We start from the raw sequence: 141,811 nt of genomic DNA, 5'->3' as shown, positions 1-141,811 counted from the left end.
CTTGGTCTACAAACTTCATCTGGAAAAACAAAAGCTCAAGGATATCAAGGGAATTAATGGGGGAAAAATGCAAAGGAAGGTGGCCTAGGCTTACCAGATCTAAAAATGATGCTATAACAATTGCATATTTATAACCTATATCAGATTACTTGCTATCCTAGGATGGGAGAAGGAAGGGTGGGAAGGGAAAAAAAAAACTTTACAAAAGTGAATGTTGATAATCATCTACATATAATTGGAAAAAATAAAATAATTTTAAAAATTAAAGTAAAATGATGTTATAAAATGGCAATCATGAAACTATTTATTACTGGCTAAGAAATGGAATGGTAGATCAGTGGAATAGATTAGATACAAAAGACACAGTAGTAAATGACCTTAGCAATATACTGTTTGATAAAATCAAAGACCCTAACTTCTAGGATAAGAGCTATTTGATAAAAACTACTGGGAAAACTAGAAAACAATATGGCAGAAAGTAGGTAGAGACCAACATCTTATACCACATATCAAGATAACATCAAAATGGGCTCCTGATTTAGATGTAAAGAGTGATACCAGAAGCAAATTAGGAGATCTATGAAGAATGGAAGAATTTATGACAAAAAAGATAGAGCATTATGAAATATAAAACAGATAACTTTGATCATATTAAATTAAAATTAAGAAGTTTTTGCACAAACAAAACCAATGAAGCCAAGTAAAAAGCTGGGAAACAACTTATTTCTCAAATATATATATATATATATAATATATATATTATATATATATATATATATATATATATATCTGAATCAAACAACTAAACAAATATTTATCTATCTCAGGCACTTCAATTGATACCTATTTAAGATATGAAATTTCAATGCCTGTTAAGTTTTCTGTGACAGCTACATCAAAACTGTTTTATAACGTATACTGTTTTATTATTGGTCCATTTTTACCATTGCCTCTAGTCAAGACACCCATTTTTATCATAAAGATCTAAGATTGGACCTGTCACTATCATATTCTCTGGGTTTTCCACCAGTGGACTTTTTTTTTTTTGGCAAGGCAATGGGGTTAAGGGACTTACCCAAGGTCATGCAACTAGGTAATTATTAAATGTCTGAGATCAGATTTGAACTCAGGTCCTCCTGACTCCAGGGCCAGTGCTCTATCCACTGCAGCACCTAGCTGCCACACCTTGATTCCTTTTCTAAAATTCATTTTATTTTCAGGTCTACATTCTCTCCCTTTTACCTCCCTCTCCCCTTCATTGAGAAAACAAGAAAAGGGAAACCCAGTATAAATTAATTTTGTTCAGCAAAACAAATTCCCTACTGGCCACGTGGGGTATGTTTTTATTTGTGTTTGTGTGTGTGTGTGTGTGTGTCTGCGTGAGCATATGTGAGTATATATCTGTCCCTAGATAGATATAAATGCCATAGATATATCTGAATTTATACTATGTGTCTACCATCTCTGTTCCAGAAGGTAGATAGCCTGTTTTATCATGAATCTTATATGATTCTTGTGGGTTGCATTGTATTGAACAAGTTCCTAAGTTTGTCTTCACAATATTGCTGTTATTGCATAAATTGTTCTCCTGATTCTGTTAACTCTACTCTGCATCAGGTCGTACATATCTTCCCAGGTTCCTCTTAAATCAAAACACAATAATATTCCATCATTTTTACAAACCATAATTTTTTTTAACCATTCTCTAAATGGTGGACATTCCCTCATTTTCCAATTCTTTTCTCCATAAAATAACTGCTATAAGTATTTTTTTTAGGTTTTTGCAAGGCAAATGGGGTTAAGTGGCTTGCCCAAGGCCACACAGCTAAGTAATTATTAAGTGTCTGAGGCCACATTTGAACTCAGGTACTCCTGACTCCAGGACCGGTGCTTTATCTATTGTGCCACCTAGCCACCCCCTGCTATAAGTATTTTTGTACATATTGGGCTGTTCCCCTTTTCTTTGATCTCTTTGGGATATAGATTTAGTAATAAATGGTATTGTTGGAACAAAAGGTATGAATACTGGCATGTTTCCTTGCCCCCTTTCAGATAGCTTTTTTCCTAACAATAGAATAGAGGGCTGAGGAGTACAATTATTGGATGATGCTTTTTTTTTACTGAGACAAAAAGTGAAATTATCTTTTTTTTTTTTAAAGAAAAGTCCTTTATTTTGTAGGCTGAATGTAGGCATGAGCATATGCAATAAACTAGTGTCACTACTAAAGTCACTTAATTACTAAGAATTTCCAATATCTTAGAAGATAGCAAATAATTTAATCTAAACTCATATCTTCCTCTTCGTCTTTCTTGTCCTTTGCATCTCCTTCCTTTTGGTCTGACTTGGCATTGTTCTGCATGGCTTTGGCAAATGCTTCATCATCACCTTTATTTGCTGCATCTACAGCTTCAGTTGGTAAACCAAACTGACTCATAAGTGGGCCAAGCTGTCCTGAGGCTAAGGCAGCACTGAACATATTTAATGCCTGCTGAAACTGAGGAGAAGTCAGTGTAATCTGAATCTCTTCTGCAGTCTGTGGAAGAGATTCTCCAGAGGGAAGATAAGGCAGCAACCGCTCTTGGACTTCAGCATTGGCCAGAATAGGAGCCATGATCTCTGGAGTTAGTACACTGGCCAAGTCAACTTGCTGTCCGCCTCCTGCCCCAGATGGCACATTCATAGTAGCTAAAATGTTCTGAAGGTCACTCAGTTGAATGGGTTGGGTTGGGCTTGTTGCTGTGCTGGTTCCATTACCTGAACTCGGTGCAGGGCTTGGACTAGTTGCAGAGGCAATTGCTTGAGCACTGGGTGCTGGTGTAGCATGAGCAGAAGAAGTGGAAGATGGGGTTACAGAAGCTGACTGGCTTGGGGAGCTTGATGAAGAGCTGCTTGTTGGAGGCCCTCCGCTCCCCAGTAAGCTAGCCAGACCAGGACCTGTCAGTGCACCAAGCCCACCAAGTCCTCCCAAGCCAGTTGGTCCAATAAGTTGCATGAGCTGGTTATGACTCATGTTACCCAGAAGGCTCTGCAAACCACCTTCACCTCCAAGTGCTGAAAGTTCATGGCCTCCACTTCCGCTGGCACCCAAAGCTCCTGGCATAGGTGGATTATTCAAATATTCATTTACTTTCCTGCAATGTTCCTCATCCTTCTCAGTCTTAGGCTCCTGCCTCCAAAAGAAGAGTCGCTTTGACCCAGCCTTGAACTTCAGTACATATACTCTACCAGTAGTGCACTGAGGTACTCGCTTAAATTCACAGTCATCAGGAAAAATAATTAAATCATCTTCTATGTTACCAGAAGTCCTATCCTTCCAACAGAAATGAATGAGGGAATCATCAGTTTGCTGAATATATACAAGCCGTTTTCGTTTATCTGGGGGTAACTGTAGCACCTGAAGTCATTCTGGGGCCTGCGGGGCGGACTGGGCTGGGGCAGGGACCGGGGCTCGCTCTTCCTTCTCTGCCGAAATTATCTGTTTTTATAGATTTTTGTTTATAATCATGACAAATAGGAAATCTATCACTGGCAGCAGTGTATGCATTTGGAGACAAGAACAAATTACACACTCAAAAGACACTGGAGGGATCCCAGCAGAAAGTTAGATGAAACCAAAGGACAACTAATAGGAATTTCAAGAAGACCCCAAGAGTAGAGAAAAGAACCTCCAGGACTGATGGGTCACCCTGTTTGTGAGGGAACTGGGAATACTGGGACATCAAGTGGTTAATTGTGGGGAAATGAGTGAACCACACTAACTTCATCTTGTGACTCAATTCTGGCATGAGCTCATTTTCCTTTCTATTTGATTATGGGTCTGGCCCAACTTCTTTTTTGGAGGAAAACTTTATTCAGTTGTGATAATTGGGAGAAAACTTTACTGCATTGTTTGAACCTAGCCCTATGTGCTTAGAAACTTGAACTCCTCTCCCTGCTGTTTAGAGCCCTTAACCAAGGACCTAGATTATACTCATCAGAAATGCAGGCAGACCCAAAGACTGATTCAAGAAGTTTTCTCACAATTGTATAGCATGCTCAAACAACCTATATGTCTTATCTGAAAACTGGCCCCATACTGACCAATCAGTCACTTTCTGAATTCAGGAAATTGCACCTGTACACTCTCCCCCTCCCAACTTGGAAAACCCCTAATCTTTCATCCAGTTTCATCAGATTACTTAATGTTGTTTTGTTTCCCTTTAATTAATTGGTCTTATTTGATTAATTGTTTTTAATGTATAAAAGTCTGTTTATGCCTTAGCTGAGGGGGTCTGGTCCCACTTTTTAGACAATTGGCATGTATTGCTTAATAAATTGATATGCTTGGACAACTGAACCTGTTGTTTTCCTCAGGTTTTTTTGTTTTCATTTTTCATCTACCACCTTTGCCTCATCATGTCCTCCAGTTTTGGTCCCAATACTTGTGGGAGAGTGTGCTCCCACTTTGGGGAAATGTTTTATAGCAAAATGTTCTCATATCACCTTAGTAAATACCTCTTCCTAATAGCTAACTGAAACTAGCTGATTAATGAATATCCTCTGATAATAAGGGAGTAGACATAGGAAAGAGGGTTCATGAGTTATAGCATTAGAAAAACCACCCTCTTTGGGAATCTCATCTTTAGGTGTAAATGAAGGACAACATAGTGGTTCCAGAGCATATGCTACATGGATGGAATTTTAAAAAAATATAGTTTTTTTAATGATACAGTTTGTTTTTTACATTACCATAATTTCCCTATAATCCTTTTTCCTCCTTCTCCCAGCCATCCCATATAACAAATGCTATTTTTCCATGGTTAAAAAAGAAATGGAAGGGAAAAAAAATCATATTACTGATCAATACATTGAAAAAAATTGAAAATATATGCAGTGTACCACGTTTGTACACATCCCACCTCTGCCAGGGTAGTAGTATGAAGTTATCTTCTCATATTTCTTCAGACATGTTTGTTCTTTATGATTTTGCAACATTAACTTTTTATATCTTTTGTGCTTATTCTTTGTTTATTTTGCTGATGTGCCCCACTCCTCACCCTCATTATCAATGTCCCAAATTAGAAAGAAGTTTATTAAGTTGTCCTGCAGAGAAGAGAATCAAAAAAAGGGGAACCCCCATTCCCACCCAATATCTGAAAGTTATACATTATATAGAGTTTAAAACAAAGATACAAGGAAACAGTTGCTGATTGGCCAGCACTGAAGCAGTTTCCAGATAAGACACACATGGATTGTTTGAGATGTGAAAAATTTCTGATCAGCATAACCTAGTCATAAGCATTAAACAAATCTGGTCACTAAGCAATAAATCTGGTTTCTTAGCTATATAAGGTGAATTCAAAAAATGTGATAAAGTTTTCCCACATAGTCAATGTGTATATTGTTTTCTTGGTTTTACTTACTTCATTCTGTATCAGTTCATGTAGAACTTTCCACACTTCTTGGTATTCAGTTAATGGCTGAAGTGGTCAGATGGCCAACCCCAGCCTCAGATAATTTATAGCTATGTGACATTTGGTAAATCACTTAATAATCCTGTTTGCTCAGCTCCTCATTTGTAAAATAAACTGGAGAAGGAAATGGCAAACCATTCCAGTATTGCTGCCAAGAAAACTCCAAATTGGGCCACAAAAAAATTGAATATCAAAAATTAGACATGACTGAACAACAACAGATAATTGTAAGGGACTTTGCAGAGGCTAAAGATAAGAAAAAACAAAACTAGTCCCTGTCCTCAAGGAGCTGAAATCCTATTAGAGGCAGGTACACAAATAAATAAATAAGAAAATAAATAGAAAATCATAGAAATGGAACTAGGGTACCAGACTCCAAATTCGGGTTTCATACAAGTCAGTTCAATTTGGAATCTACCCTCCAAATCACTCTCTCTTTGGTTTTCTATGTCATCCCAAATCTTCTCAAGAAAACTTTTCAACCTAAGGGAGGGTGGGAGGAAAATTGTAAAATTCAAAACCTTACAAAAAGTGATAGGTAGAAACTACTATTGTATATAATTGGAAAACAAATAAAATATTAATTAAAAAAAGAAAACTTTTCAACTTTAACTAATATCAAGGACTCCAGAGATTTGAGTAAAAGGGGTCCCCCAGGGGCAGCTAGGTGGCATAGTGGATAGAGTACTGACCCTGGAGTCAGGAGTACCTGAGTTCAAATGTGGCCTCAGACACTCAATAATTATCTAGCTGTGTGGCCTTGGGCAAGCCACTTAACCCCATTGCCTTGCAAAAAAAAAAACCCTAAAAAAAGCAGGGGTCCTCCTGAATTCAGTCCAAGCACCTAATTAAACAATGTACACAGATGGTAAAGAAGAATCATTGTACCCACTAATCAACTTCATGGTTTTCTGTGTATTGCTAGAACAACATAGGACAACTGTTCTAGATTGTTGCTGGCTATTTCACGGAAAAAACATTCCCATCTCTTTCCACTCCCTATTATCTCTGACTGTCCATGTCTGGAACTCTTCCCCTTTGACTACTGACCTCCCTGGCTTTCTTTGTTGAGGTGTTTTTCAATAATGTCTGACTCTTCATTGCCATTTCTTTCTCCAGCTTATTTTACAGATGATAAAAGAAGCAAACAGGGTTAAGTGACTTGCCCAAGATCACACAGCTAGTAAGTGTCTGAGAATGGATTTGAACTCATTTTTCCTGACTCCAGTGTCCACCTAGATGCAAAGGGAGATACACTCAAAAGGCTCAAAGAAAGCAAACTTTTTATCACCCCGTGAACTTGGAAAATTGTTAAGAAAATTTCCCAATGCATACTACTTCTGTTGGGCCTAATTCTTGCTGGCTTCCTATATAGGCCCCATAGGCCCCATAGGTCCCACTGAACATGTAGGCTTTGCCTTTTAATCACTGACTGATACAATCGTTCCCTGCTGGTCTAATGAATCTGTATCTGCTAGTGCGTGTGGATGGTCAAGAAGGATGAGAACCTTTTCAGTTCTGCTCATTCACTTTGTGTCCGTCTGCCACCTCTCACCTGTGGTTCCAAGAAGTGGCAGCATGCGCCTCCCCTTAATATCATTTCTGCAGATGGGAGAAACCAGAATGAGAGTAAACAACAGATCTCAAACCCATCAGTGATTTAAGGGGCTATCTACTCCAAGCATGTGAAGATTTCCTCTTGGCAGAATGGGTGGATGAGAACAATTTATTCCAAGGACCCTGAAGGTGACTGAAGCAGGTATGGTGGAGCACTTAGAGCTTGGTCAGACATTGAAAACAGAAAGCCATCCACTACATTCTGGGCCATCATCCTGACTTTTGTCCTGCCACTGAACTTTGATGACTCTGGAAGAGTCTGGCTGATGACTTGGTGCAATTCTGCCTCAATTAAATCCAATTTATTAGCCAGGAACCTCCTCCGCCCATGTCATTGTTCCTCATAGAAAATGGACAAACAACAAGGTATCTGCTGCTTAGCCTTTGCTCAGTTGGTGCTAGGTGACCAGTACCACTAGAGAATAAAGTTGAGTTTTCTTGTGCTTTCAATATTTGGCTTAATCCAGAATCCCAATCCCAACCAGAGTATTCAAGTCTCTCATCAAAAGGATGGACTTTCTCTAGCTTTTTCAGAGAGCAGGAGTCCTTAGAGCACATATCCATAAACTTCTGGAGGGAAAATCCTTTCCTATCTTCTTTTGAAATGTGGTATCTGACTGGTTCTTTCAGGGCTTTTGCCAAAAGAGACCAATCCTCCAGAAGGAGATCCTTTGCCCCAAGGCCAATCTTTCTGGGACACAGAACAGTATCAACCTCAGTGAGTTGGTGAATTCAGGCTGAATTAGATTTTTTTTTTTTAGTTTTTGCAAGGCAAATGGGGTTAAGTGGCTTGTCCGAGGCCACACGGCTAGGTAATTATTAAATGTCTGAGGCCGGATTTGAACTCAGGTACTCCTGACTCTGGGGCTGGTGCTCTATCTACTGTGCCACCTAGCTGCCCTCAGATTTTTTTTTTTAGAGACAACTCTCTAGATTGGGGTTACCTCTTAAATTTCCAGAGAAGCAGGTAGCATGTTACATAACATCAATATCCAGAAAGACCTGACTTTGAATGAACTTATAATGGCTATGTAATCTAATAACATGTAGCATTTATAGAGTGCTTTAAGGTCTGCAGATGTTAGCTCAGTCGATCTTGGGAGGTAAATGTTGGTATTATTCTCATTTCACAGATGAGGACTCTGAGGTAGACCAAAATTAAATGACTAGTCCAAGGTTTCACAGATAAGAAGTGTCTGAGGCTGACCTTGAACACAGGATTTCCTAACTCTAGGCTCAATTTATATCCACTGTGCCATCTAGCTACCTATGAGTTTAGATAATGTTTCAAAGTTTGCAAAGGCACACACACACACACACACACACACACACACACAAAATCTCATTTGATCTTTACAACAATCATGTAAAGTAAGAACTGTTATTCTTTTGGAAGGCAATGGGGTTAAGTGACTTGCTCAAGGTCACATGGCTAGGTAATTATTAAGTGTCTGAGGCAGAATTTGAATTCAGGTTCTCCTAACTCCAGGACCAGTGCTCTATCCACTGTACCATCTAGCTGCTCCAGTAAGTACTGTTATTATCCTCCTTTACAGAGGAGCAAACTAAGTAAGGTTAAGATTAAATGACTTGTCCAGGGACATAGAACTAATCTCTGAGGAAGGATTTGAACTTAACCCTTTCTGACTCCATGACCAGCTAGACTCTCTTGCACTTTGTCACTGACCTAAGGTAAATTCCCAGTTTTTGCAAAAAAAAAACAAAACAAAACAAAACCTTTCATAGTAGTCCTTCACTTTAGCAACTTCCCTCTGAGATTATCCTCATTTTAGCTTGTTCCCAGCATAGCTGTTGCATTGGACTCTGAGCTCCTTGAGAGTAGGGACTGGCTTTAGTGGTAGGTACTTATATCTGGTTGACTGACTGAAGATCTCCTGGTGCTCTTGGGCCCTCTTTGAGACTCTTAAGTGGTGGAGAAGGTGCTTATATGCTTTGGTAGAGTTAACCCCAGAAGTTCCCTAAACCAATGAGATCACAGGTGTTGTTCCAGTCCTAAATTACACCCAGTCATCCTCCTTAAAGAATGGAAGCTACTCTTCTAGCCATCTCCTAGGGCTTGGGAACTCGGAGTCACAACTCTCAGATCCTTTTCTGTCAGCTGTAAAAGAGTGGGAGGGGGAAAGGCATGAGGGCACAGTTCTCTTCTTCCTAGGCCTGGCTGAAGTCACAGGTCTGCCTTTATTATGTACACGTGGTCTGCAGGATCTTTTCAGAATGAGCCAAATCTTATATTAGAAATGTTCCAGAGATCTGGCATTTTTCATACATGCTGAGATCTTTCCAGAATTAATAACCACAACATATACACAGAAATATGTGGTGGAAGATGGGAGGGAAGGAAAAGAGAAGGGGGCAGGAAAGGTAGACAGATAGACAGACAGATAAATAGATAATAGAGAGAGGCAGAAAGGGAAAGAAAGAGAGGAGGCAGGAGAGATAGACAGAGGAGGAGGGAGGGAGAGAGGAAAGGAGGGAGAGAAAGACACATAAGAGGAAGGAAAAGGAGCAAAAAGGAGAGAGAGAGAGAGAGAGAGAGAGAGAGAGAGAGAGAGAGATTGAGGGGGAGAAAGAGAGAAACAGATGAGGAAGAGAAAAGGAGCATAAAGGGAAAGAAAGAGGAGGGAGGAGGGAGAGAGAGAGAGAGAGAAAGAGAGATCTACAGACGTGGGCAGGATTGATTTCCGATGAGATCCAAAAAGGCAGGGGAGATGTGACAGTGTGGGGAACACAGGCAGCATCTGCTCCAAATGGCAGATTACAAAGCTGAAGGTTCTCACAGCTGAGGGGGTGCGACTGCGGGAAGGGAGGCAGGGGCTGCTGGCGACAGCTGAGAGAAAGGAGCTGCTGTCACAGCGCTGAAATGAATATTCCGCCTGCCCGATGTTCAGGCTTCCACGCCACAGTGATGCTCCGCTGACACTTCCAGGGAGCTCGCAGCACTTGGCCAGCCCACCCCGAGCAGCCTCCACATTTCGCTTGACTTTGCACCAAATGATCTTGAACTTCTTCCCCCCCCCCCTTTTTTTTCCAGCTGTCTCCATTTCTGTCTACAAAGGCCGGGTCTCGCTGTTCATTCTAAGAAGCCTGACAGCCCGGCAGAGGGGAGCCTGCCGGCCTCGCTGTCAGAGGTAAAAAAGCAGAGGGGCTGGCCCGGCAGATTTCTGGGGTCGCTTCCAGCTCTCCGGTTTGTCCCGGAGCTGAATCCCAGCTCTGTGAATTGCTCCCCCATTCCCACGGCCCATGCCCGAACCTCAGCTTTGACCCTGGACCTAGAAGCCAGAAAGTAGGGCAAGCTGGAAGGCCAGAGCCCTGGCCTTGGTAGTCAGGAGGATGGGAGTTCGGATCCAGCCTCAGACCTTGACACTTACTAGCTGTGTGACTTTGGGCAAGTCATTTCACCCGGATTGCCTCAAATCCAGGACCATCCACAGTTGTCCTGATTCATATCTGGTCACTCTGGACTTGGCTCTGGAGAAGAAAGTGAGGCCGGGCACTTAGCGCAACATCCCCCTCACTCAGATCCAATTCATGTGCTTGTCATGGCACCCACCTACCCTGGTACCATGGTCTTCTTTGAAAATGAAGGACAAATATAAAAAGTCAGAAAAAACCTAGGTTCGAATCCCACTTCCAAACTCCCCCTTGCCTCCCCTCACTGTGTGGCTCCAGACCAGTCACTTAAACCTCTTGGAAACTCAGTTTCCTCATCTATAAAATGGGGAGCATAACACCTGGAGGGCTTTCCTCTCGGGGCGGTTGTGAGGATCAAATGAAGTCACCCTCATAAAGCACTTTACAAGCTTGAAAGCTTGTAATTCCAATAATAATAACAAAGTGGGCACAACAACCTTGGCACAACCTGCCTGCTTTGTCACTAGTTCTTTGTAAATTGGAGGCATAGTCATGAGCTAGGGAAAGAAATCTCAGTATCTGGGCTAGGGTTCAAAATGGGCATCTTACTATCTGGGTAATCAGGAGAATCACCCCTTCCTAAGATCACCCACTTTCTATGCCCCAAGAGGTTGTCATTAGGATGGTGGAGAAAATTGGGGTGCAAAAGAGAGACCCCTGTGGCAGGCAAAGAGAATTGCAGGAACCTGCAATGGGGAGGGGTCTTCTGAAAGTCAGAAATCCAAGTTTGTGACTGGAGAGCATTCACTTTCTTTTTTTTTTATTTTTATTTTTTTATTTTTTTAAAGTTTTTGCAAGACAATGGGGTTAAGTGACTTGCCCAAGGCCACACAGCTAGGTAATTATTAAGTGTCTGAGGCTGGATTTGAACTCAGGTCCTCCTGACTCCAGGGCCGGTGCTCCATCCACTGTTGCCATCCATTGATGCCTCCAGTTGCTCCAGTTCAATCATGTGTATGTTTGCTTTTGCTCCCCCCACCCCATGTCTCTGGTGTAAAGATTTTCATTGCTGAAGAAATGGAGAAATCCCAGGTTTCCTTTTTGGTGAGGCAATGGAATCAAGTAACTTGCTCAAGGTCACATAGCTAGTAAGTATCTAGACTCTGAGGCTGGATTTGAACTCAGATCCTCTTGATTCCAGGGCTGATGCTCTATCCACTATGCCACCTAACTTCTCCCCCCCCCCCCCATATTTCTTCTTGGATTGGGGTTGGGGAAACCCATCCCATGGACTTGTTAGGAGAAACATGGTGGGCCATAGATCTTGTAGTTTTCCTTCATTTGCTACTTCTTCATGGCTTCAAAATTTCAGCAAAGTGTGTTTTTTAGCTGCAGAAAGCAAAAGTCCTGGGAGCTATGGATCCATTCCCATAGTCTATTAAATCTCCATGTCTCTGGTCTGCCAGTGTTTCCAAGAAAAGAGGTTAGGGTCTTCAGCCAGTGTTACATGTATCCTTTCTGTTCTTCCCCAAGTTTTTAACAAGTAGGTTGGAGTCTCTAAATTCTTTTCAGCTCAATGAATCCTATGATCTTTTGACTGGCCCCATATCGATGCACAGCTGTACAGAGGAATAAGTATGAAGGCAGGAGGCAGGAAACCAGATGTATGAAGGAGGAGAACCCGCCCAGCACGGCTCATCTTCCCTGTTGCCACCTTCAGACAAAGACTCAGATTTGGTTTGGAGATGTTCCAGGACATGCAGGCATTGACATGAAAATAGTCCTGTTCAATTTTTTAAAAAATGAATTCTATTTCCATGAATTTACCCAGCAACCCACTCATTGGCCCTGGGAATTGGCAAGGCTATATTCTTCTCCCTGGGCAGCCTCTTCAGCTCTCTGCCAATCCACAGGACCTCCCCCTTCCTTTTAAAGTTGGAAGTAAAATTGCACTTGTTGCTTTGAGGAACTGAAAGGTCAGAAACACAGGTGGGAAGGAGCAGCCCAGGCCAGCCTTTCAGCTCCTTCTCTAGATGGACTAAATCAACAAGCACTTTTAAGGCCATATTATGTGAAGTTAGGTGGTACCATATTGATTAGAGCACCAGCCCTGGAGTCAGGACCTGAGTTCAAATTCAACCTCAGACATTAGGCAAGTCACTTAACCCCATTTGCCTCAGTTTCCTCATCTGTAAAATGAGCTGGAGCAGGAAATGACAAAGGACTCCTGGGTCTTAGCCAAGAAAATCTCAAGTGGGGTCATGCAGTCAGACAATGTATTAACAAATATGCTAATAATATATGAAACACTGAGGATAAAAAGAAAACTTAAAAATAATTCTTGCTTTCAAGGATCTCACATTCTATGGGGGATTTATGGATAAATATAATTTATTTGTGACTGTAAATCAATAGGTAGATACAATATGTATATAGACTAGAGGATAATTAACTTTAGATGGGAAGACTAGTAGCCCAAAGGACTTGGAAAGCAGGCTGGAAAGATAACTTACCCCCACCCCCAATGCTTGACCCACACCAAAGGCTTAGGAAAAGTTTGCTGACTTAATTTTTTGTTCCCTCTCTTTCTCCTGGGAACTCTGGATAAGTGGGGCTCTCTTTTTAAAAAGGGGATGCCTCCTCCTTCCTTTCTCTTATTTCCATATTCCTTTTTCCTCCCCCCCACCAGAAAGGTATTTGAAGAGTTACTGCTATTTGAGTTCCTTCTCCTTCTTCTTTTCCACTATTCAAAGAGGTAAATTTTATTTAATACTCTAGGGGTTATAGTTTTATCATTAGAGGTTCTCTCTACCGCCTACATAGTGCTTAGCATATGGTATATACTAGGTACTTAATAAATAACACAGATCAATGATTTAGTAGATGGTTTAATAAGAATTCATTGTCTGGTGACCAACCTGGCAATATTGAGCTTCTCTGAATTTAGCTGGTTCTCAGATAATGGACAACCAATCTGTCTTTCTTTGGGTCATGTTTCAAAGTCTTTCCAGCTTGGATAAAATTAGTCAGAACTTGTGATTCATTGGAACAGCCTTTGAGAAACCAGGGTTCAAATTATGATATGGAGAAGGGAGGAGATTTTGGTGGGGGAGTAATAACAAGAGTAATTATTTAAATAGCACTGGATATAAGATATCTAGATGGCAGGAGATCTGGATTTGGGAAGATCTGACTTCAACTCTGACCTTAGACACTGACTAGCTGTGTGACCCTGGGTAACTTATTTAACCTCAGTTCCTCATTTGTAAAATGAGCTGGAAAAGGAAATGGCAAATCATTCTAGTAAACTCTGTCAAGAAAACCCCAATTGGCATTATGGAGAGTCATGACTAACAACAGAAAACAATTCTAACAACAGGAAAAAACTTCAGTAGCTATTCAATGACAAACCCTTCCCCCATCATCTCAGTTAATTCTAACTGCAACCTTTGAGTATATCATTAAAGAATACTAGATTTGAAATCAGGAGACTTAGATTCAAGACTTATCTCTACAATTTACCACCTAGGTGACCTTGGGTAAGTTATAGCTCTCTGGTTAATCCTTAGCTTCCTCATCTGTAAAATGAAGGACTTGGATCAGATGATGTATAAGATTCCTTCCAGTTTTAAATCTGGATCCTAAAATGAGGCTTCACAAGGTCCAACTTTATATAGTTAGCAAATGACACCATGAATATTGAATTAGGAGCAAGTAAAATTGATTCTATGCTAGTTAGTATCTGTTTCCTTGGGAAAGTCCATTTCCCTTTGTTTCTTTATCTTTAAAATGAGAGATTTAGATTTGGTAATTTTTTTTTAGATTTGATCATCTTTGAGGTATTTCCCAACTCAAAAATCTTAAGATCCTCTGAGAATTCTCATTAATTTGACTGCTGCCACTAATTTAGAATTTATAATCACTTAGTCTAGGGACAGAAGTTAACATCTGTAGTAGCTAGAAAAGAGGATGCCATAATTTGCTAATCATATTTCAGGGAGATCTTAAAACTCAATATAACAAATTGTTTGCAAACAGATGGGAAATATCTATTTACATGTAAATATCTGATATGTTAATCACAAACTATTCTTATCTACTGTATTCATTCAAGCACGCCCTCTGTTGGGTAATGTGGATTTTACAGAGTTGATCAAGACACCCATTTATATAGCACTTGTAGTTTTACCAAGTGTTTGCTTTCCTGGTTTGCCTCTCCCATAAACTGGTCCTAGACAATGGATCCTGCTTTGGGAGTCAGGGGCTAGATCCTTTCTTTACCCCATCGTTTCCAATTTGCTACTCCCCAATTGGTCCCTTGAGACAATCCAGTTGGTTGCTTGTTGATTGACATATTTCAGCAAACCATAAGTAGATGCCTAGAAATTTAAAAAGAAGGAGCTAATACTCTGATTGGGGATGGATGACCGGGTTCCTAAACCCCAAACCACTGATGCTGCTTTGAGGGCAACACAGATCATTAACCAATGTTCTGGATGCAATCTCTGTTCCAGAAGACCTTAAATGAGAAAGCAGATCCCCATAAGGAAATCAACCTATATGTTATCCACCAACCATGATTTGCAAGTCTTCATTCCAATAGAATTAAGCCAGGATAAGGAATAAATAGTGTTTGTGTTTCTTGGTTTTTTTATATTATCCTAGAGATGCTGACGATAAAGATACTGCATTCTTTCAACAAATTTTTTTTATTAAGTCCTGATCTGTGTAATATTAGAGTCTTAATAAAAGGCACAGTGTGAAGTAGAAAACAAAACAAAGAAAAAACACAAAGCACTTTTCCCACAGCAGCTTTCTGAGATAAGTAAGGACCAGAATTATCCCCTTCATTTCAAAGATAGGACAACAAAGTTTGAGATTAGAGATTAGACCAGATAAAATATTTATTGAACTCTTGTCTGTTTTCCAGATTCTGTGTTAAATGCTTGCAATACAAAAACAAGAAGGAACACAGTTCCTACCCACAAGGAACTTAACTTCAATATTTTCAAGTGGAACAGCACAGAAATGGTACCCAATAAAAAGGTAAGGAATAAAAATCTAAAAAGTCAAGAGCAAAAGCAGGGTAGGAGGAAGTGTGGCTGCCAAGGACATTTCCTCAAATGAAGCCTACTTCAAAAAGTCACCAATCTTAGGAAGGGACTATGGGATAGGTGAAGAAATGGAGGAGTGTCAAAGGCCAGAGAGTCATCAGGTTTAGAAGTGATAAAATGAGTCTATGCGTCCCCCTGGGTCACAGTGGTCACTTAAACAAAGAACATACATTAGGGTAATAAATATTTTACTAACTCAGACTGACCTTGGAAGAGTAGGAAGGCAGGTAGATTTGAGACATGTTGCCCATCCCAGTTCCTTTGTTGAGGTACAGCTACAACAGGAGTATACAAGTTTTGCAAAAGAGGAATATGGAAGAAATCCACCGTTTCCTGTGGTTTTGAAATCTCTGAAATGTGACAAGATGTGATAGAAAAAAGCAATAGATTTGGAATCAAAGAACCATAGTTCAAATCTAGTCTCTGCTAGTTATTTGCCAAGTGACCCTGAGCAAGTAAATTCCATCTGTGGGCCTTGATTTTGCCATTTGCAAAAGGAATGGATTGGGCTAGATAATCTCAACCAGCTGTAAAATTCTCTGATTTTTTTTTTTGTTTCCATTTCTATGGCACTTACACTATAATGCTTGGTACTATGCCAAGCACTTTACAATTATGAGCTCATTTGATTCTAGGAGTTAGGGTTGTCCCTAGGATCTTAAGAATAAGTGCCTGCCTTCTCATTGTGCCTTTGTTTTGTTGGGGTTCCAGACGTGCTCTTCTCCAGGCCAGGCCCCCACCTCTGTGAGATGGTGGACAGTTTCCCATCAGCCTGAGGTAGTGCAGCATGGAGTGAAAGCTGGCTCAGTTGTCTCCTTGTCTGGTGTTTGGTTTCCCTTCTTTCCAGGAGGGTTGAAGGGTTCTACTGGATTTCTTAGCATGTGGCCCTGGCAACCTGCCCCTTGTGGTAGTACCTCTGTCACACCCACAGGCTACACTATCTGCCTGTTCTTTGGCTCTCAGACGTTATCTCTGGCTGCCATGCTGCCCGTGTACAGCCAGCATCCGACTCTATGCCAGCCCCTGGGGGACACACTGCCAGAAGCTCAGAAAGATATTCTACATTAGTCTTCAAAATGCAGATGCCCACAATGAGAACTGAATGGTGATGGATGGATTCTTTGTGTAGATGACTCTCAAACCTACAAATCTACCCCCAACCTTTCCCCAAGGCTTTAGTCTTACATTTCCTGGCTCAGAAAGTATGATAACTGTAAGCTGTCTTCCTGAATTTACATTCAGGACCTCAGACTCAACTTTTTACAAACTAGATTCCTCTTCTTCCCTTCAAAACTTTTCCTTTCCTCTAACTTCATTTCAATTGAGGGTACCACTATTTCCTGAACTCATCAGCTGTTGTTTGTCCTTTCTCAAAGCGGATCTTGTCATCGGTGATGTGATGCCATGACAAGCAAGTGAATTGGATTTGAATGAGGGGGTGCTGTGCAAGTTTGACTGAGGCAATACCCATTCAGCGATTAGGCTAGTAAGAAAGAAATGAAGCAAATAATGGTTTCTTTTCCCTACTCAAAAAAAAAATCAATCTGGGAGGGAAGGGAAGACTCAGGGTCAAAATAGAAACAATTGCTATTTACATTCACTATGAGCCAATCAGAGTCCATAGGATGACCAAGTGAGGTTTGGGTTGGCACCTATTGTTGACCAATCAATAAGAGCCAGAGGGATAGAATGTAAGGAATATAAATTTTGATCAAACTCACCTAAACTTGAAACCTTGGCAAAATCCTTGGCTTTTCTCTCTCCCTTGTTCCCCCACATCCAAGCAGAGAGTGATTCATTGGGAAGAGAGCTATATTTAGATTTAGACAGCCTGGCTTTAAATCCTGTTTATTCCATCTTGGGCAAATCACTTAACCTTTGTAGGGCTGTTTCCTTATCTGTAATATGAAGACTATGGAGACTAAATTAATAATCTTTAACTTTCCTTTGAACTATATATCTATGGTTGCTATGTTAAGTTCTATTATTCCTTTTTTAATCTTTAATATAACTTCATGGAATCTTTTAAGCTATTTAGAATAAATAGTTTATTGATACCTATTGTCTTTACATCACAATCATTTCAACATTCCTTCCCCATTGTTGTTGCTATTTGTCCTTCATTCTGTTTATACTTTTTTTTTGCAGGGCAAAAGGGGTTAAGTGGCTTGCCCATGGCCACACAGCTAGGTAATTATTAAGTGTCTGAGACCAGATTTGAACCCAGATACTCCTGACTCCAGGGCCAGTGTTTTTATCCACTGCACCACCTAGCTGCCCCCATATTTGTCCTTCATTCTGAAAGAGGACAATTACATCAGGAGGGCAATGTTTTTGTCTTGCAAGTGAATTGGATTTAAGTGAAGAGGACTGTGCAGAGATTCATCAGCTCGCTGTCCTCCAGAATCATTGGAGTCTAGTGGCAAGACATAATCAAGACTATTGGTGATAGCCCTAGATGCAATGTAAGTTCATGGCCTTCTTAAGTCATGGTTTTCCCCAGGTCACAGTTTGTCTGAGGTAGCACTTTTAGTAGTTAAAGGCTAGATAAGAATTGAAGTAAAAGATGGCCTACTTTGACTTCATAAAAAAAAAAAAAATTCAATCAGGGAGGGGAAGCTCTCAGAGTTTCTGTAAGAAGAGAAACAATTGCTATTTACACTTACTCTGAACCATCAAAACCCTCCTTTGTAACCCTAAATTAAGCAAAACATCTGATAAATTAAAATAAATGTCTGACAATGTATGAGATCTGGATGTATATGTATACAATATAATATAATATATACAGCATCCTTACCTCTCTCAGAGGTTTTCATTGGTTTTTCCAGAAACTCATAGGGTTCAAATTTCTTTTAGTGATTTTTTTTCATTTATACTGTTGAATTCATCATATGGGTTCTTAGTTCTGCTTATTTTAGTCTGTATCAGTTCAAACAAATTTTCTGAATTCCCAAATTCCTTATATTTATCATTTCTCACTGTATAATAATATTCAATTACCTTTATATGTCATAGTTGGATTTTTAAAAACCCTTCTCCAGTTGATAAACATCCACTTTATTTTCACTTCTTTTCTACCACAAAGAATGGTGCTATAAATATATATTTGGTATATATTGGACTTGCTGGAGGTTTGGCTAAGCAGGGTGATGAATTCACCAGACAATGACTTCAGGATTATGAGGGACAGATAAGTTTATGTATGCTTCTCCAGATAAGTTTATGTATGCTTCTCCAAGTGAGGTGAGTTCCAACTTGAGAAGGGACAGGAAAAAATTCTTTTAATGAGAAAAAGAAACAAGGGAGGGTGAGCTGGGAGAGACTGGGAATGGCTTAGGGAAGGATGCCTTCTACACAAGTTTGGTTTAGGGAATCGTGTCAGCAATAGTCAAGGATAGTTTGCTCATTACTTAAGTCACAATATTTCGTTATCCCAACATTGTTTGTATACCTCAGTCTCCTTTCTAGGGACAGGATGGTTCTGGTCTCTGTCTGTGACATGTAAATGTTTACTGGGCACAGAGTTTGTGGTATGGGGAAATTTCTGACCAGAGTTTGTGAAAATAGTTGTTATTGATACAAGGATGGCACCAACAGGCACAAAATGCCAAGTTTTTCAGAGATATTAGGAAAATATAAGTGACACAAAATGAACACTGTAGGGAAAAAGCCAAAAATGGAAAAGTACAAATTAAATTAACCATTTGCTGACATAATATTTTTCACTACCTAACATTTCCATGGCATAAGGTCCCTTTTTTCTTTTCTTTTTTCAATTTCCTTATGGTATATGACCAGTAGTAGAATTGTAGGGTCACAGTGTATGGGCAGTTTGATCATTGTTCCTGTTTTATTCCAAATTGAAATCCAGAATGGTTGGACCACTTTCCAGTTCATTAATAGTGTATCAGTATGAGTTCTATTCTTCCTATCACTGCAACATTCCAAACATCTGTTTTCTCCTCTCCACTGCCACAAACATAGTTTAGGCTCTCATTAAGTTCCTATAGGTAATTGCTTTGTTGTTGTTGCTTGGTGTTTCTGACTCTTCCTGGTCCCATTTGGGCTTTCCTCCTGGAATGGTTTGACATTTCCTTCTCTGGTTTATTTTGTCAATGAGGAAAGTGAGGCAATCAGGGTTAAGTGACTTGCCCAGGGAAACAACATTAGTAAGGTCGAAGGCTCGATTTGAACTCATGAAGATGAGTCTTTTTGACTTCTATCCACTGACAGAATCCTTGCACCTATTGCTCCTATTACCCCACTCAAACCTTTGTTTTTTTTTGAGAAAAGATGAAAGTCACACACACTCTGATGTAAAAATGGATAAGATATTATTAACTGGGAATCTAGAATAGAAACTTTGAACTAACTACCTTCATTGTAACAGTCATTTAATTGCTCTCTCTCCTCCAGTTTCTCCTCTTCCAGTCCTTCCCTTAAACATTATCTAATTCATCTTCTTAATGCACTAATATGGGCATACCATTCTCTACTCAATTGTCATTTCTTATGAAATGAAGTTTTAACTTCTAAATCCTTCAAATTCTTCATAATCAAGTGCCACTTATCTTTACAGCTTTATTTCACAATATATAATCTCTATTATAGCTAAATTAAGCTATTTTTGGTTTTCTGTTCTCATCCTCTACTTTTCCCCATACCTAGAATTTATTTTCCATCTCATCCCTTCTCAACCATATTATCATCCATTGTGATAATAATAATAATAATAATAGTAGTAGTAGTAGTAGTAGTAATTACAATAAGCATTTATATAGCATGATAAGGTTTCCAAAGTCTATTTTTTCTAAACACCCAACCCTGGGAAATAGATGCTATAGTTTTATACCTGTTTTACAGGTATAAAATAAAGAGATTAGTTGACTTGCTCAAGGTTACAATAGTAAATAACTGAGACCAGATTTGAACTCAACTCTTCCTGACCTCTAAGTACAATATTCTAGTTGCTGACCTAGCTGCCCAAATCCTTCCTTTCAAAATCAAGGTTCAGCCTTCTCCATGGAGCCTTTGAAAATGATCTCTTACGTCTCAAGTTTCTTTGTCTTTTCCCTCATCTTAACCTACCTGGTGTAATATTTTATTTTCATTCATGCTAGACACTCCACAGCACCATTAAATGATTGGATTCTAGAAGGAAAAGATTATTTTCTTTCATCTCTGTATCCCCATGGCCCAATCCATAGTAGATATTTTTTAAAATGGTAAATGAATTGAATCAAATTGAAAATGGTTGCATAAAATGCATCAGAATAATTCTAAGTATATCTGAAGCAAATTCATTTTTGTGGGAAGGGGGACAGTTAGACTTGAGATGCAGTCACATGGACAGAATCCTTGTTCCTATTGCTACTATTCCCCATTTAAATCTCTGAGAAAAGCTGAGAATCACTCACACTGTGATATAAAAATGAATAAGATATCATTAACTGGGAATCTAGCAAAGAAACTTTAAAGAAAAAGAAAGTTCCGAGGATAACTTTAGAAATATAAAATACTTATGTGGTCTCTTTGAGATTTGTGATACTACAAACAGATAAAATTAATTAAGGTGTTGCTTTCCTTACACCTATAGAAAGGTAGCATGACATTGCATTAATTATCCAGGAAGAGAATGTAATATTTGACTTGCCCACCAGATGGCATGTTTTTTGAGCCATCAGCTGTTTGTCTTTTGTTTTTGGGAAGAAAGATGACATGGGTGGTGTCTGTGTTTGTGTGTGTGTGTGTGTGTGTGTGTGTGTGTGTGTGTATGTGTGATGGCTTGACTTGCTAGTGAAATGGATTTATGGATTTAAGTGCCTTGGAATTACACAGTCATCAACCTCACACTGTCTTCCAGAATCATGAAAGTGATGACTTTGGTGTTTTCCATATGTGACCATTGGAATAAATTGTTTTAATCTGCCCATTCTGCCACGGGAAGTCTTAGAGTAGACATCCCCTAACTTTGAAACCTGTCAGTTGGCCACAGCCTGTTTTAACTCATCTTCCAAGATGAATTACTGGGATGTAGTCATTGGACAGACTACAACTTCTTAGAATCACAGGTAAGAGTGAGTTACCAGCACAGTAGTCTCTGTGTAGTCTCTCTGGAGCATTATTGAGATAATCTTTCTATCATAAACTACAAATGCCTAGACTACTTTTCACCCCATCCTCATCAACACTAAGAAGGCTGCTTCACACACTGGTCCTAACTGGATTCAGAATTATACTAGAAAATGAAAGGAAATGCCATTCAAAATATCAGAATATGGAAACTATTCTGTACACAACTCTAGAGCTTGGCCTATTATTGGGTCTTTCTTGCTTCTGTTCAAATCCCACTGACATCCAGAGGACTCAAATATTTTACATACTTGGATCACATAATTTATTGACTAAAGCAAAAGGGAGGGAATGGATTATAAGAGTCTGTGTTACTCCATCTACTTCCAGCCATCATATAAATTTTCTTCTGAATCTCCTCAGAGTATCAGGAGAAAATTCCCAAATTGCCTGTCTCCACAGCTCTGGAAAATGATTAAAGGGAGGGTTATGTATATATATGCCCCATCTTTGGATCATGAATTATATAGCAAAAGAAATTATTTTAAAAAAGAGCACTGGAAATCAGTTTCCACTTCTCACTTCAACAGCCCAACTAAATTCTCAATAGATGATATTTAGAATCCTTTCTTGGTATGGTTCTTGTCTTGATCAAAATCTCTAGGCCACAGTCTTAGCTCTTCTAGTCTACCTTACAGAAACTCAGCAGCCCCAATTCAATGCCAGTGACCTCTTGCCTATAGACTCATATGACAATCAGTCGAGTCAAGTCAATAAGCATTTATTATAGAGCTTAAAAGGTGTCAGACACTTTGCTATACTAAGGGAATCAAAGAAAGACAAAAGATAGGCCATGCTCTCAAGGAGATTATAGTCTAGTGAAAGTTGACACTCTAATGGAAGGAGAAGAGAGAGGATCGATAGGTCTGGGGCATGATGATATGCTGCTAAAAGATGAGAAATGATGCTATGGCTACCCTGGGCCCCTCCTTAAATGAAGGAACTGGGGGATCTCACATTTCTTCTGTCTACTTTTTTCAATCAGAGAGAGGGAGAAGCCCCAGAGTCACGAGGCGAGTTTCAGAGCTGATATGATTTTACAGGAAGACGAATTTCTGTAGATAACCAGGTGGGAAATGATGAGAATCATCATGGGCATCGTGAGAAAAAGACTCATTGACTTCAGCGTTAGAAAGGACCATGGAGAGCACCTAGCCCAATTAAATTATTTTATGGAATTGAAAACAGAAGCCGGTCAGGTTAAGGAACTTTTAAAAATTCTCACAAGGTTGTTATGCTGGACCCCGCTTTTTCTTTTCCAGACTTTTTGGGGTCCCTGCCATTCTTCTGAGTTGAGGGAGATGGGATGACACCTGCTCTCACTGGACTTGACATCTATTTACCACCTGAGTCTGAGTGAAATCTGCCTTCCCAGGCAGGGCCATCCCAGTCCTGGAGCCTCGTCCCGGCAGGAAGTGTCTATGGGTCGCCCAGCAGGACTACGTGCCCATGCCCATGGCTGTGCCCATGCCCATGGCTACCCCCTGGAGGCGGAGTTCAATGCGTGAGGTGCCTGCTCTCCAGCAGCTTCGCCTCCAAGTGCCAGACGCTTCTCCCAACAGCTTGGCGAGGAGGGAGGCTATCATTAGCCCCATTTGACAGCCCGAGGACTCCCGCCCCGGGACGCGCCACTAACTGGGAAGGCCAGCGAGGCTGAACTTGAACTCGACTTCCAGATTCCAGCGCCCCTGGCCCCCGTGTAACGCCGTCCCCGCGGACCGTGTAGCTTCGGGTTCCCGCGGCCCCCCGCGCACAGCTGCTGGTCCAGGCCCCCGGGCCTGGTGCCCCGAGGGAGGGCACCGCGGGCCGGAGGGGCGCCCCGCTCCAGGTGGCGGCCTCGCCGCAGTCCTGGGAGCCGCCCCAGGCGCGAGGAAAGGGCGGGAGCGCGGCGGGGGGAGGGGAGGAGCCCGGTCCGGGAGGGAGCCCCGCCCTCACGGCCGCGGGGGGGCGCGCACGGCGCGGAGGGGCGGGGCAGTTCGGCGCGCACGCGGCGGCGCGGAGCGGCGCATGCGCGGTGGGCCGCGGCGGGAAGGCGGGAAGGCCCGAGGCGGCGTCCTCGAGAGGGATGCGCGCCGAGCCTCCTCTCCAGGCCTAGCTCCGCGGCCCCGGGGCCCAGGGCGAGACCCATTATTCCAAGGAGCCTCCAGGGGCAGGAACCCGGCCCTGCGGAAGGACGGACGGATCGACTGACCCCCAGACAAACGGGGGGAGGCCGGAGGTGTGGCAGGGAAGCAGCAGGGAGGGGACCCGGAAGCCTCGCCCTTCCAAGGGCTGTACACCCGGTTGGGGGGGGGGACCGGAAACCTTCATCATCAAAAGCCTGGCGGGAGGGGGGGGCTTGAGACCCGGCCCCTTCCCAAAGCTTATGAGCTAAGTTCCAGAAACATCCCTGGGGGGGAGGGGAGGAGCCCCCAAAGCTGACAGCCCCATTATAGATCTGGGGGAACCTCCTTAAGCCAGCACCCTTAGGCCAGGGAGGGACCCCCCCAAATCTTTCTTTGTTAAAAGACATCATGGAATCTAGAGGTAGGGACCAAAATCCTTTTTCCCCCAAGATAGTTCAGCCCCAGAGTCAGAAAAACATCTCAAAAAGCTGAATCTTGCTCCCGAGCTGGATATCTCCAACTTTCATATTGCAACCCCCCCAAAAGCTAACATCCCAGTACTTAGGCGTTAAACCTTTATTCCCCCCCCCCCAAATATGACATTGTACCCAAGACCCAGGGGAACAGAAATTCCTGCCTTAAAAATCTAATAGCCTCAATGTCAGAACTGCAGGACATAAAATCCTCAGTTCCCGTCCCCCAAATGACAGTCTCAGTCTTGAGTTGGGACTCAGGATCTTACCCCCACTAAAGCTCAGAAACCTTCATCCATGTTCACCCGCTTCCCTCTACCCCCCCCAACAGCCACTTAGAAACCCACAACAGCTTTAGTCCTTCAGCCACAAGGTCAGAACTTTAAAACTATTCCACCTTGGGCCCAGAGAACCCTTATTCTGGAAATCTGACCACTGCATTCTAAAACCTTAAACATAGTCCCCTTGGGGAGCTAGGTGGTGCAGTGAATTGAGCACCGGCCTTGGAGTCAGAAGTACCTGGGTTCAAATCCAACCTCAGACCCTTAATAGTGACCTAGCTGTGTGGCCTTGGGCAAGCCACTTAACCCCATTGCCTTGAAAAAAAAAACATAGTCCCCTCCCCAGAGCTAACAAGTGTCAGCCCCAAAACCAGGGATCCAAAAATGCTCATCTCCCCAAAAGGTTGACAGCCCCAACATCAGCAGAACAGAAGTCTCATCTCTCACAAAGATCATACCCTCAGCTTCATCCTAGAACCAGGACCCAGATGTAATTCCCCTCAAAAAAACTTGAGAACCTTAACAGACCTATAACACCAACTTCCAAACCTAAAAGTGCCCATCCCAGAGCCAGAGGACCTAGAAATCTCTTCTTTTTGAAAGCTAACAATCTCAGGCTCAATCTAAGTCCTCAGGAAAAATGCCCTCACCTTGAATCTTGAGAAACCAATAGCTCCAACTTTGCCCCCAAACCAGAATACATTGTAATGCCCCTACCCAAAACAATTACCACAATTTCCTATGCTGCAATCTGGGAAAATAGCAACCCCTACCCCTACAAAGCCAACCTTAATCCAGGCTTAGACCTGAACATTCTGGTAATGGGGTTTTGGACCCACAAGTTGGTCTCAAACAAATGTCTCTGGATCCCAGCTTAAATTCAGGACAATCTGTTCCTGGCTGGTTTTAAGAAAGGAGCTGATCTCCCATTCCAAACAGCTTCCTCTCTGCCATGCAAAACAAGTATCTGACAGAAACCTCCAATAAAAGCAGTAAACACCTTTCCCCTATATCTAACATAATGGTCTGATTAGGAAGGTAGGGGAAGTATCTATACCCCTTAATTCCAGGAAAGCATTAATTAAACTGACAAATATAATATACAGCCATGCTTCCTCAGGTATCCTTCTCTGAGATTCCGTTTCCCATTTTTATAGACTGTCATGTCTGAACAGGACCCCAAAAATAAGGAACAGGATCAGCATCTGGATCAAGAAGGGCCTTCTATCCACTTTGATTTGGGAAAAAGCAGCTCACCTTGTGGTGTACAGGGAAGGTAAGAATTCCTGGAAACTTCTCTAATTCTGCACTGTGTATGTCAGGACTAACTGATAATGCAGGTGCTTCTCAGGCCTTGACTTTGTAAGGAGCTGCCTTGGGCACAGCCTGCTGCTTAAATTCATGCCCAAAGAAGGGACAAGAATTATGTAGAAATTGGGCAAAATCATACTACAAAATGATGAATCATTGTTAAGACAACTGAAAAATTATGAAAATGCTCTTATTACAGAAAACTGAGTGGGGTGGCAGAATGGACTCAGACCTAGAAGGCAGAAAGCCTGGTTTCTAATTTCAGCTATGCTCCTAAGTCATTGTCTTAGGAAAAAAGGGTTTTTTTTTTTTAGGTTTTTGCAAGGCAAACAGGGTTAAGTGGCTTGCTCAAGGCCACAACTAGGTAATTATTAAGTGTCTGAGACCAGATTTGAACCCAGGTACTCCTGACTCCAGGGCTGGTGCTTTATCCACCTAGCCGCCCCCAGGAAAAAAGTTTTGAGACATTAAGTTACAATGGAAAGAGTACTGGTTCTGGAATCACAAGACCTGAATTCAAATCCTGTTGCTCTCATTTACTATTTGTGTGATGTTAGGCAACCTCTTTAAAATTCAGTTATTGAATTAGATGACTTCTCAGTTCCTTTCCAGTTTAAAAATCTATAATTCTATTATCCCCCTAACTCTCTGGGCTTTCATCTCTTCAATTCAACATTTAATAAATTCCCATCAAGTGTTAAGCACTATGCTAGGAGCTGAGTTTTCTCATCTGTAAAATCAATAAATTGGACTAATGGCCTATGGTCACCAGTTCTCATTCAGTGATTCTAAGTGATGATACAAAGAAAGAATATGACCTATTCTTAAGGAGCTTACAATTTAAAGAGAACAAAGTCACATTAAAATATCAGGGAGGATGGGGTAAGTGCAAAGGAGACCTTCAAGGAGATCTCTATGAGAAAAGGGATTACTTTCAGCTTGAGTGGGAATTGGGGGAGAAGGATTCATAAGAAGATAACAGCTGAGTTTGTGCTTGGAGGGAAGAATTTCAACAAATAGAAATGGAGTACAACCAAAGTGTGAGATGGGAAAGGGCTGTATGTGAACAAGGAATGAAAAGTAGTTGGTTTAATTGGAATGAAGAGTTATAGGAGAGAAGTGATTTGAGTTCATCTGGGAAGGTGGCTTGGAGCCAAATTGTGGAGGGCCTGGAATATCAGAATCCAGATTTTAAATTTTATTTTATAGAAAAAGGGAAGTACAATGAAAATTTGTTAATAGAGTAATATGACCATAATAGTTTATTAGGAAAATTATTTAGACTATGGTGTGAAGAAGGAATTTGGAGAAGATAGAGCCTAGAAGTGAAAGTCCAAATAATGAAGGCAAAAAGTGCTTGAGGGCTGAATTAGAATGGTTGCTGGAGGAGGGACAGAAGGGGGCACATGAAAGAAATCAGGTTGTGTACCCAGGTCCAACTCCCTGTTAAAGATTACTAAATTCAAGAACTGAACAGGAAGAAGAAAACAAATTGCATTCTCTTTGGACTTAATGATGGAAAGAATTCTGGGAAGTTCTTTCCATTTTTGACATTCTGTATAAATTTATCCAGTGCAAGGTCCAGTGCAAAAAGCATTGAATTTGGAGCTACCTTCCATTGATCTCAATTTCCTCATCTGTAAAATGTAAGAAATTGGACCAGACAGCTTCTTAGGTCCTTTTTAGCTCTAGAGCTATGATCTTATGACAAAGTGAAAAGACTTGTGGAGGGTCACAGGAATTGGTGATGTAGCAGGGACTTGATCTCAGGTTTTATAATCCCAGGCCAGCATGCTTTCTAACTTTACCACTGCTTCTCTGGATAATCTTTAATATTTCCTCTAGCTCTGAACTGTTTTGAATCTGAATTTAATCCCTGATCTCCTTTAAAAAGGCAATGATTTGGGGCGGCTAGGTGGCGCAGTGGATAAAGCACCAGCCCTGGAGTCAGGAATACTGGGTTCAAATCCGGTCTCAGACACTTAATAATTACCTAGTTGTGTGGCCTTGGGCAAGTCACTTAACCCCATTTGCCTTGCAAAAAAAAACCCTACAAAAAAAAGGCAATGATTTTTTTTCTCATTCAACTGCAACAATTTATATAAGAGTACTGGGTAGATCTAGTTATCAATGCTTAGCAGAAAGTTAAATAATCTGTATATTTTATGAGGAAAGCTATATACTCATACCTAGATCCTTCATTCCCCCTTTCCCATTCTGGAAGTGTTTCAGAGGAACATCATTGTGCCTAGAGCTGAAGATTTTGTCTTGTTCCTCCTCGAATGTTTGATTAACTGGCCACATCTCTTGAGGGTTGCTGCCTGCGGTGTTCGTAAGTGGCATGTGTATTGTTTACTTGTATTTCTGTGAAAAGCGACAAAGCTAATCACAGCAGGCTTCTCTGGCTTCCACTCCAGCCAATCACAACTTTACCTTAACAGATGGCTTGGTTTACTGAGGCCTGTTCCCGCCACTGTTTCCGCAGGCGTAATGCCAGCACAGGCAAGGCTATAGAACTGGATGTCCTAATCCTTCCAACAGCATTAGGGATTGAAGGAGATCCTGAGGACAGACTAGAATACATTAATGCAGAAGCGATTGATTGAGCCTCAGCTCACAGCCTTACGCACACAAGGATGTCAACATAAAGCCCTTTGCATGTGGGCTTTCTTCCCTGGACTCTATCCATGCCACCTCAACAGAACCCACTAAGGAAATGGTGGAGGAGAGGGTTCATTTTCTTTATTAAGCTTAATTGGTGAATGTAGGCACAGAGAGGCTTGTGATTAATTAGCATCCTGATTAATATGCAGCTGCTTTAGTATTGAGAAAAATCAAATATAAAAGAATAGATGCTCATGGGAAAGACTTGTAAAATAAACATGATTTCTGAGAACATCTGATTTGGTCTTTTGTTTTGTGAACAAATTTGAATGCACCAGATTAATTCAATCTCCTTTCATTTGCTTTGAGTCAAAGGAAAGATTCCATCATGAGATATCTTTCCTCATATAGGAGTGGCTTTTGGCTGTGAGCAGTTTGAGCAAGATTTATATTGATAACTTAAAGGGAAAACAACAAATCTCATTTTCTTTCATTTCAAGGTCTGAGACAGAAAAAAAAAGAGCAGAGAAGGGTGAGGATAGGGCAAAAGCACTAGAAACTGAAGATTTCCTTTAATTCCTTTCCCATCTCTAGATTTGTGCCCAGTGTCACTGTCACATGATAGAACAGGAAGGGTCTTTTGGAATCTAGACCAATTTCCTCAGCTATAAAATGAGGAAATTGAGGACTTGAGAGGGGAAATGAATCTCTCAAGGTCATGGTGGTAAGAGAAGACTTAAACCTAGGTCTGTTGAATTCTGGCCACATGTTCTTTGCATCACACCATGCTGACTCCCTTTTTCTTGAGATATACCCCCATGCATATCCTTAAACCAGCATTCTGCTCTTTCCCTTATGTCATCCAGGCATAGATTTCCTAGCCCTTCCCTGTCAGTCTCCAATGCAGAAAACCACACTGAAACCTCGGATGGAAAGACATCAAGTTTCTTTGTAGCTCTGGATGCCAGCATCGAAACTTTACAAAAAAGGGTTCAGCAATTGATTGACAGCATCAATGAAAGCAGGCAGAAGGACCACACACTCATGAGCAACTTCAGAGACAGCCTCAAGCTGAAGGTAGAAAGCCTTGAGTAATAACTAGCCAGAAGTGTCAGACTTTTGAGAAACTGCTTGGACTCTAGTAAAAGCACAACAGTTTGTTGGGTGGGGCCAGTTGCTATAGAGTTTTCTTTAAGGTTGAGGGTGTTATTTTCCAAAAGCCAAACCAAAATTCTCTCTCCAAAAGATGAGCTAGTGATAACTTTCAGTCTCAGATTTCTTATTCCTACCATGTGAGCTTTAGCAGCAGAAGCCCCCATTCTTCAGGCTAAACATCTCTGAGTTTGAGTAAAGAAATAAAGAGAATTCTGACAACTTAGACTTAGAGGATTATTCGTTATTGATTTTAGGGACTGATTCTTTTTGAAAATTTAGATTAAAAAAAAAGCTTGTATTTTTTTCCACTCCATTTTCCTGAGAGTAGCTTTTTAATATCACACAAGAAAGGGCCTATTTAGAATAAACATTCATTTCTATTCTTGTTTAATTCCTAAAGAACATTTAACTTTTGCCTTCAAAGGTGTCAGATTTTGTTGAGAAGTTGGAAGAAAGGATGTATCAACTTTATGATAACCATAACAAGCTCATTCAGGAGAAGCTGCAGGAGTTCACAGAGAAGATAGAGAAAATCAATAGTTTAGAAATCGAGCTCAAACAAGTCTGCCACACTGTGGAAACTGTGTACAAAGACCTGTGTGTGCAGCCTGAAATAAAATAATGTCCCAGGAAAAGAAGACCACCTGAGAAAGGAATTGTAAGTCAGTGAGCATAAGAACAAAAGTGAGATGAAATTAAACATTGCACATATTACAACAATAAACACAGTCTTCATCTGTGCTGTTTCATGTGATATAATTTGCTCTTTAAACAGCTTTGACCAGAAAGTACAAAATTGAATAGTTGTTAAAACTTACATAAACAAGTAGGTTGAACTTTTGTTTGCAAGGATTCTCTGGTGTAAAATTGTGAATTAGGAACATTTGCCAGTCACAACAGTGTCCTATTCTTCCTAGCATCTTTATCCCATTTCAGTCTTCTGAACACTGGAACAGATCAAGCTTGAGTGACTTCAATAATTCAAATCCTTATTTTTAAAAACTTCCACAAACTGTATGCTGGGAGAAACATGGGTACTGATTAATATTGTGAGCTGTCTTACAAAGTGACCTCCAATATTTCTATTTCTCTACTTCTTTCCTCTTATGTGGAACAAAAAGGCACGGACACAGTTTTGGTCAGTAGCATGTGGTCTTTATTAACGCACTTGTTCCCAGTCTATTCCCAAGTTCAGGTCACTAATTGACACCCCTGGAAATCAATGGGTGATCAATAGGATCAGGAGGCCTTATGGAGTAAGCCAGGAAGCATTATGGGCTTAGATGAGAGATCTTACTCAGTTAACAAATCAGTCAGCTTCAGAGGAGCTGTTCTCAAGTTCATTCTTCTTTTTGCACACTGATTAAAAAACCACTTATTTCCCGAGGTATATAAAATTAATAAGTTGGTGGGTTGAAAGGGACTGGTATAGCTTGTACAATCACATTCTTTCTGCATTTCAACAGAAGAACTGATTTTAGGACAAGGCACATTCAGGTATATAAATCAGTTTCTTTAATCTCAGTCCCCACCTTCCGGAAAGGAAAGTTAACAGCCACTTCCCCAGAAAAGCAGATTTAACACAGCCTGGGGAATCAATACTGATGTAATGAAATGACGACTCTTTCTGATTGTCAGCCCTTAAATAAAACAGGTTCACTTCCCAGCAGTGAATGCCTGAATTCCTGTGATAGCTCTCCCAAGGATCAGGGCATGGATGTCATGAGTACCTGAAGAGAGATTTGAGAGAAAGAGATTGATTTTAGCTAGCCTCAAAGTGGACAAAACCATACTCCCTTTGGCCAGTTTTGTTATTCTGACATTCACCAGCATTTCTATGTCTTGCTTGTCAACTCATATGACAGAAAGAGGAACTGCAGTCAACAACACAGAATAGAAGTCAGCCTGGTTTTGTATCTCGAGCACAGCAGAGAGGCTCCTAACATCTAAACACAACCCCTGCCTTTTGTAGAGCTTTGCAAACCATTTAATGGGTTAAACACACCTGCTTCTCAAAGGCCTGCAACCGTGTATGCCTTAACCTTGGTGAACTAGCCTCAGGCAGCACAAAAACCCAGACTACAGTTCTAAGTTCCCTCCTGACAGGGCCAAGGCAGAAAAGTTTGTCTGCCTTTCAAAGAAGTGCTGGGACTGAAGAAATTAAAGCTATCTATAATCATAAAAAATGCTCTGAATCACTATTGATTAGAGAAGTGCAAATTAAAACAACTCTGAGGTAGTACCTCATACGTATCAGATTGGCTAATGTGAAAAAAAGAAAGATGATAAATGTTGGAGGAGATGCATGAAAGTTGGGACACCAATGTATTTCTGGTGGAGTTGTGAACTGATCCAACCATTCTGGAGAACAATTTGGAACCATGTGCACAGGGTAATAAAGCTGTGCATACCCATTAGGATCTAGCAATATCACTACAAGGTCTACATCCCAAAAAGATCATAAAGAAGGGAAAAGGACCCACATAAACAAAAATATAAGGTTTTTTGGGGGGGTGGCAAAGAATTGAAATTGAGGGAATGCCCATTAATTGAGGAGTGACTGAACAAGCTGTGGCATACAGATGTTATAGAATATTACTGTGCTATATAAGAAACGAGGAGGCAGCTCTCATAAAAACCTGGAGAGATTAACATGAACTAAAGCTAAGTGAAGTGAGCAGAATCAGGAAAACATTGCATACAATAACTGCAACATTGTGCAATGATCAACTATGATAGACTTAGTTCCTCTCAGCAGCACAATGATCCAAAGCAATTCTAAAAAAGGCTCATTATGAAAAATGCTGACCATATCCAGAGAAAGAACTATGGAGTCTGATTGCAGATTTAAATATACTATTTTCATTTTTTTTGGGGGGGGGACTTTCCCTTTTGTTCTGTTTCTTCTTTCAAAACAGGACATGAGGAAATGTTTACATGACTGCACATGTTTAACCTTTATCAAACCACTTGCTGTCTTGGGGTAGAGGGTAAAGAAAAAATATAGAAATCATTACAAATTTCACCTAGGCTTCTCAATTAAGCTCCCAAGATTTAGCTTGGGATTCTAGTGATTTGGATCTAGTTAGTCCCAGGTATACCAATGAATCACTGTAATTTTAGGCAACTCTCTTTCCCCTTTGAACTTCATTTTCCCTTTCTGTAAAATGAGAAGGTTGGATCAGATGATCTTGAAGGCCCTTTCCAGTTCTAGAATTTTATAAAAAAGTCCAGTGGGATACCAGTCTGTGGGAAATGGTCCAGAGGGGACAATTATGAATATGAAGTTCAGTTTTAAAATGCTCAACTTATATCCCAAACATCCCATTATTCAATTCAGTAAACATTAATTAAATGTATACTATATGCAAGACCCTGTGGTAGGTCCTCAGGATATGAAAAAATATTCCCAGACCTCAGAAAGCTTGTATTCTACTGAGTAAATGCACACAGAGGTATAATGCCAAAGTATATGCAAAGAATTTCAAGGGAATTTATAGCAGGAAAACTAATAACTTGAGAGAGAAGCATCAAGAAAGACTCCTGGAGAAGGCTGCACCTGAGATGTTCTTTGAAGGAATGAATCTAGGAGAATTCTAAGAGACAGGTAAGAAGGAGTGAGTGGTAAAGATCAGGGACCATCTATGAAGTTACAGAGGCTAGAGATGGATTGACCCAATGGTAACAGTACTAAATGTAAATTCAAAGCTATCAAAGAGGGAAAAGATACAAAAGGACAAAAATATAGTAGTTCCTATCAAAGCAAAGAACTGGAAACAAAAGGGGAGGATACATCAATTGGGAATGGCTGTACAAATTATGGCACATGAATATGTTATTATTGTTTAGTTGTTTAAGTTGTGTCTGACTCTTTGTGATCCTATTTGAGGTTTTCTTGGCAAAGATGCTGGAGTGGTTTACCCCATCCTTCTCCAGTTCACTTTTGCATATGAGGAAACAAGCAAACAGGCTTACACAGCTAGTAAGTATGAGGTCAGATCTGACTCCCAGCCTAGTGCTCTATTCACTGCACTATCTAGCCACTTCACTTATGTATATAACAGGATATTATTGTGTGCCTAGAAAAAATGAAAGGGATAATTTCAGAAAAACATGAAAAGACTTGCATGAACTGATACAAGTGAAGGAATTAAGGTAAAGAATGAAACATTTTTGGACATGGCATGTGTGGATGTGTTTTTCTCAAAGCTTATTATAAGGATTGGTTTTTCTCTATTTGAGAGGGAAGGATTTGAAGGAGAGAGAACTAAACTTTTTTCCTTCAAAAAATGAAGAAAGGACTGTTGAAGAATGTTTAAAAATGCATAGAAAAGGGACAGCTAGGTGAACTCATCCAACCTTTCTGAAGAGCAATTTGGAAATACACCTAAAGGACAATAAAAATGTGCACACCCTTTGATCTGCAATACTACTACTGGGTCTATACCCTGAAGAAATCATGAAAAAGGGTAAAAATATCACTTGTACAAAAATATTCATAGCAGCCCTGTTTGTGGTGGCAAAGAATTGGAAATTGAGTGAATGGCCAACAATTGGGGAATGGCTGAACAAATTGTGGTACATGTATCTTATGGAACACTATTGTCCTATTAGAAACCAGGAGGGATGGGAATTCAGAGAAGCCTGGAAGGATTTGCATGAACTGATGCTGAGAGAGATGAGCAGAACCAGAATATTTTACACCCTAACAACAACATGGGAATTATGATCAATCTTAATGAACTTGCTCATTTCATCAGTGCATCAATCAGGGACAATTTTAGGGGATCTTCAATGGAGAATACCATCTGTATCCAGAGAAAGAACTGTGGGGTTTGAGCAAAGACCAAAGACTATTACCTTTAACTTAAAAAGGGGAGGCAGCTAGGTGGTGCAGTAGATAAAGCACTGACCCTGGAGTCAGAAGGATCAGAGTTCAAATCTGAACTCAAACATGTAATATTTACTTTGTTGTGTGATCTTGGGCAAATCACCCATTGCCTTGCAAAAACAAACAAAAATGCATAGAAAAGAACAGAAGGGTTAAGAAGGAAACACAAGCAGGATAGTTTTGAAAGCTAATAAATTTAATTTATTATATACTTAAAAAGAAGCAATACTGTGCTAGTCACTCAGCAAACCTAAGTGACTAAGATGGTAGTACTCTAAATAGAATTAGAGAAGTTTGAAGGAGGAAGGAATTTTGAAGGAAAAACGATGAATTCTATTTTGGACATGGCAAATTTGAGATGCCTTTGGTACATCCAGATGGCATCTAGTGATTCAATTCAGTAAAGAGACTAGGGCCAGATAGCTAACTTTAGATGAAGATAGTAATAATAGCTGACATTTAGATAGCACTTTACAATTGTGGTTTGTGCTTTGTGGAAAATGTCTTATTTGACCCTCACAATAATTCTGTAAATTAAATAGTGTAAGGATGATAACATTGATTTTACAGATCAAAGGATGACAGTGATTTGCTCAAGATCAGAAGTAAAGCCAAGATTGGAATCCAGGTCTCTTTCCCTTGTCACTTCACTGACATGCCCAGAGTCAGAGGCCACTGGGCCTTCTGACCAGCTTGGCACAAGCTCCTCACCTTCATAAGTGTTCACAGCTTCCAGGTTCATGACGTGCCGGATCACATGATACTCATCAGAAATTCCATTCCCTCCAAGCATGTCACGGGCCTTTCTGGCAATATCAAGGGCTTTGCCACAATTATTCCTCTTCAGCATTGAAACCATTTCTGGAGTTGCCCTAGAATACACACACACACATACACACACACACACACACACGGTATTGATTAAATTTTGAAGGAGAAACTCTGATACTTTCCATAGCTTGCCGTAATCTCCTGAATTAAAGCCAAACTTTGCCCCTGCCTCTCATCTCTACCTGTCAAAATCTTATCCATCCTTCGATATCAGGGGCTGCCTCTTTCATGAAACCTTCTTTTCTCTCCCCAGTTAGAAGTGATTTCCTCCTTCACTGAATCCCCACAGTGGTGCCTCTCCTATGATCACATTCATATCATGGGTCACATTACAATGATTTGGGCTAGATATGACTATTTATACTCCATATTCAGTTGCCTGAAGCCAGAATCAGTACTAAGTATGGGGCCTTGGCCAATGAGTTCTTTATAAATACTTGGTGAATTGAATTCCTTATACAGAAAATGAGGGGATTAGACCTAATGATTTCTAAGGTCTGTGATCCTAGGATCTGACTTTAAGCAAACTCAATTTCAGAAAATCTGAGTTTACATAACAGATAATTTGGAGTAAGATCTGTAAAATAATTAGCTGTCAGGTTCTTATGAAAAGCTGACCATAGGGGTTTGTCATCTTCAGGGTAAGTCACTAACACATAAACCAAGTCCCTACTTCCTTGATGGATTTTTATGATGCTCCCTAGAAATCTAGTTAAAAACACACTTCACAGATTGCTTTAATGAAAACTCTCTTTGGAGACTCTTGCTTTTGGCCCACAGTTTGAGTATCTCATCTTACATATGACCTCTCCTTAGTTTCCTGAGGTGTAAATGCTATTTTCCTCTTAAAATTCCTCTGTATTACCTTGTAGATACTTTGTATTTGCCAGTGAAGATGGATTTCCAAGGAAGAAGAGGATTTGGGGCAACACTATTTCATCCTGGTCTTTCCACCCCCAGTGTCTTGCACAGGCTTAAAAAACTGTTTCCTGAATGGAATTGAGGGAAGAGAAAAGGGGACATCCTAGGAGGGCAACATATATTTGGAAGGAGGTATATATGTGGGTTGTTGTTAGGGGCCAGGTGGGACTTATCGACTGGCTGAATATACAGGAGTGTTTCACCTCTTCTCCCTCACCTACTGTACTCTCTGAAGAGTTTTCTTGGTGAACCTAATTAGCCCTGGTCAGCTTCTACCTGGCCATCCCTTCACCCAGCTTGACTTGAGCCCCATACTTGTCCTGGTCTTTCAAGCGCCCAAGTTGGAGGCAAGCCTGCAGGCCCAGGGTGATCTCTGTAAGCATATCAGCCAGCTTCTTCTGGATGAGTTGGTTTTTAGCCAATGGAACCCCAAACTGCTTCCTGGATACAAAAGGGAAAAGGGAGAGGAAAAAGCAGAACTATTATTATATAGATCAGAAAAAGCATCAGGTGCTGAGTGAGATGAGCAGAACCAGAAAAACACCCTAACAGCAACATGGGGGTGATGATTAATCTTGATGGACACACTTATTTCATCGGTGCAACAATTAGGGACAATTTGGGGCTGTCTGCAATGGAGAATACTATCTGTATCAAAATAAAGAACCGTGGAGTTTGAACAAAGTTCAAGGACTATTGCCTTTAATTTAGGGAAAAAAAAACCTGATAGCTTATTGTCTGATCTTGTTCTCTCTTATACTTTATGTTTCTTCTTTAAGGATATGATTTCTCTCTCATCACACTCAATTTGGATCAATGTAAACAATGTAAAGACTGACAAATTGCTTTCTGTGGGGGGGTGGGGGGAGGGAAGTAAGATTGGGGGAAAAATTGTAAAACTCAAAATAAATAAAATCTTTAATAAAAAAAGAAAAGGCATCAGGGCTTAGGACAACTGGAAATGGGGTCATGGAGAAAATTTCTATCACCTTGGAGATGGATGATAGATCTATTTCTAAAATATTTGATCTGTTGCTTTTCTTCAATCCCCCCCCCCCCCCACCTTGCTCCAGTTTTGACCATGTTTTCCCCTTACCCTAGAATAGGGTCATTCATGCCTCTCTAATACCCTTCCACTTTTTTTTTTTTAGTTTTTGCAAGGCAATGGGGTTAAGTGGTTTGTCCAAGGCCACATGGCTAGGTAATTATTAAGTGTCTGAGGTCAGATTTGAACTCAGGTACTCCTGACTCCAAGGCCAGTGCTCTATTCACTACGCCACCTAGCCGCCCTCCACTTTTTCTAAAACCAGATCAAACCCACCTCCTCCAGGAAACCTGCCTTGAATAGACTATAGTTTGGGGCCTACCTTGAGTGTCCAAGGTGAAAGGAAGAAGAAAGGTCCAGTTACCTGTCTAGGGTATACTGCCGAGCAGTGTGCATACAGAACTCTGCAGCACCCAGTGACCCCCAAGAAATGCCATATCGAGCTGAGTTCAGACAGCCAAAGGGGCCCTGTGGAAAGAATGAAGGGGATGGGCAGCCTTGCTGTGGCAAGGGCTTCATGGTATACCACTGGGCACCCTTGCCTTTGGAACTGCTAGAAAGGACCTTAAATATCAGAAACAGAGACTTAAGGAACTTAAATGACCTGACCCACATCAAGCAATAAGTAGAAGTTTTAGGATCTAAACTAACTAAATCTAGTGCTCTTTTTTCCTGACGCAAGCCTAGCCCCTTGAATCTCCCTCAATTATCCTAGCTCCTATTCTGAGAGCCCGTTACCTTCCAGCCTCCCTCCTTTTCTCCTCCCTTTTCACGTGGGGATGTGTTCTGACCCTACTATCACTCACAGCAAGGCCAGATACATGGGGCAGCATGTTCTGTTCTGGCACTTCCACATCATCCATGAGGACCATTCCTGTGATTGAGGCTCGAAGTGAAAACTTGCCCTCGATCTTGGGGGCTGACAATCCACGCATCCCTTTTTCTAACAGGAAGCCTCGCACCCGACTGTCCTCACACACAGCCCAGATCACAAAAAGATCAGCTACAGGTGAATTAGTGATCCTAAGGGAAGGAAAAGGGGATAACTTTGGAGATATCACCTTCTCCAAAACATTCTTTATCATCAAAGTCCCACCCCCCTCACCCTACCCCCCCACCCCACCCCTATTCTTCAAGACTTCACAGGATGACAAAGATTTGAAACCAGAAAGGGTCTAAGATCATTATCTTGGTAGTTCAACCCTCTTGTTCTATAGATACTGCCATAAACATATGAAGCAGGAGGGATTACCCCACCCTGACCCCCCTCACCAGGTCTTGGAGCCGTTCAGAGTGTAGGTCTTGCTGTCTTGGTTGTAGCGGGCCTTAGTTTCCATACTTCCTGGGTCACTTCCATGATTAGGTTCTGTCAACCCAAAGCAGCCCAGGATCTCCCCCTTTGCTGTCAACCAAACCCACAGTGGACCATTACTCCCCCCCCTGAGGATTTCTCTCCCCACTCCTCCAAACCACTTTCCTATAATTCCAATACCAAAAGCATCAATATGGCTCTTGGAACTTGCAAATTACTACTAGGCACTAATAAAGTGAGGCTTGGTGGAGGGAACAAGGGTCAGTAAGGCTGATGTCAAGGGGTAATTTATGGGTCATGGGAAGATGCTTAGGGGTTCCAGAAAGGAAGGCATTAGGGTTGACAAGCTTGGAAACTTGGGTCAGGTTGCTTCTTGTCCAAAGATCCCAGAGAAAGGAGTCTTAAGAAGGTCAGCTAGGAGAGGGATTCAGGGGGCCTTAGAAAGTGGGTAGAATCAAAACCTAAGCCAAAAGAAACTTCAGAATTCATCTAATGTCTTCTATCTCCCTGAACAGTCTATTGTACAGCAATGATTGTCAAGAAGTTTTTCCCAAAATCAAATATAAAGTTGCCTCTTGGCAGCATCCATCCTTAAACCCCAGTTTTGGCCTCTGGAGCAAATCAAAATGAATGTAATTCCTCTTTAATGGAACAGCCCTTAATAATTTTGAAGACAGCTATCCTTTCACGCTCTAAGTTTTCCTTTCTCTAACAGATGAGGTAAGGGAAGTAAATGTTCCAAGACTGGTGAGTTGGGAATAGATCACCAGGGTCCAAGGGAGAGGACAGCTCAGATGTCCTGAATGGGTTAGAAAGTTCTAAGATCAATGAATTAGAATCAATCAATAGAGAAGAAGCTAAGGGGTCCTAGGAGGGTCAATGGCCTCTGGAAGGGAGGTGAGGAGTTACATAGTTCAAGTGTACTCACCCAGTCGGGGCAGGAATTTCTGTCGCTGTTCTTCAGAGCCATAGGCATAAATAGGATGCATGACCAAGGAGGACTGGACACTCATGGTTGACCGGTAGCCACTGTCTACACGCTCCAGTTCCCGGGCTAGAAGACCGTAGGCTACAGATGAGGTTCCAGCACAACCATATCCTAGAAGAAGAGATACAACCCATCAGATAAGCTGGTTCCTGAGCCACAGGGACTTCTGGAGAACAGTCACTGAGTTAATAGACAGGTCATTTTTATCACTAAGAAGCTGGTCCTTGGGGATGAATATCCTGTGGTTTAGCCCCAATTCCCAGTTCCCCAACTCTTCAAGAAGCTAAAATCTATATATGTTCCCAGCTAATTTCATTGTCATCTATTGCTGTCCAGTATGTGGGACAGCAGGCTGTAGCCAAAGCAATCCCCAGTGCCTGGTAAAGGGAAAATTAAGTTATATTGCAACACAGTCACCAGACTGAAAGCAAAGTTACCTAAAATCTTTCACTTCTGCCAAGATTAGATACACATACTTGAACAAAACCTAAGAGATTATTTTGCCAATGATATGCCAACATTTATCGATGAGAAACTACAATGAGGAAACAACTAGATTACAATTCTGAAAAACAAGTTTCAAAAAATGATTGTATTTTGCATGAATTCTTTCTAGATACCTATAAAAGTTACCACTTTGATACCTGGATTAAAAAAAGAGCACCATTGTTTATTCTTCTTCATAGCCTGAAGACTGCCTAAATGAATCTATTCTGGATACTGCTGTTTCCTTTATGGAATTCTCAGGAGAAAAGGCACTGATCTGGCTACTCTTATGCCTTTAATTTCAGGAGAGAGATGGCCAAAAAGAGCACTTGCATTTCTTGTTGGAAAAGAACCTCAAGTTACAGTAATTTATTTTGTATTGTGGGCCTTTAATAACGATGCCGGTTTGCTAAAAGGAATTAAACCAATTACTATTAGTTACTATAAAGATAAGCCATGGTCATGCATTAAGAAATAGCCTTTGTCTAAAGCTCAAGTTGAAGGAAGAGCCACTGACAAAGATTTAGAGCAGGAGCAGGGGAATAGCCCACCCTTGAGCCATTTGATCTGGTACTGCAACAGCAGTAGAAGTTCGACTCTGAATAAATCTAGAAGCTTTTTAGGGGTGAATTAATTAAATGTTTGACTAAATGTAGCAGGTAAATGATACTATAAAAATCCAAATGGCCTTTGGCAGAAAAAAGTTCCCCACTCCTGATTTGGTGAAATAAGGAGTTATCAAAAAGTGGTCCCCATATTATACTCTTACCAATTTGGTAAGAAAAGAACTGGTATTTCTCTTTGTTCAAGATTTAAGAGCACTAAATAAGCATATTATGTCTTTCTTTCTTTTTTTCTTTTTTTTTTTGCAAGGCAACGGGATTAAGTGGCTTGCCCGAGGCCACACGGCTAGGTAATTATTAAGTGTCTGAGGCCGGATTTGAACCCAGGTACTCCTGACTCCAGGGCCGGTGCTCTAGCCACTGCAACACCTAGCCACCCCTTAAGCATGTTATTTCTATGATTTCTGTTGTTCCTAATCTTGCTATTATTATAACTTCTGTACCTCTGACAGCGTGGTTCTTTTCAGTAATCAATGCAATATGCTCTTGTTTTTTTTTTCTCCATCCCATTAGCTGAAGAATCTAAATTCATGCTTGCAATTACTTAAGAAGAATCTTGGTATGTATAGCAAAGAATTCCCCAAGTGTGCCATGATGCCCCTACTATCTTTTCTTGAAACTTGCAGAAAAAGTTAAAGGTTGTTTATTTCATCAAAATATGCTTTCCAGGAGGCAGCTAGGTGGTGTAGTGGATAAAGCACCGGCCCTGGAGTCAGGAGTACCTGGGTTCAAATCCAGTCTCAGACACTTACTAATTACCTAGCCGTGTGGCCTCGGACAAGCCACTTAACCCCACTGCCTTGCAAAAACTAAAAAAAAAAAAAAAATGCTTTCCAATATGATGATTTATTAGCTTCTGAAACTGAAGAACAAAGTAAGATTGAAACTCTTGCTTTGCTTAAGTTCTTAGTTCCAGAAGGCTATAAAGCATCCCTGGACAAACTATAGTATTGCCTGCCAGAGGAGAAATATATAGTTCTTCTCTAGTGAAGCAATTCTTTTTTATTGTTTGTTTGTTTTGGAAAGGCTATGGGGTTAAGTGACTTGCCCAAGGTCATACAGCTAGATAATTATTAAGTATCTGAGGTCAAATTTGAACTCAGGTCCTCCAGACTCCAGGGTTGATACTCTATTTACTGCACCATCTAGCCGCCCTGTGAACCAAATCTAATAGTGAAGATTCTATCTAATGAAAACTGCTGCATTAATTTCTAAGTTTGGTAGCTTACTGCAGATAGTGGATTACCATCTTTCCTGAAACTGTTAGATTTTAAATCTGGTGCTGCATAATTCCTTGATACTTAGAATGGAAAGAAAAGGGGCGGCTAGGTGGGACAGTGGATTGAGCACCCTCCCTGGAGTCAGGAGTACCTGAGTTCAAATTCGACCTCAGACAACTTAATAATTACCTAGCCGTGTGGCCTTGGGCAAGCCACTTAATTCCATTGCCTTACAAAAAAAAGAATGGAAAGAAAAACCACAACTGGCCTTTTTTTAACTTTGAAGGGAGTCACAGCATTTCCTCCAGTATTAAATGGATCCAATACTAATAACCCTTTCCTTTTATTTTACCATGAGAAGCATGGGGTGGCAGGGGAAGTCCTCATTCAAAAACCAGAATATTTCTGACATTCACTATGGCAGTGGTTGCAGTGATAGTGGAAAAAGGACAGGCTTTGACCTTAAGATATTTGACCTCTTTGGTTTTCCCCATATAGCAATAGCTATGTCTCAAGTCCTTAAGATTCAACTTCTCTCTGTAAGATGTCAAACTATAAACAATCCCTACTATTTTAAGAACAGGTAGGAAAAGAATGGGAATTTTTTTTTTTTTTGCTGAATTTTTCTAACTTTTTTAGGTTTTTGCAAGGCAATGGGATTAAGTGGCTTGCCCAAGGCCACACGGCTAGGTAATTATTAAGTGTCTCAGGCCGAATTTGAACTCAGTTACTCCTGACTCCAAGGCCAGTGCTCTATCTACTGTGCCACCTAGCCGCCCCTGTTTCTAACTTTTCAAAAGATATCATTTCAACTTTATGACTCCAATACTAGTCAGGATGGGAATGCAAAGTGAAAAATGAGTTTGCAGAAATTAATAGAAATGAAAACTTATGAATTGAAAGGAAATATATTTACTGTAAATTTCTAAATTATACTTGAAGATTCTAGTGGGATTTGGGGTTGTAGCCCCTCAATACTAAGGTACATGCAAACAAAAGATCATTCTCTCTTCTCTTGAGAGTGATAGATTTATTGTTCTAGTATAAGGGAAGAAAGTGATCTCACCAATGAGAGAATAAAGAAAACTGAAGCCATTTAAAAGTTTTATCTCCAGTGAGATCTAAAAATGGAGAAAGAAAAAAACAACAGGAATAGCAGTTTTTATACCTGCTCTGGTGATTAAGAATCATTTATTATTAATTCTTCTTTCCTTCTTGGAATAAAGAGACTTGCTTAGGTCAGAAAGCAAATAATTGGTGAATTTTTTAAATGCCAAAATTGATAGATGAATAATTTTTTTTAATGTAAGATAATTCAGAATGTCACTTGACTGGCAATTTGTTTTGTATCTATGTGTTAAAATAAAACTTCAAATATTTGACTGGATATACTTTGCTTGAAAATGAATAATAATGGTAATTATTTGGTGTTTGAGAAAAGTACAAAAGACTTTATAAATTCTCATTTTTTGTGGGAACTTGTCAAATCTTCTGGAACTTTAGTTTGGCAAGTTCATAAAATCTTATCAGTTCTGTGAAAGAAGGAGCTTTAAGAATGTTATGACTAATAAGAGCCTTATTAACAATTTATAAATTCTAAAATAGTAAATTTGTTTACTAAGAAACTGAGGTCCCTTCCTTCAACACAAATACTTACAATCAAAGTGGTGGATGATTTACAAGTCTGCTGAGAATATGGAAGAGATTTATATGATGATTTGTCTATTAATTATAAAAATTATGGAAATGCATCTAGAATAGTGTATATATTGAAATTACAGCTTTAAATTAACTGAATATCAAAAGATTCCAGTTTAAAGGATTTTTCTTTTTACCCTAGAGGTTAATATTCAACACCTTTAAGACCCCCAGGCCAATAGTAGCTAATGTTTTTCTGAGTTATGATTGAACTGTAAATGTGAAACTCCAAAATGTGATTATTTTCTTAATTTCTAATGCCCAATTTTCATACCAGGATCTGTCTATTAAACTAGAAAAGAAAGATGTTGAATGAATGCTTTTGGAAAAACCTTGTACACTTGATAGACAACTGAAGATAAATGCTCTTTTCTATTGTTAACCAACTTATTGCCACGTGAAAAACCATACCTTGCTTTAAGTTGTAAAAAGTATCTTCTCAATACAACGATCCAAGACAATTTCTTTTTTTCTTTTTTTTTTCTAAGATTTTTGAAAGGCCATGGGGTTAAGTGGCTTTCCAAAGGCCACACAGCTAGGTAATTATTAAGTGTCTGAGGTCGGATTTGAACCCAGGTCCTCCTGACTCCAAGGCCGGTGGCTCTATCCACTGTGCAACCTAGCCGCCCAATCCAAGACAATTTCAAAAGACTTTTGGCAGAATGCTTTTCAGAGAAAGAACTATGGAATCTGAATGCAGACTGAAACATACTATTTTCCTTTTATTTGTTGTTTTGTGTATGTCTTTGTGTGTGTGTGTGTGTGTGTGTGTGTGCCTTTTCCCTTTCATTCAGTTTCTTTTTTGATAATATGACTAGTGTAGAAATATGTTTAGCATGATTTACACATATAAACCTATCAGATTGCTTGCCACCTTAGGAAAGGGGAATGGGAAGACTAGAGAAAAATTTGAAATTCAAAAGATCATGAAAATGAAGGTTGAGGGGGCAGCTAGGTGGCACAGTGGATAGAGCACCAGCTGTGGAGTCAGGAGGACCTGGGTTCAAATCCGACCTCAGACACTTAATAATTACCTAGCTGTGTGACCTTGGGCAAGTCACTTAACCCCAATGCCTTGTTTAAAAAAGAAAAAAAATGAAAACTACCTTTACATGTAATTGGAAAAAATACTAGTTACTTTAAAAAAAAATTGTTAAGGAGAGGGACTTGCCATGTAATGTGGAACTGTAATTTGATTTGTTCTGAGTTTTTATCTCAGACTGATGTTAAGCCAGTATTCCATAGGGAAAATACCAAGAACCACTCAAAGGAAGTGCCAGCTGGAAAATATTATCTATTCATGTATATAACTGGCAAGGTTGAAGAGAATGCCTTATGAAGGTAATGGTAGGATCCTTTTAAAGCAGTTTTCCCACTGTATTTCCCTCCTGAACAGGAATATTTCCCACCTAGTTGATTCTTAGCCTGGTTGTGACACCCTGTGAATAATGTGGAACTTTGGTGCAGGATTGGCAGCTCCAAATATGATTGTTAATTGAAACCAAATGAACTTAAAGGAATTTTGTCCTGGTATGCCTAAATTATATCACTTTATGACCTGAGGGAACAATAACAAAGCTGTTAGAATCATGTCCTTCCTCTTTTCAAAATAAATTTCTCTGAAAATGTCAAGATAACTGCAAATTTTTTAATTGATTTTAATGTTACAATCATTAAGCATTAGAGGGCACATTTCTGCTCTCCTAAAATGGAATGCAAATAAGCAAGAACTCATTGCTTTGATCTTACTATCCTGAATTTATGACAGTAATTGTTGACTTCCTAGCCTAGGAAACTAAGAAAAATCACTTCTCAGGCTTGTCATTTCCTTGGTTTAATAGTTACATATTTATGTGTAAGATTATGTCTGTATGGTATTATATCAACTGAAAGATAAGGGGAAAACATATCTTCAGAAGGGGCTAGGATAAAGTTGTGATATGATAAAGATGTAAAAGTTTTAATTTTTAGCAGATTAGTAAACTTTATTTCAAAAAAAGCAACAAGATTAGACTATTTCCACTGATATAAATGCTTCAAATATTTTCCACTGGGTAAAAGTATATATTGAGAGGATTCATGACAGTTGTAATTGTTATTAGTAACCTTAGAAGTTCAACTGTTGGGGGCAGCTAGGTGGCGCAGTGGATAAAGCACCGGCCTTGGAGTCAGAAGTACCTGGGTTCAAATCTGGTCTCAGACACTTAATTACCTAGCTTGTATGGCCTTGGGCAAGCCACTTAACCCCGTTTGCCTTGCAAAAAATCTAAAACAAAAAAAAAAAGTTCAACTGTTGCACTAGTGGAAAAAAATGTAAAAGATTAAGATGGTGGTCCTAAATGATCTATTTAAACTTTATCCTGGAGGTAATAAGTAACTAAGTTTCTTCAACCTGCGTTTGAATATCTATATACACAAATGTCTAAATACACAGGCTTTAGATACATTTTAGTAATTGTCTTTATTAAATGGAGAAGGAAATGGCAAACCACTCTAATATTGCTAAAACTCCAGATATGATCACAAAGAGTTGGACATGACTGAATAACTGTATACCCAGTGACCAGCTGGATTGAGACTGTTATACATAGAACTTTTAATCATTTTTTACCGATTTGAGTGTTCTGTCTCTCTCTCTGACTTTCTAACATTATAATATAGGCTTATTTCATAAAGATAATTCTTCACAGATCCTTTCTAAGATTCTTTGTTTAGGGGCGGCTAGGTGGCACAGTGGATAAAGTACCGGCCCTGGAGTCAGGAGTACCTGGGTTCAAATCCGGTCTCAGACAATTAATAATTACCTAGCTGTGTGGCCTTGGCCAAGCCACTTAACCCCATTTGCCTTGCAAAAAAAAAAAAGATTCTTTGTTTAGCCTTATCCATATGACATATAGAGTCCAGATAAAGCTAGAAAGAAACAATGATTATGAAGACTGAGACTCCTCAAACTTTCAGAGGAATTACAAATAGTTAAATTTGATATTTCTGAAACTCTGAGGTTTATAAGGTTAACTCCATAAGGATTGAACTGGCTTTCACTACATGAACCAATTACTGACTTGATGATCTGACCGGGTTTTGTAAAACCCTACTAAAATATGTACTAAGTTTTATCATTAATGGCTTTAAACAGCATTTAAATGGCTTGGATTGCAGAAAATAGATGCACTAGAAGAAACTTTTCTGCAAATCTGCCCTAAAAACAAGGCTCACTCCACATACTGTTAACAACTGATACTCCAGTTAAAGCCATCAAGATGCTGAGTAAGGGATACATTAACTGAGAGTGAATGAAGTGAAGTGAACAATTTGTGAACAGTGGTCTGATGATACGGAATTTCCAAGAGAAAATGTTTCCTAGAAGCAGATGATTTTATGAAGCAGACAGCTAAATCTAAAATGAATAAGAATAAGAAATTCAATGTTTAAATGGAATGTTGCACATGTTTTTATGCAAACTTTTTTTTTTATTTTTTAGGTTTTTGCATGGCAAATGGGGTTAAGTGGTTTGCCCAAGGCCACACAGCTAGGTAATTATTAAGTGTCTGAGACCGGATTTGATCCCAGGTACTCCTGACTCCAGGGGCGGTGCTTTATCCACTGCGCCACCTAGCTGCCCCTTCTATGCAAATTCTTAATATTGTCCAGCATCTGAACTGCATTCTAGTAAGGGGTAGTCCTTGAAAGTTAATGTTGTTTTAAATTTTCTGATTCAACCTTGCAATATGATTAGTTTTGTTCATGATGATGTTGCTCTAGATATGTTTATTATACGATGCCTAAGAATTGTACAATCCCAAATCAATAAGACTTTTGAGAAGATTCAAATTCTGAGAAAATGATGCTATAAAATAAATCAGAAGCAGAGTTTGCAAGAAATATGTATGGGTTAACTGAAACACAGTATAGTATTAGGGAGTAGTCATCTAAAATTCTTTAGGACCTGTTTAGAGTAAGTACACATACTTGAACCAAACCAAAACAGATTGTTCTGCCAACGTTTTGGCAATGCTACTAGTGCATCTAAATAAATAATAAATAAAATTATTAATGGAGAAACAACTGAATGACAGTTCTAAAAAGTTTTCATGTATTATGGATGAGTTATTTTAGATACTTATAAAAGCGACTACTTTGTCAACTGCACAAAAAAAGAATGCTGCTCATTGACTGCTGCTGTTATTCTTCTTGATTTCTTGCAAAATGCCTATATCCATCTTCTCTGGATGCTACAGTTTTCCTCTTTTCAATAAATTTTCTATTATTTCAAGGATTATCTCTACATAGGTTCATTTCAATTTGACACTGGGATATAATGTATGCTTAATAAATACAAACTTGAGAACCCCAAGGTCACAGGCAGGGATAAGAAAGAAAGGTAAAACTAGAACACTTATCTACCTTTAATGGTGGGGCCTAGGACGCCCAGTTCCCCCATCTCTGAAATGATCTCCCGGTGAAACACTATAAGAAGAAGAGACAATTCATACATGTTAGAAAAACCTGAGATCTAGTTCCAGGCTCTCTTTTTTCCTTGATCCTAAGGAGAGATTCCAGTATTGTCTCTAGGGAACCCCCAAGACCTATGGGAGAAACATAAGGTCTCTACCCTTTATTCAGGCTAATCCCAACCCCTACAGGGCCTTGCGAGGTTTGACAGACATAGTTTCTGGGTAATTCAACCATTTTATTAATAAGGTCAGCAGGTTAACAAAAGGATGGTCTCTGTCTCTCTGAGACCAGAGATCCCTAATGGTGGTGGGAAGGGGTGCCTACTCAACTTTGAATGGTTAACACAATGGGACTTGGCTCTTTCTGGTACATGACTTAGGTGACTCAAATCTTGGTCAAAGAGACATCAGTTTCCATATCACCTATCATGATGACAGGGAGAATCAAAACTCCCACCTCACCCCCTGTGTCCCCCCCCCCCCCAATCTGAGCAAATACAAAGATCAGGGATAAACTCATTAACTCAACCTTAGAATTCCATTTATTGTCAGATTAGATCTTGACCTGAGTAAACTTCTACAAGAGATTTCTCACATTTGTTGGTTTCTGGATGAGGAAATAGAAAAGGGTGGAAAAACCTTGGTCCTAATACAATAATTAATTATTAAATATAAGAGAGAATTATTAAATTTTACAGCCTCCAATCATGTTTGCAACTGGAGAAAACAGGGAATCCTTTGGGGTTACAGGGAAGTCACCCTACTTTGAAGTCTCACTCCCACTCAAGATTAATACCTTCATTGCGATTAGCCAGGAGGATCCGGGGCATCAGCTTTTCCTGACAGTAGGTTCGGAAAGTATCTCGAATCAGGATCTCATCAGGTGTCAGTTGTGCTTCCAGAAGAAGTGGGTCCTGCCAGTTGAAGGTGGGATGGGAAGCTGAAGGGGCAAGAATGGTGGACTTGGGGGTAAGGGAAGTGAGACTGCTTATCACTCAATCTACCTCCAGCTCCATTCTCTTTCTAGCTGAGTGAAGAAAGACTTCACTTTGTCTTTAGATTGCAAGACTTCCTAAAAGTACTACCATGGGCAAACCATGTTTCTCTCCCTGAGCCTCAGTTTTCCTATCTGTGAAATGGGATTAGTATTTCCTATAGAACTTTTCTGCCAGAGTTGTTTTTCACCGTGCAAGAGTTTTGCAAACCTTGAATGGTTTACTGAAATAAGAGCCTGGATTCTTCCTCCTACTCTCCTCCAGGCATTTAGTTGGGGCTGGACATGGCCTGGAGCTGAGGTTAGTGAGTGAGAGATGGAGTAAGGCACTGGCTCCCTATCTTATCTAGAATCACAGATATACTTCCCTTACTTTGTGAGAGCCTGAAGGGCTAGGGACTGGTTTTTGCCTCATTTTGGATCCCAAGAGCTTAGCTCAGGGTCTGCCACTTAGCTGGCACACAATGTTCATAGATGGATTGTAAAGCTCTTCATCTCCTGGCCCCAGTCTACCTTTCTACCCTTTTGAAACAACAAATTATTGCCCACTGGGCTCAGTGTCCAGCCAAGCTGGTCCCTTACTGCTCCTCACACAGGATGCTCTACCCTCTTTCCTTTTTCTAGTTTGATCACAACCACCTCCCTTCTCCAATGATCTCCCCTCTCCTAATGGCTTAAAGTACCACCCTTTATGTCTTTATGTGTCTAGCATATAATAGGCCCTTGCTGAAGGTGGGGATACAGGCCTGCATACAGGCCTGGGGAAAACTTCCTATAAGATCATAGACTTTGAGTTGTAAGGGACCTTATCAGCCACAGAACCTGATCCTCTGATTTTCCAGCATAGGACAAAGGACAGGTAGGAATTTAACTGGTTAAGAAGGAGAAGGAAGAGGGCGCTAGGTGATGCAGTGGATAAAGCACCGTCCCTGGAGTCAAGAGTACCGGGGTTCAGACACTTGATAATTACCTAGCTGTGTGGCCTTGGGCAAGCCACTTAACCCCATTTGCCTTGCAAAAACCTTAAAAAAAATAAAAAGAAGGGGAAGGAAGGAGAGACATGCATTTGAATAGTTTGGACAAAGGCTCAGTTCAGGAGAGTGCAAGGGTATTTGGAGAGAATGTGGTCCCAGTTAGGTGGTGGAGAAGTTGATATTTGGCCTTCATTATCAAAGAAGATTATGACTTCAGGGAAGTGATACCAAGACATTCATGTGAGTTGGATGGGGGGGGGTGCAGAGTCACTGCCCTCACTTTTCCTTCCAGAACCATCTGGGTCCAGTGGCCAGATATGGATCAGGATGACTGAGATGATAGAAACTCAAATGAGGAAGATGAGTGGTGCTGGACTGTGGAGGGCCTGGAACCTGAGGCAAGACTATACTCACTACCAAACATCCCTGAACACAAGAGTGACTGGTGAAGAGCCATATACAGAAGAATGTGAAGAAGAACATGGGGGGAGGGGAAGAAGGAGGAAGAGGGAAGGACAGAGACAAAAAGAGGGAGGAAGAAGAGGAGGTGAAGAAGTGGAGAGGAGGAAGGGTGGAGAGAAGGAGGAGAAAGTTGAAACATCAGAGTTAAAAGGGACTTCAGAGCAGGGATTCTTAGCCTTTTTTTTGTGTTATGTATTCCTTTAGTAATCCACCAAAGTATATGACTCTTGTTTAGAAGGTTTTTAAATAGTTGAAGAAAATGCTACATTTTACTTAAAGGTTAGGAAATATTTCTTCTCATCCAAGTCAACAGACCCCCTAAAATTTATCTACCCAACACTAGGTTAGGAACCATGACTTAGAAAATCCAAATGTAGGGAAGGGGATTGATCAGGAAGTTGCCTCAAATCAGCTAGATAAGCAAGAATTTTTGGGGCTTTGCTAGGAATTGCATCGTATCTTCCTTTGGATGCACTTTTTGGTAAATCAAGTTTCATAGGATGATAAATTGGCTGGTTTTCATTCTAGGGGACTGCTTTGGGAGTCATCCCTTTATGTTGACTATAAAATATTGCTCCTGTCCCACCCTTTATATAGGCCAGCTCAAAGGACCAAGGCATTCTTCAAGAGATATCAAAGGGCAAGTCTATCATTCCATAGGAATATAGCATTGCAGCCCCAACAAAGGAAGTGTCTTATCCTAACAATTTGTTAGAACCTTTCCTAGATCCCGGGAATAATATCAAGGCACAGTGAGATAGTCTCTGCCTCCCTGGGGTTTCTATACTTATATACTTAATTCATTTTTATAGAGAAGGATATGCCAGAGGAAAAAAGGCATATGCAGGATCACACAATCAGTAAGCAACATAATCAGAATTTGAATCTTGATATGCTGATTCCAAGCCAATGTTCCTTAGAATGCTCCATGCCCTTTCTTTGGTAGCCAAGTCCAGTGTGGACCTCCTAGTTATGGCCCTCATTGTTATAAGGAACTCTCAGTTCCTTTTCTGGGGAATATAGCTCTATAATCTCATTCACATTCTCTCCATTAGTTACAGAAGGAATTACTTCCAAAAACTCTGTAGGGGATGGCCAATTTCTTTAGGATCTCTTTACATAGAGAAAAAAAGTAAGGGAGGGAGAAGGGAATTTTTGAAAAAAAATGAAAATCACTTTATTAAAAATCTATTTAACAAAGTCAAAAAACTAAATAATGATCCCTAGAGATAGCTCTATCAAGACAAAAGTGGTCAGTTGGAAGAAAGTAAAAATATAGATGGATTAGCCTGAGCAATTGCTGTGGCATATAAACAAAGCACACACGCTCTCTCACATTCACACACATTCATACTCATGCACAGTCTGTCTCTGTCTCTGTCTCTCTCTCTTCTCTCTCCTCTCTGTCTCTCTCCTCTCTCTCTCTCTCTCTCCTCTCCTCTCTCTCTCTCTCTCTGTCTCTCTCCTCTCTCTCTGTCTCTCTCTCCCTCCCTCTCCTCTGTCTCTCCTCTCTCTCTCTCTCTGTCTCTCTCTCTCTCTGTCTCTCTCTCCTCTCTCTCTCTCTGTCTCTCTCTCTCTCCTCTCCTCTCCTCTCTCTCTCCTCTCCTCTGTCTGTCTGTCTCTCTCTCTCTCCTCTCCTCTCTCTGTCTCTGTCTCTCTCTCTCTCTCTCTGTCTCTGTCTCTGTCTCTCTCTCTCTCTCCTCTCCTCTCTTTCTCCTCTCCTCTCCTCTCTCTGTCTCTCTCTCTCTGTCTCTCTCTCTCTCTCTGTCTCTCTCTCTCTCTCTGTCTCTTTCTGTCTCTGTCTCTCTCTCTCTCTGTCTCTCTGTCTCTCTCTCTCTCTCTCTCTCTCTCCCCCCCCCACCCGCACTTCTGGGTTCCTTTCCTTTTCGCACCCATCCTCCTGGGCGCTGGGCCCGTTCTAAGACGCCTCTCACCAAAGCCACTAATGTTGGGGCTGAGAAGCTGAGGCGGCGGGCAGGAGCTCACGCGGTCCTCGGTGGCAGGGGCAGGCCCGCTGCACTCTCCGTACGACGGCCGGGGTCTGCGGTGGCCGCGGGGCTGGATCCCGGGAGGCCGCGGGGAGGCCGCGACACTGCCCCGCCCCCGCCCCCGGCCCCCGTTCCCTCGCCCGCCCTGCCCGCGCCCCTACTCACCCCGGGTGGCGGCCTGGGCGCCCCGGGCCCTCGCCGAGCCCAGCAGCGGGCTGCGGATCCGGCTCAGCAGCCGCCACGTGGAGACGCCCTTCAGCGCCATGGGCAGGAGGAGAGCCGGCGGCCTGCGGGCAGAGGAGCTCAGGGCCGGGGCCGGGGCCGGGACGCCGCAGCCGCCCTGGCGGGGGAACCCGAGGGCAGGGGGGCTTCCCGCCCACGACCTGGACCCCCGAGAGACCCCCGAACGCGGCGGGGCCCACCAGACACTCCAAGACTGGGGGTCGGCGTAGAGCAGGACAAAGGCCACGAGAGAGTAGCCGAGCCAGCGAGCGGGGGAGGCGGGGCGCCTTTCCGTCCCCTCATTGGTCCGAGTGGAAGCGACTCCTCCCCGACAGGGGCGGGGTTGTCGTCCCTTAAACGGGCAATGCCTGACCGTGCCCTGGCAAAGCTTTAACGGAGGCTGCAGCCTGAGGATGCCTCTTTAACGAGCTTGGCGTGGTGAGGGAGCCAGGGGCAGAGGGCAGGGCTCCTCTCTGATTGGCCAGCGAGAGAGATGACCTTTGACTCTCTCTTTCATTGGTCCGATGTGGGGGCGTGTTGTGGACTGCCCTGGAGGTGGGGAAGGTACTACCTAGGGTTGGAAATCCGGAGCCCAGGTCTTTCCTAATCCCAGGTCCCCAAAGGCCCCCCTCCATCACGATCAGAGGCTCCCCGCGGCGGGATCCTGGCCCCGGAACCCCAGGATTAGTTAGGGAGAGTCTCTGGGAACTTGGGAAGGATGACGTTATTGATTCGAGTGTGATATGCGAGTTCAATTCAGCTCCATTCGCAAAATTACGTCAACATCTACTACTAAGGGCAAGGCACCAGAGAAGCAAGAAAAACAAAACAGCCCCGCCTTCTATACCTGCTAGAGGTATCGAACAGATGATGTAGATGATGACGGTGATGGTGATGATGACGATGACGATGATGATAATAGCTAGCACGTGTGTAAGAGACAAAAATAGTGTCACTATTTTTGTAGTGTATCCAAATCTGTCTCTCGACATCAGTATGGTGATTTTATAACAATAGTCTTTCAACAGTAAGGTAAAGCTAACCTGTCTCATGTTGAACTGTTCAACAGTTAGGTACAGTCGGTCTTTCAATTGTATGCTTTCAATAGCATGACAAGCTTTCCATTGTATGACAAAGCCAACATGTCACTCAGAGGTCTATGATGCTCCACTCTGCAAGTGCACTCCCCTGGGCTCTAGCTCACCTCAACATTTTTTTTTGGGGGGGGAAGGGCTCTTTCAGGGCTAACCCATTCCAAGGCAGCCCTACCCTTCATAGAGAAAAGTGTAATTCTGTGTTGGGGCATGAGGTGGCTCAGTGTATATAGTGCACTGGTCTTGGAATCAGGAAAACTCATCATCAAGAGTTCAAATCCAGCCTTAGATACAGATAAGCTGGGCAAACCACTTAAGCTTGTCTTCAGTTTCCTTATTTGTAACACGAGCTGGAGAAGAACATGGCAAACTGCTTCAGTATCTCTGCCAAGAAAACCCCAAATGGGATCATGAAGACTCTTAAACAACTGAACAATGACAAATGGGCGTCCCCTAAACATTTTTTTAAGATAATTCCTTCTGTACTAATAGAAAGAACACTAATGTGGATGAGATTATAGAACTCCCTTCCCAAGACCATTTAAAAAGGGCATTTTGTGGGACCATGACAGTGCCTTTTCTATGCACAAGAGTAATTCATTAGACAGGCTGAACTTATTCAGATTTGCCTACTCAAAGGCAATGTGGCATAATGGATAAAGAGTTAGCCTCAAAGACAGGAAAACCTGGGTAAGTCAACACATACTGACTGTGTGACCCTGGATGACTCAATTAACCTTGATTGCCTCAGTTTCCTCATCTGTAAAATGGATTGGAGTAGGAAATGGCAAACTACTTCAGTATCTTTGCCAAGAAAACCCTTATTGGAGTCACAGAGAATTGGACATGACTGAACAATATTAAAAGATCAGAAATCAGTGGCACAGTGAGTCAAGAGTACCTGAATTCAAATCTGGCCTCAGACACTTAATAATTACCTAGTTGTGTGGCCTTGGGCAAGCCACTTAACTCCATTTGCCTTGACAAAAAAACTAAAAAAAATGATACTGCCCCCTCCTTTTTTTTATTAATACCTTTCCTCTTTAAATATATGTTGTATTTATAATGGACTTCTGCAGAGATCTCTGAAAGCTGGCTTACAATACATCCCTGGGGAATAAGGCAGGAAAAAATAGATATAGGGGAACTCAACTATGATTTCATTGTTATAAGGAACACTCAGTTCCTTTTCAGGGGAATATAGCTCTATAATCTACTCCACATTCTCTCCATTAGTTACAGAAGGAATTACTTCCAAAAACTCTGTAGGGGATGCCCAGTTTCTTTAAGATAAAAATGAAACTTCTCAGGCTACTATTAGCAATCTGGTTCTCCTCTACCTCCCCAGCTTTATTTCATGTTGTACTTCTTCACAGGCTCTTCTTTCTGGCCAAATAGGACAATTAGAAATTCCTTTTACTACACACTTCATCTCCTACCATCCTACATTTGCACAGGCAGTTTCTGGGTTCTACGGCTAAAAAGTCTTTCCTCCAAATGTCTATTTTTCAGAGTTCTTGTCTTCAAGGCTCAACTTGAGAAGCCACCTTCCTCAAGAAACCTTCCCTGATCTCTCTGGTTGTTACTATTCTCTCTTGCTTCAATTTTCCTCTTTGTTTTTTTTAAGTTTATTAATATTAAAAAAAAAAAGAAGCATAGCTGTCACTTCTCAATACTGCCCCCATCCTGTTTGTAACAAAAATTTGTTATAGTAAAATAGGGCAGTACAGATGAACATTTGCTCTGCAAAACAGAGAAACCTGGGGCACTGAGAAATTAAATATCCCATCCAGGCTTAGTCACACAGCCAGTATGTGTCAAAAGGGAGATGTCATCAAATGCTCCCTGCCATGGAGAAAAGGTCTCTCACCCTTACTCCCGTAAACATATTCCTCCCCTTTCCTCTCCTTCCTGGATTGGTGCTCCAGAGAGGGAACCAGGCAGTTTCCTCACTTCCACCCCATCCCTGCCCCTGCCTCAAGCTGTGCTGGAGCTTCAAGAACAGGAGACAAGAAGATATATCTCCCCTTCCACTGGGATATGGCCCAAGATAGCCAGGGACAACTCTTCTCTGGTAGATCCCCAAGAGGACTGACTGACCTGGGCAAGTGTATATTCCATGAAAGTCCCCATCATGGCCTATTCTAGCCTTGTCTCAAGTCTCAGTTTAGGGCTTACCTCCAAAGAGGACTCTACTCAGAAAATGCTCTGATTCTGTGATTAGCTCATTGCCACATTCCTACAGACTTCATTAATAATGACTTGAAAAATTCTCAAATTCAGCACCATCCTTGTGGCATTGTTAGCCAATGAGAGTATTTGGAGGAGCACGTTAAATAAAGCACACTTAATTTTTTTATTGGTTAATTTGATTTATTTTTATGTAAATGGTTTCCCCCCCCATTATATGTAAAGATAGTTTTCTACATTCATTTTTTCCAACATTTATATTTTATAAGATTTAGAATTCTGGGGCAGCTAAGTTGGCTCAGTTGGATAGAGCACTGGCCCTGTAGACAGGAGGACCTGAGTTCAAATTTGACCTCAGGCACTTTAATAGTTACCTAGCTGTGTGACCTTGGGCAAGTCATTTAACCCCATTGCCTTGCAAAAACAACAAAAAAGACTTTGAATTTCAAATTTTTCTCCTTCCCTCCCTCCCTCCCTCCCTCCCTCCCTCCCTCTGTCCTATCTCCCTTCCCAAGACAGTGGGGTGTTTATAGTGTTTTTTCAATTACATGTAAAGAGAGTTTTCAACATTTATTTTTTGTAAGATTTGAATTGCAAATTTTTCTCCCTCCCTCCTTTCCCTTCCCCTTCCCCAAGACAGCAAGCAATCTGATTTAGGTTATGACATGTATAATCATGTAAAACATATTTCCACATGAATAATACTGTGGAAGAAAAATCAGAATAAAAGGAAAAAAACACAAGAAAGTAAAGACAAAAACATGAAAAAAGTTAAAATAATAGGCTTCAATTTGTGGTCAGACTCCAAAGTAATTTCTCTGTATGTATTTAGTATTTTCCATCAGGAAATTTTGGAATTGTCTTGGATCATTTTATTATTGAAAAGAACTAATGTTATCATAGTTGATCATCACACTGTTACTGTGTAGAATGCCATTCTGCTCACTTCAGGTTCCAGGGTTTTCTGAAATCTTTTAGCACATCATCTCTTCTAGCACAATAGTATTCCATTACCTTTGTACACCACAGTTTGTTCAACCATTCCCAGTTGATGGACAATTTCTAATTTTTTACCACAAAAATAGCTGCTATACATATTTTTGTACATGTGGCTCCTTTTCCTTTATTTTAATGATCCCTTTAAGATACAGACCTAGTAGTGATATTGCTGAATCGAAGGGTATGAATAGTATGATTGCACTTTGAACACAGTTCCAAATTGCTTTCCAAAATAGTTGGATCAGTTCACAACTCCACCAATAATGTATTTGTGTTCCACTTTTTCCACAGCTTCTCCAACATTGATCATTTTTCTTTTCTGTCATATTAGCCAATCTGATAGGCATGAGGTGCTACCTCAGAGTTATTTTAAGTTGCATTTCTCTAATCAATAGTGATTTAGAGGACTTTTTCAAATGATTAAAGATAGCTATGATTTCTTCAACTTAAAACTGCTTGCTCATATCCTTTGACTATTTATCAACTGGAGAATGACTTATATTCTTATAAATTTGACTCAGTTCTCTATATATTTGAGAATGGTGCCTTTATCGGAAACATTTGTCGTAAAAATTGTTTTTCAGTTTTCTAAGGGATTCTTTAGGTAGAATGTAAGCTCTTAGAAGGTAAGTGCTATTTCATTTTTGTCTTTGTAGCCTTAGTACCTTTGTAGGTCCCTAATGTCTTTTGAATTAAACTGAATTTCCTGACTCCTCCCAGCTTAGGGTTCCCTCCCTCTTCAGGTGATTTCATAGTGCCTTTTGGGTACACATTCTGTCCTTATAGCCTCTAAGGTCTTTGACTCTAAACCCCTTTCAGTTTTGTCACTGCCACTGCCTAGGATACACGAGATGCTTAATTAATGCTTGTTAATGGATTGGTTTATATTGTTTTCTTATTCTTGGAATGGAATGGAAGCTCTTGGAAGGCAGAGACTGGGTTTCCTTTTTTTCTTTTTTGGCATTTGCAGTAGCTACCAGAGTGCTTTATGCAGAGCAGGAATTTAATAGATGCCTGCTGAATTGAACTGAGCAAGGAAATGTCAGAAATGAAACTTAGAAAGAATGTGATAGTTATATAGAGAGGATGGATGGATGGATTGAAGCAGGGGGAGCCTGGAAGCCAGGACACCAATAAGCAGAGTTATCACCAGGAACACTTCTCTTTTTTCAATTTAATATTTTATTTTTTCCTAATTACATATAAAAACCATTTTAGTATTTGCTTTTTAAAATGTTGTGGTCCAAATTCTGTTCCTCCTTTCCTTACTTCCTCCTTGAGAAGACATGCAGTTTTATATAGGTTATACATGTCTAGTCATGCAAAACATATTTCCATATTAGTCATGTTGTGAAAAAACCTACAAACCAAACCAAAAGAAAGCAATAAAAATTAAGTTTTAAAAGTATGCTTTAATCTGCATTCAGAATCCATCAGTTCTTTCTCTGAGGCAGATATCATTTTTCATTGTAAATCCTTCAGAATTGTCTTGGATCCTTCCATTACTGAAAACAGCTAAGTCATTCCCAATTGATCATAGTACAATATTGCTTCATTAACCAACCAAGAATGCTTGCACCTGGAGTGAATTCATTTGTGAAAAGAAAGTGATGGCACAGAGGTTGCAGTTGTTCCAGGAAAAAAGATAAATTATATCCCAGAGAACTCATCTTATATCTCAAAGCCCAGGATCCTCAAGCCTAGAAGGGAGCAGAGGGCAGGTAGCCTAAAACAGGAATGACACAATGATGGGATTTGCAGGGGATGGACTAGGTCTGGAGACTGGAGTGCAAGCAAAAAAGACTGGAGGAATAATTCCCCTGCATATGTCAGAGCCCTGGGAAAAAGCCCCTGTTGCTTTGCCCTAGTTACAGGTTCTGACAAGGAGGAGAATATTGAAATAGACTGAGCCAAAAATGATAACGGTCTTAACCAAGGTGGTGCTTGATCGAGCAGAGCAATGAGGACAGATGTGAGAGAAGTCATGGGGATGGTGATAAGGAGCGCTGATAGTGAGTGAGAGGTCTAGGATGCATCTAAAGTTATGAACCTAGTAGTTTGGAGGGTTGTGGTACCCTCAGCAGAAATAGGAAGTTCAGAGGAGGGTCAGGCTTAACAGAGGAAGGTTAAAGGTTTTGTTTGAGATTTGTTGAATTCGGGAAACCTAGGAGACATTGAAGTGGAAGTTGGTGTTTAACTGGGGTTCAGGAGAACTCTGGCTATGGATACAGGTACATATTTGGATTTGGGAATCATAGGATCATGGTGCCAAATTGGCTGTCTCTATCCCACCTTCCTTAAACTTTGAGCTCCAGAAAGGGAGGTACCATATTTTCCTTTGAATCTTTCCTCTATATTTCCTTCCTTTGTATCTCTAGCACTCAACACATTGTAAGAATTTAAACAAATGTTTACTGAATGGTTAGTATGAAAATAAGTTTTGCATGACTTCACATAATAGCTTGCCTTCCCAAGAAGGGGAAAAGGATGAAAGGGAAGGAATTTGTGACTCAGAATTTTTAAATTGTTAAAAAAATTTTACATACTGGGCAACTAGGTGGTGCAATGGATAGAGCACTGGCCTTGAAGTCAGGAGGACCTGAGTTCAAATCCAACCTCAGACACTTAATAATTGCCTAGCTGTGTGACCTTGGACAAGCCACTTAACCCCAGTGCTTTAAATAAATAAATTTTTTAAAAAAATTTACATGCAATTGGGAAATATTTGAAAGAATAAATAAGAAAGAAAATGCAACCCCCCCCAAACCCTAACATTAACTGATTGACAGAAATAAGCAGTTAAGTGATACAATGGAGAATCATCCTAAGTGCAACACTTTAAAAAAAAAATTTTATTTTGAATTTTTGCAAGGCAATGGGGTTAAGTGACTTGTCCAGGGTCACACAGTCAAGTAAGCATTAAGTGTCTGAGGCCAGATTTGAACTCAGGTCCTCCTGATTCCAGAGTTAATGCTGTATCCACTGTACCATCTAATTGCCTTGAATGTAACACTTTTTCCCCTGTAACCCCACAGTCTCCTTTTAATCATGTGCATAGAATTGATATTCGAAGGCATAAGAGTATGTCCAAAACAATGTGTATAGAGAATCCAACTGGTAAACTCCCACAATAAGGGGTCAAGGCATGATGATTGATAATATAGGAAAGAGAATGAGTTAAACAATAAGGAGAGAAGAAAGAGGAGGCAATATTGGAAAAAACTTGGAGAAGAAAGAATATATAGAATGAGGGAGCAGTCACCCACTGCAAGGAAGTCAGGAAGGATAAGGATTGAGACTAGGCCATCAGAGTGAACAGTTAAGAGATCATTGGGAGGGGGGTGGCTAGGTGGCATAGTGGATAAAGCACCGGCCCTGGAGTCAGGAGTACTTGGGTTCAAATCCAGTCTCAGACACTTAATAATTACCTAGCTGTGTGGCCTTGGACAAGCCACTTAACCCCGTTTGCCTTGAAAAAACCTAAAAATAAAAAAAAGAGATCATTGGAGGCAGCTAGGTGGTGGAGAAGACAGAGCACCAGCCCTGGAGTTAGAAGACCTGAGTTCAAATCTGATCTCCCTTAATAATTACCTAGCTTTGTGACATTGGTCAAGTCACTTATTCCCATGGGCCTTAAATTTTAAAAAAAGAGATCATTGGTAACCTTGAAGGGAATGGTTTCAGTTGAATTTAGGGCCTATATTCAGATTGCAAGGGGTTGAAAAATAAGTGATGAGGAATGGGAGAAAGTGAGAACAGAGATATTATTCCAAATTGTTTGACAGTAAAGTGAAACCATTGTAGGGAATACATATGGAAACGGTGGGGAAGATGTACCTTTGCTATAGTAGGTGTACTTCATAAATGCCAGCTAGATTTATTATTATTATTATCATCATCATCATCATCATCATTATTATTGACTATATAATTGGATGTAAGATTGTGTATCTGTATTTGCATGTGATGATAAGTGTGGAAATCTGTAATCTTTATGGGTGTGACTGTGACTGGGAATGTGAGGTTGTTATGTTTGGATACAATTGTCTTTGTGGGCGACTAATATGAATACATTCTGGCTGTATATGATTGGGTGTAACTGCATGTAATTATGTATTTGTATCATGACAACCCCCATAAGCTCCCTGAGAGGGAAGCAGTGTCTCCCTCTTTTGTATCCCCAGCACAAGGGATTTGGAGGCCTAGATCTAAAAAGCTTTAAGATCTGATCTGCTGTTCCAGAGGTGTCCAATCCCTAGTCTGGCCCGTGCTCCAGAGTGTGGTTTAACCAGTTTAAAATGTAATTAAGAAATATTTGACAAAATAAATAAAAAATACAATGAAATATAAATAACATGACATTTAAAAACTAAGTCAATCTGCTGCCCATACAGATTAGTGGCTCCTGTTTCTATTCAAATTTGACACCATTGCTCTCTAATACAATCCCTTCATTTTACAAATGGGGAAACTGGGGCCCTGAGATGGGCAGGGTTTTGCAGAGAGAGGAGTCTTTACCTCAGGGTCTTTCCCCCTAGCCTGGGCTCTTGGCTGGTGGGCTCATGCCTACTGTCTTTGCTGCATGTGCATACTGTGCTCTCTACTTGGGTGCTTCTCTGGTTGGGGTGAGGGGGTCAGAGGGGTCATTGAAGGGACAGGACCGGGGATGGGACTTTCTGGAACAAACCCCACCCTGGGGCAGGAAGGGTGGTAGGGCAGGGGGTGAAAGGTCAGCTTCCCCTTCTGCTCCCACTCCCAGCCCAGTCTGGCCACACCTGCTGATCTCTCTGTGTGGCCCCTCAATGTAATCAGAATCACCGGTCTGGCTAAGTGCTGATAGCAGGGCATCCAGACTCAACCGTCCAGCTCTTCAGGCCCAGCTGAGAGACAAGATAAAGAGGCAAGGGTTAGGAGTGGGTAGGTGTTGCCCCACCCCCCTCTCCCCAGGGCGACAGAGGAACCTGCACCTGTTTTTAAGTTTCTGTCCCTGAGGGGGTTCCCCTCCCCCACATCATGCATGAACACACAGTCTCAGACATGGACCAGTTGGAGTAGAGCCTTGAATCACCCACTTGGTTTTCATACTCTAGGCAAGCTCCCTGGAGAAGGCTTTCTTTGGCATTTCATTTGTATAAGTGCATCATATAGCAAAAGGGACATAGAGAAGGGAGGTCCAGTCCTGTCCTAGGGAACCTGTAGTCCAAGAGGGCTAAGGGTAAGACCCAGAGTCCAGGAGCTCCTTCCCTCAGCTCTGATAAGGTCTAGGGCTTGGAAGGAAACACCTAACTCTGATCTCTCCTAACTTCCACCTCCCTTTTCTGACCCATTCATTTCTGGGGGGCACATAGAGGTTGAATGAGGCAAGACTTTGGTAATATTCCTTTGGGCTTTCTCCCAAGCTCCCTACCCAATCTTCCTCCTTGCTTCAGCATGGTTCTAACCTCTGGCCCCAGAAGGTCCATCACAAGAGATCCTAGATCTAAGGAATCTTGGGCATGAGAAATGAAGGATCCTGTTTCCTTGTATCTATGGGAGTCCTCTGTCTTGGTCTAAAGTGTGTACATAGGCTAGGTAGGCATTTGGAGTCTGGGTCTCAGGGATCTCTGAATCTGGAGAACTAAGGAGTCTGTGGCTTAGGGTATGGTTCTGGGTTTAGTTCTTTGCTCTAGAACTTGACCTGGGAGTCTTAGGTCTTAGATACTAGGTATGAAGCCATCCCCGGACGAGGCACAAATCTGGAGTGGGGCAAGTCTTGATATGGGTTTAGATTTTTAAGTTGTTTGTGTGTGGGGAGGCTCCTTAGAATGGGTTTAGGTTTGGTCTCTGGGCAGTGGACAGAGCAGGGAGTGACTGGGGCAGGGGGGGTTGGGGAGGAGGAGTTGAAGAAGGTAGTTGAAAGCCATGAGCCCCAGCAACTGATATGTTTGTCTCCAGAAATAGTGACCCTGGGGCTCCCCCCCCCAACCTTATCAGTCTCCAGCCTCAGCCAATCATCTGTAGGCAGAACTGTAGGGATCCCAAAGCCCTCAGAGCCTCTATCCAGATGGAGCTAAATGTGAGACGGGCTCAAGGAAAGCTGAACTTTGGGGGACCGAAAGTTGGCTGCTGCAATGGTCTCAATGGCAGAGCTTTCCTTGCCGTCGATCAGCAATCTGGCCAGCCTGGGGCTGGGACACCTGCAAGAAACACAGACCAGGAGCCACAAGGTGGAAAGCGGGTTATTTCTAGGGGGTGGGAATGGAAGAGGGCTACTGGGGTCTTGCCGTAAGGCTGGTCTGAGGGCTTGGGAACCTAGTTTGGGTTTGGTTTGGTCCAGGAACCTGAGAGGGAAAGAAAACAACAGCACAGGACCATGGGGAAACTGAGGCCCCAAGTTAAGTGGGATGTGGTTCACACAGTCAGAGAGAGAGGGAGATCAAAAAATACCATCACCCTTTTGATTTGGGGGTATGCTTAACTGACTATAAGGACAGTATGTGTGGCCAAGTGTGCTTATACAAGGCTTTAACCTCTCCTTGAACCAGCTTCCAGGGGAAGGGAGGAGGAAGGAGGAAAAAGACCCCAAGGTCCCAAGTGGGAAACCAAGGCACAGCCTGGGACTTCCCGCCAGCTTGAGCTCCATGTGTCCTCAGCTCCCCCATCCCCCTTACCATCTCAATATGCAGGACTAGATAACAGTCTTATCTGCTACCTCCAGTCCTGGGGCCCAGGAATGCTCTCTTTCACAGGTTGGTGGTTGGGGTGCAAAGGGGGAAAAACAAAATGAAACCCTTTCTTTCCAGACCTCCAGGTCTGACCCCATTTTCTAGACTAGTAGGGCAAACCGTTTAATAAAATCCCCAAAATTCTCTTCTGAGTAGGGATGGGGTACCCTGACTCTATCTCATCTTTTCTTTCTCTGATAGTGGTGGCAAATAGATGAAACTCAGGATGTGGAGCTCCAAGGTGCCAGTCACTGGCCCTACCAGATGAAACAGGAACATCAGGACCCAGGACCCTGGCCTGAGCAAGTTGAAGGGGACAGAGGGGTAGAGGGGGATGACCCCTGCTGGGATCTAGATTTCTTCCTCACCAACTTCCCTGGCCCAGGACCGGGACCAGGATCAGAGTCAGGTCCAGGACCAGGGGCAGGACCAGGGCCTGGGGCAGCACCTGAGCTCTGTCTAGCTCATCCCTGTGGCCTATTTCCTGAGGGTCCTAGTTTTATGGCTGAGCTCCAAGATCCTAAAGAGCACCCCAACTGGGGCTACTCAGCACCTCGGCCCCTGACCACTGAGGCAATGCCCTTTGGAACAACCCCTTTGCCCCTAGGCCCTAGCTCTGGTCTCAAAGCCCAAACAGGGCTACCCCCATTCTCAGCCTCCTGCCTTAGGGAAGGAGGGAGCAACTTCCCTCAGCCTGGGGCTGGATATACAGGGCCCACAGCTCCAGTGATGACTCCCTATGGGTTGTTGGGAACATACTCTGCCTTCTACCCAACCCCTCACTACCAAGCCCGGTTCCAGCTCTATCGAAGAGAGCCTGGACCAAGTTCCAGCCCTGGGCCAGGGCCCATGGCCTTCCTGGCTCCCCCAGCAACACCTGAACCAGAGGATGAGGCCACTAGACCTAAGCGGAGTCGTCGATCGTGGACCCGGAAGCGCCAGGCAGCCCACACCTGTGGTCATCCAGGCTGTGGAAAGACTTACACCAAGAGTTCCCACCTCAAGGCCCATCTAAGAACCCACACAGGTAAGCGACTAGTCTGGAGCTGAGGAAGGGGGGCTCTGATGGAGGAGCTGAGGTTCATGATTGTTCTCTTGAGATCCCTTTACTTAAGGCATTTTTGGATGGGCCTTGCATTAAGGGTGGGTCAGAGATAATCCCTGGAAATATCAAGTTTGTTCCTTTGGGGTCACTGGCAAATGATGTCATTGGTTCATGCTAATGCTCTCTGTACCTTGATGATCACTGAAACACTTGGGGGAGGGGGTGATGTCTTCATGTCCAGAGATCACTAACATTGTTTATTAGTACCTAAGCAGAAGGCTATGGGTTCTCTGAAACTGGAAAGGGGAGGGAACAACAGGTATGTAGGCAGATTGACAAGGTACCCAGACCTCTCTTCTAGGTAGGCTTATCTAACTGGGTATCTAGCTCCTTGGTAATGGTGACAAAGAGATGTGGTTTTAAGGGAGGTTTTTGGATTCCCCTCCCAACTCCTACTAAGGGTAGATCTGCCTCCTTCCCACTCCAGGAGAGAAGCCTTATGCTTGCTCCTGGGAGGACTGTGGCTGGAAGTTTGCCCGTTCTGATGAGTTGACCAGGCACTACCGGAAGCATACTGGACAGCGCCCTTTCCAGTGCCAACTATGTTCACGGGCCTTCTCCCGTTCGGACCACCTCGCCTTACACATGAAGCGCCACCTGTGAGACCCAACAGAGTAAGCCTGGTTTCCAAGACTGTGACGGAATCCCTGGCAGAGCCTGGAATAAGTCCCAGAGGGAACATATGTAAAGACCTTGGACAGGGCCACGTTCCTGATCATGGAAGGAGCCAGAGACAGAGAGAGTCATAGGCACAATGGTACATGGACTGAGACCTTGAAGCCAGCCCTGGAGCCACCATGTCCTTCCTAGTACCACCAACAAATGCCTGAGCAAGGCTACGCTCAGCCCCATAGGGAGTGTTGTTCATTCCTGGGTCCCCATGCTTCTGCCCTCATTCCCTCCTCCAGAAACCACTGTGGCTCAGCAGAAAGGATCCCCTCTGATCACAGGTTTCCCACTAACTCTTTGGCTGCCCTAGCCTGCGATCACCAGACCGTTGCTATGAATGGTTAATGTTCCTCAGCCCACTCTCAAGCCAAGTCCCAGCCTTGCTCCTCCACATGTGCCGTCCTCTCCTTAGCCCAGGCTCATGGTGTGGACTATCCTGGAGCCTTCTTTGTAAAGATGCCTCTCTTCCCTGCTGTTCTTGGATAAAGTTTCAGATATTCTGACTGGTTTGACTTTTTTGGGGAACTGGGGACCAAACAGTGGGGAAACAGCTGAGGACAAAGGAGTCCTGAGCTGGACCCTAACACATACCTGTTCCAGCTAGAAGAGTACTTGATAAAGGCTCAGGAAATTCCAGCTCTAGTGTCTGCCTCACTGTCCCAGGATGTACAGTTCACACTCTGGGTCAAGATATTCTAGCCTTGGTTTATGCCCAACTCGTTCATTTATTTATTCATTCATTCACTCATTTGGTCACTCAATAAACATTTATTTTTATTTTTTTTTAGATTTTTCAAGGCAGTGGGGTTAAGCGGCTTGCCCAAGGCCACATAGCTAGGCAATTATTAAGTGTCTGAGGTCAGATTTGAACCCAGGTATTCCTGACTCCAAGGCCCGTGCTCTATCCACTGTGCCACCTAGCCACCCCCCAATAAACATTTATTAATCACTTTCTGTTTGCAGAGAGCATTCCAATAGGATAGTTACAAAGCCTAATCAAAAGGCAGTGCCTGCCTCTGCTGAAACTCACAGATAGTAGTGAGATATGACATATAGTCATATGATGTCTCATATACTCCTAGGAAAAGTAGAGTCTAGGATCCTTCTTAGTCAATCAGCAAGCATCTATTAAGTCCCTATTATATGGAAGGCTAACTACTAAGGATACAAAGAGAGTCAAAAACTGTCCCTATCCTTAAGAAGCTCAGATTCAAATGGCAAGACATGACAAAAAAAGAAAAAAACCTATGTGCTTATGTGATACAGTGTAAATTGAAGGTTAGGGTGGGAAGGTGCCAACAGCTTTGAATAGAACCAAGAAAGTTCTTTTCTATTAAGTGGGATTTGAAATAGGTCTTACAGAAAACCAGGGAAGTGGGAGCCAGAGGTGATGTAGGAGAACATTTCCTCTTGTAAGAGTTGTGGCATACATCAAGAGAAGTATAAGAAGCCTGATAAGGCACAGAGAGGAGCCAGGCTCTGAAGGCCTTTACAAACCAAGTAGAGGGTTTTATACTTGACCCAGGAGGCAATAGGGACTCATTAATTTGATGGAAGTGGGGGTAAAGGCCTGTAAGAAAATGGTTAGACTAGGAAAAAACAGTTTGACAGCTGAGCAGGGGATGGATAAGAGGGAGGTGAGGAAAAATGAAGAGGCAGGGACATCTCAAATGTTGGGTCAGTTGGAAGAGGTTCAGCTTAAGGAGACTAAGGAGAAGGTAAGTGATTTACCCAAAATCATATAGAAAAAATGGGTGGGTACTGAGTGAAATCTCAAGAGAGAGCCATTTTTAACAGAAATCAACAAAGAGCCTGTCTTTTTAAACATAGCTATTTACATGTTTTTCTCCACCATAGGACTCTGAGTTCCTTGAAAGTAGAAACTATCTTTTTTTTTCCACTTTTTTTATTTTCCCCCAACTCTTTTCTTTTTTTTTTGTAAGGCAATGGGGTTAAGTGACTTGCCCAAGGTCACACAGCTGGGTAATTATTAAGTGTCTGAGACCCAATTTGAACTCAGGTAGTCTTGATTCCAGGGCTGGTGCTCTATCCACTACACCACCTAGCTGGCCCTCCCCCCAACTCAACACAATGCTTAATTAATACTGAGGAGCTCACTCCCAAAGTCCTTACCTGTTTGTCCTTAGGCCATCCTGGAAATGAAGGACAGACCCCATGGATTGGTGGTTAGGGACAGAAAAACCTTAGCTCATTTCAATTCATTATTACTAAGTAATGTGGAAATATGTTAAACATGATTGTGCCTGTACAACCTTTCTCAGATTACTCACTGCCTGGGGGGGAGGGGAGAGAAGGGAAAATGGTAAAAAATGTAGAACTCTAAAGCTTACAAAAAAGATGAATATTGAACGCTATCTTTCCATGTAATTGGGGGAAAAAATTTCAGTAGTAGGAAAAACCACTAATAATAGATGAGAAGTTGAGAGCCTAGCTGATTGTTAATGGGACAGGAACTACTTGCTTTTTCATTTTATCTATGGCATTGTTGTAGAGCTGACTTCATAATTTGTGATAGTTTTGGTGTTCAGCAATTTTGCTACTTCCTCAAAAGTATCTTCAGCTGAGGAAGTGTGGTGTATTTGGGAAAGTCAACATTGTATTTGATGACATCCTAAGATCTGAGTTCAAATAAAACTTAGTCGCCTGTGTAGTCCTGGACAAATCATGTTATTTTTTTAGGCATTTTTAGGCATATTTGTTATATTTTCTATAAAATGAGATAAAATGACCTATAAAGGCTCCATCTAGCTCAAAATTCTAGGACCCTATGAGGTTATATCCCCTGTGCCATCTTACATGGCTTGTAAGTAGCAGAGACACAACTTAAGTTCCAGGCTTTTGATTCCAAATTCAAGGAATTTCTCTTCTCCCTTACATTGGAGAAGGATTTGTGATAAAGCAAGAAAGGTAGGGTGGGAACAAGATGGTGGGGGGCCTACCAGGCATGGAGTCTTCTACTAGCTGGTTCAGTGGATCTGGCACTGGGCCTGGAGTCTGGAAAACCTGTATTGAGATCTGGCCTCAGACACTTGCCAGTGCCTGGGAGTCACTGTCCCAGTTTCCTCATCGGTAAAATGTGCCGGAGCAGGAAAAGACAAGCTACTCCAGTCTCTTTGTCAAAGACAAACAAGCCAGCAGCCCAAAGGGGGTCATGAAGCGCGGGACAGGGAAGGCAATACGAACCACTGCAGATGGGGTAGGCCCCAGCTAGGGGACCCCCCGAGGAGGGTGCGGAGGGAGGGATAACGAAACTCCCTCTTCCCTTTACAAAGTCCCAAAGAGCCACTCCTCCCAGCTGAGAAAAGATTCCCACATGACACCCATCGCGAGAGTTTCCCCAAGCTTTAAGAGGTCTGGCCAAAGACCAACTTTCCACCCCAGGCTTAGGAGGCTTTAGGAGGCGATCCCGGGCCCCAGAGTCCCAACCCCAGAAGGGCAGAAATGTTCCCTAGCTGGATCCTGGCAGCAGATCCGGCAGGGGGCCCGCAGGGAGTGGGCATCCCATCTTACGGAGGGAACAGCAGAAGACGCCGGGTAGAGAGGGATAGTCTAGCTGGGGAGGAAACTAGCTGGAGAGTGCAGTGGGCGGGCCAGTCCAGTCGGGGCGGGGATGGGGGGCTGGCAGCTGGCCCCGGAAAGATGCAACTTCTCCCCTTGCTGCCTGCCCGGGTGGAAGGCTCCCGGGCCTGGGGAAACGGGGTCCCGGGGGGCCGAGAGTTTTAACTCCGGTGACTGGGAGCGTCCGACGTGATTTAGGGAACTGAGAATTCGGGGGGGCTGGGGGAGTGGGGGGCGATTTCTAGAGTCTCGTGATCAGTTCTCGGTTCCGGGGCTGTCCCTGCTCCCCCAGACACGCTGCTGAGCCTCCCGGGCCCGCCGCCGGCGCGCGGATCCTCCGGCCCTGTTCCACTGGGGGGATCCCGCCGATAGCACCCAAGCCCATGACCACCCTCCTGCTCCTGGCAGGGCTCCTGCCTGCTGCCACTGCCATCTCCTGCTATGGAGACTCTGGACAGCCTGTGGACTGGTGAGTGAGAGGCTCCCCCGAATTCTTCCTTCTCCCTCACCCCCTCTAGGTTTCATCTGGAGAGAGCAGCAGGCTGAGTTGGAGTTTGGAGAGTTAGAGCTGAAAATTATTTTTGTGGATGTTGTTGGGCAAGACCCTCCTGGTCTCTGGGCCTCAGTTTCCCCTTGTGTTAAATGAGGAGATTGAATAAATGACCACCAAGGTCCTTTTCAGTTTGAAATCTATGATCGTGCAAGGTAGCTCTGCTTTTCTACAATTCTAATGGTCAGACACAGACACAGACACAGACACAGACACAGACACAGACACAGACACAGACACAGACACAGACACAGACACAGACACAGACTCATACACACATCCCTCCATCTGGCCCTAACCACAGTCAATATCTTTCCATCTTTTCCACTGCTTGTGCCTACCTTCCCTCTTTCTGGTCTGTCCCTCTGATGTGATGGTAGATGGAAGGTTTAGGGTAGGGTGCTGGAGGAGGTCTTTTAGGATATGGAACCTTAGGTCCATGGCTGGCTCTGAAAAGAGTTCTGGATTTGGCATTAGGACTTGGGTTTGGGGGCCGGGAGGTGGCGCAGGGGATAAAGCGCTGGCCCTGGAATCAGGAGTGCCTGAGTTCAAATCTGGCTTCAGACACTTAATAATTACCTAACTGTGTGGCCTTGGGCAAGCCACTTAACCCCATTGCCTTGCAAAAGAAGAAAAAATAGGACTTGGATTTGAGCCCTGCCTCTATAAACCTCAAATTTTTCTATATGTAAAATAAGATATTTAGTTAGCTTCTATTAGATTTAAATTCTTCAGTACCACCCTAGACACAGACCGGTCTTCTCTCATGTCTTCCCTATTGCCCAGCTCCTTTTCTTCCTCCCTCCCTCTTTCTTCCCCAGGTTCGTCACCTACAAGCTTCCAGCCCTGACTAATTCTTTGAAAGGACTCAACTACATGTATCTAGATGAGAACAGTGGGGGCTGGCAAAAGGGTGCCACATCCATTAATAGCACCCAGGGGGCTGTGGGACAGACCATGAATCAGCTATACCGAGGCAATCTGAGTGAGGTAAGGGCCTGGGCCAAACACTGGAGGGAGGTGAGTCTATGATGAGCACAGTAGTACGTTGCTCATGTTTGCTCTATACTTCCTTTTAAGCTGGCTTACCTATTGTACAATGACCAGCCACCCTCAGGTAATGGAGGCCCTGATACCACCAATCGAGGACACACCAAGGGTGAGACTCAGTCTGGGATTGATGTATGACTCTATTTTCAGTCCTTTAGTGACCTTTCAGAACTTTTAGTGACCTTCTCCCTATATTCCTGAGCCTAGGCTGACCTCCTCACTTTCCTTGTGACCCATGCTACTCCCCAACTGTGTCCAATCTGGGCTCACCTTTCCTTCCTGAAAGTGTCTGGGCTGGGCTGAAGACTTTCAATCAAGTAATTTCCCTCATCCTTCCCATCAGCTTATAGGACCTCAGGAGCTCTGGCCCCTCCATCTTTCCTGAGTTTTCCTCCTCTTTGTTTTAGGTGTGCTTCTTCTGAACAAGGAGTCAGGCATCTGGCTGGTTCACAGTGTCCCTCACTTCCCCCCACATGCTAACTCATCCTATAGCTGGCCCTCTTCAGCCAAGATCAATGGACAGACCCTATTCTGTGTCACCTTCACTTATAACCAGTTCCAAGAGATTGGTGAGCCTGTTGGGGTAGGGCATATGGGTCTGTGTACTCAAAAGGGGCTGATCTCTGGTAGTATGGAGGCAATTGACCTGTTGTTCTCTTTTCTACCCTCTGGGTATCCTTCAGGCAAACAGCTGACTTATACCTATCCCCAGGTATATGACTACAGGATAGATGGAATCTTTGCCCAAGACATGCCGGAGCTAAAACATGCTGCCCAAGGCCACCATGTGGACCGTGGTCCCTGGAATCGAAGTGTAGCCCTCACTTCAAAAGCTGGAACTATCTTCTGGAGCTTTGCCAAGTTTAATGACTTCCAAGATGGTAAGGACTAGGTTGGGTAGAGAAAGTAGTCATCCCCACCCCATAGGGGCCATTCAGACCTTTGATAGATGCAGAAAAGGAAATTTTAGAGAGATTTTTAGTGTTTGGGCCAGTTTGGGGTAGGGGAACTCAATTCTCTCAGACCTTAACTAGATGTTGTCTCCCACAGACCTATACTCGGGTTGGTTGACCACAGCTCTGAGCAGTGACCTGTTTGTCCAGTTCTGGCCCAGAGTAAGGGATGTACTGCCCTCCAGCTGTTCTGGCCCTTTCCATGTGTTAAATGTGCATGAATTAGCCTTCCCTGACTCAACTGTACCTCCCTTCAATGCCACCCATGACCATGCCAAGTGGTGTGTGGCACTCAACAGCACCTGGACTTGCATAGGGGACTTGAATCGCAACCAAGCAGAGGAGCATCGTGGTGGGGGTACTCTCTGCTCTCAAATGCCTGTCCTGTGGAAAGCCTTCTGGCCCCTGGTGAAGGAATTTTGGCCTTGTCCACCACTGAGACCTGAGGTCAAAGGTCATTGAAGACAGAGGGCATAGAGAACCGTGGCCCAACTCCTCACAGGATAGTCTACCTACTTCTGCTCCCAGGGGAGAATTGAGTAATTGGGAATTTCCCTGTGTGGTCTATCCTCTGCCCCATAAGAGCATTCACTTTTCCTGTGCTTTATTTGCCCTTCTAGTATGCCTCTTCCCTTAGCAAATTCCTATTCATTCTCTTTTTTTTTTTGAGGCAATTGGGATTAGATAACTTGCCCATCTCACACAGATAATGTCTGAGACTGGATTTGAACCCAGGTCCTCCTGACTTTAGGGGTAGTACTCATTCCACTGTGCTACCTAGCTGCTCCCCTACCCATTCTTTAAAACTAAACTTAAATATTGCTTCCTTCAGGAAGATTTCCTAGATTGCCTCCCTCTCAATAACAAAGATCTTCCCTCTTTGATCTCACCATTATTTTCACCTCTCTAATGCACATTCTAACATAACTGTTGTTGGTCCTCTACCAGCCTTGTCATGGCATGGCATTGATACTGGATTCTTAAAAGGTACAAGGTGGGTTCTGCTGAGCTGGAAAAAATCCAGATGACACTTCTCCCTTCCAGATCATTCAGTGGTTTACTAGTACCTCTAGCATCAAATACAAAATTCTCCATTAAGCCCTTCATAGCCTGGTACTCACCAACCTTTCCAGTATCCTTACTACTTACTCCTTTCTGTGTATCTGGATATTCAGTGACTCTGGCCTCCTTCCCATTCCTCCACCAAGACACTCCATCTCCTGATTCTACCTGTTTTCACTTACTATCATCCAAGACTGCTATTTTCTCCCTACTCATCTCTGCCTCCTGGCTTTCCTAGATTCTATGAAGTCTCAGTTAAACTTCCACATTTTACAGGAAGTGTTTCCTGATCCTCCTTAATTTTAATGCCTTCCCTCTGTTGAAACCAATTTACCCTGTATATGACTTGATTGAACAGTTTATCTCTCCCATTAGACTGTGAGCTCCTTGAGAGCAGGCACTGGTGATTCTTTTTCTAGAAATGTGTAATGGAGGGGTCTTTTCCCTTTCCTAATTCAGAGGATAAACAGGTACCTTATGACAATTTCCTATTGACTTCACTGAGTAGTGATGGAAAACTTTTTAACTTGCTGCCAAGCCAGAATTGAATGTGTATAAAAAAGATTCCAAGGACCATAAAGAATTCTCATTTTCCTGATAGTTTTCTAATGAGAAGGAAAACTACTTTAAGCCTTCAAGTTTGGGCAGGGAGGGATTGGGGAAGGGAAGAGAGTAAAATGTAGTAGCAATGGTTTCAGCAACCTATCCTAGCCACCATGTGGCTATGAACACATGGATGGATCTGCTCCAGTTCTGTCTGTTGGGTATATTCTTTCTTGGTCCTAGCTGAATGATTATTGGGGACATAATAAGCCAGGCTCCTGTAAGCTTTTAACAGTTGAGAGAGCAATCAGGAGTCCAGGGATTAGAGTCCATAGCAGAAATTTTTGGTAGCTGCAGCAGCCGAGTATGAAGAGGGGTCAACTCTAAACAATATGCTTGGCCCAAGCCATGAGGGAATTGAATGGGACATCATTCCTACAAGCCACATAATTTATCCACTGGTTATGTCACACCCAGAAGTGAACTAGACCTATTGAACATTTATTAGCATCCCCTCAAGTTTGAGTCTACTTTCCTCAAGAACTGGTTGTGAAGTTTTTGTACTTTAATTCCTTCCATTTTCTCATTTCTAAATGTTATAGCACTTGCCTCCCAGGCTTGATGTGAGGGTTAATAAGATGATGATGTTTGTCTTTCATTCTTTTTTTTTTAAGGTTTTTGCAAGGCAAATGGGGTTAAGTGGCTTGCCCAAGGCCACACAGCTAGGTAATTATCAAGTGTCTGAACTCAGGTACTCCTGACTCCAGGGCTGGTGCTCTATCCACTGTGCCACCTAGTCGCCCTGTCTTTCATTCTTGAAGAAGAACATCACATCATGGAAGTTATGCCATAAGAGTCAAATGATAATGGAAGAGATTTTAATGGCTGATTGATATTGGATGAAACATACTAGATGAAGGCTTGTGAATAACAGTATTAAAACCTGCCTCCCTTCTGCGACACAACTAGAACCCTGAGGAGAGATGAAGTAGGGACTCCATCAAATAGTACTAGTGGGGGTTAGGAGATTGAGACCTAAAATTGATCTTGTCACTCCAAAGCTCAAGGAGCTCCAGTGGCTATCTATGCCTCTAAGGTAAAAGTTTGTGATTAGCATTTTAGGTCCTTCAGAATCTGGCTCAAATAGACCTTTTTAGACCTTATTCTCCTTTATCATACTACATTTCAATCAAACTAATCTTCCTGCTGTCCCCCAAGCATGCCATCCCATTACTCAGTCTCCCATATGTGTACCTCTGAACAGGCTATCCCCAATACACGCTATCCCATCACCCAGTCTCCAACATGTGTACCTTTTAACAAGCTGACTCCCAGGCTTACCATCCCACCTCCCAATCACATGTGTATCTTTGAACAAACTGTCTTCCATGCATGCTATCCTCTCACCCAATTTTCTACTTGTGTTCCTTTAAACAAGCTATTTCTCCATGCTTGGAAAATTTCCCCTCTTCTTCCCTACCTAACATCCTTCTCTTCTTCTTTTTTTTTTTTTTTGTGAGGCAAACCAGGATCACTCAGCTAGCAAATGTCTGAGTCTAAATTTTAATTCAGGTCTTCCTAAGCCAAGGACCAGTGCTCTAGCCACTGTGCTATTTAGCTGCCCCATCCCTAACCTTTCAAGGCTCTGCTTCAGTGCTATCTGCTATAATAGATCCCATTCCATTGTTAGTTCTCTCATTTTCTCTCCCAAATTGCTTTGTATCTTATATTTACTTTGTTGCTGTTCGGTTATTTCAGTTGTATCCAACTCTTTATGACTTCATTTGGAGTTTTCCTGGCAAAGATAGTGGACTGTTTTGCCATTTCCTTCTCCAGTTCATTTTAAAGATGAGGAAACCAAGGCAAACAGGATTAAATGATTCGCATACAGCTAGTAAGGATCTGAGGCCAGATATGAAGTCAGGAAGATAAGACTTCCTGACCCCAGGCCTGGCGCTCTATTCACTGTGCCACCTACTTGTCCCAAATATGCTATTTTCCCCCAACAGAAAATAGATTTGTTTCACTTTTGCCTTTCTATTTCCAGCACCAAGCAAGATGCCTAGCTCACAGTAGATACTTGAAAAATGCTTATTGAATTGAAGGCGTTGACACCAAAAAATTAAAAATTAATAAAGACATTGACTTATTACTGATAATTAATGGATCTTTACCATTTCTTACAAAAATTCAGCCTATACAACTTAGTTACCATATCAAAGAGGTCCAAAAAGCCCAGAAAATTGCCTCAGTTCACAAAACTAGAGAGTAAGCCAGGTCTAAAGCACAAATCCATTTGTAAAACATGAAGAAGGATGTGGAAAAATCTAAGCAGTATTGCCTCATAAAACTGATTTACAGAGAAGGAATAAATGACAATGTGTCCCTTCTAGATTTAGTTGGATAGGGGAAGCTTCCATTTCAGTTCAGCAATTCTGCCCTAGAATGTCTCTGTACAATATCATGGCAACCTAGAAGGTGGTTCTGGAATATCTGCAAAATTCTGTCCTCCCAACATTTCCCCCAATGGAAAATGAACATATGGAGTGATAATCTCCAAATTTATGAATGAGAAGGGACCTCAAAGATTATGGAGGATAATCTCAATTTGAGTAACATTTGTCCTTCATTTTCGAAAAAGAATATGACATCAGGGAGGTGATACCATAACAAGCCCATGAGTTGGATTTGAGTGAGAGGGATGCCATGCTAAGTCACCAGCCTCACTTTCTTCTCCAGAGCCATCTGGGTCCAATGGTCAGATATGAATCAGGATGACCAGAGATGACTCTGGATGCAAGGCAATCAGTAGTTCCTCTGCAATTAATTGAAAATAGAAATAAATAGAAAGACTATACACATTGCAACTTTTCCTGTCCTGGTTTTGATATATCATGGATTGTCATAAGAAATTAAATGGGGGGGCAGCAGTGGATAGAGCACTGACTTGGAGTCAGGAGGACCTGAGTTCAAATGTGGCCTTAGAAACTTAATAATTACCTAGCTGTGTGATCTTGGGCAAGTCAGATCCCATTGTCTTGCAAAAAGTAACAACAACAAAAAAGAAATTAAATGGGAATTTTGGGGGAGTTTTATGGAATTGAAGATGACACATGAAGAGCCTATGAACAAATACTTAATCCTAAATTTTACACTAAGATATTGTAAACAAACTTCCCTGGTACAAAGGAAAAGTAAAAAAATTTGTGCAGCTTGTCCAGATTTCAGGGGTGTCACACTACTAACCCCCAAGATATAGAGATAACTGTAGAGGGTCACTTCAGTACTAGATACCAGTCCCCAGGTCTCCTATACTTGGACATCAACTTTGTTCATTTTTTTCTTCAATTTCACCTTGGAAAGGGAATCAGGGTTTGGACTTGAGCTATAAAACTTCTTTTTTTTTCAGTGATTTGATTAAAGTCACATATAAGATGACATAATTATTGGATTGCTGGATGACATGAAGCTAACACATAAAGAGAAAAGATTGAAAATTTTTGACAGGTTATGTGGGTTCAAATTTAATAAGATTATAAATTTTGATAATGACAAATGCGAAGTTTGACTGTGGTTTTTAAAAAATCAATTTTGCAATATAAAAGAATGCCTAGAGAACAATTTGTCTAGTCGGTTTATAAAAATTTTTTAACTGCCTATTATGTGCCAGGAGATACAAGAGATGAGGATACAAAATAAGGCAAAAGACAAATTTCTGTTCACAAGGAGCTCACAGTCTAAAGAGGGAACAGACATGCAAGCAACTATGAAATAAACTATATGGAGGGTAAATTGGGCATAATCTCAAAGCAAAAGCACTAAGATTGAGCACAGGATGGAACTTCAGTTGAAACTTGGAAGCTAGGGCAGCCAGGATGAGGAAGAAGGGAGTTCCTGGCATGAGAGTCAACCAATGAGAACATTCAGAGTCAGAAGGGTCCTGTGTGAGAAATACTAAAGAGGTCAAGTGTCACTGGATTAAGAGGGAATGAAATGTTAGAAGATAAGATGAGAAGGGGTCAGACCATGAAGGACTCTAAAAGTCAAACAAGAGGGTATTCTATTTGATCCTGGAAATGATTGGGAGCTTCTGGGGTGAAGGGTGATATAGTCATGCTTGCAATTTAGGAAGATGAATTTAACCAATGAATGGAGGATAGGTTGGAGTGGGGAGAGGTTTGAGGCAAGGAGACTAATCAGAAGACTCTTAGTCATCCAGGTGTTTTGTGATGAGGGATTGCATCAAAGTGGTGGCTGTGTCGGAGAAGAAAAGGGAACATATGAGTAATGTCAGGAAGGCAGAAAAGATAAAACTTGACAACTGGTTGGCTATGGGGACCAAGAGAGAGAGTTGAGGGCTCAAATTTCAGACCTGAATGAAGATAGGGTGATCATACCCTCAACAGTAACAGGAAATTTTATTGTTCAGTTTTTCAGTATTGTTGAACTCATGACCCCATTTGAAGTTTTCTTGGTAGAGACTCTGGAGTAGTTTACCACTTCCTTCTCTGGTTCATTTTACAGATGAGGAAACTGAGGCAGAGTTGTGACTTGCCCACACAGCTAGGAAGTGTTTGAGGCCACACTTGAGGAAGATAGAGTCTTCCTTACTCTAGGCTTGGCACTCTGCCCACTGCGCCACCTAGCTGCCCAAGAAGGAATATTGTAATTAACTGACAAGAAGAAATAGAAATCTGAGAGGACCTAATGAAATGATGTAAAATGAAAAAAGGAGAAACAGAAGGACCAATTGCACCCTATTAATATTTAAGGAAAAGGGAATGCAACGAATGGACAAAGAATCTTGATGGGAATGTATAGTGATAGAAAACTTGTCATGAAATTGAATCATATATTGAAATCAAATTGTTTCTATACAAGTTTACTTGGTTATGTTGTTATTCAGTGCATGCTGTTTTCAATGAAACATTTAATAAAAATTTTAAAAAAACATTAGATCTGGAAGAAAATTGAACCCCATCTCCTTTATTTTATATACAAGGAAACTCAAGTCCAAAGTCATACAAATAAGTAACAGATGACTAGCATTCAAGTTTAGTAAGGTGAAAGTCCTGTACTTTTACCCTGCACAGGCCATGAGATAATGTTTCCCTTTTTGAAGTATTGTTTCCTATTCTGAATGTTACATTTTAGTATAGGGGACTGACAGGTGCCATGGGTTAGTCTGGAAGGACAATGATAAGGAGAGAGTTCCAGAATGGTAGAGTGCCTTGAAACCATATAAGGATCAATTTGAATGAACTTGGAATACTTAGCCCAGAAAGTACATGAACAATGGACAGATATTCAAAAGATTGGTATAGAAAACTGCTTGGAATGAGGACTGCCTGAGAGGTGAGAGGACAAACTGGACTTCATTCTGAGACAGATAAACCAAAGTGGTGGAGGACTGGAGACCATGCTTTGCTAGGACTAGATGAAGGAGTTAAGGATGTTTCATTCCATTTAATTCAACAAACATTTATTAAATATGTTAAATGTGTTAGATTTAAAGGATACAAACACACAAATCAACAATCCCTGCTCTCAAGGAGCTTCCATCCTGGGAAGAGGTAGTTTACAGGGGAATACATATACAGAAAAGTAAATTAATATATGGAAATGTATGATGCATACATATTTCTTTAGTATGTATGAAGCAAATACAAAGGAGAAGGGAGGTGGGGGAAAGCACCAACCACTGGTTGCCTCTTTGGGAATGGGGTAGGGGTGGGGAGGATTCCGGTTTGAATCAGGAAATGCCTTGAGTTGAGGTGAGACTTGGGAGAGCTAGGATTTGCAAAAAGACAAAGATAAGTTTAGAGCATTCCAGACATGGGGGTTGGGATTTGAGGAAAAGGTTCCTTTTTGTTTAAACTGATGGGACATCCAAGAGAAAATTCTAGCAAGTGGTAAAGTGGGGCTGGAATTAAGGACTGAATGCATAGAGAGTAATTGGGATAGAGTGATCATTAAATCCATGACAGCTGAGTAGGTTACTAAGAAAGTGTAAAGAGGAGAGCACAGGGCATGGTCTTGAGTTTCATTCACATATTAGGGACAGGACATGGATGCTGATTCAACAAAGGATAGTGAGAAACAGACAGGAGATCCAGGAGGGAAGAGACAGTGTCACCAAAACATAGTAGTCAATGTCCAAGACTATAGAAAGGTCAAGAAAGAAGATTGAGAAAAAGCTCTTAGATCTGGCAATTAGGTTATTTATAATCTTGGAGAAAGCAATTTCAATTAAGTGGAGAGGTTGAGACTAATATCACAGTCATGTTTGGCTATAAAAGGAGGGAAATAAAACCAAGAACAGTATACACAATGACTACAACAATGAAAAGAATATGAAATTTCAAATGTGAAATTTCAAATAAGTAGTATAGCTCTTTGGAGCTATCCAAAAAAGAGCTAGAAGGCACCCTTATCCCAATCTTTTGCAGAAGGTCTTTGAGTTTAACATATTGTGCATACTTTTCAGACTTTTTAAATGTATTGATCAATTTTCTTTTCCCCCTTTTTGGTCCTTAAAAATACTATTAAATAGAATGACTCTGGAAGAGGGAAAAGGGATACTGGAAAAAAATTATAGTGTCAATAAAAATGTCAACTTATTCAAAAAAATTTTAGAGGAAATTTCAATGGAATAGTAATAAAAGTTCTCCCCAAAATTGCAAATATCGGGGATCATACTAGCCTCTACTCCCCAGGGTTGTGGGGATCAAATGAGATACTTATAAAGTGCTTAGTGCAGAGCCTGGCTGACAAAAGTTAGCTATTAGCAAATATATGAAAAACTCTAAATCACTGAAAACAAGTCAAAAACTGAGGTTTTAACCTATTCAGTAGAAGTTCTGATCAGAGGAGCTATGAATCACTTTGGAATTTTGGTATGTGTTTGGGGAGTGATTGAACTCTTTATACCCTCTTGCCCAGAGATCCTTCTCTATTATATACCCTCAAGGAAGTGAGAAAAAGCATAGAACAAATTATCCCTGACAGCACTTAAGATACCGAGACACCAATTAATTCAATATTGACTAAGTTGTGATGGAATATTATTGCTCTAAGAAAAATTCAGAGAAGCATGGCAGATTTGGGTAAACTATTATAGATTGAAGCAAGCAGCACCAGGAAGAATATGCAGAACGATTACAGTAATGGAAAAAAAAAGGACAAAACACTATATGATGACCATGCTCAGCCTCTGGAGAGAGCTGACAAACTGTGCTTCCTCTTTGCAGAGGAGGGGAAGCATGGGTACGGAACACTACCTTGGTTTGCAAGATCCAATTTTCCCTTTTGTTTTGCTCAACTTTTTCTCCCCAGTGCTTAAAATTGTTAGAGATGATGTGGAAAATAACCTTTGCAGAAATAAAGGCAATTATTAAAATTTAAAAGAATTTTAGGGATGCTTGACTATTCCAAAGTAATGGGCGATCATGAGAGGAGTTGAATTGGCCCCAGGCAGCACAACTATCAAAAATGGATGTTGCAGAAAAATTTGGGTTTTGTCTAAAAACTTCCTAAGGAGTATAGATACAAAAGTGTAATAGCTGTTTGTAAATACTGTGCAGGTTATGTCATAAGAGGTTATCTTGTTTGGTTATGAGTGAGAAGTTATCTTTGTAGTCCCAATTCATCTTAGAGGTTTTTTTGGTTGTCAGCCTCCATTCCCAGCCTTGGCCCATTCTGAGCTTCAGTTCTTAATTGTATTGGGTTACATTTTTGCTTTATCTTTAGTAACTTGATCCTTTCATCTCTTATAACTCAAACTACAGTCACACTGTTCTTGGCAGGTCCTCTTCATCAGAATTTATCCAAGCTTCTTATTGGAGTATTCCTCTGGGTAAAACTTCCCCTGTGGAATCTTAGGGCATGAATCCTATCAACCCTGCCCAAATCAGATGGTGTCCTGTTGTCCACTCTCCATGGCAATCACTGAGGATGATAATCCCCTCCCAAGGCTGCTGTCTTAAATTACAGCTGGTTTGTTGTCATTCTGAGGCCCAGAATATAAGCCCTTTTACCTTTTGAGGCAAGAATTTATTAGACCCTTTGTTTGGGCAAAGTGCTCTCCTGCAGAGATGTAGTGATAATATAGCAATCTCCATTGCCCATCTTCTGACCAGCTGATCTGTCATGACAAATACTGTTTCCCTTTCCATTGAGTCAGCTTGGGGACACAGTGGATAGAACTCTGGGTCTGCAATTAGATGTCCCGAGGTCAAATTGGGCCTAAGACATTTAGATTGCCAATGTGATCCTAGACGAGTCACTTAACCTCTGCCTGCCTCGATTTCTTCAAATGTAAAATAGCACCTACCTCCAAGAGTTGTGTGTATATACATATAGAAAATGTGATAATATATATAATATATACATGTGATATTTGTAAAGCACCTGTAACATAGTAAACACTGATTATTCTCCCTAACCTCTCCTCCCAAATGGTCTCCATTCTAACTCCCATCCCCCTGTCCCCCAATTGGGGATTCTCTCACTTAAGATAGCTTAACAAGGCTTTTCTTCAGGTCATTTTAGTTATTAAGCCCTCTAATCTGCCGCTTTGCCCCCCCCCCCCCAGTAGCTATGTTTCTATATATAGCTCAAAGTTCTAACAGGACTCGGGGATACCTCTCTAGGCAAGACTGATTTCCTCCTTGGGTTAGGGTCGTGGGCTGACCGTGTTTTACAGTGATGATTGTGTCTCCTGTGAATGACAGCATCTTTGCATGGGGTGCCTCTCTGTTGTACCACCTGCTGTGTCATAGCTGGCTTGGAAGCTATATGGGCAACTCCTTTCAATTTGTCATTGAACACCCACTAGCTCAGACATCGCCACTGCCACCTGTGGCAGGTTCAGAGAACCTGGAGCCCAGGATGCGTAACACGCACTTTATTTATATGTGTACATATGTATACAACCCACTGTACAATCTGGTGCCACCCTCCAGGCCTATTTACAAAGGTCCAGAGGTGGAGCAGTGACTAGGTCCACCTTCAGTTTGCTGACCCCTTCTTGGCCAGGCCCGGACCAGGCACAGGCTCAGCAGGTAAGCGGGTAGGCAGCCCTGACTCACTCTTGGGGCCTGGGAGAGCTGGGATAGGGAGGGCAGTGGGGACTTGGGGATGCCCTGGGTCAGAGCCAGGCCCATTTTTAGCAGAAGGTGGGTGTGGAACAGTAGTAGAGCCTGGGGGCTCTGGAGATAGTTTGGGAGACATGGGTTTACTTCGGGGCAAGCTCAGTGTGGTTCTTTCCTCTACCACCTCCAGGACCCAACGCTCTTTGGTCACCCTCCCCCCAGGGGCCTCAAGGGGAGGCCTACTGACCTCACACTTGGGCTCCACAACAATGGGTACAGGGGGCAGGTCATTGCCTGGGCCTCCCCTGGGGGAGGTGGCTGCCTCGCTGGCACTGCTTCGTCTGCCCACCTCATACTCTTGCACTGGGCTCAGGGCTGCTTTGGCCAAGGCCCGAGCTGCCCCACCTGCATCCTCTGTCTGCACCCCCTGGTGTCTTGTACCTGTCCCTTCTCGATCCAGTGTCCGGCCTGGAGGTGGTGCCCGAGTTGGGCAGCCAGAAGGGATGCAGCCCCCTGACCATGGGGGCTCTCCCCTACTGCTGCCTACTTCCCTTTCCTTGCGGGAAGACCCTTCGGATTCTGGGGCTTTGCCTGGACCAGGAGGTCCTGGACCAGTGGCTGGCTTTTCCTCCTTGGGACCATCACCCCCCCGTGGCCCAGTTAGGAGGGGGTCTCCCCCACCCAGACTCAGAGGTGACTCTTGGCGGCCCAGTCGCCTCATAGGTGGGGGACGCTGGGCTCCAGGCCCTTCAGCAGCAGCAGATGCAGGGCCAGTCTCGCCCTCAGCCTCAGCAAGGCTATGCAATGCCAGCTCTCCATGGAAGTCCTTGCGGAAATCAGGGTGCCCCACTTCCAGACTGTGCTTACGCAGTGCACCCTTCTTGTCAGTGCCCAGTGGGCAGCCTAACTTCTCAGCAGATTGGACCCTCTTAAGAAGTGGGGAACGGGGAGGTTCAGCACTCTTAGGGCGTGGGCGTACCACGGGTGGAGATGAGTGTAATTTGGCAGGAAAGCTTTGTGTGGTGTGGGAGCTACCCACTGTGTGACCAGGCAGTGGTGGTGGTGATGACTGCGTGGGTGAGGGCGTGTGTGCCAGTGGTGACAGTGGTATGTTGCCAGCCGACTTGCAGCGGGCCGAGCGGTACTGCCGGTGCAGCTTGGGGGACAGGCCATGAAGGGTGCTAGGCCGGATGTGGTGGGAGGAAGAGGCTGGGGAGTTGGGGGTGCTGGAAGCTGGGGAGCTGCTCTGAGAGGAGGCACCTGCAGGAGAGGGAAGACATTGCGGAGGGGAGTCTGGTGAGTCCAGAGAGCAGTGGCCCAGATACCCCCGTTCCCAGTCCTCCCTGCCAAGAGCAAACGTACCTAGGTAGGCCGAATCAGGTGTGGAGCGGTAGCTGTGTGTGGGGGAACGGGCAGGCAGGCCGTGAGTCGGGGACCCAGGGAGGCTGTCGCTGGAGGAGAGGGACCGATTAAGAGATGAGAGGGAGCGGCTTGTGTGGAGGAGGTTGGACTGTTTGGTGATCTTGCGGAACAGAGAGCTGCGCTTCCTGTATTGGGCAGGAAAAAAGGGAGGTGAAAGGCCAGGCCTTGTCTTATGACCCTAGAACTCCCCCCACTCCTAACACCCACCACATGAAACTTAAAGATTATCTGGTGTAATGTGCTCACTTTACAGAAAGGGAAACTGAGGGTCAAACAGAGCCTCAATAATTTGTGGTAGATTATAGCGATATGACAGCAGCAGAGCTTGACCAGAATTTAGAGCTCTGTCTGTCCCCCACGCTCTTCCCCTGTTCCTGAGCTGTTCACTGCCCTGTCTCCTCAAGGGCTCCAGGGAGTACCCCTACCTCTCTTGACCCTCCTTAGCTGCTGGTCTCTTGTTCCTTCTGGCCATCTTGGCCTTGTAACTGCTGCGCCGGGCAGGCCCAATGCGGATGGAAGTGTTCTCAAAAGGTGTAGTCGTCACAGCCACTTTGTTCCCACTCTACAAGCGCCAGGATAAAAAGGGCACAGATGGCGAGCCTCTGGAACAAGGCACCCCATTTCTCCTCTGTCTTCTGAGTCTTATCCCCTGACCCATGTGCCCTCCTCCTCCTTTAGAGTGTCTTTCCATTGGACTCTCCCCCAGCCTCTCCATCTTCCTGGGGATGCCCAGTGCCAACCGCCCCCATGTCCTGCTTTCCTTCTTCCCAGCTCCTAACCTTGAGGATGAGCTCCACCACCTCTGGGTGTACCATTCCATGTACAGGCTCCCCATTGACATGAGTGATGAGGTCTCCTGCACAGAGTCCAGCCTCCTGAGCTGGTCCTCCCTCCTCCACATGCTATTGGGGGTGGAAGACAACCACCAATGCTTATAGGAGATTCCTGGCCCCTGCAGGCTGTGTCAGGCCCCACCCTCAGGGGGCAGGTGAGTCCCATATATCAAAGACAAAATAACTCCCATTTCTAGAGCCCTCTGAGATAGAATCAAGTAGAGTTGAGTGCACACTCTTCGGAGCCCTGGTCAGTCCTAGCCATGTATCTACTTCCTGTGTGGGTGATCCTGGGCAAGTCATTTGCCTACTTTCAGGCACAGTTTCCTCATTTGCAAAATGTGGGGGGGGGTGGACCAGGAATCCCTAAGGCCCTTTCCAGCTCAGTGGACCTTATGATAAAAGCCCTATGAGGATAGGGACATGAGAAAGGTGAGCCTCATTTTACTGAAGTGGAAACTACAGAGAGACAGTGACTGACCCAAAGTCACATAATAAGTGGTACAGCCCAGACCTAACCTTCACTTTTATCTCTAGGTAATGCCTTTGCCAATTTTTAAAAAAATAAACAGCCATAGGGTGGACTGGATGAGCTGGAAATAGGAATTTTGGAAAGTGTCACCTCTGCCCCAAGGGACCCCCCCACCCTGCTTCCTGCCCTTTCTTGTAGGTCACTCACCCATACAATGTGGTGGACACTATAAACATCTGAGTCCCCCATGTAGACCCGGATAGCCCTGAGGGTGAAGCCGTACTTCTTGCCTGAGCGCTGGATAGTGATGGGGGAACGGAGGGCGCTGACGGCAGGGGAGTAGTCACGGCTGGGAGAGGAATCCCTCGATGATGGGTTGGAAGAAAGTGACCGAGGGGACATAGGACTGGCCAGGGGAGAGCTGCCATGTTGGTCTACTGTGGACATGGGGATTGCGGGTGATCAGAAAATGGGAGACTGTCCTGTCATGCCGGGGGTTCTGTACTATCCCCTGCTGCCTTGTCCCCTAAGATTACCTGTGGGGATCATGACAGACAGAGCAGTAGCAGAAGCTGACTTGATGACTTTGCCCCCAGGACGTGAGGGCCGCTTCTCAGAGGGCTCCCCCGAGATCTGCTGCTGGTGTCTTGCCCGTCGAAGCACCAGGTCATTTGTGGCCTTGGGTGTAGATGGGTCTCCGTCTTTGGGGGGTAGGATCAATTCACCTGATTGGAAATAATAATGGCCACAGCAGCTCCCATGGCTTCAGTATCTTAAGGTTGCCAAGTATATATTTGCAACAACCCTGGAAGTAGGGAGTAGATTAATATTCCATATTTATAGATAATAAAATGGAGCCTTAGAGAGGGGTCCAGAGGTGTATCCAAAGTCAAAGCTTGGATTAGAACCAAGATTTGAACCCGATCTCTTGACTCCAGTCCAGACTTTTAAGGGATAGTATGGGAGAGGGGGTTTGAAGAAAAAGGGGAAGAAGAAAACATTGTGACTCAGTTGACACCATCTTTAGAAAAAACCTGCCCTACTGCAGCCTGCAAGCAGGGCGATGATCCTGAATCCAGAAGCAAAAAGACACATTTCCAGAACCCTTAGGCTCAAAGAACCTGGAACCAAAAAGAACCTCACAAATTATCTGATCCAAGAGGACGGAACTGACCCAGAATGAGAAGAAATTTGCACAAGGTCATCAAAAAGGGAAATAGCAGAGTCCATGTATTAGCCACCTACTGCATACCAGATGCTGTGTGAAGCACTTCACAAATATATCTGACCCTCACAAGGGAGGTGGCCCAGGCTTCAGGGGAAGCAGGGAAAGAGAAGATGAAGACTCACCAGGCTCCGAGTCTCCGGTGCTTGGGGTGCTGTCCCCTGTAGTTCCTTCCTTGGGAGTTCTGCTATCTAGGCTCCCAGGGGGGTCAGAACTAGGCCGGGGAGGCCTGCGCACCCTCCCTTCATCCTCATCCTCCTGGGGAGCACTAAAGCGACTGGGCTCCAAGAGGGCTGAAAAGCGGCGTCGAGCACCCAGTGGGGGACTGGCCTCCCCCTCCAGGAAGGATGACTCGGAGGCTGACAGACGTTTGCTAGGGTGGGAAGGGCCAGGGGACTCAGAGGCAACACTCATGATTCAGACAAAGACCTCCCAGTTTCAATGAGCTCCTTTGTCCCAACATGGAGAAGAGAGCCCAAAGGAACCCTCCTGTCTTGCCCCAAACCTCTCTCCCCAGTCTGGATCCCAACCCAATCTTTTAACCCAACCTCTGCACAACCCCCTCTCCCCCTACATCAGAACTCTAGAGGACCCCCAGCCCATAGCCCAAGGTTCTGCCCCAGCTCACATCTCGGGGGACCCCCCCCTCCAACTCTTGTCACGCAGGGTAAGGCCGCCCAGCCCCTCCCGTTTGCTGGCTGCCTTCTCCTCTTGGCTGCTCTTGGTGCTGGCTTCCCGCTTGCTACTTGTGGAAGGTTTGGGCTCATGTTGGGACAGCTGTTCCATGCTGCTGTATACCTGGGGGGATGGACTGGCCATCAGGATGGCATCCTGGGGGCTTGCCCCTGAAACTCCTGCTTGCTATTTTCCCATGAGCACCAAAGGCCACCCTGGAGGAGCTCCCACCCTGCCCTGGGCACATTTCCTTCTGTCTCAGAGGGAGGGGAGCTTACTTTACTGAATCGGGGAGAACAGGAGGAGAACTGGCGGATCTCCACAGGCTCATCCTCAGTTGTGTCATCTTCATCATATGAGTTGACATGATGGTACCTGTCGGAACGGGCTGGGGGCCCCCACGAGCACTGAGGATGTATGGAGGAGGCAAGGGCATCTCCTTCCCAGCCCTCTCCTCCCCCTCCCTCAGGCCCAAAGGGTGGCTGGGGCTGGGAACTCACTATCAAAGTAGCTGGTGTCATCCTCTGACTCCAGGTTGGGGATGAACTCAGCTTTCTGCCGCAAAAGGCCTGTCCAGTCCAGCTCACGGAAGAAGCTGTGCTCCTTGACTTCAAATGCACCACCTAGGGAGGGGGTCGACAGTAGGCCCTAGGCAGGGAGCCTAAAGACTGTCCAGGCTTTGAGGAGGGGTGACACCCACTGCTAGGGAGCCTAAGAGTTGTCCAGGCTTTGGAGGTGGGACACCCACGCTTTGGGAGGGGGATACCCACTGCCAGGCAGCCCTCCTTACCTGCACCCAGGCGCACCAAAGGGTTTGTTTGTAAGAGGCAGGATATGAGGAGCTGGGCATCAGCAGGCAAGGCCTCTTCCCCCTCAGGCCACAGAATGTCATCTGCAAGGAAAGGAAGGGAGGGATGAGGAAAGCAAGCACAGAATGGAGAGGGAAGCCGGGGTGGTGACACCAAACTCTTGGGGCCCACAGCATCAGGAGGGCTGGTGAAATTCCATCACATCATATTGGTAGGACAAAGTCCAACTGCACTAGGAAAGGGGAAGCTCAGGCAAAACCCATGAGCCTCTCTGGCCCTAGCTGCCCGACTGTCCAAGTGCTCACCCTCTGGACACAGTTTGGGTTTTCTTGGTATTCAATCTGTGTACATGCTGTCCCATACCCTCCCCACCAGAATCCTCCCTTTTGTTTTTATCTATGTCCCCAGAGTCTAGCACAGTGTCTTGTAAGTGGGGCACTCAAATTTTGTTAGATGGTGAGTTTGAGTGACTACTCATGTGGACCAAGGAGGGGTGGCTAGTGGCCAGATGGTAGGACAATGGACAGGCACACGCACCACTGATGACCTGCCCAAACAACTCCTCAGGGGTGTCTCCAAAGAAGGGCACACAGCCCACCAGGAACTCATAGAGGATGATGCCCATGGCCCACCAGTCCACGGGCTTCCCGTAGCCCTGGCGTAGGATCACCTCAGGTGCGATATACTCAGGTGTCCCACATACCTGTGTGAAGATCATCAGCCCCCTAGTTCTGTGCCTGCTAGGCCTCAGCCACCATCCCCAAGTCAGATTCTTCCCATGCACAGCCCCACTGTCACCTCCTCCCACCTGCTTATCCAGGAACTCTCGGGCATCCTTCTCGATGTGGCCCTCATACAGGTTGGTGGTGAGGCTCATCAGGCCCATCTTGGAGAGGCCGAAGTCCGTCAACTTGATATGGCCCATGGAGGTGATGAGGAGGCTGGGGGCATGGGGGCACCTCAGAGATACCAAGTCCCATCCCTCCCCATCCTGGCATAACTTCAGGAAGTCCCTTTCAGGAGAGGCATTGCAAGGAGACAGATGCCTCCCACAGACCCTCTTAGTGCCCACCCCCATCCAAACCCATGGGCATAAGCCTCTTCCCACTGTAGACCTCTACATGCCAATGAGATTAGGGACTGGAAAGGTTAGGAAGCTGGGGACTATCCATGATAGGATCTGGGGAGTAACGAGTAGAAGAATATGAATAAGGGAGAATAAGGGGACAGGATATGAATAGTGAATAGGGAATGTGGATATTTGAGAACTTGTGGAAATAAAAAATTGGGCTGTAATGTAGAAAAGTGAGAAAAGAGGGGGGGTCAGTGTTGGAGAAGTAGCGTATGGGGATAAGGCAAAAGGAATCGAAGGGTAGGTAAAGTTCAGGGGTGTGCAGGACAGGGGGAAGAGGAACCCCAGAAGTCTGTAGGATTTGGAGGATAAGGAGGTAGAGGCCTGGGATAATGTGGGGCCAATGGAAGTTGGAGAGATAGGAGGGGATCCCCTACTTGTCAGGCTTGAGGTCTCGGTGCACGATGCCATAGTTGTGCAAGTACTCCAGCGCCAGGACTGTCTCTGCAAAGTACATCCTCGCCATCTCCACAGGCAGTGCCCCGATGTTCTTGAGCAATGTGGCACAGTCCCCTCCTGTAAGGGGGGGACCCTCTATGTCTGGGGCAAGGAGGACAGGCAAACCTCCCTTCCTCACAATCCCCACAGCTTGCTCAATAGCTGCTTCTCCCTTTATTCTGAATCCCAGCCTTCTGGGTACTGAGGGCCTCTGTGCCTGTTTCTCATCAACCCTGCACATGGTGTAATATTGTGCCCCCTGAGATAACAGCAGCATCTTCAGCAGGGCCTTACAGCTCCCAATTTCACCCTACTCTCTTTCCCTCAGGAGACGATCTTATCTCCCATTTTATTGAGGCCATCAGGTAGAGAGACCACATTTTCTCTCATCCAGACTCCTCCATCCTCATCTTTCTCTCCTCTTTTGTTCTAGTCTGCTAGCATGAGTTGGCCCTTCTCCTTTTCACGGCTGCTCCTTAAGACTTGTACCCTTGAGCCCACATGCTCTCATATCCTTTGGGAGTATGCCCCCATCCAAATCCACTTCTCTTTTAACTATCTTCTCTCCCTTTATGTTGGCCCCATTCCTGCTGCCTGCAACATACCCATGTTCTTCTATTCTTAAAACAAAAACAAAATAAAAAACCTTCCCCTGACACTGTCCCTTTCTTTAATTAGCATCCTCTATCCTCCATCTCTGACAAACTCCTAGAAAGAGCAGTTTATATTCCTGACTCTCTTTCTCCCTGACACAATCACTCTGCAGATCCTTGCTGATTCTGACTCATCATTCAATTGAAACTATTCACAAGTTCCTCTGTTCCCCCTCTTTCCCTCCATTCTTTCTTCCCCGCATCCTCTCTTTTCCCCCTAGTTCCCTGTCTCTGACTCTGCCTTTATCTGATTCTTTATCTCTTTTGTCTCCTCTGAATCTGTCTCTCTTTAACCAATGACCTGTTAATAGCTAAACTTGCTGGTGTTTACTGTCATGAAAAGACCATCCAAGAGCGCTAAAATTTAGTTCAATCTCTTCCAAAACCAGAACACCTTCTCCAATTTACTCAACAAGTGCTCATTTAGTCTACAAAGCTATAGGAGGCAGGCTTTGCTGTCCATCCCACCAGCAGCAGCCCTTCCTGCTGTTGGACAGCTCCAAGAGTTAGCAGGCCTTTTCTGTATTCAGCCTAAACTGCTCCCTTTCCTCCTCATTCTGGAGGAAAAGGGATCTTTCTTACCTAAGAGCATCCTTCAAATACTGGAAGACAATTACCAAATCCACCCCCCCATATAGAGACAAACCCTATCTTCTCTTCTCCAGGATAAAAATTCTCAAGTTTGTTTCAACTAATTCTCAAATATCAGTAACTTCAGGGTCTTCTCAACCTGCCCACTTCTGAAGACTGTCCAGCTCTCCTTCACAAAATGTCACAGATCCAAATACAATGCTCCAGGTGTAGTCTATTCATGACCAAGCACTATGATTAACTACAGACCATTACTGCTTTATCCCTAGAAACAAGCCCTCTTTTAAGGCAGCCTGAGATTGTCTTAGTATCTTGGCTGCCAGCTCACCCTGTTGGCTCATACTGAGTTTGTAGTCTACCAAAACCCCCAGATCTTTTTTTATCTCATAATTTGCTTTCTAACAATCCCTCCTCATCTGGTTCTTATGAAGTTGATTTCTTGAACCCAACCAGGAAAACTAGACATTTATCTCAATTAAATTTCACCCTCTTAGATATGGCTCAATGTCCAAGCCTGTCAATCTCCTTTGGCATCCCGTCATCCACTGTATCACATATCTCTCCATACTTTGCATCATCTATACCTTTCATAGAATTATAGATGTAGTGCTAGAAGTCACTGATAAGCATGCTGCCTAATCTGTTTTCTATGTCTGGGATAGAATCATGCAACAGATAGAAGGTAAGCTCTGAAAGGGCAAGGCCTAGTATGGAGCTTGGCTCAGAGTAGTACACAGGACCAAGCAGCCCTAAGGTGCTTCCCTAGAGACCTCCTTCCAAGGGGACATCAAAGCAAAGATGATTCCCCTTTGACTGTGGTCATTTAATCAGGTCTGAATTCACCTTATTTTTCATATCTACTCCATGAGAATATCACGATTTTATCAAATGCTTTGCTAAAATTCTAGATACATTTTATCTAACCCATCCAAAAAGGAAACAAGGTTAGTTTGACATGACTTATTCTTGTTGAAGTCACATCGCCCTCTGTGATCACCATGGCTTTTCTGAATTTTGTTAACCATGCCTTCAATGATACCTTCTAGAAATTTGCCTGAAATTGAAGGAAAGCTCACTGACCTATAGTTTGCAGACTTCAATGTTGTTGTTGTTTTAATTGGGCTATCTGCCCTTCTCCAATTCCGTGGTGCCCTTCTTTTCTCCATCATCTTTCTCCATCATCTTCCTCCATCCTTCTCCATCTCCACAATCACTGACAGTAGCCCGGCAATCACAGCTGCCAGTTCTTTCAGTTTTCCAGAAGGTGGTTTGTCTGGGCCAGCTAAAGAGACCTCATCATCATCTCTCTTACTATTTCTGCACTTCTCTTGTCTTTCAGCTTCTCATGGCCTTTATCATCCCCTGCTTGGACTATTAAGGGCAGCTAGGTGGTACAGTGGATAGTGCTGGGCCTGGAGTCAGGAAGACCTGAGTCCAAATCTAACCATGGACACTTAAACTAGCTAGGTGACCCTGAGCAAGTCACTTCACCCTGTTTGCCTCAGTTTCCTCATCTGTAAAATGAGTTGAGAAGAAAATGGCAAACCATTCCAGTATCTCTGCCGAGAAAACCCCAAATGGACTCACAAAGAGTCAGACACAACTGAAAAACCACAACGACAACCTGGACTATTGTAATAACCTCTGTCTAAATCTCTTCCAGCTCAATTCCATCCTTCACAAAGCTGATGTTTTCTGCTCAGAAAAAAAGGGACTCCCTATGACCTAGAATATAAAAGACAAACTCCTTAGCCTAACATCTACAACTTGGCTTTTATCTAGTCTTTATTATTATTATTATTATTATCATCTTCTTCTAGGTAAACTTGGTTGCTAGCTGCTCCCTAAACTCCACACTAGCCTACTTACATCCTTGCAGGGAATTGTCTGGGCCTGGAATGATAACCCAGCCTCTTTTCATCTCTTTATCTTGTCATTCTTCACATTCCAGTTCAGGGGCTGCCTCATCTAGGATGCCTTTTTTTCCCCTGATTCCTTTGGATGACAAGGAGCTCTCCCTTCTCAAGTTTTCCTAGAGCCTATTCACTTCTAAAGTCAGTCTAAACTCATCTCACTTGTGCATTAGGCCATTCCCCTCAGTTAGCCTGGAAGCTTCTTAGGGGTAGTGTCTATCTTTCTACCCCAGTACTGGTCCAGATCCTCACACACACAGGAATTGGTTAATACTTGTTTGTTGATTTAAAATAAATGGTCTTGCCTGGGCTGGTTGCCAGTGACCACCGTCGCCTACCTTCCACGTATTCCATGACCATGCAAAGGTGTCGTTTGGTCTCAAAGGAGCAGAACATGCTGACAACAAAGGGATTCTCAGCGAAGGTGAGAATGTCACGCTCCACGAACGCCTGTTGGATCTGGTTGCGAAGGATCAAGTTCTGTTTGTTGATCTTCTTCATGGCAAAGCGCTGGCGTGTCTCTCTGTGCCTCACCAAGTACACAGCCCTGCAAGCGTGGCACAACTAGCATCCCCTCTGACCCCCTCGCCTCTGGCCCCCCCCTCCCTTCTCCCCACCACCTGTATTGTCTCAGCCCTTGGTTCTTACCCATAAGCACCATTGCTGATGAGTTTGATGGTTTCAAAGTCACTCTCACCAGGGGGTTTCTTGGCCTTGGGGGTGGCACCCCGCCCCTGGAAGGAAGGAAAGGATCAGGGAAAAGAGAAAAGTCTCAGGCCCCTATCTATTACCAGGGATGTCACCTCTGCTCACCTCTGCAAAGTCATCCTGCTCAGGGGTGTTGGAGCCTCCACTGTCTTGATCCTCAAGGTGAACTACATCTGGGGAAAGGTGAAGTATTGGGGAGGGAGTGCAGGATCCTGAATCACTCCCCCTAAAACCTACCCTTTGCATGTGCTGGGGTAGGGGTGGGGCATGTTAGAGAGGGTCAGACCTCCCTTAGGAGCCAAATTGTACAGTTGAGGCCCCTGGATGCCTCACCCCAACTCTAACAAAGGGGAGAGAGAGAGTGGACCCCCAGAGCCAGCACCCTGTCTAGACCTAGCACCTGGAAAGGGGTCTCGGGTGAGACCAAGTTGACTAATGATGTAACGAGGAATATCTGTCTTCACCAGGTGCCCTTCTTTGGCATGGTCCTCAGCTGCCTCCAATAAGTGGTAAAACTCCTCTGGGTTAAATTCCTGAAGGCAAAAGGAAAGCTAGGCACTAAGAGAGTAGGCACAGCACTGGGTTCCTTCACTGTTCAAAAGACCAGTCAAGAGCAAGGTCTCAGAAGTGCTCCCACACAGAAGTGTCCAATTCAAGTCTCCTGACCTGAAGGCCAACCCCAGCCTTATCATTCTGTCATAACTGAAGATGGTTCAGCCCAATCAGAATCCATTCCCTTGGAACAGTTCCACTCCCTCTTCCAGAGGTAGCCCCTCATCAGATTCCTCAGTCCTGTCCCTTTCAGTAGGACTTCTCCCCAGGCTTCCCCAGTCCCAGTTTCCATTCATTTAGGACCTCTTCCCAGACCTCGGATCCTCCCAGTTCCCCATCCATCCAGATATTTCCCTTACCAGGCACTCTAAAAGCCGGGCAGGGCGAGAAATGATGATAAGCAGTTTCTTCACTAATTGAGTGACAAAGGCAACTTCCAGACTTTCAGAGCGTTCATAAGCCTAAAAAGAAGGAGATGCAGGGCTGAGAAACTGAAACAAAGCTTTAGAAGGGGAGGACTGAGTTGGCACAGGGAAAGGCAGAGCTGATCTAGCTTGAGGAATAGGAGAATGAAAGAGGACTAGGAGACTCGGGGACATGAGGACATAAGGACAATTTAGAGCTTGCCTAACAAGATGAGAAGGGGAAATGTCTGGGATTAGAAAATAGAGTAGAGAGACCTAGAGGAACCAGGGAGTAATAGGAATGGGTTGCCCCAGGGTTTTGGAAGTTTTGCTCTACTCCAACCCCCACCCCTGCTCTTACATCCTGTAGCAGCTTCTCCAAGTTCTCTTGCAGCTCATAGAAATAGACAGTAGTGATGAGGCCATCGTGGGACTTGGCCAAGCAGTCTCGGGCAAGCTCTATGATCTGGTGATGGATAAAGCTGAGGACACCATCAGCTAGTGGTAGCACACTCTCAGGCTCAAAGGATCGGGTAAAGTCTCTCAGCTTCTCTTCCATCTGTGCCGTAGCCTGCAGAGCAGGGCAAGAGAATGCTTTGAGAGCGGGAATTAAGGGCTACAGCCAGCAGTAACCAGATCAAGGGCTTCAACAAACTTGGTCCTTATGGTAAGAGATTTCAGGGTCATGCCGTAAGGAGTCTGAGGGACACTCAAGGACTTGGGAACACTGGGGCATAAGGTTTAAGATTGAAAAAAAATCCTTGGAGAGCAGCTAATACACACCCTCCTTTTACAAAGGAATAGCCTGAGGTCCAGAGGGAAGTGAGGTCAGTGCCCAAGGTCACACAGCAAGTGGCTGAACCTGAATGAGAATCCTCTAGAGTCTTTCTGATTCAATCTTCTTCCCACCACACCAAGTATTCTCATGACAAATGAAGGACCTGAGACTAGGCAACTGATGGATGGGGGTCTGGAATGAGGGTCTTGGCAAGGTTATTGGGACCTGTAACAGGGTTAAGGATGGGGGCATGGTGGTAGTGGTTAGTGTAGAATATGCCAGTCTCTTCCTTGGATCTAATGCCTTTCTTGGTAAAAAGATCTTCAGTAGCAGAAAATGACCACTAGGGGGTGCTTGAAGCTAACAGGCAAGACCAAATTCGTTGCCAAGGTGGCTGTGGAGGTAAGCGGGTGGTCAGCAGGTGAAAGCTGTCCTGGGGACCTGGCCTCACCTTGGGAAACCTCTCCTTGTACACATGGTTCATCATCACGATCTCATTGTCATAGGAGGAAGGGGAACGCCCAGGGCTGCAGGGAGAGGTCATCTTATTCAACCTGCCTCTGAATAGGACTGACCCCTCTCCAGCCCCTCCATCTCCTCCCTCAGTGTCCCCTTAGGGGGCCCCCCTTGGCATCCTTGTCATGAAGTCCCAGATCATTCCTAGCCCAGGTCCTGATCCTCCCCAGGAAGGGAGTCCCAGGAGAGCTGGTCTGACCTGAGGCTTCGGGAGCGGGGCCGAGCAGCGGGTGAGCGACGGCCCCCATCCTCATCTGGGATGCTCTCTGTGCTGCCAAAGTGCTTGGACAGGAAGTGCAACTCATCCACCGTTGGCTGATAAGGGAGCTGGTGAAGTCGCTCTTGGGAAGAACAGGATGACTGGGCAGTTGATGGGAGAATGAGGTAGAGAGAAGGGCAGAAGATGTTACTTAGTGGAGGAAGGGGACCACAAGACCCTTCCCCCCATATTCCTGCCCACCCCCCATTCACCCAATGTCATAGGCCAAAATCAGAGGGCAAATAGACACAGATGCCTAAGTATCAGAAATAGACTTTGAGAGAAGGGCTAGAACTAATTTTTTTTTTAATGCAGAGATGCTTAAAGCCTGGGAAGATGGTTATATAGTGGACCCTGTTGATAGAAAGATCCAGATTGAGACTGGGGATGAGACAGAGAATGGGGGGGGAGGGAAAGAAGGAAAGAAGAAAAGTTGGTGGGAATTGCTGGAATCTCCTGCCTCCAATCTTGACTTTCCTCACTTACAGAGACTGTGGAACTGGGCGTGTTGGTGCCATAGCCAGAGGAAGGGAGGGAGGCCAGAGACCAGCGGCGTCCATCTGCCCTGGAAACCAACCCACAAAAGCCTCAGAAGCAGCTGGGAGAATATTTCTCCCTTTCCATTCCTTCTTTTTAACACACACACACACACACACACACACACTCACACAAGACAAGACTACCCCAGACAGCAATAGGACATTGGGGGGAGGGGGGAGAATGTGAACAAAGACAAAGCAATATAGAGAGAAAGGGGAAGAAAACTGAGGAGAGGGTGACAGAGAATGGAAGAATATAAATGAACATGGAGGGAAATTTAGGGAAAAGGAGAAGACTTGAGGGAGAAGAAGATTGGAGAAGGGGGAGGCAAGAAAATGGGAGGGGAAGACTGGTTAATGGACAAGGAAATGAAAATAGTGGAAAAGAAAAAGTAAGAAAATGGGGGGAGAAGAAAAGTTAGAATAGATTAAGTAAAAAGGGAAGGAGAAAAGGATTAAGAATAATGGAGACCCTAAAAAAAAGAATAATGGGGAAGGAATCCAAGAGGAAGAGACTATAGACAAAACAGGAGTAAAGAAAGATAAATGGAAAAGCTAAGTGAGAGGGAGATGATGGAATAAGAATAGGTGAAGAAATGATTGAGGAGGAGAAGAAAAGGAGACTAGAGAAAATGAAGGGGGGAAATGATAAAGGAAAAATGTCAAGGGAAAGGAGAAACAGAATTGAGAAGGTTGGGAAGGGGAAAAAACTAATGGCTGGGAGAGTCACAGAGAATGGGAGAAAGAAAATAAAACTGGCCTAGAAATGAGGGAAGTTAAGACTTGGGAAAAGAGTAAAGATGAGAAGGGAGAAAGAAAAGGCAAGACTTGGGGAAGGAAGACTACTAGGTAGAAAGGGCTGAGAGAGTAGAAGAGGGCAGGAAGAGCAAAGAGAGACAACATACACAAGACCCCCTGCCTCCTTTTCTTCTCCCCCTCTGTCTCTGTCTCTTCCCTCCTCAAAGTTCCTAGTCTCTCCATTCTCCACATATGACTCATTCCCCCACCCTTCCTCACCCAGTTTTCACCCAGTTACTTTATAAACAAGGCATATTCTAACCCTTCATGCACTCAGTTCTCCCCAAATCCTCTTACATATATTCATATATGATCCCAGTCCCACTTTCCATACCACTTAAAATGCCCCCAATTCATCTCTTCATTTACTCATACATGTCCCTGGCCCCTCATGTCTACTCACTGGCATGCATCCTCCCCTTCTCTCCCATAGTCCCTGTTTTCCCCTCACTCACCCATACACACCATACCATTCCCCTCACACATCTGATCTACTCTTTGACATCTCCTTCATACTCATTCTCATACAGGTGCCCATAAACCCTCCAAGATCTATGTTCCTAGCTCCCTTCACCCACTCACTCTCAGGTTCATTTCTCCTCTCTCACACATAGTTATCAATTCAGATTTGACACGTTGGTTGCCCTCAGTTCTTCACTCTCCATTCTTAAATATAGTTAGGCACCAAGTCTGATCAAATCTGAGCCCTTCACACCACTACCCTCCAGTTCAGGTTTCATCAGTTCTTGTTCAGAGGACAAAATAGCCTCTGCTAAGTCTCTCTGCCTCCAGTCTCTTCCTTTTCCAATCCATCAATCACAGATACCAGATTGATATTCCTACTAGGCCATGTCATTCCTTGGTTCAAGAGGCTTCAGAGATTCCCTTTTGTCTTATCCAGACTATTCACCTTCCATCCCAGCCACATCGCCCCCAATGATATTTTTCAATCTCATGCCCCACAGGACCCAGTCCTCCCTCTGCTCACAGATGCCCCTGTCACATACATCTTTTCTTCTCCTAAGAATCCTTTTCTATTTCTTAGACATGGTAATGCTTCCCCTGAATCAATGGGTGTCCCCTCTCTCACAAAAAATATATAAACACACACACACACACACACACACACACACACACACACACACACTCTCGATCTCATTCCCCATTCCTCCCCCACCCCTACCAAGTCTCCAGACATGGTCTTATTTCCCCTTTTCAGACCTCAAGCCAATCCCTTTATTCCCCTTCTCCTGTGCCTCTCATACAGCCCCATCTTCCTTTCAGCCTCACAGTCCACTCTTCATATACTCACATAACACGTATATTCACCTGCACAATTAGACATTCCCAAACGCAGTCAACCCTCCCTAATTCATCCCCATCCCCCCTCAGACCCTAATCCTATACCCACTTTCCCTCACAGATCCCAGCCTCTCTCACACTCCAACATCCCCTTTCTCCATGAGTTCCAGTCAACCACACACATACATACACAGACCCTTTTTATCTTTCCCATCTCAGATCCCCTTTCACTCTCACCTCTCTTCCCCTACCTGTACCTTCTCATACATACATTCCATCCCCACATACATTCTTCATACATGTCTCCATTCTACTCCCTCATATATTCATAAATATCATCATATATTTTTATCCATCCTTAACCCTCCTATCCATACACACTTCCTCTTCCTCCTACCGTCTTAAAGACACATATACACATACACATAAAATTTAGACATGTTCACACTCCCCAATATTCATAGTCATAGCCTCTTCTCATATGCACATTTCTATTGGTCCTCATGCTCACTTTTCCTCATACATGTACCCTCATATATGTTTCCACACTCACATTTTTCTCACCAACAGTACCCTCATAACATACCCCATCCCTTTCACACACACGTAAGCCTATATTCTGCTTAGAGGGACTGCCTAACCTCAAGAAATATGTACTACTCTTCCTCCTTTCCCATATCTAAGTTCCTCCACCCAAATTTCTTCCTTGCCTCTCTCCCCCCCTTCTGTTTCATTTTCCCTCCCTTTCCTACCTTCAATATCGCTCCTTCTGACACCCCTCCTAATACTCATCTTTATTGCCCCCTCACACAATATTCATCTCCTTCACACCCACCCCTCACCATCCCCATTCCACACTCATCTCCTCTCTTCACACACCAATTTCCCTCTTTCTCATATAGACCTCTGTCTCCTGTGTTACTCTCTTCTACACAGATCCAGAATCTTATTGCCCTCTCCCTCCCATAATATTCAGTCTCCTTTATACAGTGTAGATGCCTTCTTTCTCATAGCCAGACAATGCCCATTCCCTTCATCTCTGTTCACACACAGATTCTCATACACACATCCCAAATCTTTCTCTATACTACCCAGTCTCCCCCCCACTTTTTTCTCAAATACAAATACAGCTCATGTCCTCTTCTTCCTCATACACACAGTCTATATATTCCATCTTCCCACACATAGCACTTACACACACACACACATCCATCTCACTTTTCTCCCTCACATGTACACAGTTTTCTCTTTTTTAAACACATCCCTTTTCCTTCCACTGCACTACCATTGCCCCACTCTCTCACGTACACTCTTTTTGCTCTTACATATAGATGCCCCTCTCATACATATCCATAATCCCTAAGCCTCCATTCACCCTTCTCCCTTATGATATCTATCCCTTTCTCTCTCCCACATAAAAATGTGGTATCCTTTCTCTCCTCCCTACAAGTCCATTCTCTTACAGATCAATCAATAAGAGTACCAGTATCCCCCTTTCTTCCATCACCTAACTCCCTCTTCTCCACCCCAATTTCCCCTCATGTACTTTTCTCTTCTCATAAACTCATATTTCCTCTCTCACATATGCATCCTCCTATCATTAACATGTTCATATTTTTTGTACCTTCTCTTATAATACAAGACCATAGCCTTATTTTACTTCTATCCTATGCCTTCCCCCTCACACCTATATCCTATCTTTCTCTCAAGCCCCTATAAGTCTCTCCTTCCCCCTTCTCTCTCTCTCTCTCTCTCTCTCTCTCTCTCTCTCTCTCTCACACACACACACACACACACACACACACACACACACACGTGCTCCCATTTTTCTTACATACCCCTTCAAAGATGATTTCTATTCTTAAGGAATGCCCTACCCCCCCCCAAATCCCCTTGTTCCTCTTCTCAATCTTTTAAGTTTTTGCAAGGCAAACCAGGTTAAGTGGCTTGCCCAAAGCCACACAGCTAGGTAATTATTAAGTGTCTGAGACCAGATTTGAACCCAGGTACTCCTGACTCCAGGGCCAGTGCTTTATCCACTGCGCCACCTAGCTGCCCCTCTCTTCTCAATCTTTATTCCTCTTCATACAAAGAAACCTCTTTAACTTCCCCTCACTGTGACCAGAGATCTGTCTCTTCTAAAATACACAGACCACCCCTCCCATACCCCTTCTCATAAGACTCCCATTCTCCCTTTGCAGACACCACCCATTCCACCTTTTCTTATATAAAGACCCACCATCTCTCTTCATCTCCATGTATTCAAGCTTCCATTCCTCTTTCATATGTCTTTATCCTTCCTTGGTCATATCACATACCCATATATACCATCCCCCTTCTTCACTACACACACACATACACACACACACACACACATACAAACTCAAATTTATGTTTCTACACATATGGTTTCTCTTTTCACATATAATCCCCACATCCATACTCACATTCATCCTCTGTCTCACAAGCACCTCAATTCTCCCTTCACATATTCATCTCTCTCATAACCCCTCACACACACCTATATACCTTCATCTGTTCTCATACCTATATCCATCCCCTTCTTTCAATCAAGCTCCCATGTCTTCATTCATACCTTTCCCACATCCAGATCTTCATCTCTCATATACACATTCTTTCATCTGTCCATACCCATCTCTTACCCCATACCCCTACACATACCCTCATCTACCTTTTTCACTTAAGTTCTCTTTCCCCTTATTCATGTCCTTACCCATTACCATCTCTCATATACCTTCTCCTTTATCTACTCAAACACACATTCACACTCATCTCACATACTCCATCCCCTCTTCTTCCCCTCAAATATATAACCATTTCCCTTTTATAAAACATCTATTTCATCTCACAGAGTTATCTAGCCTCTCTTATTCTCATATAATCATACTATCTTATACCTGACTTTTCCTGATTTTACCTTTCACATATCATATCCTTTCTTACAGCTCCCACATCCACTTCTTCTCTAGTCCTCTGTATTTTCTGCTCTCCTTCTCAAACATATATCTTTCCCTTTCTCCCAAGTTTACACATCCCAACTCCTTCCTTCACACACAAATATATGTTATATATATATATATATATATATATATGTATGTATATATATATATTAACCCCCAATACACATCTATACTGGCCCCCTTCATCCACTCACATAAAGAGGCCCCCATCTCCATTCTCATACTCTAGACCTCTCCCCCTTATAGACTCCTCCACAACTCTCTCACACTTAAATCCCTGTTATCTACCCTCTACCATATTCTTCTTCCCCTTTTACATCCTTATGCATGTCTCCACTCATTCACAGAATCCTGTTTCCCTATCTCCCTCATACCAAACCCCAACTTCTCTCTCCTTTACACACAAACACACATTCAAGCCACATGGACACATTCCCATCTCTCATCTCCCCTCCCCAACACCTGCCCCAGGCTCCTCCAGACCTTCAGACCTTCATCCCTCCTCTCTCACAAACATGAAATCAGTCTTATTCTTTCTCTTCACTAATCTTTACAGAGCACTCCCTGTCTCATCTTGACATAGACCAGCTCATTCCCTTTCAAACCCACAGACCCATCCCCACTCACATACAACATACATTGGCCTTAAAGCAGAGTTCCCAAAGCACGTTCCTGTTCCATCTCAAACACACATACTTTCTCTCTCTCTCTCTTTCTCTCTCTCTCTCTCTCTCTCTCTCTCTCTCTCTCTCTCTCTCACACACACACACACACACACACACACACAAACACACCCTTTTAGCTCTCCCTCATATTCATTTTCCTCATAAGTTGCCCACATAGAGCCTTATAATCTCTCTCTCTCATCACACACCTCTACCTCTCAACATGGACCATCTATTCCAATCTCTATAGACCGACCATCCCTAGTATCTCATTAACACCTACTTCCGGGGCAGCTAGGTGGCAGAGGCTAGAGCACCAGCCCTGAATTCAAATCAGACCTCAGACCCTTGATAATTACCTAGCTGTGTGACCTTGGGCAAGTCACTTAACCCCATTACCTTGCAAAAACCAAACCAAACAAAAACACCTACTTCCCATACCCCTCCAAGACACTGATCTCTCCCTACACATAATTGCCCAAATAGACATAGATCTTTCTGCCCATCTTACTGTCTCATGCAAACAACCATACACTCACATCTCCTGTTTCTCCCTCACACTCAAATGTACAGATACCATCCCCCTCATTCTCACAACCTCCCAGATGGACCCCCAACTCTTCTTTCCCATAGAGACCCCCCCAACCCCATCTCTTATACACAGGCCACCCCCATCTCCACTCACATTCATACCCAAGTCTCTCATATTCAACAGGCAATCTATTCCTCATCCACTGTCACACACACACCCATCTTCTCCGCCTTCATATCTATCATTCACACACCTATCTCCACTGTCAGATGCGCATATTTACTCGACACAAACTCATCCCCCTTTTCTCACACATACACAAACCCAGTCCCCCTCTAGCACCCACCCACACATCTCCTCTCATGTTCACCTACACCCATCCACTCATTTCCTCTTGAACAAACTCTTCCTCTCTCCCTCCTTCCTTTCTCTTTCTCTCATACACATTCTTCTCTCACAATGCCCCCCTTCTCATGCTCAAACTCTTATTACCCGTTTCATGAATTACACACCCACAGTTGATTCCCCCCTCATACTTATTCCACATCTTTTTCACACACTTAACTTCACATACATCTATTTCCCCTCACACACTCCCATCTTACTTTTACATTCTCTCATCCCCCCTTTCAGATATATCCATTCCCCCTTTACACATACACACACAGCCTCATTCTCTCTTCCATTCCAACCCATCTCTTTCACACTCACACATAAATCCATCATCTAACAAACTTAGCAGCCCTCCGATTCCAACATCCTCCCCTCTCACATTCAGCTCCCTCATCCACTTGCTTTTACTTGTATTTCAGCACTTTAATCCCTTTTTCCTCACATACCTCCATTTCCCAATTCCTTTTTCTCTCATATTTCTCTAACACACTTGCCACTATACTCTATTCCTTAACACAATTCTACCTTTTCCCTTCAAGATATGTACATCTCTCTCCCATGTGCCATCTCCCACTTCCCTTATTCTTCATCAACAGACCATCCTTCCCCAGTACCCTGATAGACATTCTATCTATAATCTCTCTTGCCCAACAGACCTTTATCCTCTCTTTGGCACACAGAAATACTAATTTACCCCTTAGGTCCAAAAACCGCCTGGCCTCTTCTCCATATAAACTCCATATAAACCTCTTCATATAAACTTCCTTCCCTTTTTTCTCATATAAAGGGAACCCCCATCTTCTTTCATATATACAACAGACCCTCCCCCACTCACAATATGGCCCTACCACATTTTCTCTCATTTATACACAGAACTACCTCCCTCTTCTTAGACATCCATCCTCTCACATACACATTTCCCTTATCTGCCCCTCATTTTCATATACACAATTATCCTCTCATACACACAGATTCCCCAATCTCCCCTTAACTCACATTAATGCCCCCATCTGTCTTCCTCTCATTTTCACATCCCATCCATCTGCCCTCACACACACAGATCTTTCCATCCCCACCCCCTCATACACAGATGTGCACCCTCCTTATTCTCTCATATGAACATAGGACCTTTACCTACTCTCCACAAAGACATTCATGCCCCTATTCTCTAATGCATTCTCATCTCCCTTAACAATCCATTTGCTCTCTTCATTTACACAAAGATCCAGTCCTCCCTCATAACACATCCCATTTCATTTTCATACAGAAATCCTCTACACACAAAGATCACATCTTTGTGTCTCATACACACAATGCCCCCCCCTTCTCTTTCACACATACTCTCAAACACAGACCATCTATACACAGAAATCCCATTCTAATCTCTCATGCACACACAGCCTCTCATTCACAGATGGATCCCCCCCTTTCTTCTCTCTCATGCATGCACAGAAATTTCCCACCCCTACTGACACAGAGTCACAGACTCATAACCCTAATTCTAATTCTTATTCCTTCTCGGACTTCTGGTATTTCCTTCTTATACTCACTCATTCTCTTATTCCCACTATGACCCCCACATGCATTTGGTCTTGTCTTATATCCATAGAGCCCTCTTCCTATTACCTCTCATAGTCAGATGTTACTATCAGATCCAATATTTATATAGCATTTTGAAGTTTGCAAAGCACTTTACATATATATTAGTTCATTTGATATCAACAACTATAAAAATTAATTATTTACATCAGTATTTTACAGATGAGAAACCTGATGCTGAAAAAGGTTATGTGACTTACCAAGGGTTACACAGAGACAAAATTTGAACTCGGGTCTTCCTGACTCCAAGTTCAGAGATCAATCCACTGTGCAAATCTCCTTGGAAGCTATCCCTACTTTCTTATCTAGACACACACCCTATGTCCCTGCATAGAATTCCCATTTCCCTCATGCATTTAGACTTTTCATTTTCATTCACCTATGCACCACCTCCATCCACCTCACACACAGATACCTCAATCCACTTTTACTCATGTAGACTCCTCTGACATCCAGACTACTAGGTCCAACCCTTTTCATAAACAAGCCCACCCACCCCTATTTCACAAAGATCCACCTTTACTTTCCCTACACGTACTCTTTCTCACACATGAATCCTACCTCTTCCTTACACATAAACTTCTGACTTTTTTTTTAGGTTTTTTTTTGCAAGGCAAACGAGGTTAAGTGGCTTGCCCAAGGCCACACAGCTAGGTAATCATTAAGTGTCTGAGACGGGATTTGAACCCAGGTACTTCTGACTCCAGGGCCAGTGCTTTATCCACTGTGCCACCTAGCTGTCCCCACACATAAACTTCCTAAAGGAGTGGCAAGAGAGTGAGCCTGGAGTCAAGAAAACCTGAGTTCAGATTTGACCTCAGCTACTTACTTTACTTAATTAGCTGTAAGTCCCTAAGCAGTCACTTAACTTCTGGTTGCCTTAGTTTCCTCAACTATAAAATTTTGGATAATAGCACCTACCTCCTAGTGTTGTGTCAAATGCTATATGTATAAAGTGTTTAGCACACAGTAGGTGCTTAATGCACATTTCCTCCTTTCTTCCCTCTGCTTAGTCTTTTTCACTCATATACAAATATATATCCCTTGCCTCTAACCCTCACATAGTCTCTTCTTGCACATATTCATCCTCCTCAAAACAGACACACACATGTCCCACTCTCCTCTCACATAATATCTATTCCACCCTCCATCTTTCTCACATACAATATTCACTCGTGGTTCCCTCCTCCCTTATATGTGAACATACATCTCCAGTTCTGCTCTTATGTGCAATGCCTTGTATATTCCCAGTTTTCATACCAACCACCTCAAATGCATGATCCACCCCCCCATTCCTCCTGTCACACATCCTCCCTATCCTTTCTTAAACACACATCCTCATTTTCCAACTCCCAGATGTTGACACCTGGGCTTACATGTCCCCACTCCTCTACACATATTCAGAATCACATGTTTTATCCCACCTCATTCATTCTTGCTCCCAAACCTTTCATACATGCAGATGCCCATTCACTCAAAAGCTTCTGCCTGATCCTCCCCCACCAGTCACACATGGCCCTCAACCTCCCTCCCTCTCTCAAATATAGGCTTTCCTTCCACTTATACTCATACACACAACCCTCCTTACCCCCCCCCAGACATATCTAGTTATTAATGGGCCCTTCTTCATTCTAAGGTCAGACATGAACCCAACCCTCCTTTTCTTACAGTGAGAACTGTCTCTTCTCTCTTAGACCCACCTTGGCCCCACACAACCCCTATTTCCTCTCTCAAAGGCTGCCAGCTCCCCTTTATACATCTCACACTCTTCCTTCACGTATCTCCATTTTCCCTCTGTATACCTCAGTCCTCTTCCAGTCTCACTCGGGTCTCCTTCCTCTCAAATACGGTAACCCCCCCCACATCCCCACCTCCCCTGTATATCCCCCATCCCTCTCCAGTGCACCCCCATGGCCCCTCACCTCTCCTCTCTCATACTATAACCTCACGCTCCCTCTCAAGACACAATCCCATCCATCCCCCCCTTCACACACACAAGACCCCATCCCCCCTCAACACACACTCACACGTACGCGCACACGTACCAACCCCTCCTCCCCTCCGCCTCACCCCGGGCTAACGGCCGCCCCACCCCCAAAGCCTCCTGAACCTTCTTTCTCGCGCGAAGGGGGCGGGGAAGGCGAGGGCGCGCGTGGGGGCGGGGGTTGAGGGGGTCGACGGCTGCTCGCCAGTTGGACAGTCAGTGCCAGAGCACCCCGCATCCCCCTTCGGAGTTGTCATAGCAACACCGTAAGTGCCAGTCGGGAGCGCGCGGAGAGCCCCGCCCCCAGACCAACTCCTCCCAGCCTCTGCAGGCCGGGCCCCCGGGGATCGGGTGCGTGGCAGGTCCAGCTCCAGCCATCCGAGCTTATTCCCCGAGCTCTTCTCCACCACAGCCCCGGGCGCGGGGGCAGCTAGTTGGGCATCACAGAGCGGGGTCAAGTCTCCCAGGAACTGGGGCGTGGGGCTGGGGGAGCGCAGCGGGGTAAGGGGGGGGACACTCACCTGCGGGAGGAGGCGAACGAGAAATGGGCAGGAGTATTGGGTGAGAAGTTGCGGGGACTGTCCAGGGGGCTGCTGCCTGAAGCGGGGGGAGTGGCGGCTTAGGCCAGAGCGGCCGTGTCCTCCAGGCTACCCTTCCTCTTTAGCTCCCTCAGCCATACGACCCCTTCTGCCTCCATCCTAGTCCGTGGGTCCCCTCACCTGGATCCCGCTCCCTCCATTCTGGCTCCGCCTCCATTTGGCCCCCACTGGAATCTAGATTCTCTGGCCCCTCTGGTTCAGTCTCTAAACCTCGTAGGCTTTGCTCGGATGTGGAGCAGCAATTCTGATGACCTCTGAGAGGCCTAAGGTTCTAATCTGCCCTCACTGAATCCTAAACCGCTCCGGTTTGGTCCGACCACTGCACTGTCCAGTCTGACTCAAACCGAACCGAACCTTCCCAGTCTCCAACCTGACCCCACCTCTCTCCCATGTAACCCCGCCTCTACTTCCTCTGGCCCCACCTCCTTTCCTATACGGCCCCGCCTCCAGCCCCCCCCAACCTCGTTCCCTCCCCAGGAGATTCCCAGACACCCTGTCACCCTCCCCTCCCCGTGGCCTGGTCGGGCCTCCCAGCCCGCCCCGCTCCAAACTCACCTATGTGTCCAGGAAGCGGAGAGTGGGGCCTCGGTAGAGTGGGTGACGTGCTGGTCAAGATGAGGCTTTTCCTGTTACTGGTGCGGCAGCTGCAAGGAGGGGAAGGAAAAGGAGGGGAGGCGGGCAGCGCCGAGTCCGCACGGAGCCGGCCCTCCACTCTTCGGGATTGCAGTCCTAGCCCCTCGGGGGTCCGAGGTTGGATGAGCTCGGGGGGCCTAGAGTTGGCTGGAGCTCTAGCCTGGGGTCTGGGGACCAGGTGCTAGGAGCATCCCTGGAGCTTGTGTTCCAAGTCAAGGGTCCGAGTCTCCAAGGCCCCCCTGGCGCCGAGTCCGTGTGTGTGTGTGTGTGTGTGTGTGTGTGTGTGTGTGTGTGTGTGTGCGCGCGCGCGCCTCTGTGGCTATACATCTGCTACAGTGATTTTCTGTGATTCTCTGACTTCGCTGTGATACTCCATTCCTGAATTTGTGCCTGCCTGCCTCGGTGTGTCCTTGTGGTTTTCCTGCCTCTGTCACTGTCACAGTCTACTAGCTCACTGTCTCTGTAGTGCCTGGATCTGGTAGAGTTTGTTTCATTCTATTTCATTGTGTCTCCTAACAGGGCTCTCTCTCTCTCTCTCTCTCTCTCTCTCTCTCTCAATGACTGTACTGCTGTCTGCATGTCCAGGGCTCTGGAGTACTTGGTGCCTCTGTGTCTGTTGATGGTTCTGTAGGTGAATTTCTATGCCTGGGTCACTCTTCTGTGACCCCATTCATCTACCTGCGTTTCAAGTCTGGATCACTATGTATATATATATATTTTATGTGAAGGGGCAGGGAGCCCCGGTTCTCTCTGACACCCCTCCCCAGTAGAAGGGAGACCGGATTAGGAGGCTCGGAGGAGGGCGATGTCTTTAGTCCTGCTTCCCCCGCCACCCCCACTGCCTGAGTGCCGAGTGTTGTCGCTGCAGCGGTTGCAGTGAAGCATCTCATTAGATCCGGCAATTAGGAATGGGGGGGGTGGGGGTAGGCCTGGTGGCCGTAGCTATTGTTCACAGAGAACGGCGCCCCGACATCCCTTCTCCACCTCCCCACTCCATCCCCGCCCAAATTCCCCAAATCCCAGTGGCAGAGGCAGAACCCGGCTGTGCCCACAGACAAAGACGCCGTGCCCGCTCCAAGCTCCGCTTTCCCCGAACCGCGCCATTCCCCTTCCAAGGATGTAGGGGCGTTAGCCGCCTCTCCTCTTACCCCTATTCCACCCCACCCCGACTCCCAGGGCCGCTGAGAGAGACGACCTGCTGCTCCACACACACACATCTGGCGCAGCTGGGCCGCCTCTGCAGCAACAGCATCCCTGGCCTGGACCCCGCCCTTGCAGCAGCAATATAGAGGCGCCTTAGAGCAAGACCAGGCCAACTCCCTCGCCACCTCCCCCCCCCCAACAGAGCAAGGGCAGGGGGCTGGGCGGGGGTCCAGGGCCCAAGCCTAGGACTGGGGCTAGAAGGGTCTCAAGTTGGAAAACGTCTCATGGGGTTGGAGAGGATCTCGGAATCTGGGGGAAGTTTCATGGGCAGAGGAGGTGGGGGATGGTGGGCGGTAAAGGGGCCAAGGGCTTCGGGGGGATCAAATAGGACCCGAACTCTGGGGAGACTGATGCCAGTCATGGCAGTGGGGGAAGTGTTGGAGGTGGGGTGAGTGGCCCGGGCAGCGGGGCTATTACCTCTTGGTGCGGCGGAACATGCTGCTGTCAAGGAAATAGGGCATGGAGAAATTGGAGAGCACGGTCCAGAGCGAGTCAGACATGGTCCAGGGGCGGCGGCGGCGGCGGCGGCGGTGGAGACATGGCGGCGGCAGGTGCGCGGGGCCGGGGCCAGGGCAGGGACGGGGAGCTCAGCGCCGCAGCCGCAGCCGCATCCAGCCCAGCCCAGCCCGGGGAGAGCCGAGAGCAGCGAGCAAAAGAGCCAGCGAGGGACAGAGGAAGGGAGGGAGCACGGGGGAGGCGGGGGCCGGAGTGAGCGAGGGAGGAGGGAGGGAGGGAAGGAGGGAGGGGGAGGGGGAGGCCCCGCCTGAACAGGCGGCACGTGGCCCCGAGTGTCTGTGTCTGTCTGTGTACACGCCTCCAGTCTTTCCCATGAGGGAGGACCCCCCAGGAGGCAGCGTTTAGGCCTCCACCCGCAGGACACACAGGCCTAGCTCCCCAAATTCCAAAGAGACCTCTCTCCCAAGTCCTTCGTAGCATTCCCAAGTCCCCAAACTCCCAGGCCCTACACCCTCAGAAAGCACCTCGAGCTTTCGGGAGCTCCCAAGCCCCCAGATGCTGGCACCCCTCAGCTCAGAGCGCCTCCAGACCCCAGTGCCCCCAAGCTGGCTCCAGGCCCTAGCTTCATCTCCTCCCAGTCCCACCCTGACCCCTGGGAACCTCCAGTCACTCACCTGCTACTCTTTCGGGGCAGAGGCAGGTCCTTCTGAAAGGCAAACATGGGGAAAGTGAGGGTACTCAGGCTGGAAGATCAGCAGACAGACACATAGCCACCCCTATTGTTCCCTCCCTTTCCCAGGTTCCTGTACCTGCTTTGATCCTGACAGTCTCAGGGATACTGACTGTGTTCCGTCCCTCCTGGCACAGCTCTAAGAGCAGAGATCCATCATCTCCACCAAATGTTCCCTCCTTCCATGTTCCCCTCAGACTAGGACCAACCTTTTCCCTTTGTCATTTGGGAAGGCAGGTAATGCAAATCCCAAGTAGGGATGAAGCAGGGATGGCCCAGAGGGTAACTCAGGGTGGATTGAGCCTCTGGGATCAGGAGGAAATGAGTCATTAACACACCCTATGGTGGGGGTCCCTAATGCTTTCTAAATTCAAAGTGACCTTGCCCTGAATGAAGACCAATAAGTCATTCCATAAATCCAAGAGAAGCTGCAGATTTGCCCCCTGACAAGTCAAAACAAAAACTGGCCAGTTACAGTATGAGGGAAAAGTAACTGACCAGGGAAATGAAAGTTCCTGGGTCCCTCTTTCAGATATCCTTTTTTTTTAAAGGCTTTTGAAATTATAGCTTATGTTTTTAAAGAGGAGGAATTTAAAGCACAGAGAACTGATGTGACTTACAGCAAAATCACAAATCTAGAAAGTGTTGATCAGGGCCAAATAACAGCCCTCCTTCCATTTGCCATTTGCAGCAGCTTAACATTTACAAAGCATTTTCCTCACAACAACCCTTGGAGGTAGGGAGGGCAAAGATTATTTTCCTATTTTACAGATGAAGAAACTGAGACAGAGAAGTGATTTGCCCACAATCACACACCAGGAAGCATCAAAGCTTAGATTTGAATCCAAGTCACTTGATTCCTGGTCCTGTTCTCTTCACCCCCTACATCATTCCTGCTACCTCTATTGAGGCAGCTCATCAATACTGGTTCAAATTGTCTGGGGTCCTGGAAACCCTTAATTTCAAGAAAGGGAGATGGGGGAAACTAAAGCAAAATAGAAACAATTATGACATTTTCCCAATATATGTTTAATGGTTCAGAAAGAACACTTTGCTAGCATTAAAATTTTCTTTAGTCATACCTACCCTAGAGTTCTTCCTAGTAGGCTACAAACTGAAATTTGCCATTTTTTAGGGTTTGTTTGGTTATAGAAAAAGAAGATATTCCATCCTTGACATCTGTCAGGGTCAACCCTGGGACCAGCTGGACTCTTCCGCTGTGAGGAGAGTCAATGATGAAAGGGGTGACTAAGGGAAACTGTATTTGAAGATGGGGGAAGGGTTCTGTAGAGAAAAGGCCTAGGGTCAATTTACTAAGTCCTGGGTTGGGGAAGTCTCACCCTTCCAGTTTTTCTGGGAAGGACTAGGGTCAAAAGAAAAAGATTTATATATATGTGGAGGACATAATAGTTTCTAGGATATAGGTGTCAGTATTGAAAGGGAACACAAATTAATGCAATTAACCCCTAACTTTATACATGAGTAAACTGAAGCCTAGAGAAGTGTCTTGCCTGAGATCACATAGTTAGCCAAAGAGCTAGGAATACTAGACTCCCAAGTCCATTGCTCCCACTGGGCCATGCTTGAGGCTGGAATCATCTCTGATCCAGCCCCTAGGAATCATAGAGTTATCCAGGAGTATCCCCTATCCTTTAGGGAAGCAATACCCAGCTCCTGGAGAAAAGGAAGATTTGAAGGTGGAATTTGGGGCCCAAAGAGCAGGTCAGAGGGGTAGCAATTGTTCATTGAGAACGCACCAGTCCCCGGCCTCCTTCTTGCCCCTTCCAGTCCCTAAGAGCTCACTGAGCTCTCTCCGCCTGGGAGGCCCCTGAAATCCAGGCCAGGTTTTCATGCCGTCTTTATCAGTCCTGAGTGAATGAGCAGGGGCCAGGTTAATCTGGACCCGCCGGGCGTCCGCAATGGCCTAAGCAAAATTGTGGCACGGAACCCAGTCCCCGGAAATGAAGTGCCAGGGTTGGTCAGGGCAAGGCGGGTGGAGCTGAGTCTAGGGGTTTCTTTCTGGAGCCCTGCAGCCGCTGACTCTGTCTTCCGGTATTGTCACTTCTGACACCACGAGTATCTCCTAGCTCCGGGGGCCAATGATCAAATCCAAGGAACCTGGTTGCCAGGCCCCCTCCCCCACCAGAGGATCAGAGCGCTGTCTCCACTTCGGGTTCGGAGACCAGGCTTCCCCTTTGTTGAGGACTAGAGGGGTGCTCCAGTTTCTCCGCCTCGAATAGACGCTACCTCGTGGCCAGGGCCGTACCCCTCTGACATCAGGGCGCACCCTTTGACAGAGGCGGGGGCGATGGGGACGGAAAGAATCACAGAATCAGAATTGCTGAGGACTGAGAGAGGTCACCTGGGCGAGTTGGGAAGTCCAGGCTCTACCGCTTGGGGCAATTGGAGGGGATCAGAGAGAAAGAAGCGCGCCTGGCTTCTCCATCCCCACACTTCCCAGGGTTTCTAGTTCCCCACACCCCCAGGCTCCTCAAGGCTTTCGGTCCCCAGTGACACGACTCCTCCGAACAATGTTCAGCCTCACAGAATTCACACACACACACACACACACACACACACACACACACACACGTGCGCGCACACAGAAGAGAGCCTCCTCAGCCTCAAGTCCAGAGCTCAGTCCTGGAAAAGCTCAACTCCACTAAGTGCCCAGCTCATTCCAAGCCCCGAGTCCTCTTCTGGCTCCGCCTACTTCTGCCGGACCCCCCACCCCCCCAGATTCCGGGCGGAACCAGAAGAGAGGAAAGCCCTCGTGGCACTGAGCCAATGGGAAAGGGCTACGGGACCACACCCCTCAAGGCCCCGCCCCTTCTCCCACTGACCTCAGCCTGGCCAGAGCAGAACCGAGTCTCGACCCTCTAGCCAAGCCGGCAGGGAGCGTGCCTGTCCGTCCACACCGGCCTAGGTATTCCTCCAGGCCGACGGTCTCTGCCGCAGCCACCTCCCCTTCCAGGAACTAAGGCATTCTTTCTTCCCTTCCTCTTCCTCTCCCCCACCTTCACAAGGCTTCAGTCCGTACTCGGCCTTCCCCAGTAGCTGACCCCACAGCCCTGCATCCACACCTTTCCCTGCCTCCAGGCAGAGACGGGCTCCCTCCTCCCCCACCGCCGAGCTTCCAGTATCTCCCTGATTACCTGAACCCGCCTCCTTCGACACCCAGAGCTCTTACTGCTGTCTGCCCCGACTCTTTCCTGCTACACTACTTACTCTATTCACCCCAGATCTAACTGGACTGCACCCCCCAGGCACTGCCTAACCCATTCCTGATTCTTTTCTACATAGTATCTCCTCTTTCCGCTAGAAGCTGACTGGGTGGAGAAATGGTGAAAGGAGACACACAAAAGGAAGGGGACCAAACCCCAGAAACCTTTTCTGCTCCTTAAACTAATGCAGTCCGAATGGTGGACTTAAATTCCCTCCTCGGGCCAGAGGGGAGATGACTGTGTAGAGGGGACAACAGGATGCATGCACGTGGTTTGCAACACTTCCCGGATTTGTGGGAAGCAATGCCCAAATAGCATCACTCTGCCTTAATTCTTAAAAGTCCGGCGACCCTCACTCTTCTGCAGGGAAAACTAAGGCAGAAAGGATCATCCAGTTTATGCTTGGCCATCCAGTCCAACCAAGCCAGGGGCCAAAGACACCAGGTCTCATTGCCATGCCCCTGGCTATTCCATTCCTTCTTTCTGGGCCTCAGTTTCCCATTTTTAGTGGGCAGCCTGCCCCCTCCCGCGCGTGCGCAGCTCGACCTCGAGATTCCCGCGACAGTAAGGAGCTAAAATTCGCTGCCGCCCACCGGCCAGCTGGCCCGGCCGGGGTAGGGGGTGGGGGTGGGGACAAGGGGGAAGGAACGGGGATGGGTACTGCACAGGATCTCCAGTCCCCTCCTGGCGTGGGGAGAGGAAGAGCTAGTGATCAGTTAGGGCTCCCCAGCCCCAGCTCTTGAATGGGTTAGCCCCAGTCCTAGAACAAACATGTTTACGGCCGTGGAGACAGAGGCGCGGCTAGGGTGGCCCCGGGGGCCTCAGGGAAGAAAGGGGAGTGGTTCCCCAGGGCCATAACTTTCCATTCTTCTCCTCCCACTTAGGCTCAGCGGAGTCGGAAAGCTGGCTCGGTGCCCCCAGGAACTACCCTGGACCCCTTCTCCAGAAAAACCCCGGGAATCTGTCCAGTTCCCTTTGGAATCTGGGGACCCGCTATCCTTGCCCCATGCCTCTGCAGCATCCAGAACCTCAGCTTGACCCTAGGCCTGGCCCTAGCCCTCCTTCTATTCCACCCTTACCTGGACCCTCAGAGAGTGGGGCAGAGCTCTGGCCAGAGGGTGGAGGCTGTTCCGCGGACCTCCCCGCGCTCCTAACGCGGCAGGACGCAGGGCGGCGTTTTGGGCGGGTCATTGCCCTAATAACTAGAGACAACCCCAGCCCCAGCCCCAGATGTGTACCTTCAGTCCCAGCCCCTGTGCAGAAGCCTCGATGGACCCAAGCCTGGGAGGGGCTCGAGCTACAGCTGAAGCAGGGAAACCGGGAGCCGGGGATGTGGAGAATGTGAATCTGCAGCTGTGGCCAAGCTATTCGCTGGGGTCGCAGGGGGCTGTGTTAAGTCTTAATGCTCAGGAGACTGCCCCAGCTCCAGGGATTCCTGACCCAACAGCCCTCCCAAGGAATGGAGAAGCAGCCTGGTCTCTAAACCACAGCCCCTCACTGTCCCTACCCCAAACCTAACCCGAATCCCACATTCTCCAGTGCTCCTATTTCAGTAGTATCGGCCCCAGTCCCATTCTCAGCTCTTCATCGCTGGTCCCCACACCAACCCACAGCTTACTCCGCACCCCGCAGCCCCGCAGCCCCAGCGGACCTAGCCCTGGTAGGGGCCCAGACCGAAGCTAAGAAACGAATAGCCTAGACCGGAGCTCTGAGAATGCGGGGCAGTGGATGCGGGACCAGGATGTGGGAGAAATGAAGAGGACTACAAGGCTGGAGATAAGAGAATGAGGGGTTGGGTTTGGGGCCGGGAAATGCGGAGCCAGTGCTCCGGTGAGGCTGGGCCAGTGTACCTGAAGCCTCCGGCGCCGGATGATGCCGGAATCGTCCATGGCGGCGGCGGCAGCAGTAGCGGCGGCAGCGGCGGCGGGAGAGGGAGCGGCTGCTCTCCGGCCCCCTGTGAGGGAGGGAGTGGGGGGGAGGGAGGAGCCGTGGCGGCGGGAGAAGGTGGGGGGCGGGGGCGGAGCCACGAGGGGCGGCCTGAACAGTCACTGCGTCTGGGAGCTGTAGCCGCAGCCACGGCCACCACCAGAGAGACACCTCAACCTAGACACACAGTCCCCTCACAAAGACGTGATCCCTAGCCACAGAAAAGAAACCTGACAAGGTTCTAAAGACGTCTTCACAGAGACCTCTCCTGTAGAGAAAGCCTCTCTCTCCCCATACAGTGGCATCACCCCTCCAGCCCTGCCAAAAGAAAGACATACCCTTTTAAAAAAACAGATACTCCCTTAGAGGGACACCCATCCCCACCCACACCCCCCACGTAAGGGATTAGTGTGAACTGGATGTACCTGGGCCTGGACCAACACAGGGCAGGATTTATAGGTCATATTAGGATCCATGTGAGGAATATGGAGGGGAGAGAAAACAGCCTCCGAAATAGAGAGAGAGAGAGAGAGAGAGAGAGAGGAGGTCCATCCATGCCCTTGCCTGTGGAATTCCCGTTGTTTCTTCTGGTGCACACATAAGATCTTTTCCTTGTGCTCTTTCCCCACATACTTAGGAAGTCCTTTTCAGTCCAGTCACCTTTGGTTCCAAAGTAAAGGTGAGCAAAGGCCCAAGGTCCTCCTTCCCTGAGGTGGGCAAGATGGCCTCGCCCTCCTCCATCCTCTTCCCTCCTCACTGGATTTCCCTGGCTTCCATTTAGGATCCCAGTTTTTTTATTCTCAGCTAATGGAGTCTCAGGACCACAGCCAACACAGATGACCCAGTGTGCAGACTGAACTTTCTGGGCTGCTGCAGAGTGGACCGAGCTGATCTCAATAATTCTGTCTTCCATCTGAACCAGCACTAGAACAAGTCCCTAGGGGAAGTGACACTCCTGACCCCAGTGTCAGAGACTGGGGTCACCTTGTGCATCAACGCCACCTGCCGACCAGTCCTGAGGTTACCGCGGGGGTTTGGAAGGGATTGAGGGAAGTGCCTCTCGGTGTGTCCCTTCCTATTCCTCTGAATCTTTACTACCCACAAATAGGTGCCTCATCATTTCACTCTACGTTTCCTTCTGCATCTTTCTGTATAGGACTCACTGTATGTATGTCTCCGCCTTTGCCTCACTTCTTCCTTCGGTATTTTTCTGGGTATTTACCTCTCTCGCCCTGTATCTTTGTTTCATTCCAGCCCTCTCCTAGGTCTCTGTCGCTCTCCGCGGTGCTGATCTCACCCACTTCCATTAGCCCAAACCAAGGAAATCAGATTTTCCTGCTAAGGCTGGGTGTGGAGCTGGTGTGAAGCAGCGGGTAGCTGCTGCCAAAACTCGAAGCAGTTTAGGCACGGGTTTTTCCTACTGGTTTGATGAAGGAGGAAGAGGATGACTCTGGATCATCCCATTAGTACAGTTATTCCTCGGCTACCTCATCCCTCATTCATCTGAGAACTCTCAGATTGTCTCTGTTCTTGTCTCCAGCTCCTCCCTTACCTGGGAATAATACAGATAAGAAAATGTGTGAGGCTGGAAGGTAGAAATCCAGACCCTTGCCCCCATGATACTTCCTATAGCCCCCAACATACAGAACACATTAGAAACTGTCACAAATATCAATTACACAAAGAAACACACTCTGTTACACCCCTCCACAATGCACAATGCTTTTATATACACTGACAGCCATATACAGTAATTTTTAGGGGACACTTTTCCCATTTCCCTCCCCCGTGATCACTAATGATGACAAATTCTCAGATCCTTACAGACACAAAGACAGAGATATGAGACAGAGACAGAAACAGAGGGGGAGGTTAGGGAGGGAGGGAGGGGGGGAGAGAGAGAGAGAGAGAGAGAGAGAGAGAGAGAGAGAGAGAGAGAGCGGGCTTACACAGAGACATATTTTGAGATCCACTCGGTTCACTTTGTTAACTTCTCCAAACCATTCTTAATAGTCTCTGTAAACCTGTCTCTTGGGCTGTAGGGGTGGCCCCTAGTCGGCTTCTGCCCCGCCCTAACCTCTTACATCTCCTTGCCCTCCCCACCCTATCCCACCGGGTCCCTCCTTCTCCTGGATGGACTCCTCCCTCCCTGCCCGGGTCCAGTAGCCCTCACAAGATCGACCGTAGGAGAAGCAGGGAGCAGCGAACCTTGAACAGTGCTACCTGGAGAGGTTGGAGCCAGGTAAAATCCCACCTGATCAGGGTCTATGGGACTGAAGGAAGCAGGAAACATGTCCCTGCCTTCCCTTCACCCCCTCTTTGGGATCAAAACTTTCAGGAACCCAGGGATTCCTTTGGAGGACCAAATAGTTAAATTCCATTGAGTGGGATTCCCCAGAGTTCACCAATCTAGACTCACAACCTGAGTCTTAAGTGTCAGACAACTAGTTATATGCAGAGATGGGTCTCTGTGATCACACGTGGACCAGATAGTGTGGATGAGCAGTCACAGCTAAGCCGATTTGGCTCAGCAGAATGAGGGAGGGATGGGAGGTGGGGTAGGCTTGTGGTAACCATGGCCCTGGCCCTTGTCAAGGTCACCAGTGCTTAGACCAGAGAAGACACCTGGATGAAGGTACAGAGCTGAGGCATCTGAGGGTCAGGAAACTGGGGTTCTTGCTGATACTATGAGACTGTGGGGCAGTACCCCAGGGGATTTGGCCTGAAGGAATTGAGAATAGAAAATCAGGGATCCCAAGAATGAGTAGGCAGTTCTTGCCAGGATGAACTGTGTGGCCAACCAAAACCTTATCTGAAAGGCAAGATCCTCCCCCTACCATCAGCAGGCAGTACAACTCTGTGAGGAGGGGTAGTTGGGAAGAATCAAGACAGACCAAACAGGACAATGAACCTATTATCTTCAAAGGTATTATGGAGGACTCTTTGCAGGGACTCAGCTCAATTTCTGATTCTCAGGTGAAGATGAAAGGCAATGTGACTTGGATCTTAGGCCTAGCCTGGGCCATGAGTCTTGTTGGGACCCAAGGAGTCTTATGGCTAGCTGAAAATCATAGTGGTGCTGGCAGCCCCAAATGCATGGGCTTTGGGCAAGTCAATGAGGAGCCCAAGTTCAATGGTGTACCAGGTTGGTGTGGACTCCATTCTACTGGTAAGTAATACCTCTCCCCTTTCTAATCTTCCTAGGCCAGATAGTCTCCCCTCTCTCCAGTCTTCCCACCTCCCTGAATTCATTCAGGAAATCTAGACACACACACACACACACACACACACACCACCCTAAGACTGAGTCATGTCATCACAATTTTGTTTCCAATCTAAGGAGATCCCAGATGTATTCAGAATCCCTCTCATATGATCCAGATTTGAAAAACTTCAGGAGAGGGCAAACTTGTTGGATGCCCTTCCCAACATGTGTCAAGTCCCTCTTCTAGTGCAACTTGCCATTTCTTTTACTTCCTCCTCAGGCTCCCCTATAATGGCAGGCATCTGCCTGATTTGGGATCGCTGTGGGGGCCTGAGCCCCAGGTGAGTGCGATCTTTCTGTGCCCTCCCCTGCTGGTCCACCCTGAAATAGATTGGTAATTAATATACCAGAGGATTTTCTTGGTTTTTACATAATTTGAAGATATTCTGGGATTCAACCATAGAAACTCCCTGTGTCACTTAAATTTTAATCTAGAAAAAAAAATCTGGGCTTCTGTTCTGTCCCTCTGTACACCCTATAGCTCCTGCTTCCTTAGCTCAACATGTATGATGAATCTGGTTTTCTTTTTTTTCCTTTTGAGGCAACTGGGGCTTAGTGATTTGCTCAAGGTCACAGCTAGTAAGTGTCTGAGATTGGTTATGGACTAAGGTCCTTGACTTCAGAGCAGGTGCTCTATCCTCTGTTCCACCTGGTTGTCCCCTGTGGAGTTGGTTTTTTGAAATTTCACATTCCATGATCTCTCTTGGGCTCTTCCAGGTGTGAAGCCTTTCTACAAAGCTTCTCCTATTTCCTTCACTGCTCACCATTGGCAGGCAACTGGACCCATCTGGAGAGGCATGGGAGAATTCAGGCCCTGCCAATCTGTGCTGCATTCTGTGACAAGTGGTAAGACAAGAATAACTCAAGGGTATGGGCATGATCTTTTGTAGACATGCTTTAGTGGAGAGGTGTATACTTAGTGCAGTTAGGAGTCTGGGGCAGTTCTAGGGGAAGACCCTGACATGGGAAGAGGTGCAGAAATGAATCAATACTAAGAGTTAGCAAGGAAAGTAGACATTTAATTAAGACACAGGGAAGCCTTCATTTTCAAGTCATTTCTGACTAGGATGATAGCTTTAGTTGAGAGTGGAGGGAGCTCAGACTCAGGAGGGTCATTCCAGGTGGGATCGTGGTGATTAAGTTCCAGAAGTAGGAATTAGTGGGGCACCTTTGTAGTGGGGTATAGAAACTTGCCTGGGAGGTTGTGGGAACAAAGTTGAATAAGTGGGAACACAAGGCAGAAGATTTTTTGAATGCCTAGTTTAGAGTTTGTAGTCAGAGAATATTTTTGACTTAACAAAAGAAGGTAGAATGTGGTCAGAGCTGAATATAATTGCTTAGGACAGGATTCAGAAAGAGAAAGTTGGAGGCTCGCAACTCCAGGACTGAGAGTCAAGACTTCTTTAGTCTTGACAAGCTCTGCTGAGGCCCTCTCTGGTCTGGGGAGTGGAGTTAAGGGTTGGGACTAGATTACCTAAATCCCTTCCATTTCTGAAACCATGATTCCCTAGTCCTCTCTTTCCCTCCTCAGGTTTTCAGCCTGTAGAGATGACCTGACCTGTGGTAGGAACTGGCTCTCCCAACCAGAAGGAGGAAGCTGTGAGGGTGGCTGTCTCACCTTTGACCAGGTGAGAGCCTACCAGAAGTCCAGTTCCAAGTAGCCACAAGAGCTACCAGGTCATGACTTTGCACACTTTCCCCATCTTGCATCCTCACGGATCCTTCTTCCAAATATTGACCAGTCCTTTTCTCAGTTGCTTTGGCCTTGGTCTAGGTTCCTAGACTACAGACACACTAATTATGAGCCTCACCTCTGCCTTGCCCCCACTGCATATCTGGCACTCGCCCTATGAGTGGGGTGATGCCTCTCTTGCTGTCCCAGTCCCCACCTCATCGATAGGTATTACTCAACCTCTCTCCTCTCCTCTTAGTCTCACCCCACCTCGTTCTCCCACTAAATGTAGTTCTAGCTAGCCCCGGCCCTCGCATCCACTAGAGATCGTGTTCTAACCTGGGCTGGTCCTACAGACCTTCCTGGACGGTAAAGACCTGTGTGGTTCTGCGCTGGGAGACTACTTGGTCGCTGCGCCTGCTCCCTGCCCCTGCCTTCCACCAAGCAGCTCGGACCCGCAGCCGCCTGATCCAGAGACCCCATTAGGCATCGTCTGCCCAGCGTGGTCCCTGTCTCGACTTCGAGGGCGCCAGGGCAGCCGGTTCAGACGCGCGCTGCTCTTCCCGCCTGAGGGACTCAGCAGTGGCAGCGGCAGTGGCAGCGGCAGCAGCCCCTAGAGGGTGCGCTCTGCCCGGGTGCGGGGAGCCGGGAAGAGGGAGGAAGGGAGTTTGAAGGGAGTTTGAGGGGTGAGAGCCTTTCAGCACCGGGTGAAATCAATGAGAAGTCCCTCCCCTCCCCCAGCTCCAGCTACTAACTTCCCCAGGCTGCCCGACCAGATTTTGTTCTCAGATCCCAGAACTACCAGCCTAGGGAAGTGGAATACAGCATGACTTCTTGAATAAAAAGCCAGCTTACAGAGCCCAAGATTCAGTTGTTTCTTTGGAGTGGAGTCGGAGTAGTTATAGCCCAGGGGTCTCCCCACACTGGGGAGCCAGTCTGTAACTTCCAGGCTAGGGAATGGGGAATGGGACTCCCCCCCTCACTGTCCCAATCTTTGGCCCTAGCAGGTGGAAAAATTCATGTTGCAGGGACATTTCCCCCACCTCCCACCCCCACCCCCTTAAAGTCTTTTCCTCTGCTAAGGCAGTGGAAAGAATGTTTATGGATTCCATACACCTGGGTTAGAAACCAAATTCTGGTTGTTGCTACCTATGTGACACTGAGGAAATTATTTAGATTCTCTGGGTTTATCTTCTCATTTGTAAAAGGAAGGGGTTAGATACACTGACATGGTGTTATAACCTTCCCATGCCTTCTCACTCCATTCCCATCCCGCACCCTCACTTCATCTAAAAAAAAACTTAAACCTGGGGGCAGCTAGGTGGTACAGTGGATAGAGCCTTGGCCCTGGAGTCAGGAGGACCACAGTTCAAATCCGACCTCAGGCACTTAGTGATTGCTTAGCTGTGTGATCTTGGGCAAGGCACATTGCTTTGCAAAAAAAAAAAAAAACCAAAAGCCTTAAACCACATAACATCCTAAGATCTCAGTCTTGTCCCTGACACTAATGGTTTCTGGCTCTGGACTAATTGAGTACCAAATTCTGGCAGAGTCTGGCTTCTAAACTTGTCTCTGGTTCATTCATTATACCCACATCCCAGAATAGGCGTATAGGGTGTTGGAGAAAGACTAGCACACCTCTGGTGTGAGGGCTTGCTGAGCCCTTTTCAGGAATGCATGTCTACCTTTGGTGTCTACTTAGTACTCAGCTCTCACCTCTATAGCTCCAAGAATCTGTAGCAAGCACAGCAGTCACACCCCAGAAAACCATTTCTGTGGATGGGTTAAATCAGGTTGAGGGTGATAGACCTCCAACTTGTCAGTTAATTAAGGGGAGTTCTACCTCAAGTATGTAAAGACTTCCCCTGGCAGAAGGGGTGGATGAGAACAATGTGTTACAGTGGTTATGAAGGTGGCTTGAAGCAGGTGCTTAATGAAAACACCAAAGACATCCTCTCTATATCCTGGGCCATTGCTAGTCATCTTGACTTTTCTCTTGCCACTGGATTTCAATGACTGGAAGAGAGAGTAAGGCTGACAGCCTTGCCCAACTCTGCCACACTTAAATCCAGTTCATGCACAAATCCCATAATATCATTATGGGATCATCAAACCCCAGAACAGAACTTTGGGGAAAAAACATTTAAACATCTTAAATTTGTGGGCAGCTAGGTAGTGCAGGGGCAGCTAGGTGGTGCAGTGGAGTCAGGAGAACCTGAGTTCAAATTCTGCCTCAGACACTTAAGGATTACCTGTGTGACCTTGGACAGGTCTCTTAACCCCACTGCTTTACCAAAAAACCCCAAAACAAATAAACATCTTAAATTTGTCTCATGTTTAGTGTTTCTCCAAAAGAGAGTGACAGAAGCCCATTTAGAAAGATATTCAATACATTATAAGAAAATTTTATTCCTCCACTACAAAAGAAATGTTTTAAATACACATACACACAAAACAAATAAATACACAAAGACTAACCAGCCCATATTAATAACTACTTAAAACATGAAATAGTAACTCATAAGTTCTATATTCCCAGCTGGTTAATGCTTAAAACATTATGGTACTTTGTAATATCCAAATAGTAGGATGGCTAGGTGGCACAATGGATAAAGCACCAGCCCTGGAGTCAGGAGTACTTGGGTTCAAATCTGGTCTCAGACACTTAATAATTACCTAGCTGTGTGGCCTTGGGCAAGCCACTTAACCCCATTTGCCTTGCAAAAACCTAAAAAAAAAATATCCAGTACATTCAAGATCCAGATTTTCTGGTAAGCCAGGGCAGGCTGGTTAGGTTTGTCCTCCTGACTGTCCTTCTGACCAGGTAAACATCTGCTTCTTTGAGGAGATTACAAATCATTTCCTCCTGCCAGGCACCCAGACTTCAATGACTGCAGACATGATAAGGCCCCTATATAGATTGACAAGGTTTGAAATGTTCATCCCAGGATCACTGTTTGATCATTCATGCTCAGGGAAGGAAATATGAAGAAGATGTAATTAGAGTTTTGAGAAGCAATCTCAAACTTACCCAGAAGAAACATGTGCTCTCTTTCTTTTTTTAAAAAATCATTTAAGATTATAAAATTCTAAGTTTAAATTTGAAAAAGGCACTTCTAAATGCCCAGTAGAATATAAAAATAGGATTCTATATAAAACTGACTCTCCATTGTATGCCACATACTTTTATTCTTTTGTGGTTTTAATATATATATATTTATTTCATAAAATCTTTCCCAATTACATTATTTTTCCAATTACATGTAAAAGCAATTCTAAACATTCACTTAAAATTTTTTGAATTCCAAATTTTCTCCTTTCCCCCCTCCTTCCTTATTGAGAAGGCAAGCAATTTGATGTTTTATATATATGTATATATATGCAGTCATGCAAAAGTTTTCCATATTAGTCATGTTGTGAAAGAAAAAACGTTTTTTAAATATACTTTAATTTAAATTCAGACTTATCAATTTTTTCCTCTCCTCTGGAGATGCATAGCATTTCTCATCATTAGATCTTGGAATTGTCTTAGATCATCAAATTGCTGAGAATAACTAAGTCATTTAGTTGAGCCTTGCAAAATACTGCTATTATTGGGTACAATGTTTTCCTGGTTCTGCTCTCTTCACTTTGCATTAGTTCATGTAAGTTATTCTAGGTTTTTCTGAAAGCATCCTGCTTGTCATTTCCTATAACACAATAATATACCATCACAATCATGTTCCACACTTCGTTCAGCCAGTCCCCACATCCCCTCAATGTCCAATTGTCTGACATCACAAAAAGAGTTACTATAAATATTTATGTACATTATAGGGCCTTTTCTCTTTTCTTTGATCTCTTTGGGTTACAGACCTAGTAATCAGTGGTACTGTTGAATCAAAGGATGAGTACAGTTTTATAACCTCTTGGGAATTGTTTACAAATTGTTCTCCTTAACAGTTGGACTAGTTTACCATTCCACCAATAGAGCATTACTGTCCCCATTTTTTCACATCCCCTCCAGAATTTATTTTCTTTGTCTGTAATGTTAGCCAATCTGAGAGGTGTGAGATAAAAGAGTAGTTTTAATCTGCATTTCTCTAATCAATAGTAAATCTGAGCATTTTTTTTCCTGTGACAATTGATAGTTTTTATTTCTTCTTCTAAAACCTGCCTGTTCATATTATTTGACTTTTTACCAGTTAGGGAACACATAGTTCATGTTCTTTTAAAATACATAATAAATTTTCAGGCTATTGTCAAAATTGTCATGATTGTTTCCTTCTGGATTCTTGTTTCCTTCTTTGCATTTAAAAATATGCCAACAACGCTCTTTGTCATTACTATTGCTATTCCTTCTATTCTCCATTCAGATTAGCAGCAAAGATAAATGATGGGGGGATGTCCTTGTGACAAATATAGTCCAAAAAACTCAATGTAATCAAGAGTTATGTCTAAAAATGTATTTCTCTTTCTGTACCATGTCCATCACTTTTCTGTCAGAAAATGGATAACTAGTTTCATTACAGGTCCTCAAGAGACAAATGTCATCATTACATTGATCAGAGTTCTTAAGTCTTCAAAAGTTGTTTCTCTTTCCAATGTTACTATCTTTACATAAATTTTTTTCCTAACTGTTCTGTTTCATGTTTCAGCTATTCATTCTATCCAGGGCTCTCCAAAATCATCTCTTTTGTCATTCCTTAAGGTATAATAATATTACCTTATATTTGTATATAACACTGTGTGCAGCTATTCCTGAGCAGTCTACAAGGCAAGCTAAGGCCCCTCAACCCCTTAGACTCTAGTTCTTTTTTCTTTTTTTTTTTGCAAGGCAGTGGGGTTAAGTGGCTTGCCTAAGGCCACACAGCTAGGTAATTATTAAGTGTCTGAGGTAAGATTTGAACCCAGGTACTCCTGACTCCAAGGCCAGTGCTCTATCCACTGCCCCACCTAACCGCCCCTAATTTTTTCTTTTTCAATTTCCTCCCCTCAGGATCAGGAAATTTGTTTTGTTTGCAACAATTTTTTTCCACATTATTATCCACTCTTTTACCACAACATATGCTTCCCATCCCCACACATTTTCCAGTTGAGTTTAATGAATTTCTGTGCTGAACTTTGTGTGTTCAACTCTCTTCTGTTCGTTTCAGACGAGGAGGTTCATTTGATCCCCTCACCCCTTCTTCCACTGTTGTTATGCTATTCTCACACACCCTACTTTTGAGAAATAGCAAGTTCCACCCCTGTTCTTCCTATTTTCTACACTTCCTTTCTCTTTCACTTCTTAAAATCTTTAGAATTAAACCAATCTACCACTAAGTCTTCTGTTTTTCTCTTCCTCGATATTCTTTGAAGACATTAAGGCTCTGAAAGAATTCTAGTTTCTTCTTCTTCATTACAATGCAACACTGTATCATCATAGAATTCCTTCCAAATACTTGAATAAATTTACCCTTTTATGTCTCTCTTAATTCTTACATTTGTATTTCAAAATTATAATATAACTCTTGTCTTTTTGTCAAAAATATTTGGAAGTCTTCCATTCCAGTAAAGATCCTTTTTTTAAGACTGCAGTTTGGCATTATACTCAGCTTTGCAGAGTAAGTTATTTTCAACTTTAAGTCTAGGTGTTTTGCCTTTTGAATATTTTATTACAATATCTCCTCATTTAGAAAAGAAGTTGACTGTGATTGAAACTTGAACTGCTTCTTTCTGGATAATTGCAATATTTTATTTTTTGGTAGATCTCTGGAACTTTTCCTTTTGGGGTTTTCAAGAAGTGATTGATCTTTGATTTCTTGTTCTAATAGATCTGGATAGTTTTCACTTACAGTTCCTTGAAATACAGTGTCTTCTGTTTTTTGTGAACATGTTTTTCAGGAGATCCAGTGATTCTTAAATTCTTTGTCCTTTTTTCCAAGACATATATTTTATTTTTTTCAATTTTTTGATTCTAATGTTCTTTGTCTTCTAAGGAATTGATTTGTTTGGTTTATTCTAGTTTTCAGAGTGAACAGCTAGGAGTTAGGCCTATAGTTAGGAAGAACTAAATATGTTCAGTTCAAATCTGATCTCTGACTCTGGGCAAGTCACTTAACTCTTTCTGCTTCACTTCATCTGTAAAATGATCTGGAGAAGAAAATGACAAATCACTGTATTATTTTTGCCAAGAAAATCCCAAATGGGACCATGAAGGATGACACTACTGAACAACAAGAGCAAATTTTCAGGGTCTGCTTTGACTATGATTTAACACTTTCTCTTCAAAGCTATTTATTCTTCCATTTCTTCCAGAACTTTAATTTCTTCTAGGTATTCTTATGGGAAATTATTTTCCCATTGAGGGGAATCCCTTTGTAGGAATCTTTTAGGAGACCTCTAGATTTATGATAATTTTTATTGCGTTTCTGTGTGTGTGTGTGTGTGTGTGTGTGTCTGTTGTATTACTCTCTACAGCTTTAGCTCTTGAATTAAGGCTTTGTGTCAGTACAAGGCTCCCACTCTTTTCTGTTCTTGTAAGAGGGAAAGTAGACTCATCCTGATCTCATTCTGGATTCTCTGCAGTCTTGCTTTGATCTCTGCCTCTGAATGTTAGAATCCTCTGGATCTCTGTAGTTCACAGTGATGGTTCTTTAGGTCTCTCTCTAGCTCAGGAGAGAGCATTCCCTGGGATGTCCCTGCAGCACCATACTGGTTGCTGCCCTTTTCCCTACAAGGTTCCTTCTTGGGGGCTTTCAGATTATCCATAAGCTTTCTTGAATCCCTCTGCTTTTGCTGCCTCCAGACCCAGAACCCTGCAACAGTACATTTTCCTGGCCTGTCTCTGATCTTTCTAGGGAGCTATTGAACATGTGCACTGACTTTACCAGTGACACCCTTTCCTATGGTCCTCAGGCTTCTGGCTAACCTCCTGTCAAACAAAAATCCTACTTGGCCATGTTCAGAAAAACATGGCTTTCACTTCTATATTAGGAAGTAGGTAGTATATTCATCATGAGTCCTCTGGGAGTCATGGTTAACCATTAAAATGATCAGAGTTTCTAAGTCTTATTTTTTAAACTTTTTTTTAATTCCCTCACCCACAGAATGGGCAGTTTTATTGTTAAGAGAAACACAAAAACATTTGGGTGAGTTTAAGAAAAGAGAGACAGCAAAGTCTCCTAGGGAAGAGTGATAGGGAGAGGAAAGGCTTCTAGGGCCAGAGCCCTGGCTTTTGCTGATGGGGGAGTTCTGTATACACTTATATATAAATGCACAGGTATATTTGAGGAGAGGCATAACTATGTGGAGTCTCCCTTGCCACAGCACATAGGCTGGTCATTTTCACTGGGAGTAGGGTCCTAGGGTAGATGAGAGGAAAGAGGTTGGCAAGAGCTGGGTAAACTCCAGGACAATCAAGTTGACTTTCTTGAAGGATTATCAAAATGATCTCAGAATGCTCTTTAACAACTGAAAAACATCAAGACTACCCCCATGTTCATCTTTCTTAGGGCAACAGATTTAACAACACAGAAGTTACAGAGGGTACTGTGGAGGTGGGGGCTCAGCTCTGATACCAGGATCTTAAGACTCTGCTCTAACACAGCTCTGGGGGCCCAAGTCTAAAGGTTGGGGAAAGGGAAAAAGGAGAGGGAGCCCTGCTTCATCAATATTACGGGTATATGGAACAGGTCCAAACAATAACCACAAAAAAATATACATATGCATAGTATCTGGGGCACAAAGACCATCATCTGTCCCCAGAGGGCTTCATGGAGTCATGGCCAAAGATTAGGAAAGCGGGCAGCTAGAAGATGGGGATATAGTTGTAGATCTGGTTCCAGTTGCGCTGGGCGATGCATTCAGCGATCCATACAATGTTACGGCATTCCTGCTCCTTGAGCTTCACGAAGGCGTAGAAGACCCCAAAGTGGAAGTTCTTGAGAAAGGTTAGCTTGTTCAGTTTCACCTCATGCTCAAAGAATCGGTCCTCCAGGGTCTTCTGGCAAGGATTTTTGGCAACTTCTTCAAAGAGCATTCTATATTTCGGGTAATAGTCAGCCACAGTTTTGACCCCCTCGTAGTCGTCCGCTTGGGCCAGCATGGTCAGACCCTCAGGGTAGAGCTTCCCACAGTGGGGGAAGAGCTTGGCCCGGTCCTCCTTGGTGAGTTCAGTGCCAAAAGAGTTGATGGTGATGATGAAGGCTCTGCGGTCAGCCTCAAACGCCAGGATCGGACACATGGTTTCTGCCGTCTTGCCCCCTAGGGAGAAGCAGAAGTTGTAAAAAGCCTCTAGGTAGGCTTTGTACAGCGTGTTTCGAATGATCTCGATGTTCAACTGCTCGAGGTCCTGCTGGGAGATGTAGTCATGGAAGAATGAAAAGAGTGGGGAATCCACTAAGATAGCATTATAGAGTTCTTCCGTCGTCTGAGCAATGCTCACGGTTTCCATCTGCTCAAAGCTGCCTAGAGGGTGACACTTATGCACCAGCTCGGGGACGGTACGATGGTGCAAGGTCCCCGTTATCAGCAGGATGACATTGTCGATCATGTAACTGTAGGTAATGAAGTCCAGGAATTTGGCCAGTGGTTGGTAGGCCTGATTCCTCATGTGGCGGAACTCGCTCACCATCTTCTCCCTGAGTTTATCGTCCAGGTTTGAAACCGTTAGCGGGGATACCTCATTTGCCAGGAAGTTCCCATAGTCGGTGGTCTGGAGGTGGAGTTTCAGATCCTCGAGTGTCTCACACTGGACCAGGTGGCGATAATCCGAGACTTTCAGCACCCCGGCCTTGAAGCCCCGGACCAACCCATCCAAGTAGCCGTTGTCAACGTTGAAGCAGAGCTCTGGGAATATGAACATGGACATCCCGGCCGCAGCGGTCGCCCGGTGGAACCAATCAAGACCTGGCCCCCGCGGAGCAGATGACGTGTTGCTAGGCTCAGAGTTAAGTCTTTAAAAAAAAAAAAACAACGCCAGAATCCAGTAACTTGCGCAGGGTCACATAGCCATTAAGTGTCTGAGGTCCCATGAAGATCCTTCTCAATTTAGGACTTGCGCTCTATACTCTGCCCTCTTAATCATATTGTTAATGTATCGATTATCCCCCTGCTGGGTCAGCAGACTTCATTCTACAGTAATTCATACAACTTTATTAAACATTTATTAAGTACCTCCTATGTCCTGGGAAGTCTGCTAAACACTCTACAAATAACATCTTATTTGACCTTTCTTTTTTTCATTCATTCATTCATTCATTCGTTCATTTATTTACATTTTTATTTATTTATTTGTTTGTTTAAGGCAATACAGTTGAGTGACTTGCCCAAGTTCACACAGCTAGGCAATTATTAAGTGTCTCAGGGTCGATGCTCTATCCACTGCACCACCTGGCTGCCCCCCATTTATTTATTTTTAATTGATATTTAATTTTTCCAGTTACAAACTATGGTTGTTTTTCAGCATTTATCCAGTTACAAATTTATAAGTTACACATTTGCCCATCACCTTCTCTTTCTTTCTCCCTCTCCCTGGCAGGGAAACATTGGAGAACAGCTAGGTGGTGCAATGGATAGAGCACAGGGCCTAGTTCAAGTTTAAATCTGACCTCAGAACTTAACAATTATCTACCTGTGTGAGCTTGGGCAAGTCACTTAACTAACCCCATTGGCCTTGCAAAAACAAAAACAAAAAATAAATAAAAATAAAAAAGTTGTCCATATACATTTGTGGTCAACAGTCATTGATTTTATAAATTAAATGATATTGTCATTTTACACTTGAGGAAACTTGGGCAGACAGAGCACATAGCTACAGACAAGGTGGTTTGTTATGGGTCACACAAGTTAATATCTGAGGTTGGATTTGAAATTAGTTTTTTCTGACTTCAGGCTCAGGATTCTATCTATACTTCTTACAGGTTTCACAAAAACCACCTCCTTCATTATTATTTTTTATTTTTTCTACCTTCAGTATTTCTAATAGCACAATTCTTTTTCATCATATTATATTACAGTACTTTTTCAACCATTCCCTAATTGATGGGCAGTTTGTTTCCAATAAGTTGCCACTGCAAAAAAGGGCTACTATAAATATTTGTGTAAATTCTTAGGGTTTGCTCCACTTTTAACTATTCCTTCCCTTAATCTACTCTTCCTTTTATTCCCCTTTCATTGTCCCCCTTTTTTACTGTTTCCCTATTGAATGAAATGTATTTCTGTTTTTCTCTATGAATGAATTTTCTGCTCCTTTTACCAGTTCAGATGACTATGAAGTACAAATGTCACCTTATTTCCCCATCTTCCTTGCTTGTATAAACTTACATTTGGGGGGGTGGGGTTGCAAAGTAATAAGGTTAAGCGACTTGCCCAAGTATTAAATGAACTCAGATACTCCTGACTCTAGAGCTGGTGCTCTATCCACTGTACCACCTTGGAGCACCTCCTCCATTTGTTCTAGGTATTCATGTGAGAAAATTTCCTCCATCTTTCAGATCTACTCCCAACCCCTCCACTCTGCCCACCAAACAAATAAAGAACTACTCCCAGATCCTCTGTCTAATCAGATTCCCTCTAAAACCCCTTGATGATAATAGGATTCACAGGGGACACAAGTCTCATCTACTCATATTAAAATATATAGTTTATCCTTTTAGTCCCTTATAATTGTTACCTTTTAATGTTTCTCTTTATTACTGCATTTGCACTACAATATTTCTATATAGCTCTGGCCTTTTCATCAGGCATGCTTGAAAATCTTCTATTTCATTAAAAATCCAACTCACCTCCACCTCCACCTCCACCACGGTGATATATCATTTGTCTTCTGGAAGATCATATTCCAAGCTTTATTATGGTAGATGCTAAATCACATGAAACTGACTGTGACTTCTTGGTACTTGAGTTCCTTCTTTTTAGTTTAAGTATTTGTTTTTTTTATCTGGAAGCTCTAGATTTTAGTTATAATGTTCCTGGGAGTTTTTATTTTTAGGGTTTCTTTTGAGAGATAATTGGTGGACTTTCCTTTTTAAAAATTTATTTAATTATTGTTTTATTTTTCCCAATTACTTGTAAAAACAATTTTTAAAATTTTTTAAAAGTTTGAGTTCCAAATTCTCTCCCTTCCTCTTTCCCCACACCCCCATTGAGAAAGCAAGCAATTTATAAATATGTAGACATGCAAAACATGCAACTCATGTTGTGATAGAAAACAAACTCCCCCCCCCCAAAAAAAAGAAACTACAAGAAAAATAAAGTAAAATAGGATGCTTCAATCTGTATTCTGAAAACCATCAGATCTATCTCTGGGGATGGATAGTCCTTCAGAGCTGACTTGAGGAATTGTATTGCTGAAAAAAACAAAATCATTCACAGCTGATCTTCCTACAATATTGCTGCTACTTTGTATATCGTATATTTGATTTTTCATCAAGTTGTTTGAGTTTTTCCAGGTTTTTCTTAGAGAATCCTACTCATTTCTTATACATTCCATGAAAATCACAATTTGTTTAGCCATTCCACAACTAAATAGTCATTCCCCTCAATTTCCAATGCCTTGCCACAGAAGAACTGCTATAAATATCCTTGTACATATAGGTACTTTTCCTTTTTGTTTTTCATTTCTTTGGGGATACAGACCTAGTAGTGACATTGCTAGGTCAAAGGATGTGCATCATTTTGCAGCCCTTTGGGCATAGATCCAAAATGCTCTACAGAAATTACTGAATTTGTTTACAAGTCTACCAACAATGCAGTAATATCTCATTTTCTCTATATCCCCCTCTGACATTTGCCATTTTTTTCATTTTCTGTCCTATTAGCCAATCAAATAGGTATGAGATACACCTCAGAATAGTTTTAATTTGCATTGCTCTAATTAATAATGAGAATATTTTAAAAATATGGCTATAGATAGTATGGATAACTTCATCTGAAAACTATTCATAACTTTTGATCACTTATTAATTGGAGAAAGGTTCTTATTTTTATAAATTTGACTCAATTCTCTATATGTTTGAGAAATGAGACCTTTACCAGAAAAACTCACTTCAAGATTTTTTTTTCAGTTACTGTTGTTAACTGTATTTCCCTTCACTTCTTCTCTCTCTCTCTCTCTCTCTCTCTCTCTCTCTCTCTCTCTATATATATATATATATATATATATATATATATATATATATATTTCTTTTAACTGCCCTAATAATGGGAAAGTTCATATGAGTTAACAGTATTATTTTCCCATATAGAACTATAAACAGTTCAACATCATTAAGTCCCTTATGATTTCTCTTTCTTGTTTTCCTTTTTATGCTTTCTTGAGTCTTGTATTTGAAAGTCAAAATTTCTGTTCAGCTCTGATTCTTTCCTAAGGAAAGTTTGAAAGTCCCCTATGTCTTTGAATGTACATCTTTTCACTTGAAAGAGTAATCCAAGTTCTTTTGCCTTGCAAAGTATCATATTCCAAACCCTAATGGTCCTTTAATGTAGAAACTGCTAAATCTTGTGTTATCCTCACTGGTACTTGAATTCTTTCTTTCTGGCTACTTGCAATATTTTCTCCTTGATCTGGGAGCTCTGGAATTTGGTCATAATATTCCTGAGAGTTTTAATTTTGAAATCTCTTTAAGGAGGTGACAAGTAGATTTTTAAATTTTCTATTTTACCTTCTGGTTCTAGGCTATCAGAATAGTTTTTCCTTGATAATTTCATGAAAGATAATATCTAGGTTCTTCTTTTGATCACTGCTTTCAACTAATCCAATAATTTTTAAATTATCTCTCCTGGATCTATTTTGCAGGTCAGTTGTTTTTCCAGTGAGATATTTCACATTGTCTTCTATTTTTTATTGTTTTGGTTTTTATTGTTTCTTGATTTCTCATAAAGTCATTAACTTCTAATTGCTCATCTAATTTTTAAGGAATTATGCTTTTTTAAGTTTTTTTCTTCAATGAATTTTTGTGCCTCTTTTTCCATTTGTCCAATTCTGGTTTTTTAAGGCATTCTTCTCTTCTTTGACTAGGTATTATTTTCTTCAGTATCTTTTTAATGTCTCCTTTACCAAGCTATTGACTCATTTTTCATGATTTTCTTCCATTATTCTCATTTCTCTTTCCAATTTTTCCTCTCTCTCACTTGATTTTTCAGAAGCCTTTCTGAGCTCTTCTATGGCATGAGACAAATTCATATTTTTCTTGCAGGCTTTGGATATAGGAACTTTTGACTTTATTATTGTGTTCTGAGTTTGCATTTTGATCTTCCTGGTGACCATAGTAATTTTTTTTTGGTCAGATTTTTTTTTCTGTTGTTTGCTTATGTTCTGAACTTATGTCTTGATTTTAACTCTCTTAAAGTAGGGCTCTGCTTCTGGGATGAAGGGTGCATTGAAACCTGCAAGTTTTATGATCTAAAGAGAGGTGTTTACTACTCTCCTGACCTATGCTCTGAACTCTTTTCTTCCCTGGAACTGGAGGAGGGTCTCTGATCCCCTTCAGCCCCAAGCCCTAGTATGCTACTGTTCTTCCTCACCCTGGGACTGCCACCCAGGACTGTGACCTGGATTTGAGTAGGGGCAAAGCAACAAAGTTCCATAGCAAATAGACTCCTATAATTTCCTTCTAACCAGTTTTTCAGACCCCTTACCACCTGTGGACTGAGAGCTCTGAAAGTAAGGACTGCTCCTAGTTTGCTGAGATTGAGTCTGAGCTGACATGGATCCTCTCTCACCTTGGTGTACCAGACTTTTCTTGCCTACTTTCTAAGTTGTTTTGGGCTAGAAAATTGTTTCACTTCAGTTGTTTGGTTTTTTGGTGGGTTCTGCCACTTTAGAATTTGTTTAGTCATGTTTGTTTGTTTTTAGGTTTTTTGCAAGGCAAATGGGGTTAAGTGGCTTGCCCAAGGCCACACAGCTAGGTGATTATTAAGTGTCTGAGACCACATTTGAACCCAGGTACTCCTGACTCCAGGGCTGGTGCTTTATCCACTGCGCCACCTAGCCACCCTGTTTAGAGTCATTTTTAAAGGTATTTGGAGGGGTTTGGGGGAGAGCTGGGGTGAGTTCCTACCTAAATTCTTGTCATCTTGGTTCTGCTCCAAACTGGTGAATTCTTTCTATTTTGCTCTCTGGTTCAATCTACAAGATCTGGACAATTTTCTTTTATCATTCCTTGAAATATAATGTTCAGTCATTCTCTTTGGTCATGGATTTCTGGTAGTGAAATGATTCTTATTTAGATCTCTGATTTGTTTTTTAGGCCATTTGTATTTGCTGTGAGATACTTTACATGCACTTTTCTTTTTTTCAGTCTTTTAGTTTTGTTTTTAGTCTTTTTATTGTTGTTGAGTCATGGATTCATTAGCTTCTATTTGATCCATTCTAATTTCCAGGGAGCTTGTTGCATGGACAAAGGTCTATACATCTTGTTCCAAGTTGTTAATTCTTTTACCAATCTTTCTTCTACAATTTCACTTCTTTTTTTTGGGGGGGGGAGACATCTAGGTAGTGCAATGATTAGAACATTAACTCTGGAGTCAGGAAGTACTAAATTAAAATCTAGCCTCAGGCACTTACTAATTGTGTGATCAGGTCAAATCATTTAATCTGCCTGCCTCAGTTTCCTCAACTGTAAAATGGGGATAATAGATGTGAGAGTCAAATGAAATAATAACTATAAAATGCTTAGCATAGTGTCTGGCACGTAATTTTTCATTTTTTCTTTTAGTGCTTTAATTTCATCTATATAAACTTAATTTTAATGCAAATTTTTTTTTGTCAAATCTGGCCTCAGACACTTAATAATTACCTAGCTGTGTGGCCTTGGACAAGCCACTTTAACCCCACTGCCTTGCAAAAAAAACCTAAAAAAATCTGTTTTGTATAACTTTATAGATTTGAATTGATTTTGTTTTTCTTGCCTCCTCAGTGGGTAGAAGAGGAGGTAGAGGGAAGGAGAGGATTTTAACCTGAAATTAAAATGAAATTGAATTTTTTAAAAAGTAACAAAAATTTTATCAATGAAATGATAAATCATGAATCTGGAGGAAAGAAGATGAAACATGCCACTCAACTCCTGCTAGAGAGGTAATGGACTTAAGATACCTAATGAGATATATATTTTTGGGAATAGCCAATATGGGGATTAGTTTTGCCTAATGATGCATATTTGTTATGTGTTCTGTTTTTCTTTTTGTTCAATGGGAAAGAGGGAAAGGAAGTTGAGAAAGCAATACTTTATAACCGAAAAAATAAAATTCAATTTTAAAAATTTAAGCTCTTTAAAGCTTATTTCTTGCTTCATCACTTCCAACAATTTTAGTTAGACTTGTACTCAAGGTGATTTTTTTATTTTTTTCATCTTTGGTTGTAAATGCTTTGAAATTATTCTCTTTTCCTTGAGTTTCCCCTGATACTCTAATAGGTTTTTATAATAGGATTCTTCTTTTGTTCACTTTTTCCCCAGTTCACTTTTTGTTTTTAGACCTTATGTTAGAGCTAAGTACTACACACTTGAAGGAAAGTATGGACTGGTCCTCCTACTGTTTTTTTGAGATATCAGAGACAACTCTGGCTGAGAATCCCAAAAGTACTATGATTTAGGACAAAGTTGGATTTTTGCCTTTATAGATTATGATCTGAAAGTTTCCAATCTGGGTTGGAGTTTGAGTATCAAAAGGACTGTCTCAGGGCAGCTAGATGGTACAGTGGATAGAGCACCAGCCCTGGAATCAGGAGGACCTGAGTTCAAATCCAGCCTTAGACACTTAATATTTACTTATCTGTGTGACCTTGGATAAATCACTTAACTCCATTGTCTTGCAAAAAAAAAAAGCACTGGCTTGCCCCATTTCTAGGAGCTTGCTGCTGCTAAATTCAGTCACTGTCAGACAGCTAGAAAGTTCTTATGGCTTAACAATAGAGTTACAGATTCCTCTTTGTTCTGGGATTCATGCATTGGTTATTCCTATGTAGGCTTCAGGCTGGGTTGTTAAAAATGAGACCATTCTACACTACCTGCTCCTTAATCAGTACACATCCTAGAGCCAGGGACTACTGAATGGGAATGCCGCCTTCTAGATGCAGGTTCCCTTCAAAGTTCATACTAGATTTGTGACCCAGAAACAAATTATGAAAAAATATCTGCCAGTTTGCAGATATTTCCCTAAATCCTGCAGTTTCATCCCCTCTTCCCCATCTTCTCTTCCCATCATACTATTCCTTTTTTTTTTGACATCAATTAGTCCTGCCCTTCAAAGCTCCTTGTTAGTTTTTGTGTTACAGCCTGTTCACATCAGGGACCTTTCTTTAGAGATTTGCATATTCCTATTTTGCTGGCTGATAGTAATGTCATTAGAACATCATTACAGGGGCAGCTAGGTGGTACAGTGAATAGAGCACTGGCCCTGGAGTCAGGAGGACCTGAGTTCAAATCTGGCCTCAGAAACTTAATAATTACCTAGCTGTGTGGCCTTGGGCAAGCCACTTAACCCCATTACCTTGCAAAAAATCCTGAAACAAAAAAGCCTCAGAAAAACCACACAATGTGGGTACAAACTCAACTGCAATTCCTGGAAGAGATGAAGCACAAGTTTAAAAATGTTTCTGTGAATTGCAAATTTGTAATTTACTTAAAATTATAATTCTTTACTAGGTAAAGTTTTTATTGTTTTTTTTAAGCTTTAATTTCAGACTTGTTCAAGAATAGTTAGGCTGAAAAGAATGAATCATTTGTAAATAATAAATGAAAAGAGTTGTAATGTCCAAAGGGCTTCAAAATATTGGAAATCTAATTCTACATATCCATAGAGTAAAAAAAAAATTCTTGAGACGAAAACTGGAAAAGAAATGAGAGTTAAGGAAGAAAAAATTGGAAAGGAATTGATAGTTTGACACAAGAGTCCATATAATAATCAATCAATTAGCAATGGCAAGCAAATAGTTCCATGAAACAACAAGAAATACTAAAAACAAAAATCAAAAGACTGAAAAAGTAGAACAAAATGTAAGGGATCTAATAGCAAAAACAAATGATGTGGAAAAGAGAGAAGAAAAAAAATTTATGAACCATTGAACCATCTGAACTTTGTGACCCCAAAAAAGAGTCTAGCTATCATATATCAAGAAATAAGAAAAGCATACTTACCTGATGTAAGAACAATGTAGAAAAAGAAAGGAGTCACTAATCAATCCAAAATGGAAACATCCAGAACTTTAGGTCAAAGTAAAAATTCAACAAATGGAAAAAAGTAGAGTTCAAGTATGAAGGAGTCGCAGTCAGGATAATTCAATATCTAGCAGCCTCTACTCTGAAAGAGTGAAGAACCTCCTTAATGTAAAGGCCTTTTAACCAAGGATAATCTACTCTATAAAACTGAGTATAATGCTACAGGTATGTGTGTATGTATCTTTGCATAATGGATTTTTTTCATGAATTAAAAGACTTGAAATTATATGATTATATCAATAGATGCTCAAAAAGCTTTTGACAAAATACAGCATCCATTCCTACTGAAACACTAGAGAGTGTAGGAATGAATGGACTGTTCCTTAAAATAATAAGCAGTATCTATGAATTAAAAGACTTCCAAGCAATTCTGATGAAAAGACTAGAAGTTCAAAGAAAGGAATTAAAAGAAACATTAATAGGTAAACATAAACGAATAATAATAAGGGACTAAAAAACAATAATCTACTTAACATTCAAATATCAGATCATACCTGTGTCCTTTCTAAATCCTATCATCATAGAAGGAGTCTAGATAAGGCCTGAGAATACTTCTGTTATTTCTTGAAAATTCTAAGAGAAGAATGGCAAGAGAGAAGAATAGGGTGCAAGAAGGAGAAAAGAAGTTTAGGGGAAAATGATCTCACATAATCTAGGTACACTAGAAGACATCTATATAAACAAGGAAGAGGGTCAGGAGAGAGCTTTTGAACCTCACTCTCATCTGAATTGGTAAAGGGAAGAATACACACATATAGACACATACACACACACACACACACACACACACACACACACTCTCACGGATATAGAAATATAGAAGATGAGATTGAGGGATTAATCCTAAACAAAATAAATTCTAAGGAAACACAAACATTTATAGCTCTTGAAATGGCAAAGAATTAGAATCTGAGGGAAGACATAAATTGGGGAATAGATGAACAAATTATGCAGTATAAATATGATGGAATACTATTTTATAGTGAAAAAAATCATGAAAGGGAAAGTTTCAAAGAAATCTTAGATGATTCATATGAAAAGATGCATCATGAAATGAACAGAATCAAGACAACAATTTATACAGGGGCAACAATATGGTAAAAATGAACAATTTTGAAAAAAATCAGAAACTCTTATCAGAAAAATGACTTACCACAATTCCAGAGAATTAATGATGAACCCACCTCCTGATAGGTGAAGTACTCAAAAAGCAGAATGAGACAATTTTTTTTGAACATGGAAAACATAGAATTCTATACATATGTGTAATGGAATTTTGTCTTCCTTTTGTTTTTCAGTGGGGAGGGGCAGTTTGAATTGGGAGTATAAGAAGATAAATTTTTGCTGATTGAAAAAAGTACAATTTTTAAACAAGAAATTCATTGTGAATTCTAGATAAAAGACATTTTACCCACTTGGTCTTTCCTACATTTTTTTTCCTCATAAAACTTTTTAGTAATTACAGATCTCTTCCAAGAGGCTCTTCAATGCAATAAGTAACTAACTTGCAATAATAATTAACAACATAATAACAATAATAACATCAGGATGACATCCCAAACCACAAGGAATCTCCTGCATCTTCTCTATCACAGTGGCCAACATCTTTATGAGCATAGTACATCTCCTAGTTTTATTCCTTTACCATTATTTGGGATCAGAAGATCATTTACCAAGCTTTCTTTTCTTGAAATACTTTTCAAGGAATCTTGGATGATTTTAATGTATCGATGAGAGTTACTTTGCTCTGAAAAGAGCTGATAAGATGCATTTTCCATTACCAATTAAATGATTGTTTATAGCCAGCAAACAAATAAGGACAAAAGCAGTTTTTTAGCTTTGGCAGTCAGTTGTGAAATGGTAAATAGTCTGTTGTTGAGTATTGCTTGAGAAAGCCTACTTGTTCTCCACCAACATCCTCATTGAGGATAATTTATATTTATATAGCTCTCATAAAGATTTTGCATCAATGGGAGACTGGTCCTAGGTCAGTGGTTATTGCTGTTTTGTCACCTTTGTGGGGTGGAGGAGGGAGAATGAAGGGAACTATTTGGAGCAGAGCTGTATTGAAGTCCACTAGTTAACTCCCAGGCCTTTTTCAATGCAGCTCTGTTCCAAAACAGTTTCCCTTCATTCCCCCTCCTCCACCCATTCCAGAGCCTTGTCCAGAACTGCTATTTCTTGTGAATCAGACTTCCAGGGCCTTCAGACACATCATCACTTTCCTGAAAGCTGGAAGTATGAGGAAGGACTTTACATAGTCAAACCATTCCTCAATGGTCTTCTAACCACTGCTACTCTGTCTGAATTTACTTTTTCAATAGTTAGCTCTCTCCCAGCCCCTAATGTATTTCCCTATTTCCCATCTCAGCGATTCTGAACCCAATGCTGATGAACAACCATCTCAATTTGACACCCCTAAAATCCTATCTTGGATCTATCTCTTTCACTATGTCCTCTGGAAGGCCTGTACTAGCAAATTTCCTTTCATCTTAACAGTTATTTTTTCATACTTGCTTCTTGTCCTCACCAAGACCATGTTCTAAAAGCATTCAATACGTCACCACCATTTTCCACACTTAGAATAATCCTTGCTACCCATCATCTTTCAGACCACATTTCTACCACCACTACCACCCAAGGACATCTCTCCCTTTGAAATTTATACTGTCCAGCTATATCACCTAATCTAGATACAAATGGCTGTTAGCCTTTGACTCTCATGACAATGCTGCTCCATCCTCAATGACTTCAGTCATAGTCTCTTTCCACCCCAATTCCTGTCCTCATCTTTAGGGGACTTCAGCATAAATACTGATGCTTCCTCAAATACCCTAACTTCTTAGTTCCTCATTTTACTTTTTTCACATGACCCACTCCACCTCAATCACATGTAGAGATGGCAATACTCTTGACTTTGCCACTGCCCACAAGTATTTCACTTCTATGTTCATGAGCTTATTTTCTCTACCATTTACTTTCCTAAGCCATCATCTCTGGACTTGTTACTCTCCTCTGTATCCTATCGCAATCCCTTGGTGAGTCAATTTAATTCTACATTATCATCCTAAATCCTTTCTCCTCTCATCTTCAATCTCTCCCTGTTCCTTCGATGCTCCTATCAACATGTCCCTATCTCTCTCATCCTTAGAAAACTGTCACTTGAGTCTATTTTCCCCAAGAGCTATTATGTCATATCTCCTTCCATTCTTGTCAGCTACCCTAAGAGACGCCATTTGCTTTCCTCTCCTCTCTTCTAAAACTTTTGCAATATAGCTTCCAATCTCATTATTCAACTGAAAATGCCCTCTCCAAAGTCACCAATGACCTAATTGACAAATTTTGACCATTTCTTATTCCCAATTCTTCTGGAGCTCTCTGAAATCTTTTGACATAGAGCACCCTGATCTCTGGAACATTTTCTCCTCCCTAGGTTTTTGGGACACTGCTCTCTCCTGGTATTCTTCTTGCCCATCTGACTTCTCAGTCTCTGTTGTCTTTTCATTTGTGCCACACTCACTGTGGATGTTCTTCAAGGCTTTCTCCTGTTTCCTTTTCTCCCTTCTATATTAACTCAATGGATGATCTAATTAGCTTCCATAGGTTCAATAAATAGCTTTAAGCAGATAATTCCCATAGCTATATAACCTTAGTCTCTGTATATCCCATAGCTATATAGTCTCTGACCTAATCTACAGTATTAAGTCAACTACTCTTTGGACATTCAAACTGGAAGTGTGCCATGGGTATTTCAAACTTGACTGGTCTAATATAGAATTCATTATCCTTGACTCCTAATCCATGAAATTTCCCCACTTTCCTTAGTATTGAGGGCATCACCAATTCACCACTGTTAGGTTAGAACCATATCAGGGAAGTCAACTCCCTCTTGCTACCTCTCAAAAACAAACTATTGTGAAATCTCATTCTTTTTACTTTTACAGCATCTCTTACATACTTCCAGCTGTCTCCACATATACAGCCATCAATCTAGTTCGTCTTCATCACCTCTTACCTAGACTATTACAATCACCTCCTGATGAATTTCCCTGCCTTGAGTCTCTCCCCACTTTGCTCAATCCATCCTCCAATCAATCAATAAATCAACATTTATTTCTCAATCAATCAAAACTTTATTAAAAATTTTATTTTTATTTAAGGCAATGGGATTAAGTGACTTGCCCAAGGTCACATAGCCAGGCAATTATTAAGTGTCTGAGGTCAGATTTGGACTCAGGTCCTCCTGACTCCAGGGCTGATGCTCTATCCACTGCACCAACTAGCTGCCCCAATCAACAAAAACTTAATGGGCATGTGCTTTGTGACATTATTTTATGTTGCAGATACAAGTACAAAGGATGAAACGATCCCTACTTACAAACAGCTTATATTCTAAGTGGGGGAAACAAGTATAAGTATATAAAGTATAA

General features: G+C 43.5%; 6 protein-coding genes, 2 long non-coding RNA genes and 2 pseudogenes across 14 annotated transcripts; 5 read left to right on the top strand and 5 right to left on the bottom strand.

Moving 5' to 3' along the window:
- Window positions 1-2,233: 2,233 nt before the first annotated feature.
- On the bottom strand, window positions 2,234-3,405 carry LOC141499464 (proteasomal ubiquitin receptor ADRM1 pseudogene; annotated as a pseudogene).
- A 20,255-nt stretch (window positions 3,406-23,660) lies between these two features.
- On the top strand, window positions 23,661-30,373 carry SYCE2 (synaptonemal complex central element protein 2). The gene is made up of 4 exons (XM_074203522.1): window positions 23,661-23,910; window positions 25,709-25,827; window positions 29,333-29,543; window positions 30,046-30,373. The coding sequence occupies exons 2-4, from the start codon at window positions 25,715-25,717 to the stop codon at window positions 30,241-30,243; spliced, it is 522 nt and encodes a 173-aa protein (XP_074059623.1). The 5' UTR covers window positions 23,661-23,910; window positions 25,709-25,714; the 3' UTR covers window positions 30,244-30,373.
- A 381-nt stretch (window positions 30,374-30,754) lies between these two features.
- GCDH (glutaryl-CoA dehydrogenase) lies at window positions 30,755-52,788 on the bottom strand. Its single transcript, XM_074203521.1, has 10 exons — window positions 52,674-52,788; window positions 48,887-49,030; window positions 48,041-48,103; window positions 39,550-39,720; window positions 38,582-38,711; window positions 38,116-38,332; window positions 37,674-37,777; window positions 36,580-36,705; window positions 35,224-35,384; window positions 30,755-31,351 (listed from the first exon to the last, which is right to left on the bottom strand). Exons 1-10 carry the CDS (start codon window positions 52,771-52,773, stop codon window positions 31,278-31,280), a joined length of 1,290 nt encoding a protein of 429 aa, XP_074059622.1. The 5' UTR covers window positions 52,774-52,788; the 3' UTR covers window positions 30,755-31,277.
- A 5,420-nt stretch (window positions 52,789-58,208) lies between these two features.
- LOC141500385 (uncharacterized) lies at window positions 58,209-65,219 on the bottom strand. The gene is made up of 3 exons (XR_012471916.1): window positions 62,979-65,219; window positions 61,789-61,893; window positions 58,209-58,373 (listed from the first exon to the last, which is right to left on the bottom strand). It is a non-coding gene; the product is annotated as an uncharacterized LOC141500385 (long non-coding RNA).
- On the top strand, window positions 63,008-65,994 carry KLF1 (KLF transcription factor 1). The gene is made up of 3 exons (XM_074203519.1): window positions 63,008-63,219; window positions 63,919-64,744; window positions 65,250-65,994. The coding sequence occupies exons 1-3, from the start codon at window positions 63,124-63,126 to the stop codon at window positions 65,423-65,425; spliced, it is 1,098 nt and encodes a 365-aa protein (XP_074059620.1). The 5' UTR covers window positions 63,008-63,123; the 3' UTR covers window positions 65,426-65,994.
- Window positions 65,995-68,874: 2,880 nt separating this feature from the next.
- DNASE2 (deoxyribonuclease 2, lysosomal) lies at window positions 68,875-78,147 on the top strand. Its single transcript, XM_074203520.1, has 7 exons — window positions 68,875-69,046; window positions 69,363-69,539; window positions 70,442-70,610; window positions 70,701-70,779; window positions 71,078-71,239; window positions 71,354-71,551; window positions 71,721-78,147. Exons 2-7 carry the CDS (start codon window positions 69,454-69,456, stop codon window positions 72,083-72,085), a joined length of 1,059 nt encoding a protein of 352 aa, XP_074059621.1. The 5' UTR covers window positions 68,875-69,046; window positions 69,363-69,453; the 3' UTR covers window positions 72,086-78,147.
- A 3,971-nt stretch (window positions 78,148-82,118) lies between these two features.
- MAST1 (microtubule associated serine/threonine kinase 1) lies at window positions 82,119-109,428 on the bottom strand. 6 transcript variants are annotated; one of them, XM_074203518.1, is made up of 26 exons: window positions 109,346-109,428; window positions 107,648-107,736; window positions 107,015-107,090; window positions 96,187-96,265; window positions 95,641-95,801; window positions 95,377-95,452; window positions 94,509-94,718; window positions 94,103-94,204; window positions 93,592-93,724; window positions 93,297-93,364; window positions 93,132-93,217; window positions 92,822-93,030; window positions 89,266-89,404; window positions 88,565-88,697; window positions 88,294-88,459; window positions 87,738-87,839; window positions 87,448-87,570; window positions 87,226-87,335; window positions 86,901-87,070; window positions 86,398-86,645; window positions 85,584-85,772; window positions 85,255-85,484; window positions 84,522-84,644; window positions 84,168-84,304; window positions 83,683-83,867; window positions 82,119-83,580 (listed from the first exon to the last, which is right to left on the bottom strand). In XM_074203518.1, exons 1-26 carry the CDS (start codon window positions 109,426-109,428, stop codon window positions 82,238-82,240), a joined length of 4,770 nt encoding a protein of 1,589 aa, XP_074059619.1. In that variant the 3' UTR covers window positions 82,119-82,237. The 6 variants fall into 6 exon arrangements, with proteins under 6 accessions (XP_074059619.1, XP_074059616.1, XP_074059617.1 ...); XM_074203515.1 differs by lacking the exons at window positions 107,648-107,736; window positions 109,346-109,428 and adding an exon at window positions 107,213-107,462; XM_074203516.1 differs by lacking the exons at window positions 107,015-107,090; window positions 107,648-107,736; window positions 109,346-109,428 and adding an exon at window positions 107,213-107,462.
- Window positions 109,429-109,486: 58 nt separating this feature from the next.
- On the top strand, window positions 109,487-111,195 carry LOC141500382 (uncharacterized). Its single transcript, XR_012471915.1, has 2 exons — window positions 109,487-110,351; window positions 110,886-111,195. It is a non-coding gene; the product is annotated as an uncharacterized LOC141500382 (long non-coding RNA).
- A 6,018-nt stretch (window positions 111,196-117,213) lies between these two features.
- On the top strand, window positions 117,214-121,020 carry RTBDN (retbindin). 2 transcript variants are annotated; one of them, XM_074199617.1, is made up of 5 exons: window positions 117,214-117,506; window positions 118,241-118,810; window positions 119,247-119,375; window positions 120,061-120,157; window positions 120,558-121,020. In XM_074199617.1, the coding sequence occupies exons 2-5, from the start codon at window positions 118,695-118,697 to the stop codon at window positions 120,816-120,818; spliced, it is 603 nt and encodes a 200-aa protein (XP_074055718.1). In that variant the 5' UTR covers window positions 117,214-117,506; window positions 118,241-118,694; the 3' UTR covers window positions 120,819-121,020. The 2 variants fall into 2 exon arrangements, with proteins under 2 accessions (XP_074055718.1, XP_074055719.1); XM_074199618.1 differs by lacking the exon at window positions 117,214-117,506 and having other exon boundaries at window positions 118,209-118,810.
- A 5,741-nt stretch (window positions 121,021-126,761) lies between these two features.
- LOC141497031 (V-type proton ATPase subunit d 1 pseudogene) lies at window positions 126,762-129,089 on the bottom strand (annotated as a pseudogene).
- Between the last annotated feature and the right edge of the window lie 12,722 nt (window positions 129,090-141,811).

This window comes from Macrotis lagotis, chromosome X (assembly GCF_037893015.1).
Source record: "Macrotis lagotis isolate mMagLag1 chromosome X, bilby.v1.9.chrom.fasta, whole genome shotgun sequence".
Taxonomy (NCBI): domain Eukaryota; kingdom Metazoa; phylum Chordata; class Mammalia; order Peramelemorphia; family Peramelidae; genus Macrotis; species Macrotis lagotis.
The sequence above is the reverse complement of the archived record's forward strand: the minus strand, read 5'-3'. Positions and strand labels throughout refer to the sequence as shown.

Excerpts from the sequence above, each read along its gene's own strand:
- SYCE2 (XM_074203522.1), top strand. The coding sequence starts at position 25,715 with ATGTCTGAACAGGACCCCAAAAATAAGGAACAGGATCAGCATCTGGAT. Across the intron at positions 25,828-29,332 it reads CCTTGTGGTGTACAGGGAAG|GCATAGATTTCCTAGCCCTT; the intron begins GTAAGAATTCCT and ends TATGTCATCCAG. Across the intron at positions 29,544-30,045 it reads GAGACAGCCTCAAGCTGAAG|GTGTCAGATTTTGTTGAGAA; the intron begins GTAGAAAGCCTT and ends TTGCCTTCAAAG.
- GCDH (XM_074203521.1), bottom strand. The coding sequence starts at position 52,773 with ATGGCGCTGAAGGGCGTCTCCACGTGGCGGCTGCTGAGCCGGATCCGC. Across the intron at positions 48,104-48,886 it reads CCTGGCTAATCGCAATGAAG|TGTTTCACCGGGAGATCATT; the intron begins GTATTAATCTTG and ends TTCTTCTTATAG. Across the intron at positions 31,352-35,223 it reads AGCTGTGAACACTTATGAAG|GTACTCATGACATCCATGCC; the intron begins GTGAGGAGCTTG and ends ATCTCTCTTCAG.
- KLF1 (XM_074203519.1), top strand. The coding sequence starts at position 63,124 with ATGGTCTCAATGGCAGAGCTTTCCTTGCCGTCGATCAGCAATCTGGCC. Across the intron at positions 63,220-63,918 it reads CACAGACCAGGAGCCACAAG|TGGTGGCAAATAGATGAAAC; the intron begins GTGGAAAGCGGG and ends TTTCTCTGATAG. Across the intron at positions 64,745-65,249 it reads CCATCTAAGAACCCACACAG|GAGAGAAGCCTTATGCTTGC; the intron begins GTAAGCGACTAG and ends TTCCCACTCCAG.
- DNASE2 (XM_074203520.1), top strand. The coding sequence starts at position 69,454 with ATGACCACCCTCCTGCTCCTGGCAGGGCTCCTGCCTGCTGCCACTGCC. Across the intron at positions 69,540-70,441 it reads TCTGGACAGCCTGTGGACTG|GTTCGTCACCTACAAGCTTC; the intron begins GTGAGTGAGAGG and ends TTTCTTCCCCAG. Across the intron at positions 70,611-70,700 it reads ACCGAGGCAATCTGAGTGAG|CTGGCTTACCTATTGTACAA; the intron begins GTAAGGGCCTGG and ends CTTCCTTTTAAG.
- MAST1 (XM_074203518.1), bottom strand. The coding sequence starts at position 109,428 with ATGTCTGACTCGCTCTGGACCGTGCTCTCCAATTTCTCCATGCCCTAT. Across the intron at positions 95,453-95,640 it reads CCCCGCTCCCGAAGCCTCAG|CCCTGGGCGTTCCCCTTCCT; the intron begins GTCAGACCAGCT and ends CTCTCCCTGCAG. Across the intron at positions 94,719-95,376 it reads ACAAGGAGAGGTTTCCCAAG|GCTACGGCACAGATGGAAGA; the intron begins GTGAGGCCAGGT and ends CCTGCTCTGCAG.
- RTBDN (XM_074199617.1), top strand. The coding sequence starts at position 118,695 with ATGTGTCAAGTCCCTCTTCTAGTGCAACTTGCCATTTCTTTTACTTCC. Across the intron at positions 118,811-119,246 it reads TGTGGGGGCCTGAGCCCCAG|GTGTGAAGCCTTTCTACAAA; the intron begins GTGAGTGCGATC and ends GGGCTCTTCCAG. Across the intron at positions 120,158-120,557 it reads GCTGTCTCACCTTTGACCAG|ACCTTCCTGGACGGTAAAGA; the intron begins GTGAGAGCCTAC and ends CTGGTCCTACAG.